General features: G+C 52.8%; 4 protein-coding genes and 1 pseudogene across 9 annotated transcripts; 1 reads left to right on the top strand and 4 right to left on the bottom strand.

Moving 5' to 3' along the window:
- Positions 1 to 2,626: 2,626 nt before the first annotated feature.
- On the top strand, positions 2,627 to 3,373 carry SYCN (syncollin). The gene has a single exon (XM_035284372.3). It carries the CDS (start codon positions 2,636 to 2,638, stop codon positions 3,371 to 3,373), a length of 738 nt encoding a protein of 245 aa, XP_035140263.2. The 5' UTR covers positions 2,627 to 2,635.
- Positions 3,374 to 4,711: 1,338 nt separating this feature from the next.
- Positions 4,712 to 9,565, bottom strand: NCCRP1 (NCCRP1, F-box associated domain containing). The gene is made up of 6 exons (XM_002762093.5): positions 9,219 to 9,565; positions 8,434 to 8,496; positions 8,306 to 8,357; positions 7,311 to 7,406; positions 6,071 to 6,209; positions 4,712 to 5,944 (listed from the first exon to the last, which is right to left on the bottom strand). Exons 1-6 carry the CDS (start codon positions 9,544 to 9,546, stop codon positions 5,804 to 5,806), a joined length of 819 nt encoding a protein of 272 aa, XP_002762139.1. The 5' UTR covers positions 9,547 to 9,565; the 3' UTR covers positions 4,712 to 5,803.
- A 16,079-nt stretch (positions 9,566 to 25,644) lies between these two features.
- PAK4 (p21 (RAC1) activated kinase 4) lies at positions 25,645 to 76,229 on the bottom strand. Of its 6 annotated transcripts, none has more exons than XM_002762092.8 (10): positions 76,100 to 76,229; positions 37,066 to 37,138; positions 35,858 to 36,080; positions 32,220 to 32,678; positions 31,575 to 32,015; positions 30,496 to 30,629; positions 30,112 to 30,238; positions 28,324 to 28,449; positions 27,244 to 27,378; positions 25,645 to 26,649 (listed from the first exon to the last, which is right to left on the bottom strand). In XM_002762092.8, exons 3-10 carry the CDS (start codon positions 36,059 to 36,061, stop codon positions 26,494 to 26,496), a joined length of 1,782 nt encoding a protein of 593 aa, XP_002762138.1. In that variant the 5' UTR covers positions 36,062 to 36,080; positions 37,066 to 37,138; positions 76,100 to 76,229; the 3' UTR covers positions 25,645 to 26,493. The 6 variants fall into 6 exon arrangements, with proteins under 6 accessions (XP_002762138.1, XP_054106718.1, XP_035139893.1 ...); XM_054250743.2 differs by lacking the exon at positions 76,100 to 76,229 and adding an exon at positions 75,828 to 75,963; XM_035284002.3 differs by lacking the exon at positions 76,100 to 76,229 and adding an exon at positions 45,339 to 45,424.
- An 11,661-nt stretch (positions 76,230 to 87,890) lies between these two features.
- On the bottom strand, positions 87,891 to 111,570 carry ACP7 (acid phosphatase 7, tartrate resistant (putative)). Its single transcript, XM_002762091.7, has 13 exons — positions 111,537 to 111,570; positions 110,504 to 110,789; positions 97,195 to 97,395; positions 96,719 to 96,901; positions 95,458 to 95,581; positions 95,161 to 95,223; positions 94,951 to 95,065; positions 94,747 to 94,854; positions 94,575 to 94,632; positions 94,427 to 94,494; positions 94,246 to 94,317; positions 91,757 to 91,894; positions 87,891 to 89,081 (listed from the first exon to the last, which is right to left on the bottom strand). The coding sequence occupies exons 2-13, from the start codon at positions 110,622 to 110,624 to the stop codon at positions 89,016 to 89,018; spliced, it is 1,317 nt and encodes a 438-aa protein (XP_002762137.1). The 5' UTR covers positions 110,625 to 110,789; positions 111,537 to 111,570; the 3' UTR covers positions 87,891 to 89,015.
- Positions 111,571 to 120,300: 8,730 nt separating this feature from the next.
- LOC100410681 (ATP synthase, H+ transporting, mitochondrial Fo complex, subunit G pseudogene) lies at positions 120,301 to 120,708 on the bottom strand (annotated as a pseudogene).
- Between the last annotated feature and the right edge of the window lie 1,188 nt (positions 120,709 to 121,896).

The following is a 121,896-nucleotide window of genomic DNA, read 5'->3' as shown; positions in this document are numbered from 1 at the left end:
CATACTAGCACTCTGAGGTAGGTACCATCAGCGTGTCCTTGAAGCCTTCGTGTGTACAAGCTCGTAGAGGTGCTGGGATTTGACTTTATGGGCTGTCCTCCTAACCATGTCCCTTCATCCATCCCCTGTAAGCTTCTCAACATTCCTATGGTGTAGGAGAAAATATTACCCATTTCACAGATGAGGAAAGCAAGGCCCACACCTGTACTGACAGAGCCAGTAGACCCTTGTCTGTCTAATCAGCACCTCCACACTCTTCACTCTTGATCCTGTTTAGGGAAGACGCTGGGAATCTAAAGAACCTTGGAAGGGCTCTGGCCAGGCTCCCAGAGATCCGGGTCCCAGTCCAGCCCAAGGGTCCCAATCTCCCTCCCCTTCCTGTGCTACTCTAATTTTTCCTTTGCCTTGTTTCTTTTTTTTCTTTTTTCCTTTTTTTTTTTTTTTGAGACACACTCACTCTGTCGCCCAGGCTGGAGTGCAGTGGTGCAATCCTAGCTCACTGAAACCTCCGCCTCCTGGGTTCAATCAGTTCTCCTGCTCAGCCTCCCTAGTAGCTGAGGTTACAGGCACCTGCCACCATGTCTGGCTGATTTTTGTATTTTTAGTAGAGACAGGGTTTCACTATGTTGGCCAGGTGGGTCCCGAACTCCTGACCTCAAAGGATCCACCCGCCTCAGCCTCCCAAAGTGCTGGAATTACAGGCGTGAGCCACTACTCCCGGCCCTTGTTTCATTTCTGCTGGCTGATTGGTAAGAGCTCATTTTATATGGTATGAATTGAGTCTATTTTTTCCTAGAAGGATTTGTGGGTTTTTTGGTTTTGGGTGTTTGGTTTGGTTTGTGTTTTTTGCTATAGGCCAGTTTTACAGTTGTATACAGCTCAAAAGGTCCGCCACTTGTTTTACAGACTGAAGATTTCCAATGTCACTTGAGAAAGTCTCCTGGCTCCTGGGGTGGGAGCGGCAGGCTGTTTCCTCTCATTCCCTCTCCTAGGCTTGTCCTTAGTGTGTGTGAGGCAGAGGTGTGATTTCTTGTCAGTTTCTACATATCCTTTTTTGTTGTTGTTGTTGAGATGGAGTCTCACTCTGTCACCCAGGCTGGAGTGCAGTGATGTGATCTTGGCTCACTGCAACCTCCGTCTCTCAGGTTCAGGTGATTCTCATGTCTCAGCCTCCTGAGTAGCTGCAACTACAGGTGCGTGCCATCACACCTGGCTAATTTTTGTACTTTGTAGTAGAAATGGGGTTTCACCATGTCGGCCAGGCTGGTCTTGAACTCCTGGCCTCAAGTAATCCACCTGCCTCGGTCTCCAAAAGTGTTGGGATTCCAGGTGTGACCCACCATGCCCAACCTGTGTGCACTCTATATATTATAGCTTGTAATGCTGTGCTGTTTGAAACATTGCAAATATCTCCTCAAGCCTTGGTACATTGTCTTGCAAAAGGTTTTTAACGTGTTATGCAAATACTGCTATCTGGTACTTCACAGATTCTGGATTGCCAGCGGTGGTTAGGAAGATTGCCCAGTCTGAGTCTGGTGGGGGTGGGGTGTGGGGGCTCTTCCCCATCTCCTTCTCTACCTGCCCCCACCCCACCAGGGCTGCTCTCCTTATCTCCAGCTTCTCCTTTCCCAAGGTCCTGCCTCCCAAGGAGAGAACCTGCCCCAGCTTCCCCCTCCTGCCTTCCCCTCCCAGACTTTCCTTATTTAGAATGAGGGTTGTTCCATTTCTTTCTTTTCTTTTCTTTTTTCTGGCTCTGTTGCCCAGGCTGGAGTGCAGTGAACGATCTCGGCTCACTGCAGCCTCGAACTCCTGGGCTCAAGCTATCCTCCCACCGCAGCTTTCTGAGTAGCTTCGACTATAGGCGGTGCCACCACACTGAGCCAATTTTATTTTTCAGTAGAGATGGGATCTTGCTATGTTGCCTAGACTGGTCTCAAACTCCTGGGCTCAAGCGATCTACCTGTCTAGGCCTCCCAAAGTGCTGAGATTACAGGCCTGAGCCACCAGCAAGCCCCTTGTCAATTTTTTTTTTTTTTTTTTTTTGAGACAGAGTCTCCCTCGGTCACCCAGGCTGGAGTGCAGTGGTGCGATCTTGGCTCACTGCAACCTCTGCCTCCCCAGTTCAAGTGGTTCTCCTGTCTCAGCATCCTGAGTAGCTAGGATTACAGAGCTTCCCACCATGCCTGGTTAATTTTTGTATTTTTAGTAGAGATGGGGTTTCACCATGTTGGTCAGGCTGGCCTCGAACTCCTGACCTCATTCTCTATCCGCCTCAGTCTCCCAAGTATTGGAATTACAGGTGTGAGCCACTGCACCGGGCCCCCTTGTCAATTTTTAAGAGCTCTTCGCATTTCTGTCTTTTAACCTGTGCCACCCTCTGTGTTGCAAATGACTCCTCCTCAAGTCCTGTCTGTTGTCCCTCTTTATAATGCTGTTTGTCACCTAACATCTTAAGGTGCTAGGTTGTATACACAGCGTCCACCTTGTCAGCTTCCGACCTAAGTTAGGCAGGTCTCCGGGCTCCAAGGGGAGGGGCGCCCTCCCCTTCCCTCGCTGATTCCAAATCTCGCAGCTTGTACCTTCCCACGGGTCGGGTGCATAAAAGCGCGCGGGGCCGCGGCGGGGCACTGCCACCATGTCCCCGCTGCGCCCGCTGCTGCTGGCCCTGGTCTTGGCAGTCATGCCCTGCGCCCAGGGCGCCTGCCCGGTGCCCGCCGACCTCAAGCACTCGGACGGGACGCGCACGTGCGCCAAACTCTATGACAAGAGCGACCCCTACTATGAGAACTGCTGCGGGGGCGCCGAGCTGTCGCTGGAGCCGGGGGCCGACCTGCCCTACCTGCCTTCCAACTGGGCCAACACCGCCTCCTCGCTTGTGGTGGCCCCGCGCTGCGAGCTCACCGTGTGGTCCCTGAAAGGCAAGGCGGGCAAGACGCGCAAGTTCTCCACCGGCACCTACCCGCGCCTGGAGGAGTACCGCCGGGGCATCTTCGGAGACTGGTCCAACGCTATCTCCGCGCTCTACTGCAGGTGCCCAGCCGCCCACCCCAGGCCCCGGCCCCAGCTCCGCACAACTCCCCCACACCCACCACCCAAGCCCCGAGGCTGCTCGGCACCCCTGAACTCCCGACTGGAACTGGGAACACCAGGAGGCCTCAGTACAACCCGTCCTGAGGCCGCGTCTCAGAGTCCATACCCAAACCAGGTCCTCCTTCTCCTCACCCCCAGCACCTGGTCCGCACTCCACCTGCAGTCCAGGCCCCTGGGACCTCTCCACCCCAGCTCTGGGATTCAGAGCCAACCCTCCACCCCTTCTGGAATCTTCCACCTACCCACCTGCCCACTGCTGTACTTCCCAGGGAGGGCTGGCTAATTCTGGGGACTGAGAGTTCCTAGACCCCTCACCTTGGAGTCCCCAGAACCGAAGCCAGTCCCCAGCCCTCAGTCATTACATCTGTAAGCTCCCAGACCCAACTCTAGGGACTCCCAGACTCTAAAGCTAACCCAGACCTCAAGACCCCAGACTGAATTACGGGAACACCCAGTGAGCCTTTATGTTCCCCACTCCCCTAGACCCTCTAGACCAGCCTCAGCCCCTAAAACCAGTCCCACAGCCCAACTCCAGACCCAACCCTGGAGGCCCCAGAGCCCACCTTGGGCTCACAAACTGGGGACCTAGATCCAGTGGTCACACCTCAAGCCCTCCCCAGCCACTCCTGTCCCCCAGTAACTCCAAGAACCCCCAGCTCCAAACTCCCAGTCTAGGATCTCTGGTTCCTAAACTTGGAACCTCAGACCCAGACACCCCAGCTCCCACCTGGCCTCAGGCTTCTAGAACCCCCAGACCCTGGGTCTCTGAGAGCCCTGGAAGTAATTCTTGATTACATTTCAGGTGCAGCTGATGCTCTGCTGGTCTCTGAACTGCAGCTTCCACAGAGCGCTAAGCCCCTCACTTGGCCTGTCCCTGGGCTCTGCTCCTGGGCCCCAAGACCCAGAAGAAGGAGCGTTTTGCCTGCCCTCTCCCACCTCCCCTGCAATACAGCCTTTTCCTACAGTTGCTTCATACAGTCTGTCATCTGCTTGTCCCTGGGACCCAAGTCCTCACCGGACTGCGTGGGATGGAGGCGAGAGCAGGGTGGTGGGGCCTGGGTCAGCCTGTAACCAGGACAATGCCTTGGATGAGGACACGCCATAGATTGGGACATGGTTTTAGGTGTGTTCAAAGACACGCCCCCACAGAAGGACATATGAGTGAATCACAGGGGGACCTGGGCTGATGGTAATGTGAAATGTGCCCCACCCTTTTCGGTAAATAGCCCTTCCTTAGCCAGGTGAGGTGACTCAGGCCTACAATCCTAGCATTTTGGGAGGCTGAAGTAGGTGGATAACTTGAGGTCAGGAGTTTGAGACCAGCCTGGCCAACATGGTGAAACCCCATCTCTACTAAAAATACAAACATTAGCTGGAAATCGCTTGAACCTGGGAGGCAAAGGTTGCAGTGAGCCGAGATTGCACCAATGCACTCCAGCCTGGGCAACAGAGCGAGACTCTGTCTCCAAAAAAAAAAAAAGCCCTTTCTTGAGCTGTTTCTGGCCTCCCAGAGGCCTCTGGACTCCCTCCCTGGTTCCTGCAGGGGACAGCAGGGGGCCTTCTAGGACCCCGCCCGGGGTTAGGACTAGGATCCGAAAGTGATCAGATTGGGACCTTGAACTTAGAGGTTGTTAAATACTTTTAATCCCCACATCCCATATTTCTGTTCTGGTCGCAGTCTGTGTCCCCACCTCTCCCATGAATGAAGGACTTTGATGGATGCCTGGGTTTGGAGGCTCTGCGGTAGCTGGAGAGGATACACAAAGGGTCCTCGGAGGAGATGGTGGGAGGAGAGCTCTGAGGGGATGACAACTGCAGACAGCAGGAGGGAGCTAGGGCAGATTCTGAGACTTAAGAGATATAAAGGCCAGGCCATGTGGCTCACGCCTGCAATCCCAGCACTTTGGGAGGCCAAGGCGGGTGGATGACCTGAGGTCAGGAGTTCAAGACCAGACTGGCCAACATAGTGAAACCCCATCTCTACTAAAAATACAAAAATTAGCCAGACGTGGTGATATGCACCTGTAATCCCAGCTCCTTGAGAGGCTGAGGCAGGAGAATCACTTGAACCTGGGAGGCGGAGGTTGCAGTGAGCTGAGATCGTGTTACTGCATTCCAGCCTGGGTGACAGAGCGAGACTCCATCTCAAAAAAAAAAAAGAGAGATAGAGAATAGGTAAGTGGAGATGCTAAAGGGAGATGTGTGAAGAGATCAGAGGTCAAGGTCAGAAGGTCCCCGGGTTGTGAAGGTAATGGAAGATCAGGATCGGGGCGGATAAATGGGGCAGGAACTGAGTGAAGCGAATGGTTCCATTCCCCCTTCAACACACATTCGCTGCCACCCACTCTTGTGCACAGTCCTTGGCTGGGTGGTGCTGGGGACACAGCAGTGAGCAATTCATTTCAGTGGAGTTCAAAGCACTCAGCATCCTTGGGCACAGGTGTCTATGCATTCACTCAACAGAGATCTACGGAGCACCTGCCAGAGCATCTGTCAGGCACTGAATTTGCAAGGTGTGGCTCTGCCCTCATGGGGCTCAGCGAGTGCTGGGAAAGGCCAGAGTCCACTGTTCAGGAGTGTGTGAAGCTGTCAATCAAGAGAGAAGCCAGGGGGCCAGGCAGGAATAAAGGGACTAGGAGGTGGCTAAGGGTTAGGGGTTTCTAAAGGTCAGGAAGGGGTGCCATGGGGTCAGAACAGACTCGGAGTCAGCCAGTCACTCCCGGAGCTGCACAGACACGGAGGAGTCGGTCACCCGTGTCCGCCGCAGCCCACCAGGCTCCCTGCGGTTCTTGGCCTTGTGCAGGAAGTGGATGAAGCGCACGCCGGAACCATAATGACGGAATACGTGGGACACCTGTGGTGACAGCACCCAGAGTTAGGGAGGAGCGCTTTCTGAGGACCTGAGGACCTGCTCTCCTCCCTCTGTGAGGTCTTGGGAGAACACATGTCTGGGGTGGAGGCCCGGGGCTGGGAGTCTCACCTGGACCCAGCGGCCAGGGGGGCCTCTCCCAGAAGTCCGGGGGGCCACGTGGTGCTGAGCAATGACCGTGCGGCGGTCGGCCGCCAGCAGCCAGACGTGCAGCTCATAGACGCAAGCGTCCAGCCGGCTGTCCTCAAACCTGCAGGCGGGGTCCAGGCCTTCAGCTGCCCAGTCCCGGTCCCCATTCAGCACACATGCTGCCACTCACTCTGTGCACAGCCCTGAGCTGGGGGGTGCTGGCAACATAGCAGTGACCAAGACAGTCCCACATCCATCCACACAGGATTCATAGTCCAGTGAGGGAGGCGGGCATGCCACCAAACATGCCAGCCAGGAATGGCCATGACCGGGGTGTGCAGTGGGCAGAGGGGTCAGGGCCAAGATGGGGGGACCCAGGCAGAGGGGTCAGGGCCATGGGGACCTAGGCAGTGGGTTTGGGGCTGGAATTAGGGACCCAGGCAGAGGGGACAGGGCCAGAATTGGGGACCCAGGCAGAGGAGTTTGGGCTGGAATTCGGGACCTAGGAAGAGGATTTGGGGCTGGAATTGGAGACCCAGGCACAGGGGTTGGAGCCAGAATTGGGGGCATAGACAGATTGGGGGGCAGAAGACACTGGAGCAAATGCACCTGACCCAGCTGAGGGGCTTTCAGGGAAGGCTTCCTGGTGGAGCAATGTGTAAGTGGCTGCTAAAGAATAAGAAGGAATTTGTCTTGAGAATAGAGGGCAACAGGCTCTTAAGAAATAAGGAATAGGCCAAGCAGTGTGGCTCACGCCGGTAATCCCAGCACTTTGGGAGGCTGAGGTAGGCAGATCACTTGAGGTCAGGAGTTCGAGACCAGCCTGGTCAACATGGAGAAACCCCATTTCTACTAAAAATACAGAAATTAGGTGGGCGTGGTGGTGTGCACCCAGTTACTTAGGGAGGCTGAGGTAGGAGAATGCCTGAACCTGGAAGGTGGAGGTTGCAGTGAACTGAGATCGCACTACTGCACTCCAGCGTGGGTGACAGAGTGAGACTGTCTCAAAAAAAAGAAAGAAAGAAAAAGAAATAAGGATCAGCTTCAGTCACTCCCTGGCACATTTCAAAATCTGAAAGACTCAAGGAAACTAGGCAGGGCAGGAGCCTGCGGCACCAGGAAGGCCTTGATGGGGGCTGAGAGCACGGGGAACTGGGGTAAAGCTCGTGCTCTGGGCAGCCCTGCGTGATCGGGGGTGAGGCTGCAGGGCAGGGGCACGCACCAGTCCATGACGGTAATGTCTGGCTGCTCGTCATCCAGCAGCTCCTCCCACAGGCCCTCGGCCAGGAGGTCCACGCACTGCTGCTTCACCGTCCAGCTGTGAACGAGGGGCCGGGAGAGGCGGGGTCTGCGATCTGCCGGGGTCCCGGGGATCTCCAGGAAGCGGGAAGCCCTGTCTCAGCACTTTCTTAGAGCTTGAGTCCCTACATGTGGGGTGCTCCCTCAGCACCTTTCAGTCTCAGTCCCCATGGGCCCCTCTGAGGACAATGCATCCCGAAGCCCATGCCACGGACGTGGAAGCTGAGGCTGAGGATGATCAAGCAGCAAACGTGGCAGAGCCAGGATCCCAGCCTTGGCCTGTCCGAGCCACCGAGTCACACCAGCTCATCTACTACGCAGGAGCAAGGCATGTTTCCTGGAAGATGGGGTGGCCTGGGTGATCCCCCCTCCCAGGGAAAGAGCCTTAGAATAATTACAACAGTAACAGTAATAGCCAGGTGCGGTGGTTCACGCCTGTCATCCCAGCACTTTGGGACACCATAGGTGGGCAGATCACTTGAGGTCAGGAGTTTGAGACCAGCCTGGCCAACATGGTGAAACCTCGTCTCTACAAAGAATACAAAACTGAGCTGGGCATGGTGGCTTGCAGCCGTAACCCCAGCTCCTCAGGAGGCTGAGGCAGGAGAATTGCTTGAACCTGGGAGTCAGAGTTTGCAGTGAGCCGAGATGGCTCCCCTGTACTCCAGCCTGAGCGACAGAGGGAGACTTCATCTCAAAGCCAAAAACCAAAAACCAGTAACAGCTGCTACGGACTGGTGCTAGCCAGATCTGGCCGGGCCCTATGCTGTGTGTTTTACAGACATTCTCTCTTGTGCTAACGCTGTTTACAGAGCAGGAAATAGAGGCCCAGAGAGGCCAAGTCTGTTTCTCCAGGTCTCACAGCGAGGAAGGGCAAAGCAGGAAATGGAGCACAGGCCAGCGGTCCTGACGACTCACCTTAGGTTCTGCTGGAGCTTCTCGGTTCTAATGAACCAGCCGCGGAAATTGCCTGCAGGTTGGGAAGCAAAGGGTTAGAACCCTGGAGGATCCTCCTCACCCTCAGCAACCGGCCTCCAAACACTTACCCAGAGTCTCCAGGGGTCGCTGGGTGGGCCCAGTAGGGGGCGCTGGCTCATAAATGTTGATGCCTGAAACGCGAAAGTGAGTGGAGCCTCCAGCCAGCCCCTCCGCCCTCCACAGCCCCCTCCCCCCCACCCGCAGGGCTACACTGGAAGGGCAGGAATCTGTGCCAGGTCAGGGCAGCCGGGCAGGGATAAGTGAGTCAGAGCTCTGGGGAGAGGGTGATGCCAGGGGAGTAAGGGGGGTGTGGTGAGACAGAGACAGAGGGACAAAGAGAAGAACCCAGAGAAAGAGGCCAAGAGTTTGAGACCAGCCTCGCCAACATGGTGAAACCCTGACGCTACCAAAAATACAAAAATTAGCCGGTCGTGGTGGTGCATGCCCATAGTCCCAGCTACTCAGGAGGCTGAGGCAAGAGAATCGCTTGAAGCTGGAAGTTGAAGGCTGCAGTGAGCCGAGATGGCACCACTGACTCCAGCCTGGGCAACAGCAAGACTCCATCTCAAAAAAAAAAAAAAAAAAAAAGCGAGAGAGAGAAACATAGGCAGAGGGGAGTGAAAGAAGGAGACAGAAAGCGGGAGGGTGAGGTGTGAGACAAAGAGGTAAGCGAGAGACAAGACAGAGATGGGGTAAAACGGAGAGGCACAATGACAGAAAAGGAGACAGAGGGATGCAGAGAAATGCAGAGACAGAGAGAGACAAAGAGAGAAAGAGAGATATGAAAACAGGAAAAGAAGAAGAGACAAAACGGTCAAGGTGGTGCTTCCCGGCTGCTCCGGGCCGTCCGCACCTTCGGGGTTGGGTGATCGCAGCAGGTTGCGGTAGAGCGGCCTCCGCAGCAGGAGCAGCTTCCAGGTGAGGCGCGGCGGCAGCTCCAGGGTCCCGCTCAGCGGCCCCCACTCCTCCAGCAGCAGCTGCCGCGCGTGGGCCTCGGACGGCTGCTCCGGCTCGGGGAGCTCGGGGATCTCGGGGATCTCGGGGGTCTCCGGGGCCGCGGGCGATGGCGGCGACGGCGGCGGTGACGGCGACCGTGGCGAGGGAGGCAGCTCCTGGGGGTTCGCGGGCCCGTCGGCCTCCATCCCGCCACCGAGCGCGCGTTCCTCGCGCACCTCCTCCATCCCTCGAGGCTGCGCGACTGTCCCGGTTTCGCTGGGCTGGGGTTAACTGGGAGCGGGAAGGGGTAGGGCACTCCGGCTGGCATAAGGGAGGGGCGTGTCTGGGGAGGATCTTGTCCCTCAGACCCTCCTCCCTCTGACCCAAGAGTCCAGGCCCCCAGCCCCTCCTCCCTCAGACCCAGGAGTCCAGACCCCCAGCCCCTCCACCCTCAGGCCCAGGAGTCCAGGCCCCCAGCCCCACTACCCTCAGGCCCAGGAGTCCAGGGTCCCAGCCCCTCCTCCCTCAGACCCAAAGAGTTCAGGCCCTCGCCCCTCCTCCCTCAGACCCAAGAGTGCAGGTCTCCAGCTCCTCCTCCCGCAGACCCAGGATTCCAGGTCTCCAGCCCCTCCTCCCTCAGACCCAGGATTCTAGGTCTCCAGCCCCTCCTCCCTCAGACCCAGGAGTCCAGGCCCCAGCCCCCTGCTTAAGTCCCCAGACTTCCTGCCCCAATTTTCCCCAGGGTTAGCTGAGGACCCAGCGTGGGTCTGGCAGAGCATGTGACAAATGTCCTTACCTGGGATACCCCCTTGGGGCCCTGGCATGTTCTGTCCAGAAAACCAAGGTGAGAAGAGCAGAGAGACATCCAAAACCAGAGATGAGGAGCCTCAGAGATGGGGTACCCAGGGAGGCACAAAGATGGCAGTGAGAGGGAAGCAGTGACCCCAACTGGGTGTTCTGGGGACCTGTACATCTGCTTGGGACTAGGGTGGGGGTCTGCAGAAGCCTCCTCCATCAGAGGTCATGGGAGGTGGGAGCGAGGGCTAGTGTGCACGAGGGGACAGGATGTCAGGTGTGGAGGAAGTGGGATGGCAGAGGAACCTGTAGGGCCAGATGCCCACAGCCACTTCCTGTCCTCAGCCACATCCCTCTACCTGGCCCAGGTGAGCTCAGGTGCTGAGCTGATGATCAGCAGCATTCACCACAGTGAGGATTGCTTGCTTGCTTTCTCTTTCTCTCTCTTTCTTCTTCTCCTTCCTTCCCTTCCCTTCCTTCCTTCCTTCCTTCCTTCCTTCCTTCCTTCCTTCCTTCCTTCCTTCCTTTCTTCTTTCTTTCTTTCTTTCTTTCTTTCTTTCTTTCTTTCTTTCTTTCTTTCTTTCTTTCTTTCTTTCTTTTCTCTCTCTCTTTCTCTCTTTCTCTCTTTCTTTCTGAGTCTCACTCTGTCACCCAGGCTGGAGTGCAGTGGCTCGATCTTAGCTTACCACAACCTCTGCCTCCCCAGGTTCAAGCGATTCTCCTGCCTTAGCCTCCCGAGTAGCTGGAATTACAGGCATGCGCCACCACGCCCAGCTAATTTTGTATTTTTAGTAGAAACAGGTTTCACCCTGTTGGTCAGGCTGGTCCCAAACTCCTGACCTCAGCTGATCCACCCACCTGGGCCTCCCAAAGTGCTGGGATAACAGGCGTGAGCCACCACACCTGGCCCATGGTGAGCGCTTTCTGTTAAGCGCTTCTAAGTTCATTTCATTCTCCTACAAAGACAAAGTGGGTGCTACTATGATTGGCATTTTATAAGTAAAAGAAAAGTAGGCCGGGCGCGGTGGCTCAAGCCTGTAATCCCAGCACTTTGGGAGGCCGAGGCAGGTGGATCACGAGGTCAACAGATCGAGACCATCCTGGTCAACATGATGAAACCCCATCTCTACTAAAAATACAGAAAATTAGCTGGGCATGGTGGCGCGTGCCTGTAATCCCAGCTACTCAGGAGGCTGAGGCAGGAGAATTGCTTGAACCCAGGAGACGGAGGTTGCGGTGAGCCGAGATTGCACCATTGTACTCCAGCCTGGGTAACAAGAGTGAAACTCCGTCTCAAAAAAAGAAAAGAAAAGTAAGGCTAGGCTCAGTGGCTCACTACCTTCAGATCAGGAAACTGAGGCAAGAGAGGTGAAGTGACTGCCCTGCAAAGTGGGGCATTAAACTGTGCCTGGGGGGAAACCACTCCAGCCTGGGCGACAGAGTGAGACTCCACCTCAAAAAAAAGAAAAAGAAAAAGAAAAGTAACAGCAGCCAGGCGCGGTGGCTCAAGCCTGTAATCCCAGCACTTTGGGAGGTCGAGGTGGGTGGATTACAAGGTAAAGAGACCGAGACCATCCTGGTCAACATGGCGAAACCCCGTCTCTACTAAAAATACAAAAAATTAGCTGGGCATGGTGGTGAGTGTCTGTAGTCCCAGCTACTCAGGAGGCTGAGGCAGGAGAATTACCTGAACCCAGGAGGCGGAGGTTTCGGTGAGCAGAGATCGCACCATTGCACTCCAGCCTGGGTAACAAGAGCGAAACTCCGTCTCAAAAAAAAAAAAAAGGAAAAGAAAAGTAACAGCAAACGTGTGTGTAGCTGTGTGCTGGCGGCGGATGCCCTCTGGGATGGGTCTTACCACTACAACAACCCCGTGACAAGTGCTATTATTATTCCCATTTTACAGATGAGGAAACAGAGGCCGCCTTCCCAGACCGGGTCCCACACAGTCCCAGATCACGCCACATGCTTCCACAGGCACTTCCTGCCCCACGAGCTCAGACACTCACAGACACTCAGGGTGGGGGACAGAAGTCACACCCTAGTGATGAGGATCATGTAACTGAGGCTGCCTGTGTGCCAGGCATTGCAGTAAGTCCATTAGGTGCAAGGGACTTAGGTAATTAACTAGGTAATTAATTCAGTCTCCATATCCACCCTAGGAAGTAGAAATGACTAGGAAGTGGCATAAGTAGGAAGTCACACCCATTTTGCAGATGAAGAAACTAGGCACAGAGAGGTCTAGTAATTCACCCAAGGCTGCACAGCTGGTACACAACAAGTTAGAGACACTCGAAAACAGAATCTTAGAGAACATACACAGGGACACAGATTCAAATTGCCCCCAGGGGCTGGGGTCCGTTGTTCAAACCTGTAATCTAACACTTTGGGAGGCTGAGGCTGGAGGATCACCTGAGCCCACGAGTTTGAGACCATCCTGGATGACATGGTGAGACCCCATCTCTACAGAAAAACGAATAAATTATTTGAGTGTGGTGGAACACACCTGTGGTCCCAGCTACTCAGGAGGCTGAGGTGGGAGGATTGGTTGAGCCCAGGAGGTCAACGTTGCAATGAGCTGAGTTCCCATTGCCGCATCCTAGCCTGGGTGACAGAGTGAGACCCTGTCTCAAAGAAACACAAAACAAAAACAGGCTGGGCACAGTGGCTCACACCTGTTATCCCAGCACTTTGGGAGGCTGAGACGGGCAGATCACTTGAGGTCAGGAGTTCAAGATCAGCCTGGCCAACACAGTGAAATCCCTATCTCTTCTAAAAGAAAATAAAATTAAAAAAAAAAATAGCTGGGCATGGTGGTGCATGCCTACAGTCCTAGCCACTCAGGAGGCTGAGGCAGGAGAATCACTTGAACCTGGGAGGTGGGGGTTGCAGTGAGCCGAGACAGCACTCCAGCCTGGGCGACAGAGCGAGACTCTGCATCAAAACAACAACAACAACAAAAAAACCAAAAAAACAATTCACCCCTGGGGAAAAAAAAACACAGGTCCACACAGAAGCAAGCAGGAGATGATGGTTACATTTATTGAGTCCTGGACTCTTTGAACTTCAAAAGCCAGCAGAGGTGGAAACTGGTAATTGTATCTCTACTGACAGAGGAGGGAACTGAGGCAAGAGAGGTGAAGTGCCTGCCCTGGAAAGTTGAGAATTAACCCTTGCCTGGGGGGTGGAGAAAAACCAGGGGTCGGGGGAGCAGATCAACAAACACTGCAACTGGAAGTCCCCAGCAGATTACCAGGCAAACACTGGCAGAGCCGCTCCCCTGCCACCACACACACACAAACCCGCACCCTCGTCCTGGCTGCCCGCCCGCCCTGCTTCAGACCATCATCACGATGGTGGAGGAGGAGGAGTGTCTGGTGAGTGGAGTCAGAGCTGTGCCAGGTCAGAATCCAGGGCAGGGAGTGGCTAGGAGCCAGAAGAGACCTGGACGGAAGAGCAGCCAGGCAGCCAGGAATGTGTAGAGCGGCGGCGGGGTGCCATGGTTTGGTCCTGTCATCCCAGCACTTTGGGAGGCGGAGGTGGGCAGATCACTTGAGCCTAGGGGTAGGATACCAGCCTGGGCGACTTGGCAAGACCCCGTTAGCCAGGCATAGTGGCACATACCTGTAGTCCCAGCTACTTGGGAGGCTGAGGCAGGAGGATTGTTTGAGCCTGGGAGGTGGAGGTTGCAGTGAGCTGAGATGGCGCCACTACCTCCTCACAGCCTGGGCAATGGAGGAAGACCCTGTCTCAAAAAATAATAATAATAGGCAGAGCTTGGTGGTTCGCGCCTGTAATCTCAGAACTTCGGGAGGCTGAGGTGGGCAGATCACTTGAAGTTATGAGTTCGAGACCAGCCTCAACAACACGGTGAAACTCCATCTCTACTAAAAATACAAAAAATTAACCGGGCGTGGTGGTGCATGCCTGTAATCCCAGCTACTGAGGAGAATCACTTGAACTGGGGAGGCGGCGGTTGCAGTTAGCCAAGATGGCACCACTGCACTCCAGCCCGGGCAACAGAGCGGGACTCTCTATCTCAAAAAAAAAAGCCAGGCACAGTGGCTCACACCTGTAATCCCAGCACTTTGGGAGGCCAAGGCAGGTGGATCACGAGGTCAGGAGTTCGAAACCAGCCTGGACAACACAGTGAAAACCCATCTCTACTAAAAATACAAAAAATTATTAGCCAGGCATGGTGGCGGGCACCTGTAGTTCTACTCGGGAGGCTGAGGCAGGAGAATCAATCGCTCGAACCCGGAAGGTGGAGGTTTCGGTGAGCTGAGATTGTGCCATTGCACTCCAGCCTGGGAGACAAGACTGAAACTCCATTTCAAAAAAGAAAATTGAAAACATAGATTAATAAATAAAGAAAACTAGAGTCTGCCGAGTAGAGACTGATACCCCTCCCACCTGCCCCAACCTGGCTGTGTTTTCATATCAACCTCTGTGGCTGTCACACCCACAGGCATGACAGCCACAGGGGTTGGACCGAAGCCTGAACCCAGTCCCTCCCCCACAGAAGCCCTCCACAACTCCCCAGTGCCCTCAGGAGAAAATCCCGGCTCTTTGGCCAGCATCCAAGGCCCTGGGTTTCCCGTCCCTGCCTCCAGGACCTGTTCTCTTGCATCTTAGGGCTTTTGTGGTTCCTAAACTCAGCAGTTCCCAAACTTTACTGCAGGTCCTGCCAGATTCACCCAGGGAGCTTCTGAAAAATGTGCATTTCCAAAGAGTCTGGTTCAGTTCTTGTGATGGGCCCCGGAATCTATAAGAAACCCTTTTACTTCAGTCTGAGGGATCCAGGGCCACAGCTGGGGCCCTGCAAAGCCAAGTGCATTATGTTTTTCTTTTTTTTACCTTGAGAAAGAGTCTTGCTCTGTTGCCCAGGCTGGAGTGCAGTGGTGCCATCTCAGCTCACTGCAACCTCTGCCTCCCGGGTTCAAGCGATTCTTCTGCCTCAGCCTCCCAAGTAGCTGGGATTACAGGCGTATACAACCAAGACCGGCTAAGTTTTTTGTTTTTGTTTTTTTTGCATTTTTAGTGGAAATGGGGTTTCACCATATTGGCCAGGCTGGTCTCGAACTCCTGACCTCACAATCCACCCGCCTTGGCCTCCCAAAGTGTTAGATGACAGGTGTGAGCCACCCCGCCCAGCCAGTAATGACGTATGGATACATACACAACACAGATGACCGTCAAACACACCGTGATGAATGAAAGAGCCAGGCAGTATGGCGATACAGTTCATGTATTTATTTTACAATTTTAAATGTTTTGTAGTGATGGGGGTCTCACTGTGTTGCCCAGGTTGGTCTCCCACTCCCAGGTTTAAGAGATCCTCCAGCCTCAACTTCCCAAAGTGCTGGGATTATAGGTGTGAGTCGCTAGATCTGGCCAGTGATAGATTTTAGAGCATAAAGAAAAAAGAGGCCAGGCATGGTGGCTCATGCCTATAATCCCAGCACTTTGGGAGGCTGAGGTGGGCGGATCATGAAGTCAAGAGATCGAGACCATCCTGGCCAACATGGTGAAACCCCATCTCTACTAACAAATACAAAAAAAAATTAGCTGGGCATGGTGGTGTGCGCCTGTAGTCCCAGCTACTCGGGAGGCTGAGGCAGGAGAATTGCTTGAACCCAGGAGGCAGAGATTGCAGTGAGCTGAGATTGTGCCACTGCACTCCAGCCTGGCGGCAACAGAGCAAGACTCCATCTCAAAAAAATGAAAAAGAAAAAAGAAGCCAAGCGTGGTGGCTCATGCCTGTAATCTGAGCACTTTGGGAGACTGAGTCAGGTGGATCACCTGACGTCAGGAGTTCAAGACCAACCTGACCAACATGGAGAAACCCCCGTCTCTACTAACAATACAAAAATTACCTGGGCATTGGTGCACACCCGTGATCTCAGCTACTCGGAGGCTGAGGCATGAGAATCACTTGAACCGGGAGGCGGAGGTTGCAGTGAGCCGAAATTGTGCCACTGCACTCCAGACTGGGCAACAGAGCAAGACTCTGTCTCAGAATAACTAAATTAAAGAAAAATAAATAGAAAGAAGCCAGACAAAAAGGAGCACCGACTATGTGACTCCAGTTGTATAAAGTTCCGGAAAAAAGCAAAACTCATCCAGATTCTAAGTTGGCAGGTCTGTAATTTCAGGAGGCTGGTGGGGTTTCACTGCAAAAAGTCGCGAGAGTGAGCACTGTGGGCTGACGAGAAGGTTCCATTTTCACTGCAGTTGTCATTACATGGGTGTATCCATTTGTCAAAACAGCAAACTGTGGATTTAAAATGGGCGTATTTTATTGTATGTAAATCATACCTCAGTGAGAAACAAAACAGACACAGGATGGCAATTCTATGTTGCTAATAAGGAAATATCTACAAGGCAATTATAAGGTATAAAAGCAAGCTATGGAACAGTGGGCTTTGCTTCAAATGGAAGTGCTTCGAATGGATGCTGAGGAAGAAGAACACACACACACACACACACACACACACACACACACACACACAGTGAGGAGTTGTCAGGTCTCTTCCAGAAAGAGACTCTGGGACTGAGATCTGGTGGCGGCCAAGACAGATGAGGGAGGACAAGGACTTTGTACTCTACGGCCTTTGAACCTTTTGAAGTTGGCATCACGTATGTGTATTACTTCTCTTAAGTATTACACTTTCTTTTTTGTTTGTTTGAGGGAGTCTCGCTCTATTGCCCAGGCCGGAGTGCAGTGGTGTGATCTCGGCTCACTGCAGCCTCCACCTCCCAGGTTCAAATGATTCTCCTGCCTCAGCCTCCCGACGGGTAGCTGGGATTACAGGCATGGGTCACCACACCTGGCTAATTTTGTATTTTTTAGTATAGATGGAGTTTCACCATGTTGGTCAGGTTGGTCTTGAACTCCTGACCTCGGGTGATTTCCCATCTTGGCCTCCCACAGTGCTAGGATTACAGGTGTGAGCCACCTAGCCCGGCCTCAGTATTACACTTTAAAGTGTAATTCTTTTTTTTTCTTGAGATGGAGTCTCGTTCTGTTGCCCAGGTTGGAGTGCAGTGGTGTAATCTCAGTTCACTGCAACCTCTGCCTCTTGGGTTCAAGCCGTTCTCCTGCCTCAGCCTCCTGAGTAACTGGGATTACAGGCAATATGACACCACACGTGGATAATTTTTTTTTTTTTGTATTTTTACTGGAGACAAGGTTTCACCATGTTGCCCAGGCTGGCCAATTCCTGACCTCAAGTGACCTGCCCGCCTTGGCCTCCCAAGGTGCTGGGATTACAGACGCGAGCCACCCTACCCAGTCTAAGTGTAATTTCTTTTTTTGAGACAGAGTTTCTCTCTGTCACCCAGGCTGGGGTGCAGTGGTGCCATCATAGCTCACTGTAACCTCAACCTCATGGGCTCAAGCGATTTTCCTACCTCAGCCCTCCAAGTGGCTGAGATCACGGGCACACACCACCAGGCCCAGTTAATTTGTAAATGTTCTATAGAGATGGGGGTCTCTCTATGTTGCCGAGGCTGGTGAAAGTATAATTTTTATAAAGCAAACAAGGTCCAGAGCCTCTCATTGCTCTTTCTGCCACCTGTTCTTTCAACAGAGGTTTAAGAGATGCCTTCAGTGGCCAAGCCCTGTGCACGGTGGTGTAACCTGGTAAAAGAACTGACGCTATTCCTGTCCCAGTGCAGCTTGCAGCCTTGTAGGGGAAGGGAGGTTAATTAACTACTTACAAGTCAACAAGTAACTAGCTAATTGAAAAGCAGAACTAAGTGCTTTGAAGGTGAAGAATAGGGCAGGGAAGCGCAGGTGGAAGCCTTGACCAGATGGGGTGGTCAGGGAGGGCTTCTCTGAGGAGGTGATACTTGAGCACAGACCTGAAGAAGGGGAAGAAACTGGCTGCACAAACGCCTGGAAGAGGAACATTCTGGGAGAGGGAATAGTCCGTGCAAAGGTGTCGAGGTGGGACAGAGCTTGTTGGGTTGGGGAACAGCAGGGAGGCCAGAGTGGGGTGAAGAGAATGAAGGGGAGATGAGGTCAGCCAGAGGATGCGGCAGCTCTTTGAGTGGGTTCTTAAGAATCCAACTACTGCATGCAGATATGTTGTACGACCGAAGTATCCACGGGGCGACGCCGGGGGAAGCTGGATGTACAGCCTGGGGTTGAGAGAGGGATCAGGGCTGAGGTGAGAATCTGGGAAGCATCACCTTGTCGACAACCAGGGAACTGAATGAAATTATAAAAACTGGCTGAGGCCAGGCGCGGTGACTCATGCCTGTAATCCTAGCACTTTGGGAGACCGAGGCAGGCAGATTACTTGAGGTCAGGGGTTCAAGACCAGCCTGGCCAATGTGGCGGAACCCCTTTCTGCTAAAGATACAAAAATTAGCCAGGTGTGATGGTGCGTGCCTATAATCCCAGCTACTCAGGAGGCAGAGGCAGGGAATTGCTTGAGCCTGGGAGGCAGAGGTTGCAGTGAGCTGAGATCGCACCACTGCACTCCAGCCTGGGCGACAGAGTAAGACTCTGTCTCAGCAAAACAAAGCAAAACAAAAAAAGCTGGCCTGGCGCAGTGGCTGTAATTAGAGCACTTTGGGAGGCTGAGGTGGGAGGATGGCTTGAGCTCAAGAGTTTGAGAACAGCCCGGGCAACATAGCAAGACCCCTGTTTCCACAAAAACCAAACAAAAAAAAAAAAACAGCCAGATGTGGTGGCACGTGCCTGTGGTTCCACCTACTTGGGTGGCTGATGTGGGAGGATGGCTCGTGCCTGGGAGGTTGAGGCTGCAGTGAGCCGAGATCGCGCCACTGTACTCCAGCCTGGGTAACAGAGACTGTCTCAACAAAACCAAACCAAACCAGTCACCTGTCGTAAGGAACACATCCTTCTGGCTTTTTTCTGCCTGACGAGATGGGTTGGTGATTGTTTTCTATTGGTACATAGAAAGAGAGCTGGGCCGTTCCCAGGCCAGGTACACTTCCCTCCGCGGCTATTCCCTATCACGCCCTGTTCTGTTTCTCGCACTCAGCATGCTTTGTAAATACATCTGAGCATGTGGCTGTGTTCACTGGGTCACAATCTCTCACCCTGCCTGGATGCCACGCTCACCAGGGAGGGCCTTGGTCTGTTTGTCATCTGTCCCTAGCTCAGGGCTGACATGATGTTGCCCTGCTTGCTGGGCAGGGAGGGCAGGAAGGCCCGGCTGGGCGGCGGGAGGAAGAGCCTCTGACCCACCGCGTCCAACCTGCCCAAGCCTAGATCCCACCGCACCTGCTGCAAAACCTGTCACCCCCAGGAGTCAGCACATCCCGGGGTCCAAGCCCGCTGGTAGAGGGAGAAGGGCTGGTGTCCTGGAACGGGTGGGCACCTAGGGCTGGGGGAGCAGATTCTGGGCTCTCTATCAGGGCTGTGGAGGAAAAGTGCAGCCAGGTCGGGAGGGGTAGGAGGTGGAAGAAAGGTGGGCTGGGGTGGGTGTTGCCTGCCCAGATACAAACCACAGTGGTTTGTGAGGTGGAGGGGCTGTGAGCCCACTTCACCCTGCAGGGGGCGACAGAGAGGCAGGAATGAAGTTGGGTAGAAGGAGGGAAGAGTTCAGGGAGAGGCAGAGAGAGCAGATACACAAAGAGCTAGAAACCAGGAAAGGGCCCCTGTAATCCCAACACTTTGGAGGCTGAAGCGGACAGAGCACTTGAAGTCAGGAGTTCAAAACAAGCATGGGCAACATGATGAAACCCTATACAAAATACAAAAATTAGCCAGGCATGGTGGCTCGTGCCTGTAATCCCAGCTACTTAGGAGGCTGAGGCAGGAGTGACTTGAACCCAAGAGGCGGAGGCTGCAGGGAGCTGAGATCTTACCACTGCACTCCAGACTGGGTGACAGAGCGAGATTTTGTCTCAAAAAAACAAAACAAAAACAAAAAAAAAAAAACGCAGGGAGAGAGGAAACAGGGATTCACTTTTGTATAATCCAGCAGTCCCCAAGCGTGAGTCTAGGCTGCGCCCATGTCCCCCAAGTGCAGTCCAGGGCCCTGCTGTCCCATCTCTTCCCCAGCCAACACCACTCCTCCCTGAGTCTCCTCGGCACACCCGAGGGTGACAGCCTCTGTTTTGGAGTCTGCGGCTTGGGGCCTGCTCTCTTTCGGTGACCGGCCACCTGGGAAGACACAGGTGCTTTTCGGTTCCTAACTGTGGTCCCGTGCGTGGGGCAGTGAAGGGAGCCCTGAGCAGCTTCTCGGTGTGGCATGCTGAGGATGCGCAGGACTCCCAGGCCCGATGCCAGGATTCGAACCCCGTCTCTATCGTTTCCTGGCTGTGCAAGCTCGGGTTGACGTCTTTGCTCCTGAAGCAGGCTGAGGAAGGTGCGGTACCTCCGCAGAGGGCGGCGAGGAGGGCCTCCTTTCCTGGGCTGCGATCGCAAATTCCAAACAAGGTGGCTTGAAACAGCAGCCTATATTCTCTCAGTTCTGTTTTTTTGTTTTTGTTTTGTTTTGTTTTTTTGAGATGGAGTCTTGCTCTGTCGCCCAGGTTGGAGTGCAGTGGCGCAATCTGGGCTCACTGCAACCTCCACCTCCCAGGTTCAAGCAATTCTCCTGCCTCAGCCTCCTGAGTACCTGGGATTACAGGTGCCCACCACCACGCCAGCTAATTGCTGTTATTTTAGTAGAGATGGAGTTTCACCATGTTGGTCGGGCTGGTCCTGATCTCCTGACCTTGTGATCTGCCTGCCTCGGCCTCCCAAAGTGCTGGGATTACAGGCGTGAGCCACCACACCTGGCTTTTTTTGTTTTTTTAGATGGAGTCTCATTCTGTCACCCCAGGCTGGACTGCAGTAGTGGCTCACTGCAACCTCCACCTCCCTGTTCAAGTGATTCTCCTGCTTCAGCCTCCTGAATAGCTGGGATTACAGGCGCCTGCCACCACACCTGGATAATTTTTGTGTTTTTAGTAAAGACAGGGTTTCACCATGTTGGCTAGGCTGGTTTCGAGCTTCTGGCCTCAAGTGATCCACCTGCCTCAGCCTCCCAAAGTGCTAGGATTGCAGGAATGAGCCTGCGTGCCTGGCCGTATGCTCTCAGTTCTGGAAGCCGAAGTCTGAAGTGCAGGCATGGACAGGGCCCTCCTCCCTCTGAAGCCTTCAGGGCAGAATGCTTCCTGGCCCCTTCTGGCTTCTGGAAGGCCCCTGGCATTTCCTGACTCGCAGCTGCATGTCGTCACCATAACCTACGTCTGGTGCTCGCGTGGGCTGCTTCTCTGTGCGCCCCAACCCCCCCTCTGCATTTCTCTATGGGATGCTTTTCAGTAGATTAGGGCCCACCTGCATACACCAGGGTGACCTCATTTCCATACCCGTAACTCAGGACACATCTGCAGAGACCCTTTTTCCAAATAAGGCTACACTCATAGATTCTCGTGGACCTATCATTTTTTTTGGTTGGCGGGGGTGGGGAGGGAGGACCTCTCTTTTTTTTGGAGAGGAAAACATATCTTTTTTTTTTAGGAGGGTGGTAACCACTACAGGGGTTAAATGGGGCAAAACTGGGAGCTTAGCAAAGCTCCTGAACACAGCCAGTCTTTGATCAATGGCTTTTTTTTTTTTAAGATGGGGTTTCACCATGTTGGTCAGGCTGGTCTTGAACTCCCGACCTCAGGTGATCCGCCCGCCTTGGCCTCCAAAGTGCTTGGATTACAGGCATGAGCCACCACGCCCGGCCTGTTTTTTGTTTTTTGAGACAGTTTCGCTTGTTGCCCGGGCTGGAGTGCAATGGCATGATCTTGGCTCACTGCAACCTCCACTTCCCGGGTTCAAGCAATTCTCCTGGCTCAGCCTCCCAAGTAGTTGGGATTATAGGCACCTGCTACCATGCCGGCTAATTTTTGTATTTTTAGTAGAGACAGGGTTTTGCTTTGTTGCCGAGGCTTGTCTCAAACTCCTGGCCTCAAGCGATCTGCCTGCCTTGGCCTCCCAAAGTGTTGGGATTATAGGCGTGAGCTGCCGCCCCAGCCCCCAGCATGATATTAAATCTCCTTATCGTTTATGAAGCTCCTTACACATCTGGGTCTGCCTCTGGGTTCTCTGTCACTAAATCAGAATTTCCAGGATTAAGCCCAGCCAATCTAATGAATAGCAAGGGTGGAGAATCCTGACTGTATGGTAATAGAATTTGTGTTAGACACACAGCTGCCCAGAATAAAAACTACATTTCCCAGACTCCTTTGCCTCTGGGTGCGGTTGCGTGACTAAGCTCTGGCCAATGAAGCAATGGTGAACCCTCTGGGTCAGTCCTTAAGGAGGAGTGCCCTCCTCTCCCTGTGCCCGCTTCTGGGCATAAGGAGTCCTCTAATACCACTGGGAAGAGGCAGGTGTCCCAGGAGGAAGGAAAAAGATGGAAGGAGCCCAGGGTACTGATGACTCGGACTCCCACACAGGTGGGCCTCTTACATGGGAGAGAAGTTGTGGATCACAGGGTTCCCAAACCTGAGTGGGCACCAGCACGCCCCGGAGGGCACGTTAAATACAGATCACTAGGCCCCACCAGTGTCTGATGCAGCTGGGGTGGTGCCCTGGGATTTATTTGCGTGTCCAGTACGTGCCCAGGGATGCTGCTGGTCTGGGAACCACATTGTGAGAACCGACCTGGTTGCATTGTTTATTTTGGGTCTCCATAAACACACCTCCAGCCCCTGGACGGGCAGATCCAGCCGAGTGTGATTCATTCCCGTGCGGTGCCTTGGCTGGTCAATTAAATGTGGGCAGAGTGGATCCTCTGGAGCCGCCCTGTCCTAAGCAATGTCCTGTCCCGCTCCAGGCGGATGCCTGAAACATGGATCTGTAGATTCCTAGGTTGGTGGGTGTAGGGTCTGCAGTGGAGGCTCCTGGGTGAGAGGACAGGGCGGGAAGCTGGAATTGGCCATTCTGCTCTGGCCAGGCAGAGGTGAGAGTGGCATTTTGGGGTCTGGGGAATGCCATTGCCCCTTCTGTTGCTGCAACCACACAGGTGGCATCAGCCTCCTGCATTTAATGATCGCTGGGCACCTGGCCCTATGCGGCTCCTCCAGCCTTCTCAAAGCTTTGTAATGATCCAACCACCTGTGCTAAATCCCTGCCATTGAAACAACTCTAGCTGGGGTCTGTTTTCCTGGCTCCTGGTGGGAACCCCTTTTGCAGTGGCAACAGCAGCAGGAGGCACAGGCAGAGGAACGGGGCCTCGGGCAGCTTTCACGTCATGGCCACCCAGAACCATGCCTTCAAACTGCAGTCAGTGGGCCAAGCACGGTGGCTCATACCTGTAATCCCAGCACTTTGTGGGGCTGAATTGGGAGGACAGCTTGAGGCCAGGAGTTCGAGACCAGCCTGGGCAACACAGTAACATTTAGTCTCTCTAAAAAAACCAAAACGAAGCAAACCTGCAGTGAGTGACTGAAGGCACCAAAACCAGCAGTCACTGTGGGGTCACAGATGTGACTGGGCAAGGGACCTCCTGTCTCCAAGCCCGTGGTTTCTTCAGCAGGAGAGTGGCCAGCTCCTAGGGCTGTTCTCAGTGCTTGTGGGGTTGTTGGACACCCGGGCGGTGAGCCTCATGTTTCTGAGACGCTCTGTGGAAGTAAAAGTTCCTCTTCAAAGTTTCCTTTCTTGTTAAAGAACAAATTTGCTAGTAACTCTGTTAAACCGTATCCTATGTAGCTGCTTACAGGAACGTAGTATATTCTACGTCCTTGTACTTTAAAAACATCTGTTCTGGATGTGCTCACAGGCATGTCCCAGCTCACAGCCTACGCCCCTTAACTGTTTAGAAAAGTTTCAAGTTGTTAGCCAATTGGGTTTTTGTTTAGATTGTGAGGTCTGGTTCCAGCCAATGGAGCTCAGACCCAGCAGTAAAGACGACCCCAAATGCGTAAGGGATAAATAAGTCTGCTTTTCCTTTGTTGGTTGTACTCTAGTGGCAAAATGGCTAGCGATGGCACCTTCCTGTAGTGCAAAGTAAAATTAGCTGAAAGATCCTTTGTCTCAGTGCTAATTTTTCTTTGTGGCACGGAGCATGTTTCCAACAAGCTCAGTTCTTCACCGTCCTCATCTGGGTCTGGAACTGTGGTTATGGCGGCCTCCTAAACCACCTCTTTCCCCCTTTTCTGGAACAACTTGTACATGGTAGGAGGAATTACCTGCTCCTTCAGAGCGTGGTAAATCTCATTTGAAAGTGGATTCGAGCCTGAAGCTTTTTATTTATTCTGGAGTGTGTGCAGTGAGGAGGCAGTTATTTTGGTCTTGTTTTCTATTTCTTCTTCTGCCAACGTTAGCATTTTTTTTTTCCAGAAAGGCGTCCACCTCACCTAGGCCTCCAACACACTGCACAGAGCACAGCTGCTTGCACCGCTGGATTCACTCTCTGATAATCCATGTAGGCTGTGTCTGCACTTGGCATAGGCCCTGCCACACACACAGTGCCCCAATTCTTGGGTCAGGACCTGTGCAGGGCGGGGCCCTGGCAGTGGAGGGCCAGAGGCATGGACTAACCTGGAATCTGCCCTGGCTACTCACTTCCTGACAGGACCAGCTGAGGTCTCTGGTGCCAAGGGATGGAGGCTCACTCCTGGCTCTTCCCGTGCCCCACTGCCTGCCTGGTAACAGTGCAGGTGACGCCTGGCACTCTGGTGTGACACCCGGCACTCTGGTGTGACACCCGGCACTCTGGTGTGAAGCCCGGCATTCTGGTGTGAAGTGCCGGAATGTAGTGGCAGCAGTGGTGGCATGGCCACCTCCATGCCAGTCCGATCCCCCCAGCGTGGGCTCAGCCCAGGGCTCCTGTGTGGAGGGATGCACTTCACAGGGGGTCTCTCTGCAGCCAGCAGCTCCAGTCCAGCCAGCTTCAGTTAATCCCCCCAAAGCCCATCTGCCCACTGACCAATGTGCCAAATGGCCTTAAATTTACTAACTCGGGTGAGCTCCTACCCACCAAACATGCTCAAGACAGCCTTTAAAAGGTTCCAGGAGGCCGGGCGTGGTGGCTCACGCCTGTAATCCCAGCACTTTGGGAGGCTGAGGTAGGTGGATCATGAGGTCAGGAGATCGAGACCATCCTGGCCAACATGGTGAAACTCCATGTCTCTACTAAAAATACAAAAATTAGCTGAGCGTGGTGGCGCGTGCCTGTAATCTCAGCTACTCAGGAGGCTGAGGCAGAAGAATCGCTTGAACCTGGGAGGTGGAGTTTGCAGTAGCTGAGATCACACCGCTGCACTCCAGCCTGGGCAACAGAGCAAGACTCCGTCTCAAAAAAAAAAGTTCCAGGAAATTGCAGATTTGGCAAACTGGGAACAGTTTGCACATGGACTGTGGCCAACTGGCTGCTTCCAGGGGTGGGACAATCCTGCCCCATTCTGGGGAGTGGTGGGTGGGTGGGGGGCTTACAGGCTGCTTCAACCAGAACTCCCCACTCCCCTCCCCACCCTTGCCCTGCCTTGGCTGGAATCGTGCTTTGCTCTTCCAGATCCAGACCCTATCTCTGTGAATTCCCACCCAAGAAGCCAGACAGGGTCCCCCCACACACCAGACACACAAAACAAGACAACGTTTTAATTGTAAAACTAACTTGAGGCAGGGGTGGGTGGGCCGGGGCTGCACTGGCCGGGCAGGAACCTGGTTCTTCAGGCAGTGGTTCTGCCCGTGCCACCCCGCAGGACAGGGACCATCTGTCCCCCAGTGGGGACAGGGGCTAGAGTGTTATAAAATGACAATATAAATAGACTTCTAGAAAAGAGGAGGCTGGCCAGGTGCAGTAGTCATTTGATGCAGAGGCTGGGAGAGGGTGGGGGGCGCTGACCCATCTCCCCATCCAGCCACAGAAAGGGGGTGCAGGGCTACGGGAAAAGGCCACTCTTCGGACATTCATGATCGACCCCCACAATGGCTCAGGGGGAGATGGGGCTGGGTGTCAGGCAAGGCGCCAGACACCCCCTTGCAGGCTGGAGGACAAGTGGCTGGATCTCAGCACACACGCACATGCACACACACACACATGCACACACTCGCGCACACACACACATGCACACACTCGCGCACACACACGCTCACTGCTTAGTGTTCTCTCCACCCCCAGCGACCCCCACTGCAGATTTCCAGCAATGGGAGGCCACTGTCCTTCCTGGAAACAGAACAGGGGGGAGGGCCTGTCCCAGAAGGTGGGGGTCCTGGGAGCCTCACTTGCTCCCATGAGTCCCTGTGTTTTTCTAAAAGTCAGAGATCAAAAACGGAGTTCAGTAGTAGGGTCCCATCTACCCCCAGCAAGGAGGGTGGTGCCACGCGGAGCGTCTCCTGGGCTAGGAGGAGCGGAAGGGCTGGCCCCCTACTGGCCTCGGTGGGGTGGGGGTGACCCAGGGGGCTCTTTGGTCGAGGGGTGGGGCGCTGGGCCTCATCTGGTGCGGTTCTGGCGCATGAGGGGTACGATGCTGGCAGGGGGTCCCGCCTTGGCCAGGAATGGGTGCTTCAGCAGCTCGGCAGCCGTAGCCCGCTGAGTGGGGTCCCGCACCAGGAGGCGGTCCAGGAAGCCCTTCAGGGAAGGCGACACCTGTTGGGGAGGGAGGGAGGGTCAGGGGGTGAAGGTCCCCAATGCTCATTTGCTGTGGGGCCACAGTTTCCTCCTCCGTCAAGTCAGCTGGCAGCATGTACTGTGCAGGGACAGGGCAGAAGTCACAGGTGTCCAGAGCTTGGGGTGTAGATGGGACAGGGACAGTGATGGCACCTGGGATAGTGCTGTGTGGCCCCAGAGGAAGCGACAAACCCCCAGGGGCTCAGGTACTCCTTATTTTCATGGCTTAACAAGGAGCTGGAGGCAACTGGGCCCCAGAGGTGCCCCTTTCCCTGCCGGTGAGTCCTCCACTAGGAAGGTCCCAGCCCTGTCCTCCACCTCTAAACATGCAGATCTCTCTGGGGCCGGGCAGCTCCAGGGCAACGGTGAGGGTGCCGGGGGCTTGTGGCTCTGCTGCCTCTGTCGCCCAGGCCCCACAGAGGGGGGTCTGCACAGATACACATGGCTCGGGGTGGGGGCCCAGCACACAGTGCCATCCCAGGCACCATCGCCATCCCCATCCCATCTACACCCCACGCTCCGCCTAGTGACCCGCTGGCTGGTACATGGTATCCTGGCCAGAGCGGGGCCCACCTTGTGTAGGTTCTTCAGTCGGGGCGGCAGGTTGTCCCGAATCATCTTCATGGCTTTGAGGGGTGGCTCGTTAAAGTAGGGGGGCTCTCCGTCCACCATCTCGATCACCATTATCCCCAGTGACCAGATATCCACCTGGGGTAGGGGAAGTAACAGCAGGGCTGAGCTACAGGGGGATGGTGGGGAGGCCCCAGCGCCGTCTCTGCCTCTGCCACCTGGAATCCTTGGGCCAGAACTCCCTCTTTGGCGTCCAGCCAGCAGTTCACGTGCTAATCCACCAGGGAGCACTGAAGAAAGCTGCCCACCCAGCACCCATCCCTCTTCTTTCTGCCAACTGCCCCCAGGTCCCCTCCCGCCCTCAGCCCATGTAGCATCCAGTGGTGGGTTCAGGACCCAGGTGGCCTCATCACCACAGTTGAGACACAGTGATTGGTTCAGAAACAGGCACATGACCCAGGCTAAGCCAATCAGAGCCAAGCTGCGAACTTCACCCAAAACACACAGGGAAAGGGGAGCCCATAGGCGGGAGACATTTCCCAGAGCTGCTGGGGCACACTCTGCTCCCACAAAGGGAAAGTGGTCTGCGTGAAGATATCACTCAGAAATCAAAGCCAAGGCTGGGAGCAGTGGCTCATGGCTGTAATCCCAGCACTTTGGGAGGCCAAGGCAGAAAGATCACCTGAGGTCAGGAGTTGGGAACCACCCTGGCCAACATGGTGAAACCCTGTCTCTACTAAAAATACAAAAATTAGCCAGGCATGGTGGCAAGCACCTGTAATCCCAGCTACTCGGGAGGCTGAGGGAAAGAATCACTCAAACCCAGGGAGGTGGAGGTTGCAGTGAGCCGAGATTACACAACTGCACTCCAGCCTGGGCAACAGAGTGAGACTCCATTTCAAAAAGAAAGAAAAGAATGAATAAATGAATGAATGAATGAACATACATACGCATGCCTGCAGTACCTCGTTGTCCAGAGCCGTTCCCGGAAACCACTCCCCAGGCTGAGCCCCACCTCCCGCCAGCACTGCAGCTGGACGAGAGCTGCCGACAGAAGGACAACCTAGCCACCCTGGGGCTCACCTCTGGCCCGTAGGGAAGGCGGGAGATGAGCTCTGGGGCCATCCAGTAGGGCGTGCCGACCAGCGACTTCCTCCGGGGCACTTCCTTGCTCACCTGGGCGCAGAACCCGAAGTCTGACAGCTTCACCTGGGGCAGGGCAGAGGCAGTGGGGTCAGCAGAGCTGGCACAGTGGAACGGCGAGCAGGGGCGTCCACCTGTGTAATCCCTCAGCTTCAGACACAATGTGTGGCCCAGAGGTCAGAGCTGGGCTCCAGAGCCAGACCACTGGGGAGCTCTAGCACCTCCCAGTGGGGGCCCTCCGGCAAGTCACCTCCCACAGGATTGCCCCATCTCCCTCCTTGACACCCTCTGGGGCTCTTGGGGACAGTAGCCTGAGTACTACTGACAGCAAAGGCCAGGCGGGGCTGGAAACGGGTGGCCCTGAAAGCCTGTGCCCTGCGGCCCTGCTGCCCTGGAGCATCTAGAGTTGGGTTGGAGAGGAAGGTAGCCCTGTTCTGGGGCCGTGAGGGGCCACAGCCTGCCTCTACAACAACCAGGCCCCCCACACCTTCTTACGAACTGTGGGCCACTTTATGATTTTTTTTTGAGACGGAGTCTTGTTCTGTCGCCCAGGCTGGAGTGCAATGGCAAAATCTTGGCTCACTGCAGCCTCTACCTTCCAGGTTCAAGCAATTCTGCCTCAGTCTCCCAAGTAGCTGGGATTACCAAGTAGCTGGGATTATAGGCAACTGCCATCACACCCAGCTAATTTTTCTATTTTTAGTAGAGACAGGGTTTCATTATGTTGGTCAGGGTGGTCTTGAACTCCTGACCTTGTGATCCTCCCGCCTCAGCCTCCACAATGCTGGGATTACAGGTAAGAACCACTGCACCTGGCCCCCTTTCCGAATTCTGAGGATCTCTATGGGTCTTCTTGTCTCCAGAGAACACCCCCACAACCATGGGAGGACAATCTCAGGTGGCCTACAGATGTCGCCCCCAAAACACATCTGCAGACATCCTGAGATTTCCACAGACTGTCACTGAAACAGAGCTCTCTCTGCCTCTGCCTAGACTGACTGGTGGGGCTTTATTTTCCTTGGAGGAAGGGATGGAGTCATCTACTTCTGCAAGAATTGCATTGGAGTCAAGGGCCCTTTCCTATAGAAAGTCAGGTCCACCCTGCATTATAAATGCCACAAAATCTCCAAAGTATGGGAGACAGGGCTGGGTTCACAGCCCAATCTGGGTGCTGGGCAGGCAGCGGCTTTTCAGTGGAGGGAAAAGCCTGCAGCAGGGGCTTCCCTGTCTGCCCAGATCCCTGCCCCTGGGCCCAGCATCCTGTGCCCTCCCACTGCACAGAGCCCCCACCAGCCTGTGCCCTCCCACTGCACAGAGCCCCCACCAGCCTGTGCCCTCCCACTGCACAGAGCCCCCACCAGCCTGTGCCCTCCCACTGCACAGAGCCCCCACCAGCCTGTGCCCTCCCACTGCACAGAGCCCCCACCAGCCTGTGCCCTCCCACTACAGAGCCCCCACCAGCCTGTGCCCTCCGGCTGCACAGAGTCCCCACCAGCCTGTGTCCTCCCACTACTCAGAGCCCTCACCAGCCTGTGCCCTCACCCGGCACAGAGCCCCCACCGAGCTGGAGCCCGAGTCTGGGCTGCATGAGGGACAAATGAAGTCCCAGCTCCTCAAGACACAGGCCTAGAGGGTTTAGCCCACCTACCTTCAAAGGGGATGGGGAGAGGAAGAGAAGCCCCACCATGGGAACCCCAACCCCCTACAGCCCACCACCTGTCCCCTCACCCTGCCATCATGGGTCAGCAGGATCGAGTCGCTCTTGATGTCCCGGTGGATGACGCCCTGGGCATGAAGCACCGATAGGGCCTGCAGCACTGCCAGGCACACGGCTGCGATCTGTTCCTCGTTCATCCTGTGGGTGGGGGGTGAGCAGGCGGGTGGATAGCCCCCCAAGGGCTGAGGGGAATGAAGCTCTGCCTTGGGCTGGAGGAACCTGAGACAGGAGTGGGGCTTGACCCCACTCTGGAGGTGGAGGAATGGAAGACATGACCCCATGCCCAGGGGGCCGAGGGGGCTGCAGCACAGCTGGTTTGGAGATTTGGCCCCACCCCAAGCAGTCTGGAGGGGACCTGGTCATGTCATAGGAGGAGTCTGAGGCCCCGGCAGTACCTGGTGTGCGTGACAATGTCGGTGAGGGCTCCTCCTTCCAGGAACTCCATGACCACCCAGAGCTCGTCCCCCACCAGGTAGCTGTTGTACATCTCCACCACGTTCTCATGCTGATAGTCCCGCATGATCACCACCTGTGCAGGGGCCAGGTCAGCAGTGGAGGGGGCGGGAGGGGGGCAGGAGGGCTGCCCAGGCCCGCCTCAGACCCAGCTGCCGCTGCCCACCAGGTCCCCTGCAGTTCTACACCGAGCTTGTGCTCATGTGGCCACCTGGACTGCCCTCCCTACTACTGCCACAGCCACGTGAGCCTCAGAGGCAGCCTGAAGCCCAGGCCTCCCTTCTGGGTGTACTACCCCGGGACCAGGCCCATCCAGGTGAGTCCTGGGCTGGTGCTGGGGGGAGGTGGGAGGGGCATTCGAGCTCAGGGCTGAGACCCTGGACAAGCAGGTATCTGGCAAGGATGAGAGAAGAGGCGTGCGCATGGGGGCGGATGAGGAGCCATATGAGGAGCTCCTGGTGCAGCCGGCTGCTGTGATGCGTGGCAGGTCGAGAGGGGCCTCATACACCCGGCAAAGGGGCCCATTCTTGTCAGGGTGCTGCAGGGCACTGCCAGGGTAAGGTGGGATGGGGATGGGGTGAGCCTGAATGTGAGGGTGGGCCTGAACTTGGTGGCTGTGTGGTGCTGAGGGGATGCCCTAGTGGAGGCCAGGCGGGGCCTGGAGTGGGAGATGATGGGCTGTACAGACCAGGTGAGGAGCAGTCGGCCCAGGGCTGACAGGCTGGGGCGGGGCAGGTCTGGAGGACACTGTACCCTGGAGCCCAGGTGGGCCCCAGTGGGTGCAAGGGGCCTGGAAGACACTGGGTGGGAGGTCAGTGGGCCGACGAACCGTGGGTCTGGGACTCAGGGACAGAGACATGGGTGAGGATGCTGTGAGGATAGAGGCAGGGACCTACCTGGGGTGGAGATGGCCTGGGGGTGAGGAGGAGTGAGGGGAGCGGGGAGCCTGGCCCAGCACAGAGGAGTGCAGGGAGAGGAGGGAGGGCAGGGCAGGAGGACAGCAGGGCAGCAGCTCCCGCACCTCGTTGAAGAGCAGCTCACGCCTCTGCTGCTTGCGCAGGTCCATCTTCTTGACAGCCACCAGCTTGCCTGAGCTGCGCACGGTGGCGATGCACACGATGCCCGTGGAGCCCTCGCCAATCTTGATGAAGTTGTCCAGGTAGGATCGGGGGTCGCCCGGGTCCACCACCAGCTGCAGGGCAGCCCGGAACTGCTCATGTGATACGCGCTGTGGCTCCCGCTGTGGTGAGCGGGGGCCAGGGGGCCCAGGAACAGCAGGGGCGGTGGGGGCAGCAGAGGTGCGGGCTGGAGGGGCCAGTTGGGGCTCCGAGGCATGGGGGCCCAGCACTCCAGGGCTGGGGGCGCCTCGGACTCGGGCGGGAGGCCGGGAGGAGGAGGAGGACTGGGGGACGGCCAGGCCACCCGCTGATGGCCCATTAGGGGCCACGTCGTGAGGATCCCCCTGAAACAGGAGAGAGAGAACGTTCTGTCAGTGGAGGGTGCCTGGGGCCAGCTCTGCTCCCTAAGCAGGGGAGAGGCCCAGCGATGGGACAGACACATGGGTGGTCAGGATGAGATGCACGGTGGGTGGGGCGGGGCCGGAAGGTAGGGATGGGGGAGCAACAGGCAGGGGACCTCGGGAGCCCTGGGGTGGGGGACGGGTTACCTGGGCACCCCGGGATGGGTGGTCGGTGTCAGCCCTCGGGTAGGTGTTAAAGGGCCGGCCAGCTGCCAGTTTCGCCCCACTGGCCAGACCAGCAGGCTGAGGGATGCTGACGTCAGGCCCAGAGAGGGGGCGTTTGTCCCGGGAGGACTCCTGGGGGTCCCCTGAGCCCTCCCTGGAAGACTTGGGCCTCTTCTCTGGCCCCGCCCGTCGCCTGTCACCACTGCCGCCACCCGCCTCGCTGTGACCGGTGATCCGGCCTCGACTGCCTGCCTTCCCTGAGACTGCTCTGGCCGTGGCGGCCGGCTCCTCCGGTATCCCATTTTCCTGGCGGGCACGGGCGGGCGGCGGCGGGCTGTCTCTCCGCAGGGAGTTGGAGCGTGTCACCGACATGTTCTCAAACTCGCCCAGCAGCAGCGTGAGGGCCCCATCCTTGGCACCTTTGCTGCCCCGCACGATGGTCTGGGGTCCCGGGCAATGGTGGGTGGGGGCCCGGCAAGGAGTGGGGCACACAGGACGGGCATCCAACACGCAGGGACAGGACGGCACGACACACACAGAGACAAGACAGAGACGCAATGAGGAGATGCAGTGCAGTGACGATGGCATGGGCGGTGGCCCCTCCCCCGCCGGGATGCAGCTGCAGGGTTAGAGGAGTGATGGCCCCGGCCAGGGTGCTGCCTCCCTGGGCTGGGTGGGACCCTGGAGAGGCACCCCTTGTTTTCCTCCTGTTCCCCAAATGGGTGGCACAGTCCTGCCCTGTGGGGTGGAGGGGAGGGAGGGCAGAAGCTGACCCACCCCATAATCAGGCTGAGGGCTACAAATTACAGGATGCTGGGGCCAGGCCTGGGCTGGCACTTCCTCCCCTGTGGGCGCCAGCGTTTGTAAGCCCCAAAACCACACTCTCTGCTCCCATGAAGGACAAGGGGTGGGGGACAGGGGTAGTCACAAAGGCCTGGTCCCAAAGTAGAGGGCGAGGGTGTTCCAGGACCAGGTGCCAAATAGAAATGCATGTGGAAACCAGGCAGGGCGTCCAGGGCGTCCCGAGTCCCCCCGTCCCCACCCACCATGGTCTGAGTTGTGTCATACAGGGGCCCTCTGCCCCCTGCTCCATTTCCAGGCACACGGGTGTCCTTGCTACTCTGACCTCTCCTGTCCTGCTCCAGGGCCTCTGTGCTGGCTGCTCCTAACCTAACTAACTCTAACCCTAACCCTAACTCTAACTCTAATCCCTTGATCATTCCAAGCTGATGCCTAGAACATCAGCTCCCAGGGTCCCTGTGGCTCCCTCTCTCCACTCTTTCAGTTCTCTGCTCAAGCTCCCGCTGGCTGCCCGTCATCTAAAATGCCAGCCCCTGCCCTGCCTGTATTCCATCTAGAGTGCCTGACAGTGGCTGCTATGGGGCACGCAGGCATCTGTCTGCTCCCGGCTCTGCCCGGTGCACTCTCCTGGGGGTGGGGATTGTTTTTTCCTGTCCGCTTTGGGTCTTGCTATATCTCAGCATCTAGACCAGCATCTGGCGCACAGCAGGGGCTCAATGGACTTTTGCTAAACCATACATTGATGAGGTGGTTGTGCAGGGGCCGCAGTGAGCTGAGAACACGGGTCCTGCTTACAGGGACCCTGCCCGGGGCTGCCAGGCATCTGCAGCTGGAGGCCTGCCTCTGATGTGCAGCAAACACTGATCCCACAAAACCCGTGACCTGCTGCTGCCCCATCTCTCCTGGCCATGGCTGTCTGCCTAAAGCCAGGCCTTGCCCAGGGGCCCCAGGAAAGCAAGGTGGACACAAGGCCAGACTTTGCTGTTAGAACAGGGGGTTGAGGCCGGGTACGATGGCTCACCCCTATAATCCCAACACCTCAGGGAGGCTGAGGTGAGAAGATCACCTGAGGTCAGGAGTTCAAGACCATCCTGGCCAACATGGCGAAACGGTCTCCACTAAAATACAAAAATTAGCTGGGCATGGTGGTGGGCGCCTATAATCCCAGCATTTTGGGAGGCCAAGGCAGGAGGATCACCTGAGGTCAGGAGTTCAAGACCAGCCTGGCCAACATGGTGAAACCCCATCTCTACTAAAAATACAAAAATTAGCTGGGCATGATGGTAGGCGCCTGTAATCCCTTGGGAGCTACTCCGGAGGCTGAGGCAGGAGAATCGCTTGAACCCAGGAGGCAAAGGTTGCAGTGAGCCAAGATCGCAGTGCCACTGCACTCCAGCCTGGGAGACAGAGTGGAACTCTGTCTCAAAAAAAACAAAACAAAATAAAAACCAGAGGGTGGAGAGGGCCCTGGGAGACCTGGGGCCTGGCCAAGGGCAGCAAACACAAGCGCCCATGGGGCCCCAGGTCAGTGCTGGCCACGAGGCCCTGTGTGTGAATTCAGGTGCCCTATTTCCTGGTGGAACAGTCACAGCCAGGCCTCACATCTGGCGAGCCGGGCAGGGGCTGGGATTTTGGAGACACATGCCAGTGGCCACAGAGCCAGGCGGGGCGTGGAGCAGAGGGGGTCGGGTGCGGCCTGCGGCCCACAAGAGCCAGGGCCACACCTGCGGAGGCAGCTGCCACTCGGCTCCAGCTGGTCTGTCACCAGAAGCCAACAGCTTTGGAAGTGAAGTCTGTCACTTTTTAAGTGGTGGCAAAGAAGTCAAGGCATTCAAAAGCGCCCTGCGTGGGCCACAGGGATCCTTCCGTGGGCCACCACATTGAGGCTACACTTGTGTCTATGGCCAACTCGCAGGTCTTGGCGCTCCTCCCCGCCAGGCTGGGCTGGGCACCGGGACGGGTGAGTCCAGGCACACCCATATCCAGCCGCTGGAAACAAACCTGGCAAGCTCCGCCTGGCCTGCGGCCCTTCCCGGTCCCCACTGACCACGGGAGAGTGTCCAGGCTCCAAGGCTGGCTTCCCGAGGCCCAGCACAGGCTCCCGCCAGGCCCACCTCATGCCAGGCCACACCCAGACACCGGCTCTGCAACTCTTATAATTTCACATGGAGGCAGGAGAGGGGTTAAGAGCATGGGGCTTGGAAACAGACGTTGGTTCAAATCCCAACCTTGCCATTTTGCTCTAGATGGCATGAAAAAAAAACCCAAAACCTAAAAGCCTGCAGTGCTCCACAGGGGTGATTTCCTCCACGAAAGCCCGGCCTCCCCTGCATCTGCTGCCATCCCTCCTCAGCCAGTGTTCCCTCCTCCAGAAGTTTGCCTGGACCCCTAATCTGGGTCAGGTGCCTCCTACGGGCTCCCCCATCCGAGCCCTGACCACTGGGGACTGTCACCCCCTGGGAATGGGTCCATCCTTCACTGCCAGGAGCTCTGGAAAGGCTCAAGGGGGGACGGGTGTGGTCCAGGGACAGGAGCACAGCACCCAGGGCATGAGGCTCAGGTTGGAGGCTGGCGTGGGGCTGTCAGATGGGTCATGGAAGCCTCAGGTGGGGGTGGCATGGGGTTCTTAGAACTTGGAGCCAGTGGGCGGAGGGTGGGTAAAATGCCAGCCTTGGACCCAGGATCAGGGTGGAATTCGGGGGTGGGTCTGTTTCCATGTCAGTGAGAAGGTGTTGGTCACAGGGTCGAGTGTGGAATGAGGGCCAGGCCACTCTGGGGGTGGGTGTGGGCTGGGGGAGGTGGTGGTGGGTGCCGCGTACCTTGGGGGCCCCAGGCTGGATGGAGGTGATGCAGGCAGGGTCGACGAGGGGCTTGGGCCGGCGAGCCGACTCCTCGATCAGGCTCTGCCACTGGCGGGGCAGCCCAGTGAACTTCTGCTCGTGCTGGTCGAAGCCCGTGTGCACGCGGTGCTCGAAGTTGGATGGCGCGGAGATCTCTACCCGCTTCTTCCTCTTCCCAAACATGGTGCCGGGGTCTCGCAGCCTGCTCGAGGGAATCACGGTGGCTGAGTGGCAGCAGTGAGCCTGCCTGTGTCTTCCTCCTGTCCCTTCCATCCTCATCTTCCACTGGGACATACAGGAGGCAGTGCCTCCTTCCAGTCTCCCTGCTCACCCCCTACCCCATATGCACGGCACACAGCCAGAGGGCACCCGTGAGCACCCGAGGGGCCACGTCCCTCTGCTCAGAACCTTCCTGCCTGTCTCTTATGGGCCCACAAGGCCCCATCGCCTCTCTGTTCTCATCCCTGGAGACCTCAGGGCCTTCGCAGGGGCTGGCCCCTTTGCCTGAAGCTCACTTCCCAGTGTCCGCACAGGGCTGCCCCTCCCCTCCAGTTCTCAGAGCAGCAAGGGCTCCTTTCCTGACCACCCCAAGTTCGAGACCAGGCTGGCCAGCATGGTGAAACCTTGTCTCTACTAAACATATAAAAATTAGCAGGGCATGGTGGCACACACCTGTAATCCCAGCTATTTGGGAGGCTGAGGCAGGGGAATTGCTTGAACCCAGGAGGCGGAGGTTGCAGTGAGCTGAGACTGAGCCACTGCACACTCCTGCCTGGGCAACAGAGTGAGGCTCCGTCTCAGAACAAAACAAAAAAACCCCAAAAAACCACAAAGGGGCTGAGGGAAGACATGCTGGTAGCAGCGTCCCACAGAGAGCGGGAGAAAGACAGGAAGGGGAGCCAGGCGGCCAGAGTTCCACTCTCCAACACATGCTGCCGTGACCTTGGGCAAGTGACCACCTCTGTGTCGTGGATGAACCCCCACAGGGCTGCTGTGAGGGGTAGTGAGTGACTGGGAGCAAAGAGCTCAGGGTGAGGCTGGGCATATATGTGGGGGGCCTGTCTGTGGGGGCCACTGTGGTGGCTGGGGCGGTCCCTACAGTGCTGTGGGAGGAAGGGCCCAGGTCCTGCTCTCCCGGAAGGCCCCATCCCAGCTGTTCCAGGCCTGGGCCCTGGAGTCACACATACCTGGTCTGTTGCTGGTGGGACAGAAGTGCCCTCAGGCAGGTGACCTCTCCTCTGGGGGCGTTGGGTTACTCATCTGTGAAATGAGAAGAATGCATCTGTTCACTCATTCATTCAGTCATCGCTCAGCAATGGGCCTCCTCTGTGGCCACTGTAGGAACCCAGACAGCCTTTGACCTCATAGGAAGTTCACCTGGGGCACAGACCTGTCCCCATGCAGCAGCAGCCCAGAGTGGTCAAGGCTGAGTGGTGGGAGCATGGGACCCTGGAGGGATGTCAGGGTGGGCAGCAGGGAGGCTTCCTGGATGAGGGGAAGACTGGAGACCAATGGACGAGGGGACAGGCAGGTGGAGTTCTGTCTTGTTCCCAACTGTCTCCCCTGCACCTGGCATGGCGTCCAGCTCAGTGAGTCCTATGGCCCTAGTGAGAGGACGGAGGACTCGCAGACCCACGTGGGCCCTCCGCACCTGCTCCTCCTCCCAGCTCAGGCTGCTTTCCTGGGAGCAGCTCGGGAAGGTGAGGCCCTGGCCCAGACGTAGGACCATTGACGGGAGCCAGCCAGGGGAACCGGTTTGGCAGCAGGAGCCCCGTGGGAGGCGGGTGGGGACCCAGCAGGCAACCTGTCTCAACTGGTCCCAGGAGGCCAGCCAGTGGTCAGAGCCAGGCTTGGCCAGGGCCCCCGGGGTTGGCCCAGTTTCCCTGCTTGCCCTGGGGCCTGGAATGGAGGGCAGGCAGGGGGGAGGGGCTCCTTTGTCTGCCCAGCCCCTTTTCTGAGCCCAATGCCAGCGTCCTGATGCTGCCCACCTCTCCCTCACAGCCTTCTAGCCCTGCCCACCCCTGGTGGCCCTGACCTACTCTCTCACAGCTTTCCAGGCCCAGCTCCTAGGGTCATCCGCACACCCCGACCGACCATCCCCATCTCCCCACTCTGCCTGCTGACACTCCAGATCTGTGTCCCACGTCCTCCGGCCTCTCTGTCCTCCCAGAGGTCCCTCCACCCGCTTTGGCCCCATGCCCAGCCCCTGCCTCTTCATCGTGAACTTGTGGCCCCGCCCATCCCGCTCCCTCCCCACTTCGGGGCACTAGGCAGTTCCCACAGCCACAGGAACAGGATCAGCCACGTGACCCCTCGATAAGTCCAGAGGGCGGAGAGCGGGGTACGGGATGACGGGACGCCTGGGACTGGCGGGAGCAGCCTGGAGGGTGGGCGGCCGACCCGGCTAGCAGCACAGGGCTAGGGATGTCCTCCAAAGCCTGGGCTCCTGCCCTCCCACCCCTAAACCCCCAAGGGAAGGGGCACGCCTCCGGATATTTGCCCAGGGCCACCCCTTCCCTCTGGGCACTGTACAGAGGGCAGGACAAACAGAGGAACTGACCGTGTTTATAGTGACCAGGCAGGGGCCCCACCCCGGCCCCTCCTGGGCAGCTCCAAGCACTCCCCCAGCAGGCACTCCCTTCCCACCGTAAGCTCCTGAACTCATGGGGGCCCGCAGAGGCAGTGCTGGGCCTGGGAGGAGGGAGAAGAGCAGAGCAGAAAGGCTGGGCCTGCTCAGGTGGCAGGGAGGGAGGGGTAGGGGCTGGGCTTCCAGGCCAGCTCCAAGCTTGATAGTCAGCCCAGGGCTCCCAACCTCAGCAGGGCTGCTACGACCTGCCCTGTGTGACCTCATTTTCTGTGTCTATGAAATGGGGATCTAACCCAATCCAGGACTTCAGTGTGTGGCCCTGCATGAGCAACTCAGCCACGCTGTGCCTCAGTTTCCTCCTCTGTTCAAAGATGGTGATGACAGTGGCTGCTTCTTGGAGTTTCTTAAGGAATTAGGGAGAACACAGGGCATGGATGGTCTGGGCCAGAGACTGTGGCTGGGGTCAGAGCCAAGGCAAAGCACACACAGCAAGTGCTCAGTAAGTGCGGTCACCATTACAATAGCAGCCAGCACTTACTGAGCACCTACTGTGCACCAGCACTTTACCTGGAGTCCCACATCTGACCCTGGAGGGAGGGGCCATCATGAGCCCCAGATTACAGACACAGACCCAGGTGACCCAGCTAGAGTGACAGGGTGGACACCAGACTCCAGGCCTGTCTGCAGAGATGCGAGGGTCCTGAACCTGCTGTGCATCTCATCCTGTTCCATCCTCATCCCAATTCACAAGTGGGGAAACTGAGGCCCAGAAAGGGGAAGGCCCTTGTCTAGCACACCCAGATAGTGAGAAGCAGCGAGGATTTGAACATGGATGGTGTGTGTGGAAGTCACTGAAGGCTGAGCTCTTACCTGCCTGTCCTGCTGCCCTGGAGGGCTGGGGTGACGCTGCTGGTTTTTTCTATTACTATTGATTATTATTATTATTGAGGCTGGGGTGACGCTGCTGGTTTTTTCTATTACTATTGATTATTATTATTATCCTCCCAAGGCTGGTCCTGGCTCCCCCTCTCCCTCCTCATTATTTCTGTCCACCCCAGACCTTGCCTTTCCTCTCCTGGCCTAGTCTCTGCTGAGTGAGGGTCCCTCCCTCCTGTCTCACCTGTCCTGGACCCCACGGGTGGTGGGAAGGAGCACCAAGTGGGCTCCCGGGCTCCCACCTCCCCCGTGGCTGTTCACACGCTTTCCCACAGGCCTCTGCAGCAGGAAAGATGCTTAAAACCAATCCCCGCCACCAAATGTAGCCTGAGGCTCAGCTTGGTACCCCCCCACCATTGCTGCCACCACAAGGGACACATGGCCCAGAGCAGACGCTGACACTGAGCTTACCGGTGCCCTCAACCTCGGTGGAGTGGCCATTCTGAGCCCCATTTTGCAGATATGGAAATGCAGGCTCACAGAGGTTAAATCTCTAAGTTCACCAAGCAGAGTTGGGCCCGGAAGCCAGTCCTGCCCACTCTGGAGTCCATAGCCTGAAACCCTTTCCTGACCCCCACGATGCCTCCTCGTGGCCTGAGAGTTCCCACAGGACACACCCATCACCAGGCTGCCCTCCTTTCCTCCCAGGCACCCCTGCACTCTCTCTGCCCCAGCCACACAGACCCCCTGCTGTTCCTCAGCTCCGAGGCACGGATCCACCTCAGGGCCTCTGCATGGGTGACTGCCCCACCTGGACTTTCCTCTCACTGGTGGTAGGCAGCTCTCTCCTCCCCTGACTTCCCAGGCCCGGCTGTGCTCACAGACTCTGCTCCTGTCCTGTCGCCCTCTCATCGGTCTCTGCTTTATCTTGCCTCAGGGCTCTTACCACGTATATGGAGTGTGTGTGTGTGTGTGTGTGTGTGTGTGTGTGTGTATGTATGTATGTGTGTGTGCATAAAATACTTTTTTTTGAGACAGAGTTCAGCTCCTGTTGTTGAGTGTAATGGCACAATCTCAGCTCACTGCAACCTCTGCCTCCGGGTTTAAGCGATTCTCCTGCCTCAGTCTCCCAATTAGCTGAGACTACAGGCGTCTGCCACCACGCCCGGCTAATTTTGTATTTTTAGTAGAGATGGGGTTTCACCATGTTAGCCAGGATGGTCTCGATCTCTTGACCTCGTGATCTACCCACTTCGGCCCCCCACAGTGCTGGGATTACAGGTGTGAGCCACCACATCCAGCCATGTGTGTAATTCTTTAGCATCTGCCTCTCCCCCTAGAATGTGTCAGCTCCACAAGACAGGGACTGTCCTCTGTCTTGCCCCCTGGTAGTCCAGGGGAGCCCACGGTAGGGACTCAGTGGGATGGTGGTCCCTGCCCACTGTACTACACCCCTGCTCAGAGGCCTGGCAGCACCCGGGAATCTTTCAGATAAGCAGCTTGGACCTGGGGGCAGGAACCCCAGAGCAGCAGGAAGATGCCACCTTCTGCCCCAGCCAGGGCCTGGATGCCTGTAGAGTACAGCATTTAATCCCCAAAATGCAGGCACATTTTATATCCTACTCTAAAATGTTTATTTCACATTTTAAAAAATCTTTTAGGCCGGGCACGGTGGCTCACGCCTATAATCCCAGCACTTTGGGATGCTGAGGCGGGTGGATCACGAGGTCAAGAGATTGAGGCCATCCTGGTCAACAAGATGAAACCCCATCTCTACGAAAAATACAAAAGTTAGCTGGGCATGGTGGTGCGCGCCTGTAATCCCAGCTACTCGGGAGGCTGAGGCTGGAGAATTGTTTGAACCCAGGAGGCGGAGGCTGTGGTGAGTTGAGATCGCGCCATTGCACTCCAGCCTGGGAAACAAGAGTGAAACTCCGTCTCAAAAAAAAAGAAAAAAATCTTTTGAATTGTTTAACATGTGGGATAGGCAGCGTCGACCCAGCCTAGCAGACACTTCAGATTTTCCAGTCTCTTCTGCGTCCTCTGATCTTTTACGGAGGAAGAGGGTACCACTGCCTCCATTCTCCCCCACAAGGTAACTGGCCCAAATGGTAAAGCAAGATCCACTGTGTGACAAAGCTGTTGGTGTGAGCAGAACCCCTCACCTCCTGCCCTTCCCCCTACAGGCTCTGATCAAAGCTGCAGCCCCCAGAAGGGAGAGGGCTGGCTTAGCTGGAATGCAGGGGCCCAGGGCAGAGCAGGGGAGGTGGCCAGGCCTACAGGCATCCTTTCATCATCACTAAAATGAAACCCAAATCAGGAAGGGGGCCCAGAGCGCTCACTGTCTCCAGCCTGCACTCAGGCTTCTGCCATTGGTCACCACTCACCACTATGCAACAGTCTTCACCTACCCCCTGCCTCAGTTTACCTTCTACCTTCTTCTGATGTGCTCTGATGGTGTAGGCGCTGGAAGTCTGGCCTCCCGTTCTGGCACAGCAGGCTCCTCGATGTACCAAGTCCCCCACGCCAGACCTGCCTCGAACCATGGCTCAGCTCTTGCCCCCATCTTGCACAACCCCTGGCCCTCCTCTATCCAAATCTCTCTTCCGGCCTCCCGCACTGAGCCTCATCCCTCCAAGGAGTCCTCAGGCTTTGGGACTGACACATCCTCAGGGTCCTCCTTAGCAAACATCTACTCCACCCACAAGTGACCCCATCACACCCACCCATGCATTGACCCATGCATGTGTCAATATCTACCAGGGACTGACTCTCTGCTGGGCCTGGGGCCCTTAGCAGTGCACCCAACAGGTCAGAAACATCCCTGTCCCTGCAGCACTCACATTCTAGAAGGAAGGGGGCAGTCAATGTGTGAGACAAATCAAACAAATATCTACTAAGTCAGTTGACAAATGCTGAGATGGAAAATAACGCAGCGATCAAAAGGGAGCTTGGCTCACCGCAACCTCTGCCTCCCCAGTTCAAGCGACTCCCCTGCCTCAGCCTCTCAAGCAGCTGGGGTTACAGGTGCGTACCACCATGCCCAGCTAATTTTTGTATTTTTAGTAAAGATGAGATTTCACTATGTTGGCTAGGCTGGTCTTGACCTCGTGATCCACCCGCCTCAGCCTCCCAAGTGCTGGGATTACAGGTGTGAGCAACCTCACCTGGCCAAGAATTGTTAAACAAATGCACACACACAATTCTCCATGGCTTCCCCTTTGGCTGAAACACTGTGACTGGGAGGGCCCTGCCAACCTCGGAAATCTAATCTCCTCCCCTCGCTTCCTCCAGCGCTGGCCTCCTCTGTGTACGTCTTGGACACATCACAGCTGTTCCCGCCTCTGGGCCTTTGCACGTATTCTTCCCTCTGCCAGAACTCTGCCACTCAGCCTTTCTTGCTATTCAGGTCTTAGTGCAAATAAAACCTCCTCCGAGAGGCTGTCCTGATCCCTTAGCAAAATCTCTGCCCTGCTTTTTATGTCTCGGTGGCACTTACCACCCCCTGGCATCATACACCTACTGACTGGCGGTCCCCGATTCCACCTGCCCCCAGCAGAATGTCAGCGCCCTGAGGGCAGGGACCCCTGTCTAGTTCTTGCTGGCATCTAGAGCAGTGGCTGGCACACAGTAGGTGCTCGGGACATATCTGTGGAACAAATGAGTGATGCCATGACCAAAGTAAGGAGCCTGGTCCCTCAGGAGGCGCAGGGCAGGGGGATGGGGCCAAGGCAGACACAAGCCATTCACTCACTGCCTGGGGGGAAAGTGGGTCTTCAGAGACTGAATCTGGCTGTTTCAAAAGTAATCCCATTTGTGTCCCAACAACACAAAAGGTCCCACCGCTGTGAGTGCCCAGGCCCTCCCCACTGCAGGGGCCCACCCAGCCACGTGGCCTGGGCTAGGAATCGCAGGAAGTGGCCATGTAACTTGGCAAGAGTCAAATCACATGGGAATTTCACATGGGGGAAATCCATGAGTCCCCACAACGGGTAAGCTCATAAAGAGACAGATCCGGGGAGCACCCTGGCCTGGCCTTCGGAAGCAGAAGCGGAGCCTCAGTGGAGGGAGCAGCTCTGCTCTCCTTCGTTCCTCCGGGCAGAGTGCCATCCCTGCCACCAGGCTTGCAGGCTCTGCAAAGACTGTGCCCTTGGCCTGGGTCCTGAAGTGCTGCCACCCGCCCGCCATCTGCAACCTTTGCCTTTTTTTTTAGAGTTTCACTCTTGCCCAGGCTGGAGTACAGTGCTGTGATCTCGGCTCACTGCAACCTCTGCCTCCTGGGTTCAAGAAATTCTCCTGCCTCAGCCTCCCGAATAGCTAGTTTACAGGCACCTGCTACCAGGCCCAGATAATTTTTGTAGCTTTAGTAGAGGCAGGGTTTCACCATGTTGGCCAGGCTGGTCTTGAGCTCCTGACCTCATGATCCACCTGCTTTGGCCTCCCAAAGTGCTGGGATTACAGGTGTGAGCCACCATGCCCAGCCATCCTTCACTTTATTATCCATTCCTCTTCCTTCAAACTGCATGTCCGTGGCTGGGCATGGTGGCTCACGCCAGTAATCCCAGCACATTGGGAGGCCTAGGCAGGTGGGTCACCTGATGTCAGGAGTTCAAGACCAGCCTGGCCAAGATGTCGAAACCCCATCTCTACTAAATGTACAAAAATTAGCTGGGCGTGGTGGCACGTGCCAGTAGTTCCAGCTCCTCGGGAGGCTGAGGCAGGAGAATCACTTGAACCCGGGAGGCGGAGGTTGCAGTGAGCCAAGATCGCACCACTGCGCTCCAGCCTAGGTGGCAGAGTGAGGCTCCATGTAAAAAAACCAAAAAACAAAAAAACCCTGCACATCCCAAGCCTTCTCCTTGACAGCATCTGCCACGGCTGTCATTTTATGTCTGTCCATATGGTCCTTGATTAACATGTCTCCTGCGACGGACAGGCAGCCCTGTGAGGACAGGGCTTGCTTCTCCGGGCCACTGCTTTGTCCTCAGCACAGGCCTGGCCCAGTACAGGGGCTCAGCAGTCAACTGGTGGTTAAGAGCCGACTGCCCAGTCCTAGGCACTGGCTCTACTACTCCAAGCTGTGTGCCCCTGGACAAGTTACTCAACCTCTCTGGGCCTCAGTGTCCTCATCTGCAAACAGCAGGTAGTGATAGTCCCTACCGCCTGGGAATGTTGAACAAGCGAATAAGATAACACACGTAAAACATTTACAACAGTGACTGGTGCCCAGTGGGGCCTCACCGCAGGCTTGCTGCTGAATGATGAATGAATGAATGAATGAATGAATGACGAAATAAACTACAGAGGATGCGGGGCATGGTTCCCTTTGCAGAGCAAATGTGCTAGTCTTACTTCTCCAGGGCTGGGAGTGGGGAGCCTGATGGGCTGTTACTGTCTGGTGACAGGTCTGCCTTTCCCATGGACTGGAAGACCCAGGAGGGCAGGGCCTGGGCCCATCTTAGCCACCCTGTGTCCCCAGCCTTGCCCAGCACAAGGTAAGGTACGGCAGAAAGTGAAGCTGAATGAAGATACGGTGCAAGGAGACCTCCATGGACCCAGGCACGCCCACTCACTTCCAGGGTTACCCAGAGCGACTGAGTGAGGCATAGCCTCAGGGAAACTGCCCTCCATGCAAGCCAGACCCCAGGAACGTGCTCCCACAGAGAGGCTCAGGGACCTACACTCAGACACCTGCAAGTCCCCAGCAGACAGGCACCTGCTGTCACACACATGCGGAAACTCGGTGACCCAGCCCCAGCCCCAAGAAAGGTACGGCCTTCACACGTGCTCAGGCTGGCTCCAGTGGCCAGGCGGTGAACCCTCGTTCCCCCGAAGCCAGTCTGGTCCTCCCTCCTGAGGCCTGGCCAGCTCACCTCCACCACGCTCTTTCCCACTCCCTGGGCCACCTTCAACAGAGTGGGCCTGTGGACAGACAGGCTTCCGGCTGGGAGAGCAGAGTAGATCCAGGGCTCCCAGGCCCTTGACGTAGGCACTCACCGAGAACTGGCTGGGTTCTGTGCTCCAGCCTCCGGGGCAGCGGTGACGCGGCCAGGAGTTGAGCCTCTGCTGTGGCTTCCACCCACGGAGAGCGGGAGGGAGGCGGGGCTGAGACTGGGGCCCAGGTGGGTGGGCCTGGGCCACGTGGCCCACAGCTGCCTGGACAGAGAGCAGGGCTGGGCGGGGACCCCAAGACAGCCTGTGCTTCAGCAGGGTCAGTCTCCCACCAACAGGCACACCCCGCCTCACCCCCCAGGCCAGGCTAGATGCCAGGAGCCGGAGGCAATGAGTACACAGCAAGGATGAGTGCCTGTGAGGCCGGCCAGGCAGCTAAGGGGCAGCCAGGTTTGAAGCAAGGAACTGGGGTGTGTGCGTGGGGCAGCTGGGGAGTGACAGGGCCACTAGGTACGGGATACAGCCCCGGGGAGAGGGGTGGGTGGGCTCTGATGCAGAGGCAGAACTGGAGAGCTGAAGCCTACTTTTCCTCCACACCGACCAGCTGGGATTCCAGCAAATGCCCAGCATGGGCTAAAGGAAAGGGGCCACTCTGCCCCTGTCACCCATGAGGAGGAATTTGAGACTCAGCCTGACCGGGGAAGGCGCAAGGTCAGGGGAGATCATGGTGAAGCCCCCACATCCCCATCCAGAGGTGTGAGAATGGGGCTGGGAGGTGTGGATGGCAGAAAAAGGAGGGAGTGAGGCGGGAGCGGAACATCATGCTGGTGCCGTCTCACCAGGATGGAACTAACCCTGCTGAAAACAGGCAGCTCAACGCAACAGGACCTCACTCTGGGCCAGGCCCTGCTCTTGCCACAGGTGTGGGCTCGGGCGCTTTGCCTCACGGCTGCCCTAAACGGGACAGGTCCTTCAGCAGGCCCCTTTCATCATGGAGGAAGCTGAGGCCAGGAGCGATGCAGACACTTGATGCCCACAGGGAGGTCAGCGCGGGGACTCCCAGGCAGGGTGTCAGTCCTGGTGTCTGTCCCCTTAACCAGCTGCTCCGAGCATGAGCCTGGCATGATCATAACCCCCATTCTGGAACAGGAGAAAAAGACGCTCCGCCCACACCTCTCCCTCCCCTTCCAATCCCACCTCCTGTGAAAAGGCTGGCCCGAGGCAGAGCTCGCAGGTGTAACTGTTTCTCCTGTGAACACCGTCTGTTCCCCCCAGCCCCCTGGAGGGCTGCCTGGTTTATCCCTTCTCACCCTCCGGCCCCACCTCAGGCACCTGCTCCTCCAGGAAGCCCTGCCTGCCACCCCAGGCTGGGTCAGGTATCCCCCAGGCTCCACCCTAGCCTTGCCCACTCCGCCCTGCACCTCCTCACGCCAGCCCTGGCCATCCAGGCAGTCGCTCTCTGCAGCCCCCCTGCCTCTCATTCATTCACACCGTTACTGAGCTCCAGGCACACACCAGGCACGCCTGTGGGAGGCCCTGAGAATTCAGCACTGAACAAACTCCACAAAACTCCCTGCCCAGGGCAGCTGACATCCTAGGGGGGCTCCACCAGGGGCTCCAGTCTGGTAGGTGGCAGGGACCAAGGCTGCTGGGTGCCCGGGCCCAGGATGGGTGCCCAGGTCGTGAACCCAGTGACAACAGTGAGCAAGTGCTCAGGCACACAGCAGACGGAGGTGCCTGGGTCCTTGCCACTGCCCTGCTCTGGCACACCCCTGTCCCCGCAGCCTACTCCCCGAGGACAGATGCTATCTCACACAGATCGTAGGCTGGGAGGCCAGCACTTGCGCTGAGAGCCTAGAACTCCCATCTCTGTCCAGCCCCTGCCCACGATGAGAAAGGAAGTCCAAGGAGGGACTGGGCTGGGCCCTGGACCGCAGCAGGGCAGGGCTAGGGGATCCCAGAAGGCCCAGATCTCAGGCCATCGCCTCCTGGTGGGGTGGAGCCAGGTGGGGCAGCTCTGCAAACCAGACCAGACGGGCAGGTTTTGGCTCCGGTGGGAGGTGAGGATTGGACAGCTCTGGACAGCTACAGGAAGCGAGGTCCCCAGGGGAGGGAGCGGAGCTGCAGTGGGCAATTCTCAGCGATTCCCACTTCACCACATCTGCGCCCATCCACCCCTTTTCCTTCCTTTCCTTCTCTGTCTCTGTCTCTATGATACAGTCATATGGTCCAAAAGCCAAAAGGCACCAGAGGGTGATCTGTGACAGGACATCCTCCTGCCACCCAGGCCCAGCTCAGCAGCCCTCTAGTAGGAGGCAACCACTACTAGACTTTTGGGGTTTTTTTTCCTCTCTGAGAAATCCCACGTGTCTGTGGGTACACATGATTAGCTGCTTTCTTAAAAAAACAGAAATGGCAGCTAAGTAACACGCAATATTCTCTACTTTGCTCTTCTTGAAAGCATTCTGTGGCTCTCCCACGCTGCTGGCACTTGGGAGGAGCTTGGCAGCATCCAGGGGAGGCGGGGACACAGGCTGGACCGGGCAAGAGCTCTCCTGGGTACACACTCCAGCATGAGGCAGGCCCATGGGCAGGGAGCGCGTGCGCGAAGACACCGGTAACAGGACACGTGCTCCTCCCCAGGTGGCAGATGAAGGGTGACTTACTGGCTCCATGGCACAGTGCACGACGGGGAGAACGGATGAATGATTACAGCTACAAGTGCATGAGCATCAAAGAAGAGGCAGAACCATAAAACAACACTCCATCCTCGGACCTCAAGGTTCAAAACCAGGCGAAAGGAAACTGCTTCAGGCTGCATAGAGCTGGCAAACCGAGAGAAAAGCAGACACGTGATGATCTCAAAAGTCAGGAGAGTCGACCCAGCATGGTGGTTCATGCCTGTAATCCCAGCACTTTAGGAGGCTGAGGCGGGAAGATTACTTGAGGCCAGGAGTTCGAGACCAACCTGGCCAACATTGTGAAATCCCGACTCTACTAAAAACACAAGAACTAAGGCTGGGTGAGGTGGCTCATGCCTGTAATCCCTGCATTGTGGGAGGCCGAGGCAGGTGGATCACCTGAAGTCAGGAGATTGAGACCAGCCTGAACAACATGGTGAAACCCCGTCTCTATTAAAAATATAAAAATTAGCTGGGTGTGGTGGCGGGTGCCTGTAATCCCAGCTACTCAGGAGGCTGAGGTGGGAGAATCACTTGAGCCCGTGAGGAAGAGGTTGCAGTGAGCCAAGATGGCACCCCTGCACTTAAGCCTGGGCGACAGAGTGAGACTCCATCTCAACACAAACACACACACACACACACACACACACATTAGCCAGGTGTGGTGGCACATGCCTGTAATTCCAGCTACTCAGGAGGCTGAGGTACGAGAATTGCCTGAACCTGGGAGGTGGAGGTTGCAGTGAGCCGACGTTGCGCCACTGCACTTCAGCCTGGGTGATGGAGTGAGACTCTGCATCAAAAAAAAAAAAAATTTTTTTAATTTAAAAATGGTGGCTGCTTCTGAGGAAGGGAGGGACTGGGAGCTTTTGGGGGTTGGGGGAGGCTGGCACCATCTGTCTCTTCACCTGGAGGGTAGCTACATAGATTCTTCCCTTTATAGTAATTGGTTATGCTATACATTTATGTTTTATGTAATTTTCGGTGTGTATCCTAACAATTTATAATTATGATTTTAAAGAAAAAAAAAATATATATATATATACAGTTGTCCCTAGGCAGCTGAGGAGACTGCCTCCAGAACCCCCGCGGTGGGTACCACATCCAGGGATGCCCATGTCCCTCGGTCAGCCCTCCATAACCGCGGATGGAAGAGCCGGCCCTCCAGAGCACATTTTCAGTCCTTGGTTGGTTGAACTGGTGAGTGCAGAAGCCACGATCCTGAGGACCTGTCATACCGAGGGTAGACTACATATGCAGTATTTCCCCTTATCTGCAGGGGATGTGTTCCAAGACCCCCAATGGATGCCTGAAACTGTGGACAACATCGAACCCAACTGCCGTCAGCTGCAACACGTTTCAGAAGTTCCTGTCTTCCACCTTTTCCATCTTAACCAAGCACTTATGCCCTGTGGCTGTAGCTTTTGCAGTGTGAGGTGTGGCAGTAAACCTAGCACAAATTCTTTCCCTTCTTCACAATTTCATGGATAAAAAGTTCATTCTTGCCAGGCACGGTGGCTCATGCCTGTAATCCCAGCACTTTAGGAGGCCGAGGTGGACAGATACCTTGAGGTCAGGAGTTTGAGACCAGCCTGGACAACATGGTAAAACCCTGTCTCCACTTAAAATGCAAAAATGATCCAGGTGTGGTGGTGCACACCTGTAATACCAGTTCCTTGGGAGGGTGAGGTGGGAGAATCGCTTGACACCAGGAGGCAGAGGTTGCAGTGAGCCAAGATGGTGCCACTGCACTGCAGCCTAGACAACAGAGCATGAGTCCATCTCAAAAAAATATAAAGAAAGAAAGAAAATGAATGAACTGGTTATTTCTGGAATTTTCCATGCACTTTTGGGCCATGGTTGCTCACGGGTAACTGAAACCACAGACGCGCTGTGTACATGCGTGTGTCTTGGTGATCGTCCCCCGCCTTGATCTTGGCGGAGCCCTGCCTGACTGCTTTGGCAGCTGTGTGGAAGACTGTGATGTCTGGAGCTGGTCCCCATGGGGCCAGACTGGTGGTTTCCTGTCTTTTGCTCTTATAAATGGTGCAGCGTCACTCACTGTGTGCAGCGCTCCTTTCACAGATGTGCAAGGGTGTCTGTGGGTAAATGTCCAGTGAAGTCCACCGCTGCCGAGTGGCCCTGCGTGAGGGCGGTCCCCACTCACAGACGCTTGGCAGCGCCAGGGCCTGTCTCCACTCGGGCTCGAAGCACGTGTGTGGCCAGTCTCTCTGATCTTTACTGATATGTGAGGCCTGGCCCCCCTCAGCCTAGTTTTCATTTGTATTTTTCTATTTAGTAGGGCTGAGCGTCTTTCATACGTATAAAAGCCATCAGAATGTCCTCTTCCGCTAAGTGTCTATTCAAAGCCTTTGCCTTTTTCTGCTAGGTCAGGGAGACCTTTGTGAAGCTAATCTGATTGTATCCTCCCCTGCTAAAAACCTCGTCGGCCAGCAGAGCTAAAGCCATCTCCTCCCTGGGGTCGGGTCAACCTCTCTGTCCCCATTTCTGCACACTCTCTGCCCCCAATCACCTGCTCCCAACACATGCAACCTCCTTCCCAGGTTCATGGAGTCCATCAACAGAAATCCAATGTGAGTCTATCCCGTGCTGCCCGTGTGGGGCCGGAAGTGCACCGTGGGCCCCATCCCATCAGGCTCATAGTCAAGCACCACACCAAAAAATGTGAAAGTCCAGGCCAGTTGTGGTGGCTCAGGCCTGTAATCCCAGCACTTTGGGAGGCCGAGGCAGGCGGATCACCTGAGGTCAGGAGTTCGAGACCAGAGTGACCAACATGGAGAAACCCCACCTCTACTAAAAAAATACAAAAATTAGCCAGGTGTGGTGGCACATGCCTGTAATCCTAGTTACTCAGGAGGCTGAGGCAGGAGAATTGCTTGAACCCTGAAGGCAGAGGTTGCGGTGAGCCGAGATCGCACCGCTGCACTCCAGCCTGGGCAACAAGAGTGAAATTCTGTCTCAAAAAAAAAAGTGCAAGTCCAGCTGACACAAGCTGGCTGGAGGGAAGGGTGGGTAGCAGGCCTGACGGGGGACAGTGTGGCAGAGGCAGATGGTTGGAGAGCAACGGGAGACGAGGTGGGCGCCGAAGACAGGCCTGGGTTTTCATATTTTTAAAATATTTATTTACTTAGAGACAAGGTCTCATTATGTTGCCCATGCTGGTCTCAAACTCCTGAGCTGAAGCCATCTGCTCACCTCGGCCTACTCAAGTGCCGGGTTTACAGGTGGGAGCCAGGCCTGGGTTTTGCAGATGTAACTTTGGTTGCCCTGTGAAGGACGGGATCAAGGGGCCTGAATGGGTGTAAGGATGAGTGACAAGGAGGCAGCGATGCTCCAGCAACTGACGAGGCCCCAGGACAGCAGGAGTGGGAAAGCGGGGGACAGGCCTGGGCTGTGTCTACCAAGAAAAGGCAACACTCGCTTTGGAGTCAGACACGGGGGCTGAGGATGAGGTGGTGTCAAGGGTGACTCTGAACCTGGACCCACCACAGTGCCATCTTCTACCAGCAGAACCTTAGAGGACCTCCAAAATGCCAGGCCCCAGAGCCCTTTTTTCAAGAGCTCAGTCTTGAAAAAGAAAGAAGAGAGAGGGGTAGAGAGAGAGGGGGTGGGGGGAGAGAGAGAGAGAGGGAGAGACAGAGAAAGAGAGGGAGAGACAGAGAGAGGAGAGAGAGAGGGAGAGAAAGAGAGAGAGAGAGAGGAGTGGGGGGGGAGAGAGAGAGAGAGAGAGAGAGAGAGAGAGAGAGAGAGCGAGAGCCAGAGGGATCTCTCTCCCCACACTTAAGGCCTGCTGCAGCAAGTAACCTAGATGGGGGGGGGACGGCCACACTGATGGAGCAGCAGAACAGGACAGAGAGCCCAGAAACAGACCCACACAGACACACCTAGCTGGTTTCTCAAAGCATATTTTTATTCTCAAAATATACATCACATTTATCATTGTCAATCATCTGTAAGTATACAATTCCACAGCATTAAATACATCCACAGCTGGGCACAGTGGCTCACACCTGTAATCCCAGCACTTTGGGAGGCTGAGGCAGGTGGATCGTGAGGTCAGGAGTTCAAGACCGGCCTGACAACATGGTGAAACCCTGTCTCTACTAAAAATACAAAAAATTAGCTGGGCATGGTGGCGCGTGCCTATAATCCCAGCTACTCAGGAGGCTGAGGCAGGAGAATTGCCTGAACCCAGGAGGTGGAGGTTGCAGTGAGCCGAGATCACGCCATTGCACTCCTGGGTAACAAGAGCGAAACTCCATCTCAAAGAAAAAAAAAAAAAAAAAATAGCTGGGCGTGGTGGCACATGCCTATAACCCCAACTACTCATGAGGCTGAGGTAGGAGAATCGCTTGGTAGGATCACTCGGTAGGCAGAGGTTGCAGTGAGCTGAGATCATGCCACTGCACTCCAGCCTGGGTGACAAGAGCAAGACTCCGTCTCACCAAAAAAATATATATATATTGTGTAACTATCACCACCATCTATACCCAAACATGTTTATCATTCCAACAAAAACTCTCTACCCATTAAACAACAGCTCTCCTGTTCCCCTCAACCCCCATAGCCTCTGTTCTACTTTCTTTTTCTCTCTCTCTATAGATAAACCTTTATTTTATTATCTATTTATTTATTTAGAGACAGAGTCTCGCTCTGTCGCCCAGGCTGGAGTGCAATGGCACAACCTTGGCTCATTGCAACCTCCACCTCCCAGGTTCAAGCGATTCTCCTGCCTCGGCCTCCTGAGTAGCTGAGATTATATAGGCATGCGTCATCGTGCTGGGCTAATTTTTGTATTTTTAGTAGAGACAGGGTTTCATCATGTTGGCCAAGCTGAGTCTTGAACTCCTGACATTAGGTGATCCACCCGCCTCAGCCTGCCAAAGTGCAGGGATTACAGGTGTGAGCCACTGAGACTGGCTCTATATATACAGGTATTTTAAAAGACACTGGGTCTCACTATGTGTCCAGGCTGGACTCAGCCTCTTGGGCTCAAGTGATCTTCCTGCCCCTGGAACATGGGATGCTAGGTATGCTCTCTGTCTCTTTATATTTGCCTACTCCAGGTCCTTTCTACAAGTGGAATCATAGAGAATTTCTCCTTCTGTGCCTGGCTGATTTCACTATCATGTTTTCAAGTCTATCCACATGACAGCCTCTACCAAAACTTTCATTCCTTTTTATGGCTGAGTAATATTCCATCGTGTATACCATCTCTTCTTCCTCCATTCATCCACTGATGGACATGGGGCTGTTTCTACCTTTTGGCTCTTGTGTATAATGCTGTGATGAGCCTGGGTGTACAAATATCTGTTTGAGTCCCTGCTTTCAATTCTTCTGCATGTACGGCTGGGAGTGGAATTGCTGGGTCATGCGGTAATTCTATGCTGAACAGCGGCTGCGCCGTTTTACATTCTCACCGGCAATGCATGGGCTTCAATTTCCCCACATCCTCCCAGCATTTGTTATTTTTGTTTTTTTTTTGACAGCAGCCATCCTAGTAGGTGTGAAGTGGTATCTCATTGTGGTAACTGATTCTTGTGAAAGAAGGCTAAGCAACTTAACAGAAGAAAGACAGCGTTTTCAACAAATGGTGCGGGAACAACTGGACATCCACATGCCAAAGGGAAGAAAAGGAACCCGAATCCAAATGTTACACTTTGCACAAAAATTAACTCGTAATCGATCATGGACTTAAATGTAAAACGGTGAAACTTTTAAGGGGAAAAAAAAAAAGCAGAATAAAATTATTTGGTACCTAAGACAAGGCACAGGGTTCTGAGACTTGATAGCAAAAGTGTGATCCATATAAGAAAAAAATTAATACAAAATTTAAAACTTTTGCTCTGAAAAGTACACATAACAATTATTAAAAGATACACCACAAACTGGGAGAGAATATTTACAAAGCACATATCTGACAAAAGACTAGTATGTAGAAAAAAGATCTCGCCAGGCGCGGTGGCTCAATCGCAGCATTTTGGGAGGCTGAGTTGGGCAGATTACCTGACGTCAGGAGTTCAAGACCAGCCTGACCAACATGGTGAAACCCCCATCTCTCCTAAACATACAAAAATTAGCCGGGTGTGGTGGCACACACCTGTAATCCCAGCTAATTGGGAGGCTGAGGCAGGAGAATCACTTGAACCCAGGAGGCAGAGGCTGCAGTGAGCCGAGATTGCACCACTGCACTCCAGCCTGGGCGACAGAATGAGATTCTGTCAAAAAAAAAAAAAAAAAAAAAAAAGACAGAGAGAGAATAGATAAAGATTTCACATGAGAACCTGTGGGGGGCGGGGGAGTGCGCTAAGAAAAAAAGAACAGTGAAAACTCAAAACTCAACAGCCAAAACAAACAAACAAAAAAACAAACAATCCAATAAGAACACGAGCAGAAGACCTGAAGAGACATTTCACCGAAGAGGACACACAGATGGCAGATAAGCACATGAAAAGATAATCAACATCATGAGCCATTAGAGAAATGCAGATTAAAGCCACAATGAGTTATCACTGCACACTTATTAGAAGAGCTAAAATAAAAACCAGTGACAACACCAAATGCTGGTGAGGATGCAGGGAACCTGGATCGCTCAAACGCTGCTGGTGACAACACGATACGGCCACAGCCACTCTAGAAAACGGTTTGATGGGTTCCTTAAAACATGTAACTGCCACACTGCCCAGCAATTGTACTTCTGGGTATTGGTCCGGGAGAAACAAAAATGGACACTGACATCAAACCCCATTTGTCAAGGTTTACAGCGGCTTTGTTTGTAATAGCCAAAAAATTAGGAAAAACCCAGATGTCCTCCAATGGGGAAATGGTTGAGCAAACAGCAGGGCGTCCAGACCGCAGAATACTACTCAGAGTCAAGATCAACACAACAATCTGGGTGCATCTCCAGAGCATCATGCTGAGGGGATACAGTCAACGCAAAAGGGGGCATACTGGCTGGCTCCATTTACATAACATTCTTGAACTGACAAAATGGTAACCATGGGAAAACAGAGGAGTGGTTGCCAGAGGTTAGGGATGGGCAGGGGGAGGGTGTAGCTGTAAGAAGGTATCAGCAGGGATCCTCGTGATGGAATGATGCTCTGTTCCTTGACTGTGTCAGTGTTAATCAACACCCTGGTGTCTGGTACTGCAGTCTTGTAAGACGTAACCACTGGGGGAAACTGGGCAAAGGTGCGCCAGACCTCCTCTCTGTATTCTTTCTTTCTTTTCTCTTTTTCTTTCTTTTGGCAACAGGGCCTTACTCTGTCATCCAGGCTGCAGTGCAGTGGTGCTGTAACAGCTCACAGCAGCCGCAACCTCCCGGTCTCAAGTGATCCACCTCAGCCTCCCAGGTAGCTGGGACTCCAGGTGCGCACCATCACAGCCAGGTAAGTTTTTCTATTTTGTGAAGAGATAGTGTCTCCCCATGTTGCCCAGGCTGATCTTGAACTCCTAGGCTCAAATGATCCTCCTGCCTTGGCCTCCCAAAATGGGAGTGGAATTACAGGCGTGACCCACCGTGCCGGACACTCTGAGTTATTTCTTATGACTGTATGAGAATCTACAATGATCTCAGAATTTCAAGTTTTCTTAAAAATAGTAATGATTTGGCTAGGCACGGTGGCTCACTCCTGTAATCTCAGCACTTTGGGAGGCTGAGGCAGGCAGATCACGTGGTCAGGAGTTCGAGACCAGCTTGACCAACGTGGTGAAATCCCGTCTCTACTGAAAATACAAAAATTAGCTGGGCTTGGTGGCAGGCGCCTGTGATCTCAGCTACTCAGAAGACTTAGGCAAGAGAATCAGTTGAACCCAGGAGGTGGAGGTTGCAGTGAGCTGAGATCGAGCCATTGTACTCCAGCCTGGGTGAGAGTGAGACTCTGTGTCAAAATATAAATAAATAAATAGGAAAAAAAACCCAGTAATTATTTATTTTAAATACCAGATCCTTTCCCATTTGAAGGCAGGACCTCAGCCTGACGGTGGTGGCTGACAGGGTGGGACTCAGAGAAGGCAAACAGTATTATCTACAAAAATGAATGAACGAACGGCAAGCATGACAACAGTACTGACAGTAAGAGGTCTCCACACGCTAGCTTCTCCGCGGGCTCTACGTGGATGGAATCACCCTTATGCAACTCCATGTTACAAATGAAGGAACTGAGGCCAGCAGAGGCAGGGCAGGGGTCAACACATGCCCAAGGCCGCCCAGCTAGAAGGTGGCAGAGCTGAGTGGCAAACCCAGGCCAGCTAGATACAGAGCCTTCGACGGTAACCTCCCCAATAGAGGGCCTCCCCAAGAAAGGCTGCATAAGCCTGGCTAACGGTGGGGGGGGAGTGGGGTGGGGAGTGGGCGGAAAGGGTAGGGGAGGAGAAGAGGCCCTCCTGTCTGCAGCTCCCAATCCAGGCCCTTGTCCAGAGAGGGCCCCTCCATGGTGCACACAGACCCAGGCAGCACCAGTGCCCCGTTATACCTTCCATAAGCTCAGAGAGAGTCAGGCGCAGTGGCTCACACCTGTAATCCTAGCACTTTGAGAGGCCAATGCCGGCGGATCACCTGAGGTAGGGAGTTCGAGACCAGCCTAATCAACATGGAGAAACCCCATCTCTAATACAGATATAAAAAATCAGCCAGACGTGATGGTGCATGCTTGTAATCCCAGCTACCCTGGAGGCTGAGGCAGGAGAACTGCTGAAATCTGGGAGGTGGAGGTTGCCTTGAGCCGAGATCACAACATTGCGCCCCAGCCTGGGCAACAAGAGCGAAACTCTGCTTCAAAAAAAATACAAAAAAGTTCAGAGAGGGCCCCTGCACATCACGGCTGCAACTGAGTTCAATGTGGTGCCCCAGGAAGCCAATGGCAATCTCCCACTTCCACTGGAGGTGACTGCTTCAAACCCAGCTGGAGCAGGGAGGCTGCGGGCCTGGGTGAGAGGAGCCCAGAGTGTCCTCCTGGGGCTTCCCCAGAACAGAGCTCTTTCCTCCAGCCATGGGTGGGGGGTGCCCGGACCCCTACTGGGAATCATTTCTCCTGGCAAAGAGCTTCATTACTCTACCAGAGAAATCTCAAGAACCAAATATTGAGAGAGGAGCAGCCAAGTGCTGCTGGCCTCTTACCATTTACACGCAGTTCCAAACCCTGCAGAGCAATACTGGACAGACGTGGGACCAGCGAGGCCCGGGTCCCTGGGGGAGGCACCTGGCGGCCGGACCCACAGCAAGTATTTCGTGTTTGAGCTGGGCAGCGGGCCCCAGGGTGGTCAGCAGGTGATTCTCTACTCTCACGGGGGTGTCTGAAATCTTTCACAATTCACCAAAAAACAGGTAGCGATGAAAAGCGAGGAGAATGTGTTTGTGAGTACTGGGAAGGGCAGGTGGAGGAGGGGCTTGCAGGGAGCTGGTGATGCCTGTCTTCTTATCTGGGTGGTAGTTTCACGGCTGTTTGCTTTATAACGATTCATTAAACTGAACATGGAGGTTTTACGCACTTTTCTGTACACATGTCAGATTTTCACCACCATGCAGGAAACACGGGGAGAGCGATCCTGACAACTGAATGCTCTCTCTGCATTCGCATGTGTCTGCAAACAGTCTCTCTACCATGAGTAAAAGTGTATGCTAGCGCTCTCTCTCTCTCTCTCTCTTCTCTTCTCTTCTCTCTCTCTCTCTCTCTCTCTCTCTCTCTCTTTCTCTCGCTCTCTCTCTCTCTCTCTCTCTCCCCCTAAAGCCGTAACTTCCACCATAACCACAGCAGCTGCCTCCGGCCCCTTGTAAGCACCTGGCCTGTTTCCTGCAAGGAAGACAAAGGCCTGGAAGCAGCCGGCGCTTGTGCCCGCAGACTCAGGCCACGGCAGCCAAGTCTCTCTGAATTCCAGGCACTCGCAATCCAGCTCCAATCGCAGTCCCCAGGAAGCCCTTCTGGCCTCGGGAAGGAACCCGGTCCAGCATGTCCCTGCCCTGGGGCACCACAGCTGGTCACCCACCCAGAGTGGAAGGAGTTATTATTAAAGATTGGGTCAAACTTCCCCGTGGCAGGGACCGCTTCTGGCTCATCTGTGCCTTGTGCTGGAGACACAGGACAGCAGTGAGACCACTACAAAATGTTACGTGCAGGCTCCATCCTGGTGCAAAACAAGGTGGCGAGGAGGGTGCTGTTCACACCCTATTTTGCAGAGGAGGAGAGTGAAGCACACAGAGATGTACCAGCCCTCGGTCACACGGTGAGTGTATCAGAACCAGGATGCCACGGCAGTTCTCACCGGGGCAAAGTCTACTCACTTAACCACGTCCATTCTCCTATCCTTTCTATCTATCTATCTATCTATCTATCTATCTATCTATCTATCATCTATCTATATGTCTCTATCTCCTATCTCTCCATCTCTCCTCTCTATCTCTATCTATCTATCTATCTATCTATCTATCTATCTATCTATCTATCTAATCTATCTCTATCTATGTCTCCATCTCCTATCTATCTATCTATCTATCTATCTATCTAATCTATCTCTATCTATGTCTCCATCTCCTATCTATCTATCTACTATCTTGAGGCAGGGTCTTGTTCTCTATCTATCTATCTCTACTTACCTACCATCTCTCCATCTACTTATCTACCTATCTATCTTGAGACAGAGTCTTGCTCTGTTGCTCTATCTTATCTCTTTCTCTTTCTCTCTCTATCCATCCATCCATCCAACTTGAGAAAGAGTCTTGCTCTGTCACCAGGCTGGAGAGCAGTGGTGCATTCGTAGCTCACTAGAGCCTCCAACTCCTGGGCTTGAGCAATCCTCCCACCTCAGTCTCCTGAGTAGCTGGGACCACAGGTACGTGCCACTATGCCCTTTTAAATTTTAAATAATGTTAAAATTATTTAGAAACAATCATTTTAAAATCGTTTTGTAGGGAGGTCTCACTACAGCCCAGGCTGATCTCAGACTCCTGGGCTCACGTGATCTGCCCACCTCAGCTTCTCAGCCTCCCAGAGTGCTGGGATGTGAGCCACTGTGCCCAGTCACACTCCTTCTTTCATTCATTCATGCACTCAACAATTCTTTTTTTTTTTTTAAGCCAGAGTCTTGCTCTGTCACCCAGGATGGCATGCAGGGGTGCTATCTCGGCTCACTGCAACCTCTGCCTCCCAGGTTCCAGCGATTCTCCTGCTTCAGCCTCCCGAGTAGCTGGGACTACAGGCGCATGCCACTACACCTGGTTAATTTTTGTATTTTTAGTAGAGACGGGTTTTGCCATGTTGGCCAGGCTGGTCTTCAACTCCTGACCTCAGGTGATCCCCCAGCCTCAGGCTCCCAGTGTGCTGGGAATACAGGCCTGAGGCACCGTGCCCAGCCATTTTTTTAAATGCTTCTACCCAATGAGCGACAACTCCTTAACATGCACTTAGCAGGTGCCAGGCACTGTGCTAGGCACTGGGGACACAGCAGTGAATAAGACAAGAGTCCCTGCCCTCCTGGAGCTGACATTCTAGTGGGGACACTAGACAATATACAAGTAAACCAGTGGGAGAAGAGACAGAGTGACAAGGTGCTCTTTCAGAGGGCACAGTCGGGGAGGTCTCTAAGGGGGTGGCTTCTGAGCAAAGATGGATACAGGTGAGGAAGGCACGAGGAGAATCTGGGAACAGCACTGAGGGTGGAGGGCACGGTCAGCGCCGAGGCCCTAGGACTGGAAGCCGAGTGGCTGGAAGGGAGCGGGGAATGGAGCAGCTGAAGTCAAGGAGGTTTATATTAAAATGCAGAAATGGAAGTGCAGCTCCCAGAGGACCAGTCATTGGGATGTACAGGCCCAAGGGACTTACGGCCACCATCATGCTGTCAAGAAGGAAGCAGGTGGAGAGGCTGAGAAAGCCAACCGGGGTGACACGGCGGCCAAGGGCAGAGCTGGGGTGGGAGACCACTCTACCCTGAAGGTGTAACCAGCAGGCGATGCAGAAGGGGTTGTGGGGTGGGGGTTGGGTGGGAGGCGTCAGCTCTCAGCTGGGGGCCTGCAGCCCTAGCAAAGCAGGAGCCTGAGGACCACATGTTCACACCACTGGTTTACTTGAAGCTGGGCAACCAGCCCTTGGCTCCCAGCTCCCGAGGCAGGGAAGGGAGTCCCGAGCCTCAGTCCCTCAGTCCCTCCTGCCCTACTTCTGCTGGATCTAGGAGTGACTCCAGAGGGTTTTCTTCAATCCACTTGCCTTTTTAAAAAAGATTCAACTTTTATTTTAAAAGCTGACTTGAGCCAGGTGCAGGAGCTTATGGTTGTAATCCTAGCACTTTGGGTGGCCGAGGTGTGCAGATCACCTAAGGTCAGGAGTTCAAGACCAGCCTGGCCAACATGGGGAAACCCCATCTCTACTAAAAAATACAAAAATTAGCCAGGTGTGGTGGCACGTACCTGTAATCCCTGCTACTCGGGAGGCTGAGGCAGGAGAATCGCTTGAACCCAGGAGGCGGAGATTGCAGACAGCAAAGATCGCACCACCGCACTCCAGCCTGGGCAACAGAGTAAGACTCTGGCTCAAAAAAAAAAAAAAAAAAAGAAAAGGGATTATAAGACAACTGGGGAAGTGTGTGAGGAGACTGAGGCAGGTTTGTTTTTAGAAAGGTGTGGAATATTTCTGGCTACATGACGTTTGGGATTTGGTCTGAAATAAGCAGGGAGGTGAGGCGTGCAGGCACAGGTGACGAGGCCTGGTCACGGCTGCTACCTGCTGAGCTGCTGCCAGGGACCCCGCGTGGGCACGAGACCATTCTTCTGAGTATACGTGTGAACATTTCCACGATAAAAATGTTCAACATTTTACCAGAGGAAATGTGACCTTACTGAAATGACAAGGAATTATGGATCACTCACCCTGTGAATCCTAACTACTAAATCCACACACGCATCCCGCCTCACTAATAAGTGTCATGGCAGTAAGAGTACTAGTAACCAGAATGACATAATGACAGCAGCCCGTTCTGAGCATCGCACAGCAGACTCACTTCATCCTCCCAGCAACCCCGGGAGGCAGCAGGAATCATTATCCTCCTGCTCCAGATGTGGGAACTCAGAAACATCTGAGGCTCAGGGCCTCGCCCAGGGTCAGAGGCTGCTGTGCTGGAGCACAGAGAGGCCAGAGAGGGAGCTGGATTCCTGAGCCCTTCCCTGGGGCGGGGAAGGGGTAGAGGGAGAGGAGGCAAGGGGAGCCTCAGTCCTCCGTGAGTGGGGACAGACGGGACCACTGGCTATCATTCCCCCCATTCCCATAAAATAATAAAGGCTCTTGCAATGCAATACTCGCCTTTTTAGGAAAAACTTTTGCTGCAATTAAACTACTGGGCGGCAGGCAGTCCTACCCACAGGAGCTGAAATGTTAACTGGCAGTAGAGGACTTCAGGGACCGTGGAGGGGGCTGGTGTCGCAGGGCATGTCAGAGCCTGCTGGCAGGGACAGTCCTCCCGGCAAGCTTGCAGAGTTGGCCCTAGCCACCCTCTGACTTGATTATCAATCAGATGCTGTGCTGCCCCGAGCCCTGGACTCCAGGTGTCAGGAGCTGTAAGGGAGGCCAGCACGTAAGGGTGACATCAGCATCCTTCCCCTCAGAAGGACATCCTGGGCCTGCAGAACCCATCTCCCCTCTGTGGCTTCAGCCAGATTCTGCCTCAAAACAGAAATCTGGGATGCTGCCGGGTGCGGTGACTCACGTCTGCAATCCCAGCACTTTGGGAGGCTGAGGCAGGTGGATCACCTGAGGTTGGGATTTTGAGACCAGCCTGACCAACATGGTGAAACCCCGTCACTACTAAAAATACAAAAAAAAAAAAAAAATTAGCCAGGCATGGTGGCAGGCACCTGTAATCCCAGCTACTCGGGAGGCTGAGGCAGGAGAATTGCTTGAACCTGGGAGGCAGAGGTTGCAGTGAGCCGAGATTGTGCTACTGCACTCCAGCCTGGGCGACAGAGTGAGCCTCTGTCTCAAAAAAATAAAAATAAAAAAGAAAGAAAGAAAAGAAATCTGGGAAGTTTCTGCCAGGGGAGAAGAGAAGCTGAAAGGCAGGGGGTGGGGTGGGGGAGGGAGATAAGAGGCAGAGAAGCAGGGAGGGAGACAGGAGTGAAATGGTGGCCCAGACAGACGTCTGACAGACCAGAAATGGGAAGATAAGACAGTGACAGAGCCTGCAATGCCCCACTCAGAGGCCTTTGCTGGGCCTCAACTGCCTCGTCTGGAACACAGGAATCACAGTCACAGGTCCCCGTGGCATGCCATGACTTAACCCCTCCATGTCAGAAGCCTAGAAAAGCACCCAGAACACACCAAAAGCTAAAACACGTTGCTGCCATTCCTGCAAGCTGGTAGCTCCCACCCCGGCTCAGAAGCCTGTTAAGAGTCACCAGGGGAGCATCGAAAACCCCAGGCCCAGACCCCACAGCTGGAGAGTCAGCTTCGGACAGTCCGGCTTGGGCCCCTGCAGAGAACCCTTCCCACCCCAGGTGACCCTAAGGCGCAGCCAAAGGGTGAGGAGGAGATGGGGGAGTGGGCAGGAGGGCAGATCCAGCCCCGAGGCCTGGGCGGGGGTGGGCGTAAAGTGAGACTGAGATAGAGTGATATGGGGGGGCAGTGCCTAGAAGGCCCTCTCCGGTTCACCCTCCCCCACCTAGGGCCATCAGGAGTCTGGGGCCTGCTGAGGAATGCAAGGAATGAAGCCAAGCCTGGCACGGCCATCTCCATGGTCCCCTCCCCCTTCACAAACTCCCAGGAGTCACTGCTGGTCCAGCTGCCTCCAAGCCATCACTCAGTCCTCCCGGCCTGAACACCCCCTCCCAGCCCCCTCCTCGGAGCTCCGGTCCTGAACCGTTTGTCCCGCTGGGCACCCCGACACTGGCCCTGCTCAGGCATCCCCCTCAGTGTACCTCTCAGTGCCTGCAGGAGGAGCAGTGGATGAATAACCGTGACCCCCAGAGCTGGCAAGGGGCCTCGAGGCTGATCTCCAGCTCTGGCAGGAGGGAGGTCTGAGGAGGCTTCCCAGAGGTGCTGACCTTTAAGCCAAGAGCCACAGAATAAATGAAGTCAGAGCACTCCACATAGGCCAGCGAGGCTGAGGTGCTGCAGGCAAGCAGGAAAGGCGGGCCCTGCCAAAGCTGCTGGAGGGATGGGCCGGCCCCTCCCCGGTAGGGGGCTCTGGGAAACACGGAGAATAAGGGGAGGAATCGGCTGTCATCTCCATCGCACCTGCTGTCCTCCACCTGTCACAGCGGGGAGGGGAATGGAGAACCCCCCACTGACCTACTGGAGGGCGCTGGGGTATCCCCGTATCCTGCTACCCCCGCAGTGTAGGGAGGGGCCCAGGCTCCTTCCTGCCATGCTGTGGGGAGACCCCAGCTGAGCTGCTCCCTGCATCCCAGAGCCTGTTCCCTGATAATTAAACCATAAGCTGATTAGTCAAGGCAAACCTTTAATTAGCCCTTGAAATCGTTCAGTAAAATTATAGCCTCCTTTCTGGGCACTCTGCCCACACTCTGTCAGGGTCCAGGGGTGGTGCCAGGGAAGAAGCAGAGAACGGGGGAAGTGGCCTCCTGCCACAGCCATGAGGTCCTCCCCCAGCAAGTCCAAACCTACGGTGCACGGCATCTCATGGGAGTGGAGGGCACAGACACCCTGCCACATCATGAACTACCCCTGGACAAACCCCACAAGAGACCGGCGAGGCCTCGGCTGGAAAAGTATGATGAGAAGACATAAACAAACGGTGAGACATACCACGTTCATGGATTGAGAGACTCAGTGTTGGGTGTGTGCTCGAGCACACATGTATATACACTGACAAGATGCTTGTCTAATATGCAAAGGGAATTACAAAAAGTCAAGCATGGACTGGGTACAGTGGCTCACACTGTAATCCCAGCACTTTGGGAAGCTGAGGCAGGTGGCTGGCTTGAGCTCAGAAGTTTGAGATCAGCCTGGGCAACGTGGTGAAATCCCATCTCTACAAAAACACACAAAAAAAAAACAAAAAACTGAGAATAGGATGGCCAACATGATGAAACCCTGTCTCTACTAAAAATACAAAAAGTTAGCCAGGTGTGGTGGCATGTGCCTGTAGTCCCAGCTACTCGGGAGGCTGAGCAAGAGAATTGCTTAAACCCGGGAGGTGGAGGATGCAGTTAGCCAAGATTGTGCCACTGCACTCCAGCCTGGGTGACAGAGCGAGATTCTGTCTCAAAAAAAAAAAGGGAAAGTGCCCTGAAGTGGCCCTTCCTTCCTAGGAGTCTTGAAGAACAAACAAAAGCTCCCCACCTGACTGGCTACCAGAAAAATGCACATCAGACCACAGGGGAGATACCGCCAGATCGCTCTAGTTTGCAAAATGGGCCAAGAACATACCATTGGTGCCACCCTCACCTCCTAATCTGTGAAATGGGTCACACGGGTGCAGCCACCTCCTGGGACTTCAGGGAGGCCCAGGCAGCAGCTTGGGAGCACTGGCCGGGACACAGGGCCAGCACGCGCAAACCCTCTATTCGTCTTCCCTAGGAATCACCCTGAAGATGATCCAGAATCATCTTCCGAATCCAGAATAAGGACTCTCCAGGCCCAAGGTCACACCAGGCCTTCCCCTGCCTCCAAGCAGGGGTGCCCAGATGGCTCCAGAGCCCAGGCTCTAAATGGGTAGCAACTGGGTCTGTTTACCCACCACTGCAGGCCAGCACTCCACCGAATTTGTTGGAAAAAAACAATCACTTTTACACTGATGTGTCAGGAGCCAGGATAGGTGTGTTAGGAGCAGAACTTCAGGGATGTCCAGAACACCGGAAGCAGCCCCTTCTAGAGAGGAAGACGCTAAGGCACAGAGGGGCTCAAGTGGCCGTCAAGACTGGAATCCAGACCAACCCAAGAACCGACCTATCCTTCAATTCCTCAAAGGCCCCCTGTACTCACTCCCCTGCCCAGAGACCTCGGCTCTGCCAGACGCCTCCGCCCCTTCTTCCCTTAGCCAAGAACAAGTTCCTCCTTCAAGTGGCATTTCCTCCTCAGGAAAAAACCTGCCCACTGTGCTCTACCCAGGGCGGGTCCCCGTTAGACACTCTGGCAGCCTGGCTTACGACAGTTCAGCCAGTCAGTCAACCAACATTTACCCAGAGACCTCAACACCCCAATCCCTGCTGTTCTACCCCTACCCCAGTGCCCTGAGGCTAAGTTATGCCAGGAGATGAAATAAACCAACAGACCCACACGTCATAATGTAACCATCATGGGAGGTGCTAGAGAGAGGGTGACGGGCTGCTCCTGGCGACCTGTGGCAGGGAAGAAAGGTCTCCCTAAGGGAGGCCACCATCAGCAGAGGCTGCCTAGATGGAAGGAGGGAGGATACTGCCCCCAGGGGGCAGCAAAGACAAAGGCCCCCAGGTAGCACCCACCTGGAATGTTCCAGCAATGCTGGCAGGAGAGGAAGGAAGGGGTACAGGCAGGAAAGTGGCAAGGTCGCCTGGGGCCTGGCAGGCTTATCTCTTGGGAGACGCAGAACCAGAGAAGGGTTCCTGCCCTGACCAGGTGTGCCCGGCTCCCTCTGGCTATGTGGGGACAACTGTGGGGACAGTGGTGGAGGAGAGAGAAAGGAGGCTGCCTCAATGGTCCAGGATGGAGATGAGGGTGGCTTGAACTAGGAAGTGATGAGGAAGAGGAGCAGGAAGCACCAGGTTATGTTCTTAGGAGGAGCCACAGGCTTTCTGGACACTTGGATTCGGAGGGGACAAGAGAGGAGTCAGGGTGACGCCAGACTCGGAGAAGCCTGTTCCTGAAACCAGACGAGGGATGGAGGTACCTCTTCTCAAAATGGGGTCACTGAGGGATGACAGGGCCTGGGAGCCTCCAGTCCGGCTGTCTCTCTGTCGCTCTTTGGTCGGGGTCTGTGTTTCCTGCCCAGCTGAGCGCAGGGAGGGCTGCCTGTTGCTTGGGTTCACCCTTGGGTCACTGGGCCCTAGCACAAGGCTGGTCAAAGAATATGCACTTGGGCTGGGCGCGGTGGCTCATGCCTGTAATCCCAGCACTTTGAGAGGCTGAGGCAGGAGGATCACTTGAGGTCAGGAGTTTGAGACCAGCCTGGCCAACATGGTAAAACCCCGTCTCTACTAAAACTACAAAATTAGCTGGGCATGGTGTAATCCCAGCTACTTGAGGGGTTGAGGGAGGAGAGTCCCTTGAATCTGTGAGGCGGAGGCTGTGGTGAGCCGAGATCGCCGCACTGCACTCCAGCCTCGGTGACAGAGCAAGACTCCATCTCAAAAAAAAAAAAGGAAGCGCTTGACTCCTGCCCACAGAATGGGTGAGAACCGGAACGGACAGGAGCACAGGGAAGAGAAAACAACACAAGGGGCTTAGCCCGATGACAACCAGTAGGATTACTTTTGCAGAAGAAAAAAATAGAAATGTTCCAAAGTCAACTAAAAAGTCTGACAGTACCAAATACTGGTAAGGAGGTGGAGCAGCTAAGACCCTCAGTCACCACTGCTGGGGGCACACACAGATAGGACCACCTCGGGAGGCTGGGCGGCAGCGTCCACTAAATGTGAAGCTACCCTACCCTCTGCCCTGGGCCATGCACTCCCGGGTATATTCCCTGAAGGAACACACGCACTGGCACCCCAGGAGATGCTACAAAGAGCTGGCTCACACCAGCGCTGCAGGAGGTGGAGAAACAGAATATTATACAGGGCTGGGCACAGCGGCTCATGTCTGTGATCCCAGCATTTTGGGAAGCTAAGGCAGGTGGATCGCCTGAGGTTAGAAGTTCAAGACCAGCCTAGTCAACATGGTGAACCCCAGTCTTTACTAAAAATACAAAAAAAAAAAAATTAGCCAGGCATGGCGGTGTGCGCCTGTTACCCCAGTTACTCGGGAGGCTGAGGCAGGAGAATCGCTTGAACCCAGGAGGCAGAGGCTGCAGTGAGCCAAGATCATGCCACTGTACTCCAGCCTGGGTGACAGAGCGAGACTCCATCTCAAAAAAAAAAAAAAAGGAATATTATATGGCAACAAAGAAGAATGACTATAGATACACACGGCACACGGACAGATCTCACACACAGGCCTAAGGGTGAAGCAAGGCACAGACAAGGACATGCTGGAAGATTCCATTTATGTCAAGTTCAAGAGCAGGCAAAATGACATTCTGTAATTCAAGGATGCACACCTCATGCTAAAATCTGTCAGGAAAAGCAAGTACACGATGACCACCAAGGTCAGGAGAGCGCTCACGACTGTGGTCATGGCTGACAGCGGATATCGGGGGGCTTCTGGGATGCTGTGCTCTGTCTTTACCCAGGGCTTGGTGGGGAAGTGTTGTTTGCTATGCAATTCTTTGCTAAGCTTACCTGTGTGTTTTACGCACTTTTCTGTGGGCATATTATAATTGACAATTATTAAAGGTTTTTGCAAAGCAGTGGAGTCAGAAGTGCTGTGTATATATATAGCACTTCAGAGTCAAACAACGTGGGGCCAGGCTGCAGCAGAAGATTTTCAGGGAAGGGACGACAGAACTAACTATGGAGGCCCCTGTGTGTGGCAGGAAAGGAGGGTTCCCAGGGAGAGAGGGACAGGGGTCGCCTGCGGGGAGGGCAGCAAGGGGTCTTCACCTGGGGACGGGTCTGTGGAGGGGCCAGTGCCTCGCAGGGTTCTATTGTCTCCCCACACCCAGTGCTGACCACGGACTGGGTGCAGCGAGGGAGGGAAGGAAAGGGGAGGGGAGTTGGCACCCCACTAAGCCCAGGAAGGCCGGCCGCCTTCCGCCTTTGGGAGTGAAGTGTGGGTGTGGTGAAACCAGGCTGGGAAGCGAACTGAAACCGCTGCACAATGCCGCTTTATCAGGAGTTCCCAGGACATGGCCAGGTGCCTGGTGGCAGGAGCAGGGAGGGCCCAGAAGGGAGACTCTCTAGGTGAAGACCACACTCACCCGGTGCTTCCACCCCTCAAGGTGTCTGCTCAAAAGCTCCAGGGCAGCCTGCCTGGAATGGAGATGGCAGAACGGGGGTGGGGAAAGCAGGACAGGGGAGTTTTCTAATCCTCGGGCTTAGCCCCAGGGGGCAGGGGAAGCCACCACAGTGATTAGGAGCCAGGACTTCTGTATCCAAGTCCAGCTCTGTAACCCAGGGCAGGTCTCCAGGCTCTCAGGCTCCTCCCTTAGGAAAGGGAGGTGATAGGCCAGCAAGGTGGCTCATGTCTATAATCCCAGCACTTTGGGAACCCAAGGCAGGTGATCACAAGGTCAAGAGATCAAGACCATCCTGGCCAACATGGTGAAACCCAGACTCTAATAAAAATATAAAAATTAGCTGGGCGTGGTGGCGGGCACCTGTAGTCCCAGCTACCTGGGAGGCTGAAACAGGAGAATCACTTGAATCCGGAAGGCAGAGGTTATAGTGAGCTAAGACCGTGCCACTGCACTCTAGCCTGGGGATAGAGTAACACTCCATCTCAAAAAAAAAAAAAAAAAAGAAAAAGAAAAAGAAAAAGGAAAAAAGAAAAGGGAGATAATAATATCATGTGTCTCTTGGGGCTGATGGGAGGGTCCACTACGTTGCTCACAGAAAGCATTCACACGGTGCCTGCTCATGTTAATAACAGCTCCTAGCAATGCACCTCATAGTCTGTGAGCACTGACTATGCATGCATCCTGCTGAATATACCTATAAGGAGATACCATTAGCACTCCATTTTACAGATGAGGACACCTGGGCTCAGAGAGGTGACATGACTTGTCAGGGGTCACACAGCTAGTAAGAGACAAAGCTGGCTCTGGAGGCCAAGCCCTTGACCTCCACTGTGTCAGATGGGTTAGGAGCTCCAGAATGGAGCCAGGGTTTGAGTGCCAGTTCTGCCACATATTTGCTGTGGGGCTGCTGGCCTGTGCCTCAGTTTCCCATTCTCAGAGAAAGTAAAACGATCAGGAATAGACAGCTCAAAGAAAAGGAAGATCAAGATGGCTTTCAGCAACACAAAGCTGTCCCGCTTTGCTCTGATTAGTATCAGAACCACGATGGGACCATTTGTCACCTATCTGACGGCAAAGGTGAGAGCGTCAGGTGACAATCATCTATTCCAGCAGGGGAGTGAGGAAACCTGGGTGCCATCAGGCACTGGGAGTGAAGTGTGGGCTGGACAACCTCCCTGGCAGAGTGAAACACTACTGGCAAAGCTAAAGGGACACCTGTCATGGACCACGAGGCCACAAGCTCAGAGTCACATCAGAGATGTGAGCACAGTCACTCTCAGGCAGGCACAGCCCTGTTCACAGCACAGAAAGACAATCATTCCTGGGGGCACTCGTGTGCATGGGACACTCAAGGCAGCACTCTGTCCTGAGAGTGAGCTTCGGAGCAGGAAACACAAAACGCAGGACAGAATATAAACATGGGAAGTCCGCTGCATCTGAGTAAAAACAAAAGGGAGGGGCGGGCACTTGGGGGAACAAATATTCCAAGAAAGAAGAAAATAAACCGGGAGTGGTGATGCTTTCTCTGGGAAGGGGACTGGCAGGCGGCTGGGAAAGAGATTTGCTCTCCCCGTGCATCCTTTTGTGCTGCGTGCAGTCCTTCAGTGATTATTTAGGGGAACAGGTAATACATGCACATGGATGGAAAACGTGCGTTCTTAAAACTAAAACACAGAAGAGAAATGAGGTTACTAACACCTCCTCAGGGTCTCTGGGCAGAGCCACACGACCATGCTCACAGATTTACAGCACACTCGTGCCTTGGCACACAGAGCTGGGACACCATGGTCTGGGGTTATTACGCTCACTACGGGATGAGAACCCAGAGGGGGAACAGGGTGCAAGGAGATGGAAACTGTCAAAAGTACCAAGTTCGGGCCGGGCGCAGTGGCTCATGCCTGTAATCCCAGCACTTCGGAAGGGCAAAGTGGGTGAATCATGAGGTCAGAAGTTCAAGACCAGCCTGGCCAACATGGTGAAATCCCATTTCTACTAAAGATATAAAAAATTAGCTAGGCATAGTGGCAGGCGTCTGTAATCCTAGCTACTCGGGAGGCTGAGGCAGGAGAATTGCTTGAACCCAGGAGGTGGAGGTTGCAGTGAGCTGAGAATGTACCACTGCACTCCAGCGACAAAGTGAGACTCCATCTCAAGAAAAAAAAATATATATATAGCACCAAGTTCAACATTTACCAAGCGCTTACTATATGCCAAGCATCGGGCTAAGCATGACGCACCCATCCTCCCACAGCCTGGAGAGGTGGCTGCCAACACTCCCTGTAACAGGTGAAGAACCAGAGGCCTAGGGAAGCTCCATCTCTTCCCCAGGGGCTCCCAGCTAGTGGGGAAGGCTAAGGGATGTGTGTGGACTGGGCAGCCCCAGCAGGGAAGTTCCCAGTGACCCTCGGGAAGGCAGCGGATGACCTCCCAGCCTGGGAAGGGTCAGGGCAGGACAGGAGCACCCCAGGAAACAGGCTTCAGTGAGCGGTGGCTTCTGTTGCATCTGCCAGAGCTGGCTCCCTTGGGATGGGAAAGTGTTCCTCTTCTTACCTTCCCTGACCACCCCCCCCCCAACCTTCCTGTGGGCCCAGGCAGCTGACAGAAAAGAAGCCATGGCCCCGGATGGGTGACTAGGCGGGAAGGGCCCCACTTCCCTGGCCATGACTTGGAAGGAGGCTGCATCCTGCTGGCAGCATCTGCAAGACTGGGCTGGGTGATGGCAGAAACAGCTGCTGGGGACACCCCTAACCGGTGTCTGGCCAGGAAGTCTGGCTCACTATGAGCCAGCAGGACGAGAAGTAGGCGAGAAAGGAAAGGGAGGCCCTGAGGGAGGTAGGGACCCAGCTCCTGGAAACTACCCAGCGGGGACGGGTCCCCGTGGAGCTTCTGTCTACAAAGGAGCCTGGGTAAGAACCTACTGGACAGGAACTGGGCCCGTCTCATCCAAGCCAGTTCGAAATCACGGGAGGGCAGCCCTGGTGGGCAGTGACGCTGAAGCCCCAAGGCCTGGGGTTCAAATCCTACCTCTGCAACTTGCCTGCTGTGTGACCTGAGGCAAGTTCCACACCTCTCTGGGTCTTGCGTTTCTCATCTCTAGAGTGGGAACGATACTAGCCCCTATTTCACAGGCTGCTGTGAATCTGAAGTGAGGTAACCCGGGTAAAGTGCTGACGACCTCGGCTGGCAAGAGGATGCTCCTCCGTCACTGCCCCTCGTCCTGTCCGCCCTCTTCTGCCCCGACTGCCACAGCAGCCTCGCTGTCACCACCCCCCACAATCCATCCCGCACACAGCAGCCTGAGCAATCTTTATAAAAGGAAAACCAGATGTCACTAAAGTCTCTGATGACTTCCCATTATGCACAGAATGGAATCCACACGCCCCACCTGGCCCTGCCTGGCCCTGCTGTAGCTGCCACGGCCTCCACGCCTCTGACGCCACACTGGCTTTCTTTGGCTGTTTGACTTCTTCCTTTTATACTTTATGTACTTATTTAACTGCTCATTGCAGAGCAAGGCTACCATGCAGGCCTGTTAGATGACCCTCGAATATCCAAGGTCACTCCAACCTCAGGGCCTCGGCACCTCTGTACCCATGACCTGTTACGTTCTTTCCACTTCCCTCCAGGCCTTGCTCACATTCTCTCATCAGTCAGATGTCACCTTCTCCAGAAAGCGCTCCTCCACTCCCCAGGCTGGGTCAGATGCCTCCTCCGGGTTCCTATGGTCCCTGCACCTCCATCCCAGCCCCCGCCCCTCTGTGCCCCTCCCCACCATCCAGTCCCAACCCTTTGGCCTGAATACACCCCCATCCCACCTTGACCCCTCTGCCTGGTTACACCCTCATCCCACCCTGACCCCTTTGGCCTGAGTACACCCCCATCCCACCTTGACCCCTCGGCCTGGTTACACCCCCATCCCACCCTGACCCCTCTGCCTGGTTACACCCCCATCCCACCCTGACCCCTCTGCCTGGGTACGCCTCCATCCCACCCTGACCCCTCTGCCTGGTTACACCCCCATCCCACCCTGACCCCTCTGCCTGGTTACACCCCCATCCCACCCTGACCCCTCTGCCTGGGTACGCCTCCATCCCACCCTGACCCCTCTGCCTGGGTACGCCTCCATCCCACCCTACCCCTCTGCCTGGGCTCCCCCATCCTACCCTGACCCCTCACATAGGCCTCTCCTTCACAGCCCTGGCCTCTCTGCCACTGACTGGGGACAGCAGCAGGTCTGTCTCCTTCACTGTACTATAATCTACAAGGGTAGAGCTGGGCTGTGCTGGTTACCACCGGGACCAACAATCAGAAAGAATGTTACAAGGCCTCGCCCAGCCTCCAACTTTCTCCTCCATCCTCCCTACTGAGAGGTTCCAGTCAGTACAATTCTCTTTCCCAGCTGTCAGCCCCTGCACCTGCCCCCAAGGGCAGTTGGGGCAAAGCTGCAGTCATCGTCCCAGATGCCTGAGGGCGTAAAGGTGAAAGCCTTCCCAGCCTGCCTTCTCCTCTGAGCATGGGGACTCGGTGGGGACAAGGTCCCGGCTAAGCCAGTCATGTGAACCATCTCCCCACCTGTTTCCAACCAGCCTGGTGGGTGGGTGGGTCCATAAACCTCCCATCTCATGGCGGAGGAAATCATTTCAGCGAGGGCCACAGAGCTGTGCAAAGCAGGACTTGGAAGGAAGGGAGGCCTGGAGCCTGCTGGGAGCACAGTGGTCCAGCCGCTGGGGGCGTCACTTGGCAACTGCAAGGAAAGGGCTCCAGCTTTTCTACTGCTAGGCACGCGCCAGAGAGACTCTGGCCATGGTCTACAAGGATACTCATTCCGGAAGGCCTGTCACCGCACCATTACAGCCCCAACAGGAGAGCACCTCAGCGGCCATCAACAGGTGAAGAGCCAACTCCCATGTGACACCATCACAAAAAGAAATAGCAGCAGAAAAAAATGAATGGCCTGGCCCAGACCGCCACATATCCCCACGGAGGGAGAGCCAGACTCCAAGGCTCAGCTCAAAGCCTGGTGCAGGGGTGTGCGCCTGTAATCCCAGCTCCTCAAGAGGCTGAAGTGGGAGGATCTTGGGTCCAGGAGTTAAGAGTTCAGTCCAGGCAACCCAGCAAGACCCCATCTCAAATACACCTAAAATGTTGAGCAAACAGAGCAAGTTGTAGAATGACATATTTATGGTGACACCATTTATCTGAACTGTGAAACGGTGGTCAGCCTCTGCTGGCCGAAGGAACTGCCCAGGCAGGGAGCTTCCAAAAGACTGAGGCCAGCCTCAGCCCAGACCAAGTAAGTTGGAAAGAAAATTTCCATGGTGGGCCTGGGCCAAAGCGTCTTTTCAAAGCTCTCTGGGGGGGTTCCACTGTGCAGCCAGGGGCAAGAGCTATTGTTGGTGAATACATCCAAAGGCAGTAAAAGCATGAAAGGCTGCAGAGGAATGGCGACTGCCAAACCCAGGACAGTGGCTGCCCCTGGAAGGGAGGGAGGAAGGGGTGTGAGGAGGAGACCCTTGGCCTCTAACCGTATCATGGTGCGCTCTGTCCCAGGCCAGAGGCTGGCTGGATGCATCAGTGTTTCATTATACTGAAAGCTCTACTTTTTCCCCTAGCCCAGTGTGTCGAAGGAATAAAAGTGGCAAATAAGAAATCATTTGTCCAAGGTTGGTAAGTGACAAGGGAGGGACCTGAATATGGGTCTCCAATGCCCAAACCCTATCCTTCCTTATCTGTGCCAAACGCCGAGATGCTGAGTGAGCTGGCACCGCAAGGCTGGGAGTCTGGGCCAGCTTCAGAGGGCTGCCTGGCAGTGTGCCGGCTCCCCGACCCTGCCAGAGCCAGGTGGGGATGGGGTGGCGGCCAGAGAAAGCCAGAGGCAGGAGAAGCAAGGGTCTCCACTGTCTCTCCCCAGGCAGCAGCAAGACTAATGCTTACACAGCAACTACTGGATGCGGGGCCTTGGGCCACAGCTCTCTACCTGGCATCCTCACAGCAATTCTATGAGGCAATGCTAACGCTATGCCCATTTTGCAGAAGAGGAAACAGAGGTCCTCACGCACCCTGTGAGTGATGGAGCAGGGTATGTACCAGGCATCGCTGGCCCAGCACTGCTCTCCGAATCACACTCCATCACAGCCTCACGAAGCTCCACACACCGGTACTCCTCAGCCCTCCGCTGCTCCCACTGTCCCTCCCAGGATGAGAGCCCCCTCAGGGTCTCACCAGGAACCTGCACAGACTCTGTTGCCCTGGATCCCCAACTCTGCAGGGCCTCTGCACACTGCTCCTCTGAGCCCATGCCCAGCCCTCCTCTTCATCCTTCAGAGCCTTCCTAGGGGAAAGGGACTTGGGCTTCAGCCCAGGGTAGGGGCACCCTCCCAGCTCCCTGCTGGCTGAGGGGCTGATTCCACTCTGCTCCCAAGGGGAATGAGTGCCCGCTGAGGCTGGGGGCTCTCCGGGTCTTGTCCCCTGCCCCACTCCCAGCACCTGGTGCAGTGCCCAACAGTCAACCCCCAGCAACGTCATATCCTCTGCAGGCCAGGCAGGGCTTCAGCGGGACCAGGACCGAGGCAAGGAAGCCCACCGAGCAATTCCGCAGGCACCCTAATAAACAAGGTAAGGAGGGAGGGAAGGGCTGGGCACACGACAGAATGAGAGCCTGCAGCCAGTGTGAGCCAGGGTGGTACCAGGCCAGCTGAGAGTGAGCGACCTGTCAGTGACAGGGGACAGGGTGGGTAAAGGATTCCCAGCAGAAGAACAGGAAGGTCAGAGAACAGGCGGAAGGTGCAGGCCCGGAGTTAGAGAACAGCAAACAGGCCAGGGAGAAACGGGCAGAGCCACAGAAGTGAGGTGGGAGGGACAGGACCACAGTGAGAGCTTAGGGTTTTAAGAACAGTGAACACCCAACTCTGCCTGGGGTACCACCCAGGGACACCCTCCCCAGTCAGAAACTCATCTGACTCCCTCACTCGGACTCCAGGCCACCCACAAACACCCCACTCCCAGAGGCACACAGGAATCTTCCCTGCCAGATCACACCCTTCCAAGTAAACCAAGACAATCTGATCCTTTCCAGGGAGTAGCCCGGCCCTGCCCAGCCCCCTGCTTCCAGGAGAGACCGAATGGCTGGCTGCGGACAAGGTGGCAACCAGGGGCAGGAGCCCTGGAATCACTCAGGCCCAGCTTCGATTCTCACTCTGCCTTCAGCAGAAGCTTCTGAGCCTCACTTTTCCCGTCTGTAAAGTAGGTTGGTCCTGAGCACTCACTTCACAAGAGTGCAGCAGGAGTGAAATAAGACCGCCGCGCACACAGGGTGTGGAGCACGGTGTGAGCCCTCATTAAACGTTAACCGACGTTCTGATGACTTCAGAGGCGTCGGCCAGAGGAGGGCTCTGGGCCAGAACTCCGGAGTTGGAATTCCAGCGCACAACTTATGCATCGGGTGACCTTGGGCAAATCACGTTACCTCTTAACACCAGGTTAAGACCCTCTAAGGCTGTAGTGAGGGCTGAATAAGCCAATACAAGCAAAGTGTTAAAAAGAGGGTCTAGCCCATAGTAAGTGCTTCATTAGTGTTTCCTATTATTATTATTTGCGGGAGGGTTCCCCCTTCTCCAGCCACCAGGAAGCATCTCTAACCACGCCCCTGGATTCCCCACCCGGCCCCCGGTCCCCTGCAATAGGCTCCTCCTTGGGTTTTAATTTCTGAGTCTGGAAAACACCTGCCGTACTGTCAGATTCTGACCTTTGCACCTTCTAGGCACGCCCCAACTTTGATGCCCTAAAAGATGCCCCCGAACCTAAAACTCATTCATCTGCTCCTCTGGGGGCAGTTTTAAACCTCCAACCTGGCGCCCCCGTGGCTGTGACCTCTGACCCTCGTAGGCGCAGCCTCCCCTCAAATTATAAACTTTGACCCTACCTTTATTGAGATTTGCCCAGATCCCCTCGAACGCGCACCCAATTCGAATTTCAAACTTTGCACTCCCCTTCGCCACGCCCCCTTCGCTAGTCTGACCTCCGGGCTCCACTACCCCTCCCTCCAGTCAGCGTTAACCCCCGACCCCTCGGAATCGACCCTGCCCTCCACCAGTGAACTTTGACCCCGGCGGCCCCGCCCCCTCCTCGCGGAAATGCTGTCCCGCCGCCAGCCCCAGGCCCACTACAAGCCCCTGGCTGGACGCGTTATCCTACCGGCTCGGCACCGCAGTCGCTCGCGGCCTAGATGCTTCGCCTGGAACTCCACGCCCTCGCGCCTCCTTCAGCTCTCTTGCGCCGCCGCCATCGCGGTTACTGCTGCCGCCATGTTGAATCCCCAACGAATATCCGGGGCTTTCCCCCCCTCCTCCTTCACCGCCCACCAGTCCCCATAGCAACGAAGCTGACCGGGCAGTGGGCAGGACCAGAGTGGGGGCGGAACCGGCGCTTCTCCAAGCCCGCTCCAGCCTCCGATTGGTGCAGAGCGTCCAATCGATGACATTCGGGCAGAAAATGCCAAGCGGGGATTGGAAATTTTGGAAAAGGTGCGGGAAGGCTGGCTCCCAGCCCACTGAGGTCCTTAAAGGGGAAATGACTGTTTTCGTGTGATACCGATTTCTCAACTTCCCCCTAAAAGGAGTTAGGGGCTGGGAGAGAGTAATGGGTTAATTATGGCCAGAAATAGTTCTTAAGCACTTACTCGGAGCCAGGCACCTGGATAAATGCTTTATTTGCATTTTTCTCGCTGCATACACAACCCTGTGGTATAATATAATTAATACCTGTTTTACAGATAAAGAAACAGGTTCAGAGGGTGAAATAGCTGGCTTGACATCATAGTAAGAAGGTAATGAGTTTTTAACGCTGGTCTATCTGAGCCTGGGAACCTAATACTGTTTGATCTTTAATTTTTAAATAAGTTTTTAAAAAAATAACTAGTCAAAATATTGGAAACAAACACCTGACGTCCCATTTTTAGAATTATTTTATTTTATTTTTATTTATTATTATTATTTTTGAGACGTTGTTTCGCTCTTGTTGCCCAGGCTGGAGTGCAATGTCACGATCTCGGCTCACTGCAACCTCCGCCTCCCGGGGTTCAAGAGATTCTCCTGCCTCAGCCTTCCGAGTAGCTGTAATTACAGGCATCCACCACCATGCCCGGCTAATTTTTTTGTATTTTTAGTAGAGATGAGGATTTCGCCACATGGGCCAGGCTGGTCTTGAACTACCAACCACAGTTGATCCACCCGCCTCGGCCTCTTAGAGTGCTGGGATTATAGGTGCAGGCCACCGCGTCTGGCATTTTTCTTTTATTTTTAAAGAGAAGGTTTCACCATGTTGGCCAGGCTGCTCCAACTCCTGGGCTCAAGCTATCCTCCTGCCTCAGCCTCCCAAAGTGCTGGGATTGCAGGCGTGAGCCACCGTGCCGGACCAGACAGCTTTTTTCTCCACGATCTTATTTTTTGGACGCCAGCCTTCCTGCTGTTCCTGAACACTCTCAGGTGTGCTCCCACCTCACGGTCTTTGCATTGGCTGTTCCTCTGTCTAGAACTTACTCTTCCCCTAGGTATCCTTATAGTTCCCTTCCTCCCCCCCTCTCTTTTTTTTAAATAGGTTGTTTTTTTTTTTTTTTTTTGAGACAGAGTCTCACTTTGTTTCCCAGGCTGGAGTGCAGTGGCACCATCTCGGCTCACTGCAACCTTTACCTTGCGGGTTCCTGTAAACCTCCTGAGTAGCTGGGATTATAGGCATGCACTGCCCGGCTGACTTTTGTATTTTTAGTAGAGGCGGGTTTTGCCATGTTGGCCAGGCTGGTCTTGAACTCCTGACCTCAGATGATCCAACCACCTCGGCCTCCCAAAGTGCTGGGGTTATAGGCGTGAGCCACCGCACCTGTCTCTTCCTCCCTTTTCTGGGGCTTTACACGGATGTCACTTTCTTAGTGAAATAATTCCCTTGCTCACCCGTAGGAAAGCAGCAAACATCTCTCTCCCATATTACCCAACTCTGTCTGCATTTAACTTACTGATCGTTGCTAATTGTAGTTACTGCTAGTTGGTTGTCTCCTCTGCTGGAATGTCAGCCCATGACAACATGGGTTTCTGTCTTTGTTCACTGCTGCATTCCCAGCGCCCTGGTGTGTAGATGCTCAGTAAACACTGACTGTAAATATCACCAGAAGGGATGTTTGAAATGAATGGTAAATGAATGGTGGAAGGGATGTTTGAATGAATGATAATTCCATCGCTTCAGAGATACTTTTAAATGTCTGGTGCTTCTCCTCTGCCCTAGAACATCTATATAGTAGGCATTTAATTAATTTCTACTAATGTTGGTGGCAATAATGAATGATTAGTTAATTTTTCTTTGTGTTTACCTAAATTTTTTCTTTTTATTTGTTCGTTGTTTCTTTGTATTTTTTTGAAAGCGGCGGGGGGGGTGTCTTACTCTCTCGCCCCGGCTGGGTTGCAGTCTGCAACTCCTGGGCTCAAGTGATCCTTCCACCTCAGCCTCTCAAGTAGCTGGGACTGTAGGCATATGCCACCACACCAGCTAATTTTTTTTTTTTTTTTGAGACAGAATCTTACTTTTTCAACCAGGCTGGAGTGCAGTGGTGCGATCTTGGCTCACTGCAATCTCTGCCTCTGGGGTTCAAGCAACTCCTGGGTGACTGCCACCATGACTGGCTAATTTTTGTATTTTTAGTAGAGACAGAGCTTCCCCATGTTGGCCAGGATGGTCTCGAACTCGTGGCCTCAAGTGATCTGCCTGCCTTGGCCTCCCAAAGTGTCGGGACTAAACGCATGAGCCACTGCACCTGGCCTGGCTAATTTTCTTAATTTTTAGTAGAGACGGTTCTCGCTGTGTTACCCAGGCTGGTCTTGAACTCCTGGTCTCAAACAATCCTCTCACCTTGGCCTCCCAAAGTGCTGGCATTGCAGGCATGAGCCACCATGCCTGGCCCCTTTTTTCTTTTAACAGAATTGGAAACATATACATTCTTTGTAAAGAATGTTGTGTCTTTTTTTTTTTCTTTTTCTTTTTTTTTTTTGAGTCAGAGTTTCGCTCTTGTTGCCCAGGCTGGAGTGCAATGGCGCGATCTCAGTTCACCGCAACCTCCACTTCCTGGTACAAGGGATTCTCCTGCCTCAGCCTCCCAAGTAGCTGGGATTACAGGCATGCACCACCATGCCCAGCTAATTTTGTATTTTTAGTGGAGACAGGGTTTCTCCATGTTAGTCAGGCTGGTCTCGAACTCCCAACCTCAGGTGATCCGCCTGCCTCTACTCCCAAAGTGCTGGGATTACAGGCGTGAGCCACCATGCCTGGCCTAGAATGTTGTCTTTTAAAACACAAGATTGTAAATATCACTGGTGTCTTTCCATGTCATTAAATATTCTTCAAGGTTAGTTTTAATGGCTGCATAAGATGCCGTCCTATCAGTGAACTTGGATTTGTCTAATCACCGTCTTGCTGAACATCAATGCTGTAATACTTTGCTATTATAAATAATGCCCCTCCCTGTTGCACAAAATCCAAGCAGCTAAAATCTGTGCCCATCTCTAATTATTGTTCCTGCTACAAATGAAACCTCTGGGTCAAGGATAAGGTATATCTTTAAGATTTAAGAATAGTAACAGTGGCCGGATGCAGTGGCTCATGCCTGCAATCTCAGCACTTTGGGAGGCTGAGGCAGGCGGATCACTTGAGGTCAGGAGTTCAAGACCAGCCTGGCCAAGATGGTAAAACCCCATCTCTACTAAAAATACAAAAAGTACAACTACTCAGGAGGCTGAGGCAGAGAATTGCTCGAACCTGGGAGGCAGAAGTTGCAGTGAGCCGAGATTGAGCCATGGCACTCCAGCCTGGGCGACAGAGCACAACTTCATCTCAAAAAAGAATAGTAACAGTTCCCATATTTCAAGCATTTCTGTGCATCAGGAAGCATGGCGCTAAGCCATGTAATTTTAACAGCTAAAGTTAGGAATATTCACCCCTTTTTCGCAGAGGGGGAAACTGAGGCTTAGAGAAGTAATTTCACTTGCTCAAAGTCAAGGACCAATGGGGCAAACCCAGCTTTGACTCCCGGGCACTGCTCTCATTGACTGCCCTCTGCTGCCTCCTCACGGCCTTGGACACACATTGCCAAATTGTGCTATAGGGATCCAACTCCCACTCCCACCAACCTTCAGAGAGAATGTGCCCTTTAAAAAGAATCCATGTCAGCATTAAGCACTCTTTTGAAATGCTTCTGTCTTGCAGAATCTTCATTAAAAAAAAAAAATACCAAGACCAAGAGCTGAGATGACAATACCTTAACCAGGTCATAGTAATGGCAGGAGGGGCAGGTGCAGCTTTGCCTCTTTAACGCCCTGCACAAACTTCAGAGCCTTAGGCTCTAGAACGCATTTTTGGAGAAGCCCCCTTGTAACTTAGTTAGGGATTGCAGTCAGAAGTCAGACCCCTGGAACAATCCCAGGGACAGATCCGCCCCAATGGCTTACTCAGGGTGAGGAATCAGACCCTGCTACTTCAGGACCCTGGGAGAAGAAAATCAGACTCCAAAGAGCCTCCTTCCTACAGAAGGCTTCCTGGTGGGTTGTTGAGGATGTGACCCTTGAAGGATGGACAAAGGCGAGGAGGGTGAAGAGGATTTGGCTTCATAAAAATGATACATTTCAGTACATCAAGGAAAAAGAGAAGTTGCAAAGCATGGATGGCAAGCAAAGCTTTCTGTCCTTCATATGTAAAGAGCATCTGTAGATCAATAACAGAAAAAGGTGAACATACAATAGAAAAAAAAATACGCAAAGGACCTTAAAAAAATAACACAGTGAACACAAAAAATTGAATTGGTTAACAAGCAATTAATGAAATAAATATTGCTCTAATTTGATTGAAATAAAAGTTTATTAGTTTGAGGCAAACATGTCCTCTCAGAAAAATGTTTGTAAATATTATGTAATTAGTGCTGATGAGAGTACACACTATCAGCACTCTTATGCCTCACTGTGGACTGGATCTGGGCAGCTTTTTGGGGATATCTATCAAGAGACTTAACATTACTATCTACCCCTTAATACAGCAATTCCACTTCTAGGAACTGATATATATATATATATATATATATATATATATATATATATATGTATGTATTTTTTTTTTTTTTTTTGGAGACAGAGTCTTGCTCTGTCACCCAGGATGGAGTGCAGTCTTAGCTCATTGCAACCTCCACCTCCCATGTTCAAGCAATTCTCCTGCCTCAGCCTCCCGAGTAGCTGGGATTACAGGTGCACACCACCACACCTGCCTAATTTTTGTATTTTTAATAGAGACAGGGTTTCACCATGTTGGCCAGGATGGTCTCCATCTCCTGACCTCACGATCTGCCCGCCAAGGACTCCCAAAGTGCTGGGATTCCAGGCATGAGCCACCGCACCCAGCTGGAACTGATCTTAAAGAAAAAGACTAGTGTTGCTTTCCTTAGGGAAAAAGAACACATAGGCAAAGGTATATATGTGCAAATATTCATCATTACAAAGTACTATTTTAATGTTTATTATAACTATTGCTTTTTATATATAATATTACTGATGTATCATAAGGTACTTGGGCCAGGCACAGTGGCTCACACCTGTAATCCCAGTACTTTGGGAGGTCGAGGCAGGCAGATCACTTGAGATCAGGAGTTCAAGACCAGCCTGGCCAACATAGTGAAACCCCAGTGAGCTGAGATCGTGCCACTGAACTCTACCCTGGGCAACAAAACATGACTCCATCTCAAAAAAAAAAAGGAAAAAAACATTAGCTGGGCGTGGTGACACATGCCTATAATCCCAGCTACTCAGGAGGCTGAGGCAGGAGAATCGCTTGAACTCAGGAGGTAGAGGTTGTGGTGAGCCGAGATTGTGCCACTGCACTCCAGCCTAGGCAACAAGAGGGAAACTTCATCTCAAAAAAAAAAAAAAAAAAAGCAGTAGAATAAAATATGATTTTTAGTTAATAATGATGTCAATATTGGTTTATCAATTTTAACAAATGGCCATACTAATATAAGATTTTAATAACAGGGAAAACTGCGTGTGGGGTTTATGGAAACTCTACTATCTTTACAATTTTTCTGTAAATTTAAAACTGTTTCAAAAAAGTTTATTTCTTAAAATGGAAAAAATGCAGATGATTTCATACCCATGTTAATTTAAGCAGAAAAGCTACAAATTCTCCTATTTCATATGATAGGATTTTCATTTAACAAAATGAAAGGTTATGAGGATAAATATTAAAATGGTAAAAGTTAGAAGCGATTAGCAATGAAACAGCAGCAACTTCCAGTTCTACATTCTTTATTTTTTCTTTTTTGAGGCAGAGTTTCGCTCTCGTTGCCCAGGCTGAAGTCCAATGGTGCAATCTTGGCTCACTACAACCTCCACCTCCCGGGTTCAAGCGATTCTTCTACTTCAGCTTCCAGAGCAGCAGGGATTACAGGCACACACCACCATGCCTGGCTAATTTATTTTTGTATTTATTTTTTGTATTTTTATTAGAGACGGGGTTTCACCATGTTGCCCAAGCTGGTCTTGAACTCCTGGTCTCAAGTGATCCTCCTGCTTTGGTCTCCCAAAGTGCTGGGATTTCAGGTGTGAACCACTGCATCTGGCCCTCTTTTTTTTAAATTAGCAGATAAAAGTGTATGTATTTAACATGTATAACGCGATGTTTGAAGTATATATACATTTTGGGATGACTAACTCTAGCTAATATACATATGCATTACCTCACGTAACTATCATTTTTGTGACTGCTTTATTCTTTTTTGTATGGTTTGAGTTTATATATTTTTAGCAATGAGTGTGTTGCTTTCTCACCTGAAATAAAATTAAAATATTACCATTTTTTAAATTTGCTGAAAAAGTCTGGAGGAAGGAAGAGGCTGGGAGGGGGGACTCCTACCCAAGGAGGGAACCCATATAATAGAAGGGCCTAGCAGGGGGTAATGGCTCACGCCTGTAATCCCAGCACTTTGGGAGGCCGAGGAGGCCGAGGAGATCACCCAAGGTTGGGAGTTCAAGACCAGCCTGACCAACATGGAGAAACCCTGTCTCTACTAAAAATACAAAATTAGCCAAGCATGGTGGCGCATGCCTGTAATCCCAGCTACTTGGGAGGCTGAGGCAGGAGAATTGCTTGAACCCAGGAGGCAGAGGTTGCAGTGAGCTAAGATCTCGCCATTGCGCTCCAGCCTGGGCAAGAGCGGAACCCCATTTCAAAAAACAACAAAAAAACAGAAGCCCCTGCAAAAATCCTCCAAGAGAATCGTGTGTTTTTGGCTGTGTGTGTGGGATCCAGGAGGAACCAAGGCTCCTGCTCAACTTTTTGCCCACTCCACATGCTCTTTCTTCTCCCTCCATGTCCTCCTTGCTCAATCTCAGGGTGACCAAATTTAGCCAATAAAAGTGTAAGATGCAGGCCGGGCGTGATGGCTCATGCCTGGAATCCCAGCACTGTGGAAGGTGGGAGGATCACCTGAGCCTAGTTCTAGACCAGCCAGGGAAACATAGTGACACTCCCCCAACCCTCTCCACCCCCCACCTCTCACTCCCCCTCCAACCTCTGTCTCTACAAAAAAAAAATTTAGAAAATTAGCTGGGCATGGTGGCACTCACCTGTGGTCCCAGCTACTTGGGAGGCTGAGGCAGGAGGATTGCTTGAGCCCTGGACATTGAAGCTGCAGTGAGCTATAATTGCACCACTGCACTCCAGCCTGGGCAGCAGAGCAAGACCCTGTCTCAGAAAATAAAAAATAAAAATAGGCCAGGCATGGGGAGTCACACCTGTAATCCCAGCACTTAGGGAGGCCAAGGCGGGTGGACTACCTGAGGTCAGGAGTTCGAGACCAGCCTGACCAACATGGCGAAGCTCCGTCTCTACTAAAAATACAAAAGAAAATTAGCTGGGTGTTGTAGCGCACACCTGTAGTCACAGCTACTCGGGAGGCTGAGGCAGGAGAATCGCTTGAACCCAGAAGGTGGAGGTTGTAGTGAGCCGAGATCACACCACTGCACTCCAGCCTGGGCAACAGAGCAAGATTCCATCTTAAAAAAAAAAAGGCTTTGCTCAGCTTCACCTCTCAGCAGCTTCAGGGTCTCTGGCCCTGCAACCTGCAACTTCCTGTGCAGGTCACACGGGGCAGGTGTTGCCATCAGTCCTGCCTGCCAGTCTCCTGCACACCCAGCCATGGGGAGCTCCCAAGGGCTGAGCCTTTGTCAGTCACCTAAGTCACTGTCATTCCTACTCTTTGTTGTGCATTCTTTAGTACCAGGCCCTGTGCTAAGCACTTTACCTTTATTTCTCACTCCTTCCTTCTTCTATGCAAACCACGTTTATTGAGCACCTACTATATACCAGTGGTCAGGGTAACAGCCGGGGAACAGAACTGGCAAACAACAACAACAACAACAAACCCTGCAGTCCAGGGAACTCACACTCTGCTGGGGAAGACAAGGAACAAATAATTAAGCATGTATCTATATAGTAGGTCACAAGATCTAAATTTTTTTTTTTTTTTTTTGCGATGGAGTCTCACTCCTTTGTACAGGCTGGAGTGCAGTGGTGAGATATCAACTCACTGCAACCTCCCAGGTTCAAGCAGTTCTGCCTCAGCCTCCTGAGTAGCTGGGATTATAGGCGTGTGCCACCACACCCAGCTAATTTTTGTGTTTTTACTAGAGACAGGGTTTCACCCTGTTGGCCAGGCGGGTCTTGAACTCCTGACCTCAGGTGACCTGCCTGCCTCAGCCTCCCAAAGTGCTGGGATTACTGGTGTGAGCCACTGTGCCTGGTCCTAAGTTGTCTTGAAGGAATATAAAGCAGGGAAGGGGGATGGGAGGTGTCTGGGAGGGTAAAACTATTTTATTATTAATTATTAATTTTTAAAGAATTTAATTATTATTATTTTTTAGACAGGCTCTCTGTCATCCAGGCTGGAGTGCAATGGGGTGACCTTGGTTCACTGCAACCTTGACTTCCCGGACTCCAGCGATTTTCCCACCTCAGTCTCCTGAGTAGCTGGATTGTAGGTGTATACCACCATGCCCAGCTAATTGTATTTTTGCTAGAGACGGAGGGGTTTTACCATGTTGGCCAGGCTGGTCTCAAACTCCTGAGTTCAAGTGATCCTTTTACCCTGGCTTCCCAAAGTGCTGAGGTTACAGGTGAGAGCCACCGTACCTGGCCTTAAGTTTTAATTTTTGTTGGGTCCATAGCAACTGTATGTATTTATGGGGTACATTAGATGTTTTGACACAGGCATACAACGTGAAATAATCGCCTCATGGAGAATGGGTTATCCATCCTCTCAAGCTTTTATCCTTTGAGTTACAATCCAATTACACTCTTCTAGTTATTTAAAATGTACAATTATTATTGAGTATAGTCACTTTATTGTGCGATCAAATAATAGGTCTTACTCATTCTAATTTTTTTAACCCATTAACAAAACCAAGGCTGGGTGTCGTGGCTCATGCCTGTCATCCCAGCACTTTGGGAGGCCGAGGCAGGTGGATCACTTGAGGTCAAGAATTCGAGACCAGCCCAGCACTAACATGTCAGAACCCTGTCTCTGCTAAAAATAAAAAATGAGTCAGATGTGGTGGCAGATGCCTATAATCCCAGATACTCAGGAGGCTGAGGCAGGAGAATCGCTTGAACCCGGGAGGTGGAGGTTGCAGTGAGTCAATATCTTGCTATTGGACTCCAGCCTGGGAGACAAAGCAAGACTCTTCTCAAAAAACAACAAACCCACAACATAAAAAGCCCACCCCCAGAGCCCCCACCACCCTTCCCAACCTCTGCTCACCTCCCACCCTCCGTGTCCATGAGATCAACCATTTTGATTTTTAGCTTTCACAAACGAGCGAGAACATATTCGAGGTTTGTCTTCCAGTGCCTGGCTTATTTCTCTGAAACCGATGACCTCCAGCTGGGTGAGCTGTTTTAAACAAGAGGGTCAGAGAGGATGGCACTGAGGGTGGCACCTGAGGGAGGGAGAACGGGAGCCATGCATATCCCTGGGGGAACAACAGTGTCCCCGGGTGGAACAACAGAGTGGGTGAGGGGGTGAGTGGAGGGGGCGAGGACAGAGGGGTGATGGGGGCAGATCATCTGGGGCCTCATGGGCCTGAGACAGAGCCACAGAGAGCTGCTAGCAGAGAGAGGCAGGTGTGATCTGATGCAGGATCACTTGAGGTCAGGAGTTCGAGACTGGCCAACATGGTAAAACCCTGTCTCTGCTTTAGTTGTGTGTGCGGAATGGACCCCAGACCAGGAGGGAGAAGGAAATCCAAGGAGTCTGCAGAAAACGAGTGCAGACAGGACCAGGATGGGGCTTTTGGGGCAGAAGTAGAGAGTCTAGATTGAGCCGGCCACTGTGGATCACACCTTTAATCCCAGCACTTTGAGAGACCAAGGCAGGTGGATCACCTGAGGTCAGAAGTTCAAGACCACCCTGGCCAACATGGTGAAACCCTGTTTCTACTAAAAATACAAAAATTAGCCGGTGTGGTGCTGTCCGCCTGTAATCCCAGCTACTTGAGAGTCTGTAGCAGGAGAATCACTTGAATCCAGAGGTTGCAGTGAGCTGAGATCACACCACCATACTCCAACCTGGGCAACAGAGTCAAAACTCCTTCTCAAAAAAAAAAAAATTCTAGATCAATTTCGAAGGCAAACAGGATTTCTAGATACTTAGATGTGGAGCATGAGCGAAAGAGGAGTCAAGGTCCATCCAAAAGCTTTCAATCTCATTTAATCCCAAGGCAGCCTCACAGAGCATTACCATTCCTGGATTACAGATGAAGGAACAGAGGTTCAGAGAGGGTTGCTGACTTGCCCATGCTCACACAGGAAGTGACGCAGCTGGAATTTGAACCAGTTTCTGTTTGACTCCAGTGTCTGCCCTCTGCCCTCTGTGGAGGTTGCCAGCTTCCGGCACGTCCACAGCCTCACCCAGCCGGGGACAGAGCATGCCAGGCCTGCACAGGGCACCAGCTCAGTCAGTGGCCATTGCACTACATGACTGTCCAACCTGTGACCTCCTGGTCGTGGCCTGGCCCACCATGGCATTCTCTCAGTGCTCATCACCTGTGTTTCAAAACCGTGTTTCCCCACCTGCCTGTGAGCTCCCAGAGGGCATGGCTGTGGCTGATTCACTGCTGCTCCCAGCATTGCCCAGCCGGAACCTGGCATGTGGTGGCCTTATTAAGGCAACAGATATTTATTACACATCTATCTTGTGCTGAGCAATGCTGGGATGCAGCTCTGGGCCCCGTTCTTCTGAGGTCAAAGTCCAGCGGGAGAGTCAGAGAGACCCATCCCCAGACAGCGATGGCCTGGAGTAGGAAGGACTGGAATGCGGGGAGCCCAGAGTCCACACCCCAGCCTGAGAAGGGGCCTGGGGTGATTCGGCAGAGGCATTGAATTCACGGTCACCACCCTCACAAACTTAGTCTTGAGGGTGCAGACAGATAATGAGCAAGTTTGTTTTTTCTTTTTTTGAGACAGAGTCTTGCTCTGTCACCCAGGCTGGAGTGCAGTGGTGCAATCATGGCTCACTGCAGCCTCAACCTCCTGGCTCAAGTCATCCTCCCGCCTCAGCCTCCTGAGCAGCTGGGAATACAGGCACACACCACCATGCCCAGCTATTTTTTTTTTTTTTTTTGAGACAGAGTCTTGCTCTATCACCAGACTGCAGTGCAGTGGCATGATCTCAGCTCACTGCAACCTCCATCTCCCAGGTTCAAGCGATTTCCCGCCTCAGCCTCCTGAGTAGCTGAGACTACAGGCACACGCCACCATCCCTGGCTAATTATTTGGATTTTAGTGGAGACGGGGTTTCACCATGTTGGCCAGGATGGTCTCCATCTCCTGACCTTGTGATCCACTCACCTCGGCCTCCCAAAGTTCTGAGATTACAGGCATGAGCCACCATGCCCAGCCATCCAGCTAATTTTTGTATTTTTGATATAGACGGGGTTTCACCGTGTTGCCCAGGCTGGTCTCAAACTCTGGCTCAAGTGATACGCCTGCCTCAGCCTCCCAAAGTGCTGGGATTACAGGTGTGTTACTGTACCCAGCTAAGATACACATTTCTGTCTCAGGGCCTTTGCACTGGCTGTTCCTCTGCCTGGAATGCTCTTTCCCCAGATGTTTCCCTCTCAGTGAGATCCCCCTGAAAATTCCAACTGCTCCCTCACTGTCCCTGCATTTTCTGAGCATGAATCCCTATTTAACCAACTCATTTATCCTGTATTTTTTCCAACTCTCTGTTTAGAATGTCAGACCTGTGAGGGCAGAGATCTCTGTCTCATTCATGCCTGTCTCCCCAGCACTGAGAACAGAGCCTGGGACAGTAGATGCTCAATAAATGATGATTCAATAAATAAGGGAAAGGAAGGAAGGAAAGAGGGAAGGAACTGGCAATCTGTGGGCTCTTGCGGATTGTCATCGGTCCTAGCTGGGAAGCAGGAGTGTTAGCATGTCTCTTCTTCCCGGATAAGACGGTGTCAGGCTGGGAAACTGAGGCACGAAGGGACACTGGTCACACTCTTTGAGCCGTGAAGCAGGAGCCGGCTTCAGACCAACTCTCAGTGTGGGGCTCAGAAGAAAAGGCCCCCGACGCCACCTGCTGGTGAGTAGTGTCATGATGGTTGTGCCCACTTTGCTGACGGAAGGCTGGCGATGCCCTTGAGGGGTGGGCAGGAAAGGAGGCAGCCCAGGGGCACCCCCAGCAGACATGCAAAGTCCATGGAGCCACAGTTTAAGGCTCTTGACTCCAGAAGCCCTACAGGCACCTCGCTCCATCAGTGCTATGCAGGAGGGTGGGGCCATGCCAGCAGAGGCCCGCCCTGTGTCACTCTGTGCCCACTCCCTCCACAGCCAGCCACGACTCCCACCTCTCTAGGAGGGGACAGTGCCCCAGCTCCATAGGGCTGCATGCACCCTACATGGGTGGGGCCTCTGGAGGGCAGGGGAGTCAGGACCCACCCAACTCCCCACTCAGGCCTGATCAGTGTCTGGTCACAGCAGCCAAGGTGACAAAACATAGGCTTCTGGAGGAGAGCGGCTCCCATCCCTAGAGGTACGTCCTCCGGCCAAACAGGGGTCTCACCACCCAGACATCATCTACAATCTTCCCATCCTGTGAGGGACAAAAACAGAGACAGTAGTTAGAGCTGAAAGCCTGAACTCTGGGGCCAGATGGCCTGGGTTCCAATCCCATCTCTGCCCTCCGATGGACTACGCAACCCTGAGCAAGGTGCTAGTCCTCTCTGGGCCTCAGTTTTCCTCATCTGAAAAGTGGTGGGAGAGTAAGAGTAGCCACATCACTCATGTTGTGGGAGTTAAATGAGATCGTATTTGTAAACGGAGCCCAGCATATGGAAGGGGCTGTGTGAGTGTAGGATATTTTTAGGGCACAAACTCTGGAGTCAGACAGACCTTGCTTTATATTCCAGCACATTCTCTCTTTCTTCTTTTTTTTGAGACAAAGTCTTGCTCTGTCATCCAGGCTGGAGTGCAGTGGCGCAATCTCGGTTCACTGTAACCTTCGCCTCCCAGATTCAAGCCATTCTCCTGCCCCAGCCTCCTGAGTAGCTGGGATTATAGGCATGTGCCACCACGCCCGGCTAATTTTTGTATTTTTAGTAGAAACGGGGTTTGTCCATGTTGGTCAGGCTGGTCTCAAACTCCTGACCTCAAGTGACCTGGTTGCCTCGGCCTCCCAAAGTGCTGGGATTACAGGTGTGAGCCACCACGCCTGGCCTTCACATCCACTCTCAAGCATGTGGCTAGACTGAGCATAACTTCCATGTTCTATGCAATGCGCGAGGTAATAGATGCCCAGGGTGATGGCGAGAACTGACTGAGATCACACACACAAAGTGTTTGGCCACTGCCTGTGAGTAGTGTCACGATGGTTGTGCCCACTTTGCTGACAGAAGGCTGGCGATGCCCTTGCGGGGTGGGCAGGAAAGGAGGCAGCCCAGGGGCACCCCCAGCAGACATGCAAAGTCCATGGAGCCACAGTTTAAGGCTCTTGATTCCAGAAGCCCTACAGGCACCTCGCTCCATCAATGCTATGCAATGCTAAACTCAATCAATGAGTTATCACATTCCAGCTCCACTGTCCTCCAGCTGTGTGACCCTGCGAAAATTACTTCCTCTCTCTGAGTCTTAGTTCCCTCACCTATAAAATGAAAAGGAAATCCACGCCTGTGGGATTATTTTGGTGTATAAAGAGCTGTTGGTGCCAGACACCGTGGCTCACACCTGTAATCCCAGCACTTCGGGAGCCTGAGGCGGCAGATCACCTGAGGTCAGGTGTTCAAGACCAGCCTGGCCAACATGGTGAAATCCTCTCTCTACTAAAAATAGAAACAATTAGCCAGGTGTGGTGGCACATGCCTATAGTCCCAGCTACTCCTGAGGCTGAGGCAGGAGAATCACATGAACCCAGGAGGTGGAAGTTGCAGTGAGCAGAGATCACGCCATTGCACTCCAGCCTAGGTAACAAGAGCGAAACTCCATCTCAAAAAAAACAAACAAACAAAAAAAGCAAAGAACCCGGGAAGTGGAGGTTGCAGTGAGCTGAGATCACGCCTCTGTACTCTAGCCTGGGTGACAGAGTGAGACTCCATCTCAAAAATTAATTAATTAATTAATTAAACAAAGTGCTACTAAATACAGAACATCTAGGCAGTGCCTGGTATGCAGTAGGTGCTCAATAAATCATAAATATTTTGATTATTTTAAAACTACAATGGCAAAAATAAAGAAAGGTGAGCCATTATTATTTGGGTCTACCTAACTGTAAGCCCCTCCTTTTACTCACCCACTTACTGTTTCCCCCCACCTGTGTCCCACCCTCACCTTTATCTTCCCCTGCCTCTCAGTAGTAAATTCCTACGCAATTTACCAAGTTCCACACTGTTCTAAGCATTTCATATGTAATAAGTCATTCAATCCCCATACAGTCCTATGAGATGGAAACTGTGATCATCCCCTCTCACAGATGGGAAAACTGAGGCTCAAAGAAGTTAGATAAGCGGCTCAAGATCACTCAGCTGTCAAGTAGCAGGAGCGGATTTCTAGCTCTACAGTCCACATTTATTTGTTGTTTTGAGTTAGGGTCTCACTCTGTTGCCCAGGCTGGAGTACAGAGGTGTGATTATAGCTCACTGCAACCTCTAACTCCTGGACTCAAGTGATCCTCCTGCCTCAGCCTCCCAAGTAGCTGGTACTGCAGACATCCGCCACCACCCTTGACTTATATTTTATTATTTATTTATTTTTTTTTTGAGACAGAGTCTCGCTCTGTCACCCAGGCTGGAGTGCAGTGGTGCCATCTCACCTCACTGCAACCTCCACCTCCCAGATTTAAGTGATTCTCCTGCCGTAGCCTCCCATGTAGCTGGGACACCTGCCACCATGCCCAGCTAATTTTTGTAATTTTAGTAGAGACTAAATTTAGTAGCAATTACAGACACCTGCCACCATCATGTCCAGTTAATTTTTGTAATTTTCACCACGTGGGTCAGGCTGGTCTCTAACTCCTGACGTCAAGTGATCCACCCTCCTCAGCCTCCCAAAGTGCTTGGATTTCAGGTGTGAACCAGTGCACTTGGCCTAATTTTTGTGTGTTTTTCTGTAGAAACTAGGTCTCACCATGTTACTTACGCAGGCTGGTCTTGAACTCCTGGACTCAAGCGATCCTCGTGCCACCGCACCCGGCCAGGAGTCTGTGTTTTTAACAACTCATCTGCCTGGCTGGGCCTGGCTATGCAGTAGGGTGACTTGGGCCTGCCCCTCACTGACCTGGTCGTCCGACACCTGCTGGACGTGGATGTGGGTCCCATTGAGGATGTGCAGCCGCGTGTACCCATACTCCTTCACACGCACGGCGCTCCAGGGCCTTGGAAAGACGGCAAAAGGCGTCAGCCGCTCCTCACAGCCCTAGGGGGGAGAACTGGTCAGACCCATAACAGGTGGAGGACCTGCAGGGAAGCAGAAATGACCTGCCAGCCCAAGACCCTGCTGCCCTCAAGGAATACAGTTAAGACTTGGCCACCATAGAGGTCGGGCGTGGTGGCTCACCCCTGTAATCCCAGCACTTTGGCTGAGGAGGGTAGATCACTTGAGGTCAGGAGTCAGAGACCAGCCTGGCCAACATGGTGAAACCCCTTCTCTACTAAAAATACAAAAATTAGCCTGATGTGGTGGTACACACCTGTAATCTCAGCTACTTGGGAGGCTGAAGCAGGACAATCGCTTGTACCTCGGAGGCAGAGTTTGCAGTGAGCTGAGATCATGCCATTGCACTACAGCCTGGGAGACAGAGTGAGACTGTCTCAAACAAAACCAAAACCAAAAAGACCTGGCCACAATCATGCTCACAATTGAACACTCTGCCCCAGCCAGGCTTCCCTTGCTCCAGGTCTCTGACTTCTAGAAAAGTGCATGGCTGTAGGCCAGACACAGTGGCTCACGCCAGTAATCCAGACATTTTGGGAGACTGAGGTGGGCGGATCACCTGAGGTCAGGAGTTCGAGACCAGCCTGACCAACATGGAGAAACCCCGTCTCTACTAAAAATACAAAATTAGCCGTGTGTGGTGGCACATGCCTGTAATCCCAGCTACTCGGGAGGCTGAGGCAGAAGAATCACTTGAACCCGGGAGGCAGAGGTTGCAGTGAGCGGAGATCGTGCCATTGCACTCCAGCCTGGGCAACGAGAGCAAAACTCCATCTCAAAAGAAAAAAGAAAAAAAAGAAAAGAAAAAGTACATGGCTGTATAAGGCTGCCCACTACAGCATTACAATAAAAGCTCTGAACCAGAAGCCATCTGTACGCCCATCAGGGAGTCAGTTAAATACATTATAGCATAGCCATCATAAAGCAGGGAAGCAGGGTGATACAGGAAGATGGCCGAGATGTGTGTGAAGGGGAAAAAGCAATTCGAAGAACAGAGAAATCACTGGGTCTGAAGCGGGCTGCGTGGTAGACCCTCCAAGATAGCATTTTAAAACACCAGTGTCTGGGGAAACAGAATGCTTGTGCTTGCAGCAGAAAAGCCAGGCACGAGGAGCAGAGAGGTTGTCGGAGTGAGGAAAATCACCATTTTGCACCCGGCGCTGTAATACCAGATTGAAGCAATGTTCATGAATGGATAAAACTAGCAGGGAAAGTTTGAGGCATAATAGGACGTCTGCATGATCTCAAAGTATCTCTCCAGGAGGTGCTTGTTAATTACAAAGGAAAAAAGACAATCACTTTATAGTGCAGAGGGCTGGCGGACACCTCCCTAACCAAGTGATCAAAGTGAACATCATCAGTAATGAGACCCATCCATATCACAGTTTCAGCGGAGAAATCAGAGGCTCAAAGAGGTTAAAAAGACATCGTGCAGCTGGTGTGGGATTGGTGGCTCACACCTGCAATCCCAGCCCTTTGGAAAGCTGAGGAGGGCAGACTGCTTGAGTCCAGGAGTTCAAGACCAACCTGGGCAACATGATGAAACCCCATCTCTACCAAAAAAAAAAAAAAAAAAATACAAAAATTAGCTGGGCATGGTGGTGCGCACCTGTAGTCCCAGCTACTCAGGAGGCTGAGGCAGGAGAATTGCTTGAACCCAGGAGGTGGAGGTTGCAGTAAGCCAAGATCGTGCAATTGCACTCCAGCCTGGGTAACAAGAGCAAAACTCCGTCTCAAAACAAAACAAAACAATAAATCGTAAGTGTGCTAATAACTTTGTTAAGCCCTATCCTATGTAGCTGTTAGACATGCCATGCTTACAGGCACGGAGTACATTCTATGTCCTTGTACTTAAGATATCTGTGCTGGAAGTTCTCACAGCATGTCCCAGCTCTCCATTGCTTTTACCTGTTTGGAAAAGTTTTAAGTTGTTAGCCAATCAGGTTTTAGTTTAGATGGTGAGGTCTGGCTCCAGGCAACAGAGATCAGACACAGCAGTAAGGACGACCCCAAATGCGTAAGGAGTAAATGTGTGTATCCCTTTGTTCTTTGTACTCTCCTGGCATGATAGCTGTTGAGAATACCTTTTCTGCAATACAGGAAGTAAAAACTACGTTGCTGAAAGATCCTTTGCCTCAGTGCTAATTTTTCTTCGCCACACCGAGCATCTATTTCCAACACCAGTGGACATGCTGCTAAGAGCTCCTGGCCTTAGGGCTGAGGGTGAAGTGGTGTCCACTGTGTAAAGCACCCAGCACTCAGGCCGGAGCAAAGCCAGCCCTCGATAGATAGGAAGAGAGAGAGAAACCAAAGGCACCCCTCCCCCTGCTCACAGCAGATCCCGTGATGATGTGGACAGGTCCCCGCGGGTTGGTGTAGGGCATCTCTTGGCTACCGTTAAATACCTGTGGAGGGGAGCAGCATTAAGTGGCGGGCAGTCACGCTGGACCATGCCGGGGGCATCAACCACACCGGCCCCAGCCTCATGGGTGCTCAGCCCTTCACGAGCCTCACCTGGTAGTTGTAAATTGGCCACAGTCGTTCGTACGAGTGCTCATGAGCCCACAGCTGCAAGTCCACCCCTGAGACAGAGCAAGCGAGGATCAGACCTCTGAAGCGGGGAGAGGCGGGGTATGGGGCATGGGTCCCAAGGGTCTCTCACCGTGTTTGTAGAAAAGATCCTCCAACCCGTACAGCTTGCCTCGGAGGCCTTTGCGGACCTGGGCAGGGTGAATGAGCAGGTGAGGGTGACACAGACCAACACCCGCTTGGATCTCAGCACCTCCCCGATGCTTCCCGGGACCTCCCAGATGCCTCCCAGGGAGGGGCCTCACCTTGCTCTCATGCTGTGTGCAGTCGTCCAGATCTGCATTGGAGCAGTACATGGGCCGGTGCCCCATGGTGATGATCCAGGGCCGGGCTGCCCGGTTCCTATTGGCTTTCTAGGGAGAAGGGCTCAGAGTGAGGGGCTGGGGGTCCGGGGTGGAGGGGGAGGTGGGGCCGGCCAGGGAACTATCGGGGACCTCCACCCAGGTTACCTGGAGGTCGCTCTCCAGCCAGCGAAACTGCCTCTGTACCAGGTGGCGGCCATAATGGAGAAAGAAATAAACCTCGGTGGAGAAGGAGATGATGTGGGCAGGACCCAGATCCCAGCTGGGAGAGGCAAAGGGCAGGGGTTAGGGCCGGGGCTCCGCTGCATCTCCCATCCTTGAGGGCAGAGGGCCAGTCCCCCGGCACCCCCACATTACCTGTACCACAGGCCCTCATTATCCCCCGGCATGCTGAAGCGAGCCTTGTAGTTAGAGAAGTTGCTAGAATGAAGGAAATACAAGGGATGGAGGTGAGGGACTGAATTTCATAGCCTTGCTCCTATACCCCACCCCGCCACTGTCAGGCCCTGAGTCTGGCTTCCAGCCCACCCCCACGTCCTCTTGCTACCACAATTGAGATGTTGCAGCATGAGAGACTCAGGGGAGACACTACGAAGAACAGGACCATTTTCATTGATCCAGCCCTCATCCACCACCACGGCCCTTGGTCCTCACTAGCGTTCTTCATGATTCCCAGGGCATGTCATGTACGGCAGGCTGGCAGCCACGGGTTCAATGAGCTGCATGAACCTATCCCCAACACGGGCGTTGTCCTGATCCATGTTGTAGGCAAAGTCTCCTGGGGGAGGGGGGCAGAAGGATGATGAGGACCCTGACCTGTCTCTGCTTTCTTTGGAATTGAAAGAGGCAGGTATGGTGGCTCACACCTGTTAATCCCAGCACCTTGGGAGGCCGAGGCAGGAGTATCACTTGAACCCAGGAATTCGACTCCCAGCCTCCCAAAGGGATTATAGGTGTGAGCCAATATAATCCAGCCTGGCCAAGATGTTTTGCTTTGTTTTCTTAGATGGAGTGTCCCTCTGCCACCCAGGCTGGAGTGCAGTGGTGTCATCTCGGCTCACTGCAACCTCCAGGGTTCAAGCGATTCTCCTGCCTCAGCCGCCCAAGTTGCTGGGATTACAGACACCACCCGGCTGATTTCTGTATTTTTAGCCAGGCTGGTCTCAAACTTCTGACCTCAAGTGATCCACCCACCTTGGCCTCCCAAAGTGCTGGAATTACAGGCATGAGCCACCACACCCAGCCCAAGATGAGTATTATTATTATTCCCATTTCAGATGGGGAAACTGAGGCCCCAGGTCACAGAGCTGGCTAGTGAAGATTTAGAATTAAAAACCAAGGAAGCCTGAATCCAGAGTCTGCACTTTGAAGCATACAATCCTCAATCCCCGTTACGCATCTCATTCCCTTCCCCGTCTTAAATAACACCAGCAATAATAATAATAATAACAGCACAAGGACACTGAAGTGCACCCGCACCCTGCCAGGCATCGGGAACTCATGTCGTCATCACCACCGTCCTGCGAACCTGGAACCAGCTTTTTCTCTAATCAAAATACACGGGGAAAATCCTGCTCCTGGCAAGAGCACCAGAGTTGAGATTTTAACCTGGGCAGGCTGGTTGACCACAGACACAATCTCCACGGCCAGTCCCATCCCCTGTCCCTTCAGAGACACATTGGCCTCAGCCCCGTCCCCTCCATGGTCCTAGCTCTACCCCTAATCTGTGCTCCCCCCACCATCCCTCCGTGCCCCCCACCATCCCTCCACGAGCCCCACTATCCTTCTGCACACCCCCATCAACCCTCTACGCACCTCCCACCAATCCTCCACTCTCCTTCCACGAAGCCCCCAGCAGCCCTCCACGAGGCCCCCACCATCCCTCTGCAGGCCCCTGCGGATGTGATTGCCTCACCCACGTGGAGAACGGCGTCGTACATGCCCCGCTGGGTTTCCCTGCGCAGCCGTGGGAAGGCCTTTGGGTTGTCAGCCCCCAGATCCCCAAACACAGCCAGACGGGGGCTCCAGTGGGCCCCATTTTTGAGGGCCCTGAAGCGGAACCGACGGCTCCAGCCCTGGGCACTGCCACAACGATAAACTGAAGGGAGAAGAAAAGGTTGCAGTCAGCTGGGCCCCCCAGGACCCTCCCTCCAACCCCCATCCTTCCTTGACTGGTGGTGGGGAGGAGATGGGGGGGACTAGTGGGAGCTGGCCCATGCCCCTTCAGTCTGCCTTCCTGGCACCTTCCATTTTCCTCCTGGGATCTCTTGCAATAGGCTTGCAGATAGGCAGAGGAGTTACCAGCCCAGCCTGAGCCACCAGCCAGCGGTAGCTTCTAGTCCATATCCCACTCCTCTTCCCATCAACAGCTCAGCCCGGGGCCCCTCTCACCATACTGAACCCCCGGCAGCAGCTTGCGCAGTGTGACTCGGTGTATGTAGAGCTTCCTCCGAAGAATGCCCCCGTCCACAAAGGGGACGAAGGTGCCCTGGGCGCGGAGGGGCAGGGGCCCTGACGGCTGCAACCCGAATTGCACTTCAGAGCGGGTTGGGACCCATGTGGTCCAGGTGACAGTCATGGAGCCTGGCTCACCTGGGGAGAAAGGGACAGAGGGTGGCGGGGGAGTGAGGTCTGGGGAGAGAGGGACGTGCATAAAAAGTGAGGGGCGTTGACAGTAACTGCTGTTGAACAGTTAGTAGTCAAGGACACAGGTTCTGGAACTGCCCAAGTTCAATCCCAGCTCTGCCTTTTCTTTTGTTGTTGTTTTGTTGTTTTTTTTCAGGCAGAGTTTCGCTCTTGTTGCCCAGGCTGGAGTGCAGTGGCACGATCTCGGTTCACGGCAACCTCTACCTCCTGGGTTCAAGCGATTCTCCTGCCTCCGCCTCCTGAGTATCTGGGATTACAGATGCCCACCACCATGCCTTCGTAATTTTTGTATTTTTAGTAGAGATGGGTTTTACCATGTTGGCCAGGCTGGTCTCAAACTCCTGACCTCAGGTAATCCACCCACCTTGGCCTCCCAAAGTGCTGGGATTACAGGTGTGATCCACTGCACCCGGCCCCAGCTTCACCTCTCTGAGCCTTAGTTTTCCTGTCTGCCAAATGGAAGAATAATAGTCTCTGCCCTATACGGTTGTTATGAGGCTTAGATGAACCAATAGAAGTAAAGCACGTAACAGTGCCTAGTACACTTAGGGTTATGTGGGGGAATGAGTATTATTATTAATATCATTATTTACCGTGTGCTGACCTTGTGCCAACACGATATCATTTAAGGGTTGCCAGCTTGGGTGTCTGGAGGCCACGGGTGATCTAAAGGGAGACAAGGGCCACCTGTACGACAGCAAGGAGTTGCAGAGCAGGTGGCCAACTGTAGACCCACCCTATCTCAAAGGGGCAGCCATCACTCAGATCTGGCAGTAGCCACCAAGCAAGCAGGAAATGAGCCCAGTACCAGCAAAGCTACTGACTTTTTTTTTCTTTTGGAGATAGGGTCTCACTCTGTTGCCCAGGCAGTGATGCCATCATAGCTCACTGCAGCCTTGACCTCCTGGGCTCAAGCCATCTTCCAGCCTCAGCCTCCCAAGTAGCTGGAACCACAGGCACATGCCACCATGCCCAGCTAATTTTTTTTTTTTGAGGTGGAGTCTTGCTCTGTTGCCCAGGCTTGAGTGCAGTGGTGCAATCTTAGCTCACTGCCACTTCTGTGAGATGGTCTGGCTCTGTGTCCCCACTCAAATCTCATCTTGAATTTTACTCCCATAATTCCCATGTGTTGTGGGAGGGACCAGTGGGAAATCATTTGAACATGGGGGGCGGTTTCCCCCATACTGTTCTCATGGTAGTGAATAAGTCTCATGAGATCTTGTGGGTTTATCAGGGGTTTCCACATTTGCTTCTTCCTCATTTTCTCTTGCCACCAGCGTGTAAGAAATGCCTTTCACTTCACTGGCTGGGCACAGTGGCTCACGCCTGTAATCCCAGCACTTTGGGAGGCCAAGGTGGGTGGATCACCTCAGGTCAGGAGTTCGAGACCAGCCTGGCCATCATGGTGAAACCCTGTCTCTACTAAAAATACAAAAACTAGCCAAGCATGGTGGCAGGTGCCTGTAATTCCAGCTACTCAGGAGGCTGAGGCAGGAGAATCGCTTGAACCTGGGAGACGGAGGTTGCAGTGAGCTGAGACCGTGACATTGCACTCCAGCCTGGGTGACAGAGCAAGACTCCATCTCAAAAAATTAATAAATAAATAAATAAATAAATAAAAATAAAGTACTTAATCTTCCTAAGTCTTAGTTTCCTCATCTGTAAAATAGGGAGAATTAAAAATTTATGAAAGAAAAAAAATGCCTTTCACCAGCTGGATGTGGTGGCTCATGCCTGTAACCCCAGCATTTTAGGAGGCCAAGGTGGGTGGATCACAAGGTCAGGAGAGTGAGACCATTTTGGCCAACATGGTGAAACCCCGTCTCTACTAAAAAGACAAAAATTAGCTGGGAGTGGTGGCACACACCTATAGTCCCAGTTACTTGGGAGTCTGAGGCAGGAGAATTGCTTTACTGGGAGGCAGAGGTTGTAGTGAGCCAGGATTGTGCCACTGCACTCCAGCCTGGCAACAGAGTGAGACTCTGTCAAAAAAAAAAAAAAAAGAGAGAGAGAGAAAGAGGAAGGAAAGAAAGAAAGAAAGAAAGAAAGAAAGAAAGAAAGAAAGAAAGAAAGAAAGAAAGAAAGAAAGAAAGAGAGAAAGAGAAACGCCTTTCCCCTCCCGCCATGATTCTGAGGCCTCCCCAGCCACGTGGAACTGTAAGTCTAATGAAACGTCTTCTTCTTCCCAGTCTCGTGTATGTCTTTGTCAGCAGCGTGAGAATGGACTAATACAGTAAATTGGTACCAGTAGAGTGGGGCGTTGCTGAAAAGATACCTGAAAATGTGGAAGCGACTTTGGAACTGGGTAACAGGCAGAGGTTGGAACAGTTTGGAGGGCTCAGAAGAAGAAAGGAAAATGTGGGGACACTCGGAGCTTCCTAGTGACTTGTTGAATGGCTTTGACAAAAATACTGACAGTGATACGGACAGTGAAATCCAGGCAGAGGCAGTCTCAGGTGGAGATGAGGAACTCGTTGGGAACTGGAGCAAAGGTGACTCTCGTTATATTTTAGCAAAGAGACTGGCACGATTTTGCCCCTGCCCTAGAGATATGTGGAACTTGGAACATGAGAGAGATGATTTAGGGTACCTGGCAGAAGAAATTTCTAAGCAGCAAAGCATCCAAGATGTGCTGTTAAAGGCATTCTTTTGGGCCGGGCACGGTGGCTCATGCCTGTAATCCCAGCACTTTGGGAGGCTGACGTGGGTGGATCATGAGGTCAACAGATCGAGACCATCCTGGTCAACATGGTGAAATCCCGTCTCTACTAAAAATACAAAAAATTAGCTGGGCATGGTGGCGTGTGCCTGTAATCCCAGCTACTCAGGAGGCTGAGGCAGGAGAATTGCCTGAACCCAGGAGGCGGAGGTTGCGGTGAGCCGAGATCGCGCCATTGCACTCCAGCCTGGGTAACAAGAGCGAAACTCCGTCTCACTCTGTTGCCCAGGCTGGAATGCAGTGGTGCAGTCTTGGCTCACTGCAACCTCCACCTCCCAGGTTCAAGCGATTCTCCTGTCTCAGCCTTCTGTGTAGCTGGAATACAGGCATGTGTCACCATGCCCGGCAAATCTTTGTATTTGGGGTTTGGGAACCTCTGCCTAGATTTCAGAAGATGTATGGAAACTTCTGGATGCCCAGGCAGAAGTTTGCTGCAGGGGCAGGGCCCTCATGGAGAACCGCTGCTAGGGCAGTGCAGAAGGGAAATGTGGGGTTGGAGCCCCCACACAGTGTCCCTACTGGGGCACCACCTAGTGGAACTGTGACAAGAGGGCCACCATCCTTCACACCCCAGAATGGTAGATCCACTGATAAATTGCACTGTGCTCCTGGAAAAGCTGCTGACAATCCATGCCAACCTGTGGAAGCAGCCAGGAGGGAGGCTGTACCCTGCAAAGTCACAGGGGCGGTGCTGCCCAAGACCATGGGAAGCCACCTCTTGCATCAGCGTGACCTGGATGTGAGACCTGAGCTCAGAGGGAATAATTTTGGAGCTTTAAAATTTGACTGCCCTGCTGGATTTTGGACTTGCATGGGTCCTGTAACCCCTTTGTTCTGGCCAATGTCCCCCATTTGGAATAGTATTTACCCCGTAACTATACCCCCATTGTATCTAGGAAGTAACTAACCTGCTTTTGATTTTTACAGGCTCATAGGTGGAAGGGACTTGCCTTCAGATGAGATTTTGGACTGTGAACTTTTGGGTTAATGTGGAAATGAGTTAAGACTTTGGGGGACTGTTGAGAAGACATGATTGGTTTTGAAATGTGAACACAGGAGATTTGGAGGAGCCAGGGGCAGAATGATATGGTTTGACTCTGTTCTCACCCAAATCTCATCTTGAATTATATTCCCATAATTCCCATGTGTTGTGGGAGGGACCTGGAGGGAGATCATTTGAATCACGGGGGCGGTTTCCCTCATACTGTTCTCGTGGTAGGGAATGAGTCTCATGAGATCTGATGGTTTTATGAGGAGTTTCCGCTTCTGCTGTTTCTTCATTTTCTCTTGCCTCCACCACGTAAAAAGTGCCTTTCACCTCCTGCCATGATTCTGAGGCCTCCCCAGCCAGGTGGAACTGTAAGTCCAACTAAATCTTTTTCTTCCCAGTCTCAGGTATGTCTTTATGAATAGCATGAAAACAAATTAATACACCCCACCTTCTGGGTTCAAGTGATCCTCCCACCTTAGGCTCCTGAGTAGCTGGGACCACAGGCGTGCACCTGTATGCCCAGCTCATTTTTAATTTTTTTTCTTAGAGATGGGATCTTGCTGCGTTGCCCAGGCTTGTCTTGAACTCCTGGGCTTGAGTGACCCGCCCTCCTTGGCCTCCCAAAGTGCTGGGATTACAGGCACGAGCATGTCCCGACTTTTCTATTGACTTCTAGAACATATCTTTACACAGCAGTTTTAATAACCCAGGAGCATATATAGATAGGAAAATCCATATTTTAAAGCGATAGTTTCAAATTTTTAAATGTTAGCACCCAAGTCAAGGTTTTAAAAATGCCGTGTGGTGTAGTGTAACGTTAGGAGTTCTTCCTCCAGCCATACAAAAACGCACGTGCCCAGGGTTATTGATGGCAGTAGGCTTTGTAATTGCAAAATATGGGAAACAACCTGAATGCCCATATTTAGGAGAGTGACTGAATAACATCCGCACAATGGTGTAAAAAAGAATGAGGGCAAGCTCCAAGAACTGCTATGAAATGCTTCCAGGACATACTGTTAAACCAAAAATAGCGAAGTGCAGAAGAGTGTAGTTACTGCCCTGAATGTAAGGGGATAGAGGAAAACACGCAGGTGTCTCTGCTTATTCAAAAGAAAAACACATAGCATCCACCAGGTACTAAGGAGATGAATTCTGGCCAGGTACGGTGGCTCACACTTGTAATCCCAGCACTTTGGGCGGTCAAGGTGGGTGGGTCACCTGAGGTCAGGAGTTTGAGACCAGCCTGGCCATTATGGTGAAACCCCAACTCTAAAAAAGGTACACAAATTAGCTGGGCATGATGGTGGGCACCTGTAATCCCAGCTACTTGGGCTGAGGCAAGAAAATTGTTTGAACCTGGGAGGTGGAGGGTGCAGTGAGCCAAGATCGTGCCACTGCACTCCAGCCTGGGTGACAGAATAAGACTCCATGTCTAAATAAATAAATAAATAAGAGATGAATTACTTACAGGAGATGGATGGAAAATGAGGTAGAAAAAAAGAGGAGGTCAGACATGGTGGCTCACACCTATATTCCCAGCACTTTGGGAGGCCGAGGTGGGTAGATTGCTTTGAGGCCAGGAGTTACAGACAAGCCTGGCCAACATGGTGAAACCTCTTCTCTACTAAAAATGCAAAAATTAGCTGGGTGAGAAGTTCAAGACCAGCCTGGTCAACATGGCAAAACCTCATCTCTACTAAAAATACAAAAATTAGCCAGGCATGGTGGCTCATGCCTATAATTCCAGCTACTCAGCAGGCTGAGGCAGAATAATCACTTGAAATTGGGAGGCGGAGATTGCAGTGAGCAGAGATCGTGCCACTGCACACCAGCCTGGGTGACAGAGCGAGAATCCTCCAAAAAAGAGGAAGAAAGAAAGATGGAAGGAAGGAGAAAGAAAGAAGGAAGGAAGGAAAGAAGGGAGGGAGGGAGGGAGAGAAGGAAGGAAGGAAGGAAGGAAGGAAGGAAGGAAGGAAGGAAGGAAGGAAGGAAGGAAGGAAGGAAGGAAGGCAGGCAGGCAGGCAGGCAAGGGGAGTGGGAACAGAGTAGCAGGGATGAGGAAAGCCCTTCTCTGAGTCAGGCGTTTGTGTAATTTTGAGTCCTGGAACTATAGCCATGTTTCACATTTCCCTCACGCACCCACAAAATAAATAAAACTATCCGGGTGTGGGGGGAACCCAATATGGAACAGAAACACTAAGAAGTGGACCTAACCAGATTTAAAAATGAATAGCATAACCACACGGAAGCGGGTGAGGAAGAAACACAGTCCTAACGGGATTATTATAAGGCAAAAGACCGAAAGGCCTGTGAATAAAGGCTGTCACCTTGGCAGTGGGTGCTTCTCACAGCCACACCTGTAAATGATTCTGAAACGGCTTTTTAAATTTTTGATACAGAGTTTCACTCTTGTTGCCAAAGCTGGAGTGTAATAGCACGATTTCAGCTCATTGCAACCTCTGCCTCCTGGGTTCAAGTGACTCTCCTATCTCAGCCTCCCAAGTAGCTGGGATTACAGGCATCTGTGGCTAAATTTTTGTATTTTTAGTAGAGACAGGGTTTTATCATATTGGCCAAGCTGGTCTCAAACTCCTAACCTCAGGCGATCCGCTTGTCCCAGCCTCCCAAAGTGCTGAGATTACAGGTGTGAGCCACCACACCTGGACATAACTGCTTTATGTGTATACTAGGATTGAACAAATAAGTATATTATAGACAATCAGAGTCAAATTTCTGAGTGTTAGAGGAAGAAGTTACAAAAAGGAAAGATGAGGCTAAAATAAACCCACAGTGCTGGGCTGAAATCAGGGATATCAGAGTGATCTCATGGTAATTACATTTTTTTTTGAGTTGGAGTCTTTCTCTATCACCCAGGCTGGGGGGCAGTGGTGTGATCTCAGTTCACTGCAACCTCTGCCTCTCAGGTTCAAGTGACTCTCCTGCCCCAGCCTCCTGAGTAGCTGGGATTACAGGTGCACGCCACCACACCTGGCTAATTTTTTGTATTTTTAGTAGAGATGGGGTTTCACTACACTGGTCAGGCTGGTCTCGAACTCCTGACCTCAAGTGATCCACCCACCTTGGCCTCCCAAAATGCTGGAATTACAGTGTGAGCCTCTGTGCCCAGCCAGGTAATTAATTTTTATACAGATTCAAACATAAATGTGTGAATATGCAGCTTCATATACACGCATGTATTGTCTCTCTGTGTCTGTTGAGAGGAACTAGAAGCAATGACACCCCAGTGGCAATAAGCATGCCTACCACTCAGATCTCAGCTTCTAAACACCCACTCTCCAATCAAAAGAAACTGGACGGCTGAGCACAGTGTCTCACACCTGTAATCCCAGCACTTTGGGAGGCCAAGGCAGTGGATCACAAAGTCAGGAGTTCGAGACCAGCCTGACGAACATGGTGAAACCCCATCTCTACTGAAAATACAAAAATTAGCCAGGCATGGTGGTGGATGCCTGAAATCCCAGCTACTCAGGAGACTGAGGCAAAAGAATCACTTGAAAACCCAGGAGGCGGAGGTTGCAGCGAGCAGAGATTGCACCATTGCACTCCAGCTTGGGCGACAGGAGTGAAACTCCAGCTCGGAAAAAAAAAAAAAAAGAAGAAGAAGAAGGAGGAGGGAATTAGAAAATTAGAAAATCACCATTAGGGAAACACCACGCTAATAATTGTTGCCGATAAGATACACTGATGGATGCTAAAATTAGTGGGCAAACATTGAGGAGAAACAGAATTTGCGTTGTCTTGAGCTATCTCCCTCAAGATATTTACTAATTACAAAGGAAAGAATAATTACTTTATAGTGAAGAAACCCAGCAGGCACCTCCTTGATCAAACAATCAGGGGCAACATCAATAAGTCATAGCCACACCTTGATCCTTCATATCATGCACCAGGAAGGGCACAACATCACATGTATGACAGTCTTGCCAAAAACACATCACTTAATTCCAGTAGGGAGAAAATATCAGACAAACCCCAGATGAGAGATACTGTACAAGATAGCTGATCAGTACTCAGCAATACGAAGACTGTGAAAGATAAGGGAAGACTGAGAAACTGATGGATGGGCGGAGACTAGGGAGGCAAAACCACTAAGTGCAATGTGAGATCCTGGATCAGATTCTGGAAGGGAAAACGGACATTAGTCGAAAAATGGGTGAGATCCAGGTGAGAGCTGTAGTTTAGTTAATGGTATTGTACCAATCTTGATTTCTTGATTTTAATTGTTGTACCATGATTAAGTAAAATGTTAACATCAGGGAAACTGAGTGAGGGGAGACAGGAACTCTGTAATATTCTGGAATGTTTCTGCTAAATCTAAAAGTAGTACAAAATTAAAAAGTGTTTGTTTGTTTGTTTGTTTGTTTGTTTTTGAGATAGAGTTTCGCTCTTGTTGCCCAGGCTGGAGTGCAATGGCACAATCTCGGCTCACTGCAACCTCCGCCTCCCAGATTCAAGTTATTCTTCTGCCTCAGACTCCCGAGTAGCTGGGGTTACAGGTGCCCGCCACCATGCCCAGCTAATTTTTGTATTTTTCAGTAGAGATGGGGTTTCGCCACATTGGCCAGGCTGGTCTTGAACACCTGACCTCAGGTGCTTGTTTTAGGACAGGCGTGGTGGCTCATGCCTGTAATCCCAGCACTTTGGGAGGCCAAGGCAGGCGGATCACCTGAGGTCAGGTGTTCAAGACCAGCCTGGCCAATGTGGCAAAACCCCATCTCTACTGAAAAATACAAAAATTCGGGACTGGGCACAGTGGTTTATGCCTGTAATCCCAGCACTTTGGGAGACCAAGGCTGGTGGATCACTTGAGGTCAGGTGTTCAAGACCAGCCTAGTCAACATGGTCAACCTCTCTACTAAAAATACAAAAATTACCTGGGCATGATGGCATGCACCTGTAGTCCCAGCTACTTGAGAAGCTGAGGCAGGAGAATTACTGGAACCCAGGAGGCAGAGGTTGCAGTGAGCTGAGATCATGCCATTGCACTCCAGCCTGGGCAACAGAGTGAGACTCTGAGTCAAAAAAAGCAAAAATACAAAAATCAGCCAGGCGTTGGTGGCAGGTGCCTATAATCCTAGCTACTCAGGAGGCCGAGGCAGGAGAATCCCTTGAACTCGAGAGGCGGAGGTTGCAATGAGCCAAGATCGCACCACTGCACTCCAGCCTGAGTGACAGAGTGAGACTCTGTCTCAAAACAATCAAACAAACAAAAAACCCCACGAATATCATGGGCTCCTGACCAGCCTGCCGGCATTGATTCCAGGCTATGTGATCTGGGGTCAGACTCTTCCCCTGCTATGAGCCTCAGTTTACTGTCTTTTCAAATGGGAGTACCTTAACCTGTGGCTTAAGGTTGATATCAGATTAAACGAGTTATCCAAGTTATCCATCTAAAGCACTTATAAGCATATACTTGCCATTGTTACTGTGTAGGCTGAAAAGGGACAGCCGTGAGCTCACTGGATCGTCACATCGGCACTATGAGACGGGTTTTTACTGTCTTTCCCATTCTTACAGACGCCTCCAGGCAAAGTGCTTTGTTCAAGGTGGCTAGACCGGCAAATGCCAACCCAGTTCATTTGCCACATTGCAGTAACCTATAAGAAAGTCTTTCTGCTGGGCATGGTAATTCATGCCTGTTATCCCAGCACTTTGGGATGCTGAGGTAGGAGCATCACTTGAGCCCAGGAGTTTGAGACCAGCCTGGAAAATATACTGAGACCTTGTCTCTACAAAAAAATAAAAAGAATTAGCTATGTCTAAATATCCTGCCTATACCACAAAAAAAAAAAAAAAAAAAAAAAAGAATTAGCTAGGCATGGTAGTGCACGTCTGTAGTCCCAGCTACTCAGGTGGCTGAGGCAGGAGGATCGCTTATGCCCAGAACAGTAAACTGTGATTGCACCATTGCATTCCAGTGTGGGCAACAGAGGGAGAACCCCATCTAAAAAAAAAAAAAGAAAAGAGGCTGGGCTGGGTGGCTCATGCCTATAATACTAGCACTTTAGGAGGCCGAGGCAGGCGGATCACGAGGTCTGTCTCTACTCAAAATACAAAATATCAGCCAGGGGTGGTAGCATGTGCCTACAATCCCAGCTACTTGGGAGGCTGAGGCAGAGAATCACTTAAACCAAGGAGGCAGAAGTTGCAGTGAGCCGAGATCACGCTGCTGCAGTGCAGCCTGGCAACAGAGCAAGACTGTCTCAAAAAATCAAAAAGAAACTATCTTCTCTGAAGGTGTAAAAGACATGAAAAAGAAAGAAAGGTAAGGAATGACTGAGGAACTATCACAGATAGAAAAGACCAGGACTAGAGCCGGGCGTGGTGGCTCACACCTGGAATCCCAGCACTTTGGGAGGCTGAGGCGAGTGGATCACTTGATGTCAGGTGTTTGAGACCAACCTGGACAACATGGTGAAACCCTGTCTCTACTGAAAATACAAAAATCAGCCAGGTGTGGTGGCGCACGCCTGTAATCCCAGCTATTGGGGAGGCTGAGGCAGGAGAATCGCTTGAACTCAGGAGGCGAAGGTTGCAGTGAGCCGAGATCGCGCCATTGCACTCCAGCCTGGGCAGTAGAGTGAGACTCCATCTCAAAAAAAGAAGGATAAATTAACTGGGAATGGTGTCATGCACCTGAGGTCCCAGCCATTGGAGAGACTGAGGTGGGAGGATCGCTTGAGCCTGGGAGCTGAGGCTGCAGTGAGTCATGTTTGTCCCACTACACTCTGGTGGCAAACCCTGACACAGCCAAACCCTGTCTCAGAAAACAAACAGCTTTTCTCCCCGTTTCAATGACATGTCTGCGCAAGAACAGTTTCTTCACAGGCAAAATCCAAAACAACAAAACACAACAGACTGAAATGAAAACAGATCTGAGGAGAATCCAGGTGTCAGTTACTAAACCAGATACTGAAGAACCTCAGGCGAGGCACGGTGGCTTATGCCTATAATCCCAGCACTTTGGGAGGCCAAGACGAGGTTGCTTGAGCTCAGAAGTTCGAGACCAGCCTGGGCAACATGGTGAAACTCGATCTCTATAAAAAATACAAAAATTAGCCAGGTATGGTGGTGGGTGCCTGTAATCCCAGGTATTCGGGAGGCTGAGGTAAGAGAATCGCTTGAACCCTGCAGGGTGGAGGATGCAGTGAGCCAAGATTGTGCCACTGCACTCCAGCCTGGGTGACAGAGTGAGACCCTATCTCAAAAAAACAAAAAATTAAAGATTGTTAGAAGATGCAAGTCAATGCCACTCTCTTTACTCAATTTCTTCTTGTGCAAAATATGGTTTTTTCACAAAAATACCACTTACATGAATACAGAAGGCATTCGTTATTGTTAATTTTAAATGACAATAATTTTTTTTTTTTGAAATGGAGTCCCACTCTGTTGCCCAGGCTGGAGTGCAGTGGCACGATTTCAGCTCACTGCAACCTCTGCCTCCTGGGTTCAAGTGATTCTCCTGCCTCAGCCTCTTGAGTAGCTGGGATTAAAGGTGTGCACCACCATGCCCAGTTAATTTTTGTATTTTTAGTAGAGATGGGGTTTCACCACGTTGGTCAGGCTGGTCTCAAATTCCTGACCTTGTGATCCACCTGCCTCAGCCTCCCAGAGTGCTGGGATTTACAGGAGTGAGCCACCATGCCCGGCCGATAATAGGCAGGTGGATCACGAGGTCAAGAGATCAAGACCATCCTGGTCAACATGGTGAAACCCCGTCTCTACTAAAAATACAAAAAATTAGCTGGGCATGGTGGCGCGTGCCTGTAGTCCCAGCTACTCAGGAGGCTGAGGCAGGAGAATTGCCTGAACCCAGGTGGCGGAGATCGCGCCATTGCACTCCAGCCTGGGTAACAAGAGTGAAACTCCGTCTCAAAAAAAAAGATTTTAAATGCCTCAGTTTTAATACCTAATATAGTAAATATAGTAAAATATAGTAAATATTGCTAGCTACACTGCACATAAACTAAAGCTCTTTGATATTCTCCATAAATTTTAGCAATGTAAAACAGTCCTGAGATTAAAAATGTATGGAAATTGCTACTACCTGCCAAGCTCAGTTCTGTCTCCCCCACCTTTATTTTTTTGAGACAGGTTCTCTCTCTGTCACCTAGGTTGGAGGGTAGTGGCATGATCTTGGCTCACTGCAACCTTTGCCTGCTGGGCTCAAGTGATCCTCCTGCCTCAGCCCCCAAGTAGCTGCAACTATGGGCACGAGCCACCATGCCCAGCTAATTTTTATATTTTTTTGTAGAGATGGGGTTTCGCTATGTTACCCAGGCTGCTTTTGAACTCCTGAGGTCAAGCAATCCACCCACCTTGGCGTCCCAAAGTGCTGGGATTACAGGCATGCACCACTGTGCTCCGCCTCCTCCTTTTTTTTTTTTTTTTTTAGACAGGGTCTCTGTTGCCCAGACTGGAGTATAGTGGCCAATCATGGCTCACTGTAGCCTTGAACTCCTGGTCTCAAGCAATCCTCTTACCTCAGTCTCCCGAGTAGCTGGGACTACAGGTGCATGCCACCACACCTGGCTAAGATTTTTTCTTTTTTTCCCTAAGAGGCAGAGGTCTCACTGTGTTTCCTAGGCTGGTCTCAAACTCCCAGCCTCAAGTGATCCCCCTGCCTCAGCCTCCCAAATTGCTAGAACTACAGGTATGAGCCACCACACACAGCCTCAGTTCTACCTGTTTACAGGTAGCAACTCATTATACCTCACCATGAGGTTGTACTAATATTACCCCATTATCCAGATGAGGAGGCTGAGGCCAGAGAGGTTAAGCCACTTGCCCAAGATCATACAGCAGATACATAGCAAAACTGGGATTCTAACCCAAGTGGTCTGAGTGCTGAGGGTCCAGAGTCCAAGCTCTCACCCCCACAGTGCAAGGATCCTAATTAAAGATCAGGAAGCAGTCAGTCTTGTGGGGAAGAGGAGAGGAGGGATGGAGAAGGGACTGGGTAACCCAGCTCTGTCATCACTCATCTACTAGTTCCTTCCACAACTGGCTCTAAGACCCACCATGCGCAAATGAACGTGCCAGGTCCTGGAGACATGACAGGGATGCAATCAGTGAACAAGAACAGCAGCAGACCGCTTTAGAGAGCCGAGAGCCCTCACTGTGGGCTGAGCACCGTGATCATTCCCTGCACTTCCAGATGTACCACGGCCTGTGCGCCCCATTTCACAGAGGCGGATGACCGAGGCTCAGGAGGAATGAGCCACCTGCCTAGGGGCCCACAGTGTGGGATTTCTGAGCCCTTCACAATGTAGCACTGCTGGGCCTTGCTGGGAGAGGTGTAGAGAGGGGTCAGGGACACTTACCTGGGTAAGACAGATGGACTTGCTCTGGGGCAGCGCTGGAGGCCCTCGGGGACCCCTGGACTCCCAAGTAGCATAGCAGGAGCAGACAGCAGCAGGACCAGCAGCCAGGAAGGGAGTGCATGGTGGTGGGGTGGTGACAGCAGACAAGGGAAAGCAGGGGGACTGAGGAGATCAGCTCCCCACAGGTACAGCAGGAAGGGCAGGGAGGATGGGGAATAGCAGCGCTCTGTGGGAGTGAGGCAGGAGGGCAGGGAGGTCTTCTTCAAGACGGGTAGTTATCCAGACGCTGGAGAGAGAAACCCCAAATAAGAATCGCTAAGGAGCAGCAGCAGAGCTCTGAGCCTGCCTGCCAGTGTGCCAAGTGCTTGACATAGATTAACTCACGGGAGCCTCACGACATTGCTATGAGGTGATGGCTGTGAGCATTCATCATCCCTGTATCACAGATGAGGAAACTGAGCAACTGAGTGATTCAGCTGCACAACTAGCATGCACTGGAGCCAGGATTTGAACCCAGGAGGACCTGATTCTGGAGCCTTGCTCCTAACCAGAGCTCACTGTCAGTGCTGGGGGTCTGGGAGTGGGGTGGAGGCTGTGGAGTGGAGGAGGTTGCATTCGATAGCCCCAGCCCCAGCCCCAGGTTTCCATCCTGCTGTTAGAAACCCCAGTTCTCTTACCTACTCCCCAGATTCCAAGCATTCCCACCAGCAACCCCCTCCCCGCCCCCCCCCGCTCCCCCCCCCCCCCCCCCCCGTCCTGGGCCCTGGCAGCTCTACTCCATCCTTAGCCTTCCATTTTGCTCCTAGTGATCGCAATCCTCCCAAGCCACCCCCTGATCCCTTAAAGCCCATCCTGGCTAGAGAGGCTGCATCCTCTCTGCCCATCCCCAGCCACTCAGCCCTTCCCCGATCTGTACCCACCCCCCAACCCCCAGTGCTCCCCCCACCCCAGCTCCAGCTTGGTCTCCAGCTGCCAGGCTGGAGCCCCGTCGGGACCCTCCGGGAGCGGGGCGCCCTCCTGGACCCCGGCTCACCCTCGGGGGCGCGGGCTGCCCGCACGCACGTCTCCCGCCACCCGCGCCACCGCGGTATTTATGAGTTCGCTGGTGCCGAGGCCGCCTGCCGCCTACAGCCGTCCCAGCCCCGGAAGAGCCGGTCGCCTCGGGGTGACGGACTCCCCAGACAGCCACGGCCCCGGGTCCCACAGGTCCGGCCGGTCCCGGGCGCCCCACGCCCACCCGCCTACCACCCCCCCCCCGGGCGTGGCGCGGGAAGGGGGACCCAGGAAGGCTTGGTACGCCGCCGCCGCCACCTCCAAGTCGGCCACCAGGTGAGCGCCCGGGCAGGTCAGCCTGCGCTCGCCCCCCAGGAGCCCACTCATCAGCTGAGGACCCTCCCAGGGCACGGGCACCAGCCCCTAGCTTGGCCCTGCCGGATCCCCACCCAGGTACCCAGATGTGCAGGTACTTGGGGATCCCCAATGTTTCCAGCCTGCCTGCATCGTCCTAGCAATTCCTTGCCGCTACCACCTTCTCCATGCTGAGCCCACTGACTCCTACTCAGAAACCCGGGGCACCCTGAAAACAAAACCGGAACCCTGGAATTGCTGTGGGCTTTCTGAGCTGTGCGACCTGGGTGAGTTACTCAACCTTGCAGGACCTCGGGTGTTTTCACCTGTGAAAAGGAGGTGATGATCGTCTATACCCCATGGGCTGTTGTGAGGAGTAAACCAGTTGATACCTGAAACTTCATGCTGGTAACAGGGCTCGGCCCAGAGTAAGGGCTGGATAAGCATCAGCTGTTCTTTTTGTCGTTATTAATGCATGAACTCCAGAAGCTGACGTCTAGGGAGCGAGTTAGGTTTCTTCCCTGTAAGCCTTTGCGAGCTGTTTGAACGTGGGGAGGGCTTGCCACAAAAGAAGCAGCAGGAAAAGTCTGGGGGGTCCGGATTTCCAGCTTCCCCATCGTGTCCTGATGGCAGACACAATGACCCGCCACCACGTGGCTTTGTAAATTCAGAGTATATAGACTTCTACTGGTTGTGGGCACCAATTTCAGAAATTGGCACTAGGCGTGTGAGAAATTCAAAACGAGCCTTTTGCGCTGTGTTTTTTTTTTCTTCCCACTTCCAGAGTCTCCATTACAGCCTAAAATATGACAGAAGCGGCTCTATTAGCCAAACTTGAGTACCCGCCACTCCTGTGGCCACCAGTGATAAATAACCTCCCCTTATTCTTAGTTCTTCAGAATGGGAGGTTCCTAACCTTTAACGTGATGAAGGTGCCTCTGGCAAGCTGGTTAAGCCCTTCCCAGGTTCATGATGATACGTGCATAAAATAAATGTACAGAATTACAAAGGAGACCAGTGCTATTGAGACTGTGTGTGTGTGTGTGTGTGTGTGTGTGTGTGTGTGTGTGTGTGTGTTTGTTTTGAGACAGAGTCTCGCTCTGTTGCCCAGGCTGGAATGCTCTACAACCTCTGCCTCCCAGGTTCAAGTGATTTTTGAGCCTCAGCCTCCCAAGTACCTGGGACTACAGGCATGAACCACCGCGCCTGGCTGAAAACTGAGTTTTAAAAAAACACACGAATATACATGCATATATTTCCGTTAGCCGTCAGAGTGATGACAGTATCACGGATCGGGAGTCTCTGGAGAATGAAAAGGACAAACACCTTAGTGTAATTATAAAAACAGTTTTGACCTCAGTAACCCCCTGAAAAAGGTCTTGGGGATCATAGGTATCCCCAGACCACATTTTGAGAACTGCTAGATTAAAGCTTAGTAAAAGGAGAGGTAAAAACACATTTCCCCTATCCAAGTTCATGTAGCTCCTGAATTCCCAACCACCAGCCCAGGTGAAAAAGGCCCACTGGAATTCCAACTGGTTGGGTCCTGACAGGTGGGTGAGGGTGGACAGCTCACGTGTAAGCTTGTGATGGGAAACAGAGCATCGACTCTGGGGCTAGATAGCCTGTTCATAAATCTCTCCCCAACACTGACTAGCTTAGACAAGCGATTTAACCACACGGTACCTTGGTTTCCCCATCTATGAAATGGGAACAATAGTAGTGCCTTCTAGGGTTATTGCAAGGATTAAATAATACGTAGCTAGAAACCCCTTAGAACAGTGCCTAGCACAAAGCAAGTGCCCCCATACAATCTTCTATTTATTATCATACCCAAGACATCTAGTCTGTCCAGTTTGTAAGACAGGGTTATAATAAGACTAGTTTTCTAAGTCATTTTACTCCATCGCCCAAGCTGGAGTGCAGCGGTGAGATCTCGGCTCACTGCAACCTCCAGCTCCCAAGCTCAAGCGATTCTCATGCCTCAGCCTCCTGAGTAGCTGGGATTATAAGCATGTGCCACCACACCTGGCTAATTTTTGTATTTTTAGTAGAGACAAGGTTTTACTGTGTTGGCCAGGCTGGTTTCGAACTCCTGACCTCAAGTGATCTGCTCACCTTGGCCTCCCAAAGTGCTGGAATTACAGGTGTGAGCCGCTGCACCCAGTGGATTTAAACCTTTTAAATTATGAAACATAATACATATGCAGAGCAGTACATAGACATAAATGTCCCACTGAACAAATATGACAAGAGAATACACCTGTGTAACCACCCACCAGATGAAAGAAAAATAATCTTACCTAGGCTTCCCCCAAGTGCCCACCTGCTTCCTCTCCAGCACAGCTTCCTCCTTTCAGTAAAGGAATCCGCTTAACTTTTACCTGACTTTGGTTTCCCTACCTAAGTATGCCTCCCTATACACAGCGGTTTCATTTTGCCTATTTTTGCACATGGTGTAAATAGAAGTATACAGGATGAACTCTTTCACTCCACTTTATGATTGGGAAATTTATCTGAGTCGGGTATATAATTGGAACCCATTTTCCTTCTCATTGCCAAGGAGCACTCCATTATGTAAATGCACCCCCATTTATATATCAATGGTGGTTTTTTGTTTTGTTTTGTGTTTTGTTTCATTTTTGCGACAGTTTTGTTCTTGTTGCCCAGGCTGGAGTGCAATGGCATGATCTTGGCTCACTGCATCCTCCGTCTCCCAGGTTCAAGTGAGTCTCCCACCTGAGCCTCCGGAGTAGCTGGGGTTACACCATGCCCAGCTAATTTTGTAGTTTTAGTAGAGTTGGGGTTTCTCCATGTTGGCCAGGCTGGTTTTGACCTCCTGACCTCAGGTGATCTGCCTGCCTCCTCTTTCCAAAGTGTTGAAATGACAGCATGAGCCACTGTGCCTGGCCATCAATAGTTTATTTATCAATTTATTAGTTGGTTTATCTGTGAAAACCAGTTATCAATGGAAATTTGAGTTATTTCCTTTTTTTGGCTTTTGCAAATAGTGCTGCGTTCAACATTCTAGTATGTATTTTGTTAAACATACTTACACATTTCTGTTGGGTATAAGCCAAGAGTATAAGATGGCTGACGCCAGCCATGGTGGCTCATACCTGTAATCCCAGCACTTCGGGAGGCCAAAGTGGATGGATCATCTGAGGTCAGGAGTTCGAGACCAGCCTGACCAACATGGAAAATCCCTATCTCTACTAAACATACAAAATTATTGGAGCATGGTCGTGCACACCTATAATCTCAGTCACTCGGGAGGCTGAAATAGGAGAATCACTTGAACCCAGGAGGTGGAGGTTGCAGTGAGCTGAGATTGCGCAAAAAAAAAAAAAAGAGAGAGAGAGAGAGAGGAAAAAAGGTTGGGTCATAAGGTGTATATATCTTTATCTTTGGTAGATACAGCCAAAGAGGTTTCCAAAGTGATTGTAATAATTTCTTCTCCTCCCACCAGCCATGTTAGAACATTTCCATTGTTCCACATCCCTGCCAATACTTGGCACCAATAAAGCATTGTCGGGTGCTTTATTTTTAGTCATTCTGGTGGGTGTGTAGTGGTAGCTCATTGTAGTTTTAATTTGCATTTCCCTGCTGAGTAATGAAATTGAACACCTCTTCATTTGCATATCAGCCTTTTGGATATCCTTTTAGTGATGTGCTTGTTCAAGTGTCTTGCCCGGTTTTCTATTGGGTTGTCCATTTTTATTGGTTTATTTATTTTATTTTTTTTAGAGCTAGGGTCTTGCTCTGTCACCTAGGCTGTAATGCAGTGGCATCATCAGAGCTCACTGCAGCCTCTACCTCCCTGGCTCAAGCAATCATCCCACCTCAGCCTCCCAGTAGCTGGAACCACAGGCAGGTACTATCACCACGCCTGGCTAATTTTCTTTATTTCTATCTCTATTTATTTATTTATTAAGACAGTCCCACTCTGTTTCCCAGGCTAGAGTGCAATGGCACAATCTCTGCTCATTGCAACCTCTGCCTCCCAGGTTCCAGCAATTCTCCTGCCTCAGCACCCTGAGTAGTTGAGATTACAGATGCACACCACTACACCCAGCTAATTTTTGTATTTTCAGTAGAGACAGAGTTTCAGCATGTTGGTCAGGCTGGTCTTGAACCCCTGACCTCAGGTGATCCACCTGCCTCAGCCTCCTGGACTCAAATGATCCTCCCACTTTGATCTCCCAAATTGTTGGCATTATAGGAGTGAGCCACTGCACCTGGCCTCTTCTGTTATTTTTCAACAGCTTTCTCATTTGAGTTACCCTTAGGTTGGCAATCTATCTAGAACTGATTTTTATGTGCAATGTGAGGTAGGGTTTTAAATTTTATGAAAGAAATGCACATGGCTAATAAAATAAAAATAAATGAGTCGACTTTCTTTTTTCTTTCTTGAGACAGAGTCTTGCTCTGTCGCCAGGCACCAGGCTGGAATGCAGTGATGTGATCTCGGCCCACTGCAACCTCCACCTCCTGGGTTTAAGCAATTCTCCTGCCTCCACCTCCCAAGTAGCTGTGACTACAGCCGCATGTCACCACACCCAGCTAATTTTTGTATTTTTTTTTTTTTTTTTTTTGAGACAGTTTCGCTCTTTTTACCCAGGCTGGAGTACAATGGCGCGATCTCGGCTCACCGCAACCTCCGCCTCCTGGGTTCAGGCAATTGTCCTGCCTCAGCCTCCTGAGTAGCTGGGACTACAGGCACATGCCACCATGCCCAGCTAATTTTTTGTATTTTTAGTAGAGAGGGGTTTCACCATGTTGACCAGGATGGTCTCGATCTCTTGACCTCATGATCCGCCTGCCTCGGCCTCCCAAAGTGCTGGGATTACAGGCGTGAGCCACCGCGCCTGGCCTGAGTCTACTTTCTTAAGGAGACTTCTTTTTTATCAAGTATTTCTCCATTATGAATATAGTAGCATCATTAGCCGGGCTCGGTGGCTCATACCTGTAATCCCAGCACTTTGGGAGGCTGAGGAGGGTAGATCATCAGGTCAGGAGTTCGAGACCAGCCTGGCTAACATAGTGGAATCTCATATCTACTAAAAATACAAAAATTAGCCAGGCATGGTGGTGCCTGCCTGTAATCCCAGCTGCTCAGGAGGCTGAGGCAAGAGAATCACTTGAACCTTAGAGGCAGAAGTTGCAGTGAGCTGAGATCACACCATTACACTCTAGTCTGGGCAACGGAGTAAGATTCTTTCTCAAAAAAAAAAAAAAAAAAAAAAAAAAAAACAAAGAAAAAAACTAAAAAAGAAAATATTAGCATCTCATTACTGAAAACTTAGGAAGAGCCAGGGAGGTTTGTTCAAGGAACTGACAAATCTGGTTTCTGTTTGTTTACAGAGACGGGCTCTCACTCTGTCATCCAGGCTGGAGGGTGTTGGTGCAATCATAGCTTCACTGTGATCTCGAACTCCTGGCCTCAAGCAATCCTCCCACCTCGGCCTCCCAGAGTGCTGGGGTTACAGGCATGAGCCACTGCACGTGGCCACAAACCTGGGTTTTGAATTCCGGTTCTGCCACTTTGTGCCTGGGTAGCCTTGGGTGAGTGTCTGCCCTTGTGCCAGCCTCAGTGACCTGTTATCTAAAACTGATATTCAGGGCCTACCATGCAACTGCTCAGAAAGATACAGCAGGTAAAACGTGTAACCCGGGGTGGGGCAGCAAGAAAGAGCTCCACACATAATGGCTGCAATTATTTACAAAAGATTTCATTCAGTCACTCAGTGGCCATTGAGAAGGCTTGCAGCATTTTTTCTTATACACAGGAATTGGGTTGAATCACAATCATACCACAGTCTGATGCTATTTTTACTGGACTCTTCTAAACATTCTTTGCTACTGGCTCATAATATTCCATTGTGTGGCTTACTTCACCCAATCTGAGAGACGGCATTCATGGAGAAAAGCCAGGGCTTCGGAAAGGCTTTGGAGACACCCCCTGCACTCTGACTCCCAGTGAGACACCCAGAGGGGTCCTCTGAGCGCCTGAGTCAGATCGCATCTCTCCTCTGCTCAGAGCCCTCCTCATCCTCTCAGGGGAAAGCCAGAGACCTCCCGGTGGCCTATGAGACCCCATGTGACCCACCCATCACCTCTCTGTCCTTATCTCTCATACATGCCCTCACCCACGGCTGGTTCAGGCACAAAGCTTCTACGCTGTTCTTTGTTTTGTTTTTTGAGATGGAGTCTTGCTCTGTCGCCCAGGCTGGAGTGCAGTGGTGCAGTCTCTACTCACTGCAACCTCCACTTCCCAGGTTCAAGCAATTCTCCTGCCTCAGCCTGTGGAGTAGCTGGGACTACAGGTGCCCGCCACCACACCCAGCTAATTTTTGTTTTTTTAGTAGAGGCAGGGTTTCACCATGTTGCCAAGGCTGGTCTCAAACAGCTGACCTCAAGTGATCTGCCCACCCAAAGTGCTGGGATTACAGGTGTGAACCACCTCGCCTGGCCTCTACACCGTTCTTTGAATGTTTCAGTCACGTCCCCAATTCAGGGCCTTCTCACTGCCTGTTCTCTTGATCTACAACATTCTTCACCCGGGGAAGAGGCCCTATAGCCCCTCTCTCCTTCCTTCAGGCCTTACCCAGATACACTTTCTCAGGGAGCCCTCCCCTTGACTAATATAAAATTACAATCTACCTCCACACATTACTCCCCACCCCCCAAGCCAAGGGTCCACAAAAGTTTTTTGGTAAAGGGCAAGATATTAAATATTTTAAGATTTGCAAGCCACATAGCCTCCGTCGCAGCTACTGCACTCTGCCATCACGCAGAAGCAGCCGTAGACTTTATGGGACCCAATGAGTGTGTGTGTTCCAGCAAAACACTGCAGAATGTAGCGCAGTAGCTCATGCTAGCACTTTGGGAGGCCGAGGCAGGAGGATTGCCTGAGGCCAAGAATTCAAGACCAACGTGGCCAACACAGTGAGACCTCATCTCTAAAAACCAAACAAACTTGTAGGCGCTGAAATTTGAAATTAATATAACTATAACTTTCTTTTCTTTTCTTTCTTTTCGGAGACAAAGTTTCCTTCTTGTTGCCGAGGCTGGAGTGTGGTGGCACGATCTCAGCTCACCTGCAACCTCCACCTCCTGGGTTCAAGCAGTTCTCCTGCCTCAGCCTCCCGAGTAGCTGGAATTACAGGCACCCACCACAACATCAGGATAATTTTTGCATTTTTAGTAGAGATGAGGTTTCACCATGTTGGCCAGGCTGGTCTCGAACTCCTGACCTCAGGTGATCTGCCTGCCTTGGCCTCCCAAAGTGCTGGGATTATAGACGTGAGCCACCTTGCCCAGCCGAAATTCATATAATTTTCATATACCAGAAAATATTACTTTGGTTTTGTTTTCCAACCATTAAAAAATATAAAAATCAACTGAGCATGGTTGCTAATGCCTATAATTCCAGTGCTCTAGAAAGCTGAGGCAAAAGGATCACTTGAGTCCAGAAGTTTGAGACCAGCCAGGGCAATACAGCAATACCCCATCTCTTAAAAAAATACTAAAATTAGCAGGGCATGGTGGTCCATGTGTGTAGTCCCAGCTACTTGGGAGGCTGAGGTGGGAGGATTATCTGAGCCTGGGAGGTTGAGGCTGCAATGAGCCATGATCACACCACTGCACTGCAGCCTGGTGACAGAGGTGAGACCCCATCTGAAAAAAAAAAAACACTTCTTTTAAATAAAAACCAGGCCAGGCATGGTGGCTCATGTCTGCGATCCTAGCACTTTGGGAGGCCAAGGCAGGCAGATCACTTGAGGTCAGAAGTTTGAGACCAGCCTGGCCAACATGGCAAAACCCATCATAACTAAAAATACAAAAATTAGAGAGTGGCGGGTGCCTATAATCCCAGCTATTCAGGAGGCTGAGACAGGAGAATCGCTTGAACCTGGGAGACGGAGGTTGCAGTGAGTCGAAATTGTGCCGCTCTACTCCAGCCTGGGTGACAGAGACAGACTTCATGGCAAAAAAAAAAAAAAACAAAGAAAGAAAACCAGTAAAAACCATTCTTAGGTTGTAGGCTGTACAAAAACAAAGGACAGGCTGGATTTGGCCCCCGGGCTGAGGTTCTGACCCCTGCCCTAAGCTTACCCTGGCTACTATTTGTTTCGTGGATTCATCGCCTTCTAATAGACTGTAATATTTCCTTGTTGATTATGTTAACAGTCTAGCACCCCGCTGGAGCTGTCAGCCTGGCTTCCTAACAGCCCCAGGAAGGCAGGGATGTTAGCTGTCTGGCACACAGCAGGTTTGCGGTGAGGGTTTATTCAACGTTGAATACGTGGATGAACCCTAATGACCGCTGGAGCCTGTACCCATTCCTGCTGCCCAGCTAAATGCTGCATCCTAGAGTTCGAGATTGGGAGGAGGAGGTGAGCGTAGAAACATTTTCTTTTCTTTCTTTCTGTTTGTTTTGACAAATCTTATTTTATTCGGATAGCAGTCTGATCACATGTGGTCCAACAACACTCAAATAATAAATTGAATATAACCAGATGTTGAAGATTGGAAAATAAAATCCCATCATTGTAGCCAACGATGCCATGCTTGCCTATGATCTCTCCGACATAAAAACACACCAGCACCTCAGTGGCCACCAAACCATTCAGCGAAGCTCCCTCAACTGTGAGTTGTTTGAAGCTGCCAGTCTGAACACACTTAAGTATTTTTTTCAGGCTCTGAATAGCTCTAGGGATCTCAGCAGGGGTGGGAGGAATCAGCTTAACCTTGGCATAGAACTGAAATGTGGCCAATTGAGGCTTCAAATAAGTCACAGCAGCGTTCACCAGCGCCGGGGTCTTCTCCACAAGATTATGGCTAAATTGGGCCATGGTTCTTTCTTTGACCCAGGCTGGAGTGCAATGGCACGATCTTGACTCACTGCAACCTCCATCTCCCTCCAGAACCATTTCCTTTTATCCCAAACTTTGAGCTCCATGATTTCATTCTGACTGTGTATGATGTCACACGTCAGGGGACCTGTGAGCCACCAGAGGTGACAGCATGCCCGGGTCACAGCTCACCTCCTGAGAGATGCCACCCTGCTTCAAATTACAGCAGGAAGGAAGAGTGACTCACCCTCTCCAATGGGGTGGCTTCCTGTGACAGACCCAGGACAGCCCACCCGAGGCTTCACCTCGTAATCACAGACACAGCCAGTTAGCTGGAGACTCACTGTAAGCCACGTGTGACAGCATGGATTCCTCACTGCTTGGCATACTCCCATTTTCTATTACAGAAGAGGAACCTGAGGTTCAGGGAAGTGAGCTCACTTACCTGATGGCCCACTGTCAGTAAGAAGAGCTGAGTCAGGTGAGGTGGCTCATGCCTGTAATCCTAGCACTTTGGGAAACTGAGGCGGGTGGTTTGTCTGAGGTCAGGAGTTTAAGACTAGCCTAGCCAACATGGTGAAACTCTGTCTTTACTAAATATACAAAAATTAGTCAGATGCGGCGTGGACACTTGTGTTCTCAGGCACTCGGGAGGCTGAGGCAAGAGAATCACTTGAATCTGGGAGGTGGAAGTTGCAGTGAGCTGAGATTGCATCACTGCACTCCAGCCTGGGCCACAGAACAAGACTCTGTTTCAAAAAAAAAAAAGTAAGCTGAGATTCATTCCCTTGTGCCTCCTTGGCCTTGACCACCGGCCCCACTGTCTCCAATCCATCCCGCTGCCATCTCGTCCTTTATTTCAGGCCTCAAGTCCTGTGTTATCTCCAAACACGTGTTTTTGTCTTTTTTTTTTTTTTTTTTGAGATGGAGTTTCACTCTTGTCACCCAGGCTGGAGTATAGTGTCATGATCTCAGCTCACTGCAACCTCCGCCTCCCGGGTTCAAGTGATTCTCCTGCCTCAGGCTCCCGAGTAGCTGGGACTACAGGCGCATGCTACTATACCTGGCTAATCTGTGTGTTTTTTTAGTAGAGATGGGGTTTCACCATGTTGGCCAGGCTGGTCTTGAACTTCTGACCTGAGATGATCCTCCTGCCTCAGCTTCCCAAAGTGCTGGGATTACAGGCGT

The sequence above is a fragment of the Callithrix jacchus genome, chromosome 22 (assembly GCF_049354715.1).
Source record: "Callithrix jacchus isolate 240 chromosome 22, calJac240_pri, whole genome shotgun sequence".
Classification (NCBI taxonomy): Eukaryota; Metazoa; Chordata; class Mammalia; order Primates; family Cebidae; genus Callithrix; species Callithrix jacchus.
The sequence above is the reverse complement of the archived record's forward strand: the minus strand, read 5'-3'. Positions and strand labels throughout refer to the sequence as shown.

What these genes read in the sequence shown, in the direction of transcription:
- NCCRP1 (XM_002762093.5), bottom strand. Translation starts at nt 9,546, where the DNA reads ATGGAGGAGGTGCGCGAGGAACGCGCGCTCGGTGGCGGGATGGAGGCC. An exon ending in AAGCTCCAGCAGAACCTAAG is followed by an intron (nt 7,407 to 8,305) that starts GTGAGTCGTCAG and finishes CCTCGTTCACAG; the next exon opens with CTGGACGGTGAAGCAGCAGT. An exon ending in GACATTACCGTCATGGACTG is followed by an intron (nt 6,210 to 7,310) that starts GTGCGTGCCCCT and finishes CCCCGCCTGCAG; the next exon opens with GTTTGAGGACAGCCGGCTGG.
- PAK4 (XM_002762092.8), bottom strand. Translation starts at nt 36,061, where the DNA reads ATGTTTGGGAAGAGGAAGAAGCGGGTAGAGATCTCCGCGCCATCCAAC. An exon ending in GTGAGCTGCTCTTCAACGAG is followed by an intron (nt 30,630 to 31,574) that starts GTGCGGGAGCTG and finishes GCCCCTGCACAG; the next exon opens with GTGGTGATCATGCGGGACTA. An exon ending in GACATTGTCACGCACACCAG is followed by an intron (nt 30,239 to 30,495) that starts GTACTGCCGGGG and finishes CCCCACCCACAG; the next exon opens with GATGAACGAGGAACAGATCG.
- SYCN (XM_035284372.3), top strand. Translation starts at nt 2,636, where the DNA reads ATGTCCCCGCTGCGCCCGCTGCTGCTGGCCCTGGTCTTGGCAGTCATG.
- ACP7 (XM_002762091.7), bottom strand. Translation starts at nt 110,624, where the DNA reads ATGCACTCCCTTCCTGGCTGCTGGTCCTGCTGCTGTCTGCTCCTGCTA. An exon ending in AGTCCATCTGTCTTACCCAG is followed by an intron (nt 97,396 to 110,503) that starts GTAAGTGTCCCT and finishes CTTTCTCCCCAG; the next exon opens with GTGAGCCAGGCTCCATGACT. An exon ending in ACATCATCACGGGATCTGCT is followed by an intron (nt 91,895 to 94,245) that starts GTGAGCAGGGGG and finishes TCTCCCCCCTAG; the next exon opens with GGCTGTGAGGAGCGGCTGAC.